This window comes from Chroicocephalus ridibundus, chromosome 5, assembly GCF_963924245.1.
Source record: "Chroicocephalus ridibundus chromosome 5, bChrRid1.1, whole genome shotgun sequence".
NCBI classification, from domain to species: domain Eukaryota; kingdom Metazoa; phylum Chordata; class Aves; order Charadriiformes; family Laridae; genus Chroicocephalus; species Chroicocephalus ridibundus.
In genome coordinates this window covers 25,665,205-25,769,427 of record NC_086288.1, presented here as the reverse complement: position 1 = coordinate 25,769,427, position 104,223 = coordinate 25,665,205, and the positions used below count along the sequence as shown (strand labels likewise).

At 41.9% G+C, this 104,223-nt stretch overlaps 5 protein-coding genes across 8 annotated transcripts; 2 read left to right on the top strand and 3 right to left on the bottom strand.

The window, feature by feature from the left end:
* The first annotated feature begins 495 nt into the window (after positions 1 to 495).
* On the top strand, positions 496 to 53,030 carry MCUB (mitochondrial calcium uniporter dominant negative subunit beta). Its single transcript, XM_063336055.1, has 8 exons — positions 496 to 812; positions 44,287 to 44,371; positions 44,624 to 44,794; positions 48,822 to 48,926; positions 49,163 to 49,323; positions 50,160 to 50,363; positions 51,739 to 51,855; positions 52,813 to 53,030. The coding sequence occupies exons 1-8, from the start codon at positions 702 to 704 to the stop codon at positions 52,888 to 52,890; spliced, it is 1,032 nt and encodes a 343-aa protein (XP_063192125.1). The 5' UTR covers positions 496 to 701; the 3' UTR covers positions 52,891 to 53,030.
* A 430-nt stretch (positions 53,031 to 53,460) lies between these two features.
* CASP6 (caspase 6) lies at positions 53,461 to 64,505 on the bottom strand. 3 transcript variants are annotated; one of them, XM_063336053.1, is made up of 8 exons: positions 64,350 to 64,440; positions 62,427 to 62,468; positions 61,664 to 61,706; positions 58,983 to 59,129; positions 58,479 to 58,555; positions 57,850 to 58,025; positions 55,508 to 55,664; positions 53,461 to 54,871 (listed from the first exon to the last, which is right to left on the bottom strand). In XM_063336053.1, the coding sequence occupies exons 4-8, from the start codon at positions 59,096 to 59,098 to the stop codon at positions 54,633 to 54,635; spliced, it is 765 nt and encodes a 254-aa protein (XP_063192123.1). In that variant the 5' UTR covers positions 59,099 to 59,129; positions 61,664 to 61,706; positions 62,427 to 62,468; positions 64,350 to 64,440; the 3' UTR covers positions 53,461 to 54,632. The 3 variants fall into 3 exon arrangements, with proteins under 3 accessions (XP_063192123.1, XP_063192124.1, XP_063192122.1); XM_063336054.1 differs by having other exon boundaries at positions 64,342 to 64,414; XM_063336052.1 differs by having other exon boundaries at positions 53,465 to 54,871; positions 64,354 to 64,505.
* Positions 64,506 to 67,471: 2,966 nt separating this feature from the next.
* PLA2G12A (phospholipase A2 group XIIA) lies at positions 67,472 to 72,824 on the bottom strand. The gene is made up of 4 exons (XM_063336597.1): positions 72,472 to 72,824; positions 71,361 to 71,437; positions 70,126 to 70,291; positions 67,472 to 69,085 (listed from the first exon to the last, which is right to left on the bottom strand). Exons 1-4 carry the CDS (start codon positions 72,683 to 72,685, stop codon positions 68,967 to 68,969), a joined length of 576 nt encoding a protein of 191 aa, XP_063192667.1. The 5' UTR covers positions 72,686 to 72,824; the 3' UTR covers positions 67,472 to 68,966.
* Positions 72,825 to 73,126: 302 nt separating this feature from the next.
* GAR1 (GAR1 ribonucleoprotein) lies at positions 73,127 to 98,819 on the top strand. 2 transcript variants are annotated; one of them, XM_063336596.1, is made up of 9 exons: positions 73,127 to 73,770; positions 74,294 to 74,494; positions 90,090 to 90,167; positions 93,873 to 94,066; positions 94,148 to 94,302; positions 95,807 to 95,866; positions 96,283 to 96,418; positions 98,254 to 98,328; positions 98,682 to 98,819. In XM_063336596.1, exons 4-9 carry the CDS (start codon positions 93,886 to 93,888, stop codon positions 98,693 to 98,695), a joined length of 621 nt encoding a protein of 206 aa, XP_063192666.1. In that variant the 5' UTR covers positions 73,127 to 73,770; positions 74,294 to 74,494; positions 90,090 to 90,167; positions 93,873 to 93,885; the 3' UTR covers positions 98,696 to 98,819. The 2 variants fall into 2 exon arrangements, with proteins under 2 accessions (XP_063192666.1, XP_063192665.1); XM_063336595.1 differs by having other exon boundaries at positions 98,224 to 98,328.
* CFI (complement factor I) lies at positions 76,277 to 91,160 on the bottom strand. The gene is made up of 12 exons (XM_063336594.1): positions 91,067 to 91,160; positions 89,157 to 89,475; positions 87,722 to 87,866; positions 86,211 to 86,389; positions 85,096 to 85,206; positions 83,454 to 83,570; positions 82,236 to 82,280; positions 81,642 to 81,745; positions 80,920 to 81,035; positions 79,897 to 80,171; positions 78,689 to 78,790; positions 76,277 to 76,733 (listed from the first exon to the last, which is right to left on the bottom strand). The coding sequence occupies exons 1-12, from the start codon at positions 91,124 to 91,126 to the stop codon at positions 76,516 to 76,518; spliced, it is 1,791 nt and encodes a 596-aa protein (XP_063192664.1). The 5' UTR covers positions 91,127 to 91,160; the 3' UTR covers positions 76,277 to 76,515.
* Positions 98,820 to 104,223: the final 5,404 nt, after the last annotated feature.

The window sequence follows — 104,223 nt, the reverse complement described above, 5'->3', positions numbered from 1 at the left end:
CTGGTTGCTCTACTGCTGTAATCAGAACTTTCTTGTAAAATAACGAACTCCAAGACTGTTTTCCTTCTGTGCTTTGCTGTTCATTTCTGTGGTACCACAATGTGTTTACTTCACAAACACGGCGGGTAGCAATAGTCCCGTTCCTCAAAAGCAGGCGATTTGGAAAGTAAATCATCCAATACACAGCTAGATAAAAGGCAGGTGTTCAGGTAAGACAGAAAGTTACGATTCCCTCAACCTCATTTCTACGTACAGTTATTGAAACCCGTTTGCAAGAAGGAGGAAGATGCGGAGGCCCCCGGGGCACAGCACCTGTATGCAAAGGGCGGCGGGTTGCGCCCAGCGGAGCCGCCTCCCGGCCCGCACCCCACCGCCACAGCGGCTCCCGGCCGGGCTGCGCCTGCCCCGCACCGGCCCCACAGACGGACGGACACCCGCGCAGCCGCTGCCGCGCCGAGCGGGCCGGGGGGAGCTGCCCAGCCCAGCCCAGCCCAGCCCAGCCCAGCCCAGCCCCTCCGCGGCGGCTGGCGGGAAGGGGAAGAGGAAAAACACACCAAACCGCCACCCCGGCCGCCGGAGGAGCCGCCCTCCGCTCGGGCGCGCCCACGCCCGGCGTGGCAACCCAGCGCCGCCCGCCCCGAGCCGAGCCGCGGCGGAGCGCGCCCGGTCGCCGCCGCCGGCGGAGGAGGAGGTCCGGGACGATGCTAGCGGGACTAGGGCGAGCGGTGCGGAGCGGCTGGCCGCCGGTGCTGCTGTGCGGCCGGGCGGCGCGGGGCAGGCGGGATGGCCGCCCGCCGCCCTCAGCGCCTCAGGTAAGACGGGGAGCGGGCGAGGTTCGCGGCAGGTCTCCCCTTCCCGGCTGCTGGCGCCTCGCCCGCCTTTCCCTCCCTCCCTCTCTCCCTCCCCGGGGGCCGCCCTGAGGCGCGGCGGGGCTCGGCCCGGCGGAGGGAGGAAACCCGGTGCGGGGAAGTTCAGCCCCGGCGCGGACCCTTACCCCGGCCAGGCTGGAGCTGGAGGGGCGCCGGGGACCCGCCTCTAGGCCGTCCCGCTGCTGCCTCGTCCCCCGGCGCCTGGGGAGGCGGCGGGAGGGGGTGTCCCGTCGTCCCCGTTCCCCCCGCCCCGGGGCGTCGGTGCCCGGGGAGAGGCGCGGTGACTCACGCGGGGCGGCCGTTGGGAGGGGCCGCGGTGGCGGTTTGTGGTCGGCCCTGACGGGCCGGGGGGGCCGGGGCCGCCCTCCGCCCCCCTCCTCGCTCCGCCGGGTGCTGTTTCGGGGGCGTTGCGTGTGGCTTTTCCCGGCTCTGAGGAACGCGGGGGCGCAAGGTGGGATGGGCCGCTTGGGGAGCGAGGGGGGAACCGCCGGCCTGCGGTCGTCGGGTGGGGGAGATAACACGGGGGCAAAAGTTTTACAAAAGTGCTGTCGTGCGGATAAACGTACGCGGCTTCTGCATATGAAAATAACGAAGTGCTTCTGAGTCTGAGCTTCTCTTGGCTTTAAGAAGTCTCACAGACCCTGTGAGTGGGAAGGATGAAGGAAAACAAGAAGGAACAGCAACTTTAAAAATAAAGGTTTGCCAGGAGCTAGGGTAACGCAGTTCTAGAGTCCCGTGCCGCTGCCTGCCGGGAGAGGAGACAGTTTAATCCTTGATTGTTGCTCTTATTAATAGAGATGCTCCGTGTGCTTGCAGTCGCTGCTGAGATGGCCCAGGGCAAAGCCCCGTCCCTGCATCCAGGGCCCATCCGTAGTGAGGAAGCCGCTGGGACGCGTGGTGACATCCACAGAAGGAAGCGCAGGGCGCTCTCGGGCTGGTTAGTGAGCAGCTTCCACAAGTGGGTCTCAAAGCCCGCGGTGGCAGCTGGAGTCGAGGAGCTGTGCAGAATGAACTCTGTACTTTTTGCTAAGAGTTTTTGCACAAACTATTCAAAAAACCCTTTTACAAAATTCTATGGTATTAATGTGCTCCATCTCTGTTAATGTGAGCGGCCCTTCTTTGCTTTGTCACGCATGTGCATGAGGACATTTAAGAAGGTAATTTAAGATGAATGTTGACTTACCCTCCATCATCTTCAAAGGTTCAAATGCGGTGTGCTAAAAACATCTTGCACCTCACTGAGAGCATTTACACTGTCGTTCAGCACACGCTGATGCCACGTAATCAGTTTGTCACCTCTAACTTCTCCAGAGTACTGCTTTGCAGACAAGCTTCGTGCTTTTCTAAGGCGCTAAAATGAGACTGAAAGCTGATGAAGCTTCAAGAAGAGACACCACAAAGGAGAGGAGGAGGAGGAGAAGCTCTTGCTTTGGCAGTGCTGCCATTATAAGAAAGAGCAGAAAAATGATCGGCCCCGTTACTTTGTGGGATGGAACATGACAGGGACACATCTCAGCAATTAAATTCTTGCAGTGAATGGGTTGAGGAGAGGGATGTTGTAATGTTGAGGAAAATTCTAGTTCAGAAAAATGTTTAATGCAAGATTTTGTTTATTTCTAAAGTGGAAATGCTTGGAATAAATGAATATAAAATGCTTTTTATGTGTGCAATCCATAGTTCTAGTTTTTCTACAGAGTTGCTAGCATGATAGGTAGTGAAGCACGTTTACTGATTTCCTCCTTCCTGTTTTCATCTTTGGGTACCTCTCAAGTTTTTGACTATGTGTCTGCAGAACAGTTCAGGCAGTTAAAAATTATTTATTCTCTTAAACATTAAATGAATGGCCTGTAGTTGTAATTTCAAGCTAGTCAAAATAAAAAAAAAGTTCTAATTTTTATTGCAGTTGTTTAGCTCTTTAGATTTTAAGTAATGTAGAATGTCAGATTACATACATCTTGTCCAGTGCAAACACTGCTGTGATTATTTGTTTATTTTTCAGCAGTATTTTTTGGTTTTGTTATCATTGCTGTTGTGTGTTGCTAGCTCTGCTGCTTGCCATTTCTATTTGGATGAAGAAATATTTTGCCTCTAGCTCTGGAAGGGAAGGTTGGAGTGCTTTTGTGCAGGGCTGAGGAAAAGCAGGGCTGGGTCGCTGGTTGCCTTTGCACTTGGTGTGGTGTGGTGCCGTCGTGGGCCGTGTTCTCTGGCTTGTTTCGTGCGGTGTTTGGCCGTGGGAATCAGTTTGCCCAACTACCTTTTGGGGCATTGACTGTGGTTTTTCATTTGTAAGCTGAAGGGGATGCTCCAGTGGCCGCGCAGTGTTGTAGTTCGTGTCCATCTCATCCTGCGAAATTATTCACTCCCAGTGTTGATGGGCAGGTGTGGAAGTACACAGTGTATTTGTGTGCTTTGTTTTCAACTGATACACTGCTGTGGGGACAAACGAACCATTATTGTAATGGCTAATTTGCTGTAATTTTTTTCTGTAAAAGCAGGAGCTGCTGTCCTAAGGAGCTGTATGCTTAAGTGTCAGCTTCTCAGCTCTGCTTTGAGACAAAATCCACCACTCTTCTGATGGCTGTGATTAGCTGCTTTGCCTTTGAAGTAATGCTTATACAAATTCCTCTTAATTTTGTAAAGTTGAGTTTTCTGTTATGTGAAGTTTTTTCTATTTTTTTTTAAGTGGCTACTGCTTAGGGAGGCAGTTTTTCAAAGTAAGTGAAGCATGTTATATTGTGTTCTTTGGACAGGCTTTCTCATTACACATAACTTTGTTCCCGAAAGGGTGCAGTTCATTTTGCTAGAGTCCTAGATTTGTAATGCTGGAGTTATTTTGCATGTGGTGAAGCCTAAAGGTTGCCAGCTCTTTCAATTCCTCTTCACTTGCACATTTTAACTCCTGCAGCTTGTACTGAGAGAAATGCCCTGTTTCCACTGCTCTCCAAGAGGAAAAGCTCCCCTCTCCGTATCGCAGTGGAGAGCAGATGTGTTAACACAGAATCAAAGCTTAAAATTGCTGTTTTGTTTTATTTTTTTTGTATATTTATAAGCCTTCTAAGCCAGGAAACATTGAAGGGGCTGGATTTAATAGTTTAATTTTTTTAGATGATCCTAGTTAGTTTCTCTGTAGTGCTAAATCCAACTGGTCCAAAATTGTGTTGCTTTTTATTGCTGTTCATACACATGAGGTTCCCAGTTTAGTCCACACTATGGAGACCTGTACCGGCATGCCTACATCACTGGGGATGGGCGGCAACTGGGGAAAATGGAGCCTGGGTTACACGGTTTCTCTACGCTTAAAACCAGGCTTTTTTTAAGTCGTACAGCCCCGTTCTAACTAAAGCTATTTCTGTCCTGTATGAAGATGCTGGAGTGGTGACATTGCCTCCTGCAAAAGGCAAGGCTTATTTCGAACAAGTATGAGTGAGGGAACTAAAATGCGAAAACTTTCACTTTTTCAAAATGTGAATTTAACATCACTAATTCAGAACGCATTCCATTTTTGTGTGCAAAGTTCTCTTGAAATTGCGCCTCTGGAATGCATTGGTGAGGGGAAAGATTGTGTATAAGCTGGCAAGATCAAATTGCAAAGGCTTCTGTGAAAAACATTACGGATTTGTTTTCTTCCTTGATCAGGATATCACATATGCTTGTTGCTGAGGGGAATTTTCTTCCTAGTTGCAAATTGTAGCCAGCAGGAAAGTCATTGGTTTTATCTGCAGAAAGCAGAGTAGAGAGGGTTATTTGGGGATTATTTTTTTTTGTCAGTTCCCAGTGTCATCCATATCTGTCAAAAATGTTTCTTTTAATGCTTTCAGCTGATAAGTTGTTGACTACCCAGTTCCTTAGACTGGCTTGAACTTTTTTCCTGTGCTTCCTGTTAGTTTTTATAGTTATTATTCTTACTCCCAAATTGCCGTAATGCTCCCAGTGTTATACCTATACAGTTTGTCCTCTGGTTTTATACAGTCTCATAAGCAAGGATCTAAAGGTGTCCAAATAGCCACAGGATAACTTGAAGTGTGTTTTTTTTCATTTGGGTTTTTAATTTTGCCCCTTTCACTTTTGCACACACTCGGCTGTCGGGATTTCTAAGATACTCTGTGATAGCAGCAACGCCAGGATGTCCCAGGCAGCTACAGAGAACTGAATTATCATTGAGTGTCTTTTGCAGCTGAATATTTCACATAAATGTGGTTTAAGTTCCTCCTTTGTATTTTCAGCCTACTCAAGTCCTCTGGAAATTGAGATCTAATTGGAGCTGGGAACTGGGAGTAATTGGTGGCAGCTGGGCCTGTTTTCCCCATCTTTCCTTCCCCTTGAAAGCCTTGCATGACAAAAGTTAGCTTGTTGATCCAAGTCTTGTTTTCTAAATAGAAACCTTGTGCTTATACTGGCATGTATCAACAAAAACATACAAACCACTAAACTGTTTGTTGTGGAAGTGCTACTCACTCTTACAAATACTAATTTATAATTGCCTTAAAAAGGCCATTTAGAAGATCTCCGGGGCTTGTTGTAGGAAATGTGTCTGTCTCAGCAAATTTGTTCATTTGCCTTTGGTGCTGTGTCTGTGCTGGAATAACAGGATGGCACTCGAAATGGCAGCTAGCCACATGCTGTTGTCTCTTCTCATCTGGCAGCTGGAAGGTGGCTACATTTGCTCTACGAACTAGCGCTTTTGGGGAGAGATGCGGTATATAGCACAGAAATTCACCGTCCTTTGTACTTTTACTGGTAGTGTCACGTACTGCTCTTCTGCTTCTTTTCTCTCCAGTACGGCTCCTGTAGTAACTCAGTGGGTTGTGAAATATTCTTGTATGTGCATATATAATTACTCGCAAAACACTCGCTTCTTTTGGAGGTTTAGGAAGTTTCAAATACCAGCTTCACGCAGTGTTTGAAACTGGCATCAACAGTGTGACTTCCCAAAATTGTCGGTGTTTTTTTTCCAACAGAGCAGATGACAGAAAAGAGGCAAACTGGGATGTGCAGATCAAATCAGCTCTCTTTGTGTAGAATATTAGAATGGGTTTTTGCCTATTCTGAATAAGTGTCAGTGTGTGTCTTTAGTGTATGTGTGAATATGGCAATTCCTAAGACAGGAAATGAAAACCAGCTTCTGCAAAGTTGGAAAAGGCGCAGTCGTGCTCTTCAGGATCACAGGCTTCAAGAAGTTGGAGCTTTTGTGTGCTAAGTAGAGTCTGCGTGGTACTGCAGAAAATGTAAAGAAACCCTAAAACTGAAATGTTGGTCTGACATTACTACCTACGTACTACTGTACTGTGTTCAATATTTTAACAAACTTATAAAGAGCTTTCTCATATGTGATGTACGAGTAATAGGCTGTGCTTCCCTAAGGTTGGGAAGTAAATTGCTCCAAATATATGCAACAGGCTTATCATAAAAGAAATTAAAAATCTACATAACTTCCTGTCCATAACCATAGCAGCATTGTTTATTTACTTTATGTATTTTTTAAATTTAGAATGGGGATAGGAGTAGTTGTATCATGAAGTGATAACTGGGTGCTTTATAGTTAATAAAGCAGATGACAGAAAGTGATGCTGTGATTTCATTGGAAGTTGATGCTGTGGTCATACAAACAAGTAAAATACAAAAAAGGTTTTTTGCTGCTCATGGGATGAGGAGCATCTAAGTCTGGCACTGTTCTGTCTAGCACTCTGGGCAAGGCCCTTACTTTTAGGTTTTGAGTACCTGTAAAGAAACTAATACTAAATCTCTAGAGGATGTCTGAGAAAGTTGCTTTGTAAATGCCTTGGGTGCTCTGAAGATTGACCGCAGATCACTGAAGTGCTGAGTACTTAATGCTGTTTACAAACCTGGTGCATGTTTTAAGAATGACGGTGTGGGATTTGGTTGGGGTTTTTTTTCTTTTTACATTTCTATGTTTTAAAATCATGTTTTAAAGCTTATAGGGCAAAAATGTAGACCCTGTTCCAGAGCTTATAATATCTTAATTTCTGAAGGGGTAGGAGAGGAAGGAAAAGGAAATACAGATTTGTTTGTTTGTTTTATTTTTGTTTGGTTGTGTTTGGGGTTTTGTTTTTTTGTGGTGTGGACTTCGCCTTCTTACACAGTAAGGTTTTTGGCATTGGAGAGGAAGCAAACAGTACGCTTATTCTCCAGATCTAGTGAAACATTAAAATCTTAATTTTCCCCCCTTCCCCTTGAGGGGAAATTGAGCTGAAGGAAAGCGAACGGAGTAGTTGGGCTTGAGCTAGGCTTGCTGTAGGACCATCTTCACCCTGACAGCATACTTGCAAGTCAGCAGCAATGGTGAATTTCTCACTGGGTTGCTCATTAGCAGGTGGGTTCCGACAGCCAAGTGAGAAGGCAGTAAGCTCTTCTGAGCCCAGAGGTGGTGCTTCACAGTCACTTCTGGGCCTTGTTAAAATATGACATTAATTAAGTGTCTGTTAAGGGCATGTAACACCAGCTCTTGCTCTGGGTTGGTTTCTCTTCCCTTTTGCTCTTTTCCAGAAAGATGAAAGGGAGACAGGTTCTCTGTGTTGCTGCTTTGTCCTCTGTCTTGCTGTCAAGATACTGAGTAATAACTTGGTGATTAGGTTTACATGGGGAAAAGGTGGCTTTTTATAAGGTCAGTTCTGCCACTCTTATGACTGCTCGCTGTGTCATTTCTGGTATCCCAAGCTAATCCGAGGAGCCCAATGAACAATTAAATGAATCTGTATGTTTTGTGAACTTGTGTAGGGCGGCTAGAAGGAGGGCAATTTTCAGACCTGGAAGTTATTTGCTGTGACTTTTTCCATCCTCAACTGACGCATGAGTCCTGGATCATCTTGAAATTGCATCCAATGCAGGTATTCTTACATGCTGTCCCCACTATACTTAGTGTTTGCCAGGCAGGCTGCTCTTTAATTCCTGCAATATATGGAGAGTGGCTTGGTCTATAAAAATACTTCTGTGCACCCATTTGTAACTGACACAGCATATGAGGAATCTGTGGCGTGATCATGGTGGGGATAGATGGCTTACAGGGAATGCTTGACCCAAAGTCCATGATCCCCAAGTGTGGGGAGAGTACGGATCTAGACTCTGAAGGTCAGGTCCATCACTAGTAAAATAAATCCCTCGTGTGAGAGTGACTCTATTTACTGTAACACAAGAGCTGAAGAAGGGAACAGAAGTTAAAAATGAACATTGGTTGGCTGCCTGCCTACTAAAGATGGTAACTTTTGTAGTCCATAAAGTAATTCTCCTTCACCCAAGGGGGACCAGCCAGGGTACGCAGCCCACTGCTCTGCCTATGCAGAAATGTCAGGTGTCAGTGGTCACTGCGAGGATAAACAAATAGTTTTGTGCCTGTGTGAGGGCAGCTGGTGAGCAGAACCTTCCCTTACAGGTGAGGAAACACCAGTACTCCCTCAGACTGAAATGGAAAAAAAGATGTTTACTGTAAAAATGGGAAATTTATACCTTTTAAAAGCTGCATTTATCATGATGAGCACAGGCAATGCATCTTCAAAAGGGTAGAAAAATTGAGTATGTTATGCACAAGCAAGATATAATTTACTTTTTTTTTTACTTCAGATGAACAATTTTCAAGCAATTATCTTCACATTTACCGTCTGGTCACTTTAGATCAAAATTACTTCAATCTTCACATTCTAGTCAGATGGAAAGAAATAAATGGTCTTCTTTGCAGATAAACAACACGTTTCTTAAAAGTAAGCAGCAATTTCATCTTCCCAGTTTTTCCCTGTTGGTACTTAAAAGTATAGTAATATACCACAAAGTTGATTTAGAGATCACAAAAGCATCTTTAAATGTCTTGTATGTTTGCCGGGGTGGAGGAAAAATTACATGCTCTCTTCCTGGCAAATCAGACTTAATGTATCATGAGGACATCATTTTGGTCAGAGTGCCATGATAGGAAGAAGATGTACATCCATGTACAGTGCAGTCACCTGTTTTACCTGAAGCACTTATGCCGTACTGTTCACAGAAAAACGTTCCTACGGTTTTGTTTGAGGTTTCTTTTTTCTAGGGCATGACCTGACCTTCTCTGTACCTACTCATGCAAACTATTCATTATTCGATAGTCTGTACTTGCTTTTTGAACCAGCTTCTCTTTGCCTGTGACAGCATAGCTGTGAATGTATTCTGTGGTGCTATCTGTGGAAGAAAGACCTTTTTTTTTTTTTTTTTATAAAACATATCCCTCACCTTTATGTGTTTGTTCTAAATAGAAGTATAAAGGTGCCAGGCCTCTGAGACGCAGCAGTGTCTACATCCTAGGGACCTTTGTGACCCCAGCTGCTCCTCCTCTGGCCCCTCTAGGCTGGAGTCCCTTGTGTGAAACACGGTCACGGTGGGGTTCCTGATCCAAAGAGCAAACCTAGCACAAATGTGGGTTTGGAGTTGGGGCACCTCAGGGTTGCAGTGACGGGGCGGAGGGAGGGTTGGTGGAGGGAGGGTTGGTGTAGTGGTGGGCTAATTGCCAGGCTGAGCTAGATAGAGGCTGGGCGCTGCAGTGGTAGTTCAGCTGGGAGTGGGGCAGAGATTTTGGCTAGCCTGGGGTATTCAGTTGATTAAGTGTGTTAGCAAATAATCAAGTTTTAAGTTAATTGCAATACATTAAGATGGATTAAATTGTCCAAAAGCATTTGAGAAGATGGCAAACTCACTGCGTAACCACAAGGTAGTCCAGCTTCCTTTTCTGCAGATGCTCTCTGTGTTTGCCTTGCTCTAGACAAGAAAAGAAACTGAAAACTGTTTCCAAACAGTGAAATTAAAACAATTACAAAAATAGAAGCTGTAATAAAATAAATACTATGCGAGAAATTGAAGTTACAATCTTGCTGTCCTGAATGCTGTGCCCAAAAGGCTAGCAATTCGGAATCAACTGAGTGTTGGAAGTCAAGGATCTTGATCAGGGAAATACATGATGCTGTTAGCATAGGTAAAATAATTGAAACTTACAGGCAGTCATCTCTCACAACTATATCATAAGAGCTGTGTATCTGATTTGTATATGTTATATGGTTTAAGTAGAATGGATGCCTGTGAAATGGCAAGGTAAGGAGTTATCTTAGCTTCTCAGTGGATCAGATTCAATTTATCAGCCCTTCCACCCCCCTGCACCCTCCCTCAGCTTTTTAGGATTTTAAAATTCCAGATGAAACTACCAGGAAGTTGTTAACACCTCACCAGTTTCTTAAAAGACGGCAACAGTTTTTAAAGTTTACACTGAGCTCACGAATTGACAGAACCAAGGGAGATGAATTCCCCATCTCTGTAAATAATACTGTTTTTTCGGAGCTAGTACTTTTAACTAAAGGCAGGATGTCTCTTAAATTTGGGGAGGGAGGGAATGGAGATGCAGTGATCTTGAGCAATCTGTTTTCTTCTGCTGCCAGAGGCGAGAGGGTGAGCCCATCTCTTCCGCCTTCCTCTGTTTTGATTTGGCTGCTGGATGGCCCGGGATTATGTTTAAACAGGAAAACAGAATCAAGTCCTTGGAGCTCTTTTGTGAGGAGCCTTTGTGCTCAGTAACCAAATGCCATGATTCAACCCTACACTGTGTCTTTGTTGGATGGGACTTTGCTTTTAGTTTACGTGTTCCCTTTTAATCTTACGTGCTGCTGGTGATACCCTGGATTCTAGTTAGCCTTGTTCCCAAAGGCTGCTTTTAAATGAGTCCAGGCGTCATGTTACTTGTGTTTGTGGCACACCTTTTGGCAGTTTGCTTCTTGGTTTGGAAAAATTTTTGAAGCCGTAGTGTGTTCCCTGTAATATCCCAAAGCATAAACCTCGCTATAGGTGCAACACAAGGAGCCTGTGAAGGTTCAGAATGGGGGTTTAGCCCTTGGAGATGACCTGCTGCAGGATGAGTTGCAACTCATTTGAACCAAGAAAAGTCTAATAAAAATCTTGAGATAAGATTCCTGCCAGAATGTATTCCCAGGCACTGGCACCACAGCGGTATCTTTTATCTTGCAGTCAAGGCTGGCTGGTACAGTTTCTCAGCTAGCTGTGATGGCTTTCAGTCAAAAGCAGTTTCTTTTGAGACAGGTAACGCTATTTTTTGCAGAGCTGGAGCTAGTCCCAATTTAATGTGCAGGCACTGACACTTCTGCCCTGAGTTTTCTACCACTTTTTGCTCATTTTAATTTGTTGGTTGTGAGAGCATTTTCCAGTATTCTTTATTGTAGTAATTTTAAATAACATTATTTATCTGAAGCCAGAAAGTTTGCCATGCTATACAATATGAAACTATAGTTCATATTTAGGTCTGTGTGCTTTAGTCAGAAGCCAAAGGTGTGTATTCAGTGTTTGTAGCCTTTCTGTTGTAATAAAATCAGGTGCGCCTAGAAGATCCCAGTTTGAAGGTTGAAGTTTCAGGCTTGGTCTTGCAGTGCCCCTTGACTGTAACACACTGGGAATGTGACTAAGCTGGAGTAATTTAAAGAGGCATCAAATAGCCCAGGCCCTAAAACTGAATTGTAGCTGTTAAACTGTGTGTGTTCCTTGGAGTACTGACCCCAAGCTGTTCTTCATGGCAGTGGAACTGTGAAGTGAGTCTATTTTGCAATAGATCAAACCCCGATACGACTTTAATCTGGGCAAACCATCATAGTGGTGCCGTTCTCCAGTCTTTCATAATGCTGCACATGCATTTGTTTCCTTTTGAGTTGGTTAGGTTTCCTTCTGCAATGGCCGTGTTACTTTTCTTGTGACCAGGGATGTAACTGTCTTCGGGGATCCCCCTGAACCAGCCGATGAAAGCTGCAATCTCATCAGCATTCAAATATAAATATGGTTTGGGGTTGTTGGGAAGGAAGGTCTTATAACCATGCACTCTACTGCCAACAACTATAGCACGTCTTGTCTTACTTGGCATTAACTATCAGCAGTTAATAGTTTTCTTGACATATTACAAAAGCTTTTGTGCAAGTTATGAATATTCATAACTAATGCAAGAAGTAACTGCGTAAAGTTACATAATAAGGTAGATGTTATCAAAAGTTATTAACAGGCTTAACCAAAAATGCTGATGTTAATTATTCATATGCTACTAATTATTTTGAATGTCATATAACATTTACAATTCAAGCCCTTAGGTACTACTGCTGGCCTTTGCGGTGTCCCTAATAGTTTCTAAATTTTGGAAGGGGCTCTGCAATGGTGGGTCAGCCTGTCAGGTAATCCCATGGCTCAAAGACTTGAGCTTTAAGAAGAACACACAGCACCTCGTGGCAACTGTCAGACCAGCGAGATCTGGTAGAAGATGCCAGGAACAATGTGCTGGTTCACATGTTAGTGCCTGCCCTTATCGCACTGGCTAATCTTATCTGCAAGCGCGCAAGAGAATAATGTATTTCTCTGACACAAATTTAAGGTACTCCATATGCACAAGCAATACAAAGTTCTGGGAATGGCCATCATAAAAAATAGTGAACCAGCAGATATTTCTAGGCCTGGAGCTGACAGGGGAACCATCTTCTCTGCTGCTTTGCTTGTTTCTTTTGTAGCCAAATTCAAAACTGCGATGGCAGGTCAGACACTAAATTAGGTGGTTGCTGTTGTCAGAGGGGTTCCCTTGCTGCTGTTAGAAATTCACTGGTGTGTGTCATTTAAAATGGAAAAAAAAACCCCAGTTTATCTCCCTTAGTGTTGCTGACGCCCCCGGTAGCCCAGCCTGATGCAGCTGGCCCTCAGTCAGTCTCTAGCCCCAGCTCCAGGCACCTCGCTGCCCTCTCACTCCACAGGTGTCCGTAGGGTGCAGCCCGGAGCCCTGCTGAACGGTGAGGGCCACGCTGCTGTGGTGCTGCTTTCCCAGCCTGTATGGGGTTGTGGTGCGGTTTTCGGTGTTCTCGGGGGATCCACTCCAGGGGGAAGCTGTACTTGGAGGAATTTGTTTTGGTTTGTTCCCTGCTTTCATACTCTGTGCCCCCCCCCACCCCTGCCATTGATGAAAGCAGAAAAATATGCCTGAGTTCAGGTAAATACGGTTGAACCCCAACAGCACATATTGAGAGGGGGGGGAAGTGTTGAACAACAACATTTATTCAAAGGCAATGGTGAAAGCACAGAATTGATGGTCTCTTGTGTTTAGCCCCAAACTATCACTATTTAGCAGGCAGTTTGTCTACATTGTGACTGGGTCATTGTAGCATGCTCTGCGCCGTTTAATATGCATTCTGTGGTATTTATATCTCCTCATCGGTGCAGAACTATTCAGGCTATCCCTTTTCATTTAAGTCATTGTTAGATAGTGTTAATTAATGCCTCTGTTTAAATGTGAGTAGTTTGCATGTTGCTTCAGAGACTTCAGCTGCAACAGGTAAATATGGCAGATGATAGGTTTTTAACTGAACTTTAATCACCTTATTCTGAAAGAAAATAAAGATATAGGGGAAACAACCTACAGAGACTGATCAGTCTCTTTATGCTCTGTGTAGTCACAAAACAAGCAAGGAAAGGGATTTTTCAGCATGCTTATTAATCCTTATCAAATCCTCGTTCTTGGAACTGGCACACTGAAAAACCATATTGCAGCAAAATATGGTGGTGTCAAAGAGATTGTGACTGTATTTTCCCTTGTATCTTCTTCCAGAATGAGACATTGCAAACATGGTTATGAGCCTCTATTGCTCACTTGTTGTTAATCTGGTATTTTTTCTAATTAGCTAGACTTTTAATAAGCCATCAATGAAAAAATTATGCCCTCCAGGAAAACTCTTTATTGAGGCCTAAAGGTGTTTGTTATAAGGTACTGCAGTTTTCTCAAGAAGATGCAAGTTTTATAACGTGAGAAAGATTTACAAGAATCATTTTACTGTATATTTTTGGGGAGCTCAGCTCAACTCCCGCTGTCTGTCTTCCTCACAGCAAAGCAACAGCCAGTCTGAGAGCTGATCCTATTTTCTCTGTTTCGGTAAGGAGGATGGTGAGTTGATAGTCCTGGGTATCTGCATTTCATGTTGCAGATGGTCTTGGATGCAGATTGGGCTCTGTGGGCATGATTATGCTTTTCTCTGTGGCTTATTCTGAGTGGGCTGCTATATCCAGAAAACACTGTCCATATGGAAAGACTAGCTGGGATCCTGGAAGCAGCGTGTAGCTGCTCAGTGTGTTGGTGCACCTGGACCAGAAAGCCCTTCTGTATCGTGCAGTGTGTATCTGGCGTGCACCTTCTCTCAGGGTCAGGAAGAGAGCAGTGGTTCCGCAGCTTGTTTCAGCCTCTTGCTTCAAGATGCAGCTTTTTGTCTGAGTGTCAATTTCACAAAATAACACAAAACAAAAAAATTCCTTAATTCTGTAGGTTATAGGGTACAGCAGACTTTTTCCCTCTGTATTTCTAGAAATGAATTTCCTCTGTGTCCACTTCTGTCACTTGACAGCCAGCAGTCCTTGAATATTTTGTGTGTGCGTATTTTTTTTTAATATCATAACTTCTGAGGAACCTTAGATGCTTATTTTTCTAAACAAAATATTATGGTTCTGTGTACTTGCCTTCCACTGGGATTTCAGCCTTTGAGATGGATTTGAATCGTGGTTTTTTCCAAGCTCTTGCATAGTCAAGAGGATAATACATTCTTTTATAAAAACCGAGATTCTTATCCTGTTGACAAGCAATTACAGAAGATCTGGGAAAAAAAAAGCACAAGGATTTGGATTGTGTGCATGTCTGTGAGTAGCTGATGGATATGTTTTGCTGCCTAGGATTGGACTTTATTTTAATTTGTTTTTTTAACTTGGTCATCAGTATTGGCCTAAGGTAAATATTGACTTGACTGAATGTGAAGGGTGTTGTTTCAGAAGGGAATGGGTTTCAGCATCAAATTGATTTTCCAAGCAAAGGAAGTCTGATGATTGCCTTGATAATGTTTTAGATATTTTCTGTCAAAGTCTTTTCTTGGTCTCATTCAGAAATTAAAAATACTTTCAATTTTAGTGTTCAGACGCTCCTACATAACGAGTCAGTTAATCTGTACTGGCATGATTTAACACAAAGTAGCTTGAGCAGACATTGTTTTGCTGGTAGAATTTACAAACTACTTGAATTAAGAAAGGTGTACCAGTCAAAGCACTACTTTTGCTGGTGTAGCTCCGTCTGCAGTAGGAATTCTGCCTTTTGAAACCTGTAACCAAGGGGGATTTTTCCAGCCAAAGTCCTAGAGTTGGTGAAAGCTGAGGAACTAGTGTTAATCCTAGTTTAACACCTTTGAAGGATAAAGAATCAGTGTAATTATTTACCCATTTTGCATGTATGAGATATTTCTATACTGAGAGGATTTGTTGGTATAACTATACTGCAAATCTTTTTTGTGGACACTTTGACAAACAGGAGACAACATTTATAACCACAGTTTTTGAGTTTTAACTTACAGTGGTTACTAGTCAGCTGTTTTCTGTTTACTTTGAAAGTTCTACGCTTAAAATACTTAAAATAGCATGCTATCGTAATATTAATATACTTACACATTTAATTTAGGGTAAGGTATTTAAAATAATAAGAAATATGAAAGAATATCAGGAGCGATGTTCTGATAAACATACAAGGAAGTCTCAATATCTGGCTGTGTAACTGCCACTAGATTTTGCTATTGATTGATCGTTTTCTTTGTTGCGGCTGATAGCTTTGATAATTAATGGGGAAGACAAGTTGAGTGGATGTTTTTATTTATTAGACACTTCAGAGCCAGTAGTAGTAGCTAAAGGACTCCCATAGATGTATATCCTGTGTCTTTGTTGAGACGTTTCCTGATGATAGTTATATCAATAAGCTCTTTCTAATGTTGACAATGCCTTAGCAGAGCTAATCTGAAAACATTTTAAAAATATATAACTCCATCTTTAAGATCTTAATTATAGTGAGGCAAGAGCTAAATCCAGTGTTGAGCCAGCTGGACACTAATCGCATCTATCCAGTGATGCTGTGAATCAAGGTGAGCAGCTTGTCAAGAATAACATGTCAAGTTGTCTTTTTCTTTGCTAAAGCAGAGGTTAAGCATACTGATAGGTACTTGGTGGAAGCCAAAGGTGCTGTCTCTCAAAGAAGCGAGATGCTGCCAGCCAGTTCATTGGTTATATCTCACCTCTGAGTGAGGCAGTGACTCAGTTTCTGTTCAGTGTAGAGCTCTGTGGGGGTCAGGAGCTGGGAGCTGATGACTCTCAACACCCTGGGACGCTGGTCCTGTGCCAGCCTGCCAGCATGGCCTCCAGCATTAGCCATAGCGCGTCTTTTTGCACCAGCACCATGGGATGCTGATCTCTCCCTTGTAGAAAGGACAGAGGCCAAACTGGAAGCTGTTTTCTCTCGCCCCCTGCCAAATGCAACATAATCGCCTGTTTTGTTGCTACTAATGCTGAAGTAAATTTAACTCATGCTAATAAAATGCCTGCAGAGTGAGTCCTGCGTTCTTAGTGGAATACAGAAGTGAAGCAGCTAGTGTAATAATGAGACTTGCTGCTTGCTATGGATCCAAAAGTACATTTGGGAGTGCAGTCTTGGCATTACTCTTCTCACTACAGTGCTAGTGACAGTTGAGCTGGAGTTACAGAAATAAATGATGTTCTAAATTCTTATTAAAAAAAAATTTCCTCTGCTGAAAATGGTCTAACTAGAGGTTTTGCTGCAAATTGCAGATACGAGTGAAAGCTGCTTTGTCCTATCTTTGCGGTGGCACCTAAAAGGCATAAAAAGAAATTGCAATGTTGCTTAGACCCACAGATGTGTCCAGAACTGCACTTCAGATTGGCTCTTCGGATTTGATGCCTTTTTAGCATGTTAATCAGTATGAATGTACTTGTTTTTCTTAGAAAATAGATTTACAGATTGGGACCCTGTAACTCCAGCTCTTGGGATTTTTAGGTAGTGCCTGTTCTTTTCTACAAGCTGCTGCAGTGATTCCCATTCAGTTTTGAGTGCTGACAGGAGCAGAGCTTTAGAGGATTCAGTTGACTCTTTTTCCTAGGAAGATCTGAACATGCTGGATACTGTAAGTTTAATTTTAACAGGCTCAAGACGTAAGGAAGAGGGAGAAGTGATGGTTGTAACCTCAGCCCCTCCCTCCTTCAGATTCCCCAGGGAAGGAGATGCTTAGGTGCTGTAGCCCTTGCTGTGTCGAGCTGTGGGCACTCGCTCTGTCTGGAAGAGACAGTGGCCAGGACTCGTCCTGCATTCTCAGAAGGGTACAATAAATTGGGGCTGCCCTACACTTGCTACTGATCTTTCCCTGTAGCTGCTGGGGCCTGGAATTGGCTGATGACTTTTTCCATGTCTGCCCTTCCCCATCCCGATCTATACCCAGCTGGAGAACAGTTGATCCGTAGCTGTGAAATGCCACCCCTCTGTTTCCTCCAAATAATTTTAGAGACTAAGAATCGTTCTCCCCCTCTACTAATAGCTGAGAAAAGAGCAAGTTTTTCTAATTTGTGAAGCTGAAGCTCATAAAGCAACAAGTGTAGAACAAACATTCAGATGATTCCTTATCTGAACAGATAAGAGGAGTGACTGAAGTTCATCTCAGATTAAATGCTGTCGTAATCTATTAGTAGGATCCATTCGCATCCCATAGGAGGAGTACACTTACGTTGCTGACTATGATAGGCTCTCAGTTTCAGACCATAGGGGAAGATGAAAGCATGATTCTGAAGTAAAGTTAAGGAGAATCAATCTGAGAAGTATGTTGGCATGATTCTACTAGTTAAATATTTACCAGAAGCAGACTACTCGTAGAGTCTAATTTTTCTTCAGCCATTGGTATAATATGGTAATAAACCATGCATAGATCGTAGCTCTCTGGGGAATTGGCTGCAAAGGGTCCTGTTTCTTGAGTGAGGACAATTAATGTCTGGTTCCTTTAAAAAAAAGAAACTAGAATATATTGATTTTTTGTTGAGAGTCATTGGAAAACAAAGTTTCTGCTTGAGCTGTAGAGTTGGTGTAGCAGAGATTAAGGGAATATTCTGCCTCTGAGCTCACTTCTGTGGGTATCGGGACGGGGGCTGGCTGTAAGAGGCTGGCTGTTAAAGTGGACACGAATACAGTGGTTAGATGAGGTCAGATTTTGCTGTTTATCAGCTGCAAGTTCAGTAGCCAGTCTTATCCCTCTTTAGCCCTCTTTAGTTAAGGAAGGAGTTTTCAAGCCTGCGGTCCTAATGGTAATTTGTGTTAGTGTTGTATCAGTGGGTGCAGTGATTATGTAAGGCCTCTCTCCTTATCATAAATGACTTTTGCAAGTGTAGTCCTGATTTTTCTGTCTTGATTTGGTGTTACCTTCCTTCACAGCCCCTTTCATGCTCACCCAGGTTTCTCCCTTTGGACTGGAATACTTAATGCTCCTGCAGAGGTCCTGAATCCGTGTCACATGGAAGAGGAAGAACAGCGGCAGTATGGCAATGCCTGCTGTGTCTTAACACAGCTGCTGCTACTGAATAGGAGACAGCATGCTTACCCGTACCTTATGTTTTGCACATGCAGAATACAAGATGAAGTTCTGAAGTGGCCGGTGTATTTTTTTCCAGACCTTGCTGTCTCATGGGTGCTGAAAAAATAGAGCCCTTTGGTAAGAGATAACTATAAATTCCTCTTGTGTCTCAGTGAAATCCAATGGCAGAAATGTTGAGAGAAATACTGAAAGGCATCTGAAGAGCAATGTAAAAGTGACAGGCTTTAGGGGGATTGACATAGTACTTATTTTGTAATTTTTGTTGTAATAAAGTAAACTTGAAGTCACTTAATACTGCGTTTTACTAGGCACTGAGTGCTAGACAAAAAATTGCTAGACAAAAGGAAAAGAGCAAATGTAATATCTTTGTCGTACACCTCCCCATCCCCCTGGGAGGAAACATGCTGAATTTTGGCACTCCGGAAAAAAGGTTTTAATGATGAGGAAAGCATGTGAATATGCTAGAGTGTTAGGAAAGACCAGTGTAATTTTGTGTTGCATGTGTGGGAGGAATCGTATCAGGGGACAAGAGAATAAGGGCGCTGGTATGACAGTACCTGAAATATTATATTAGGCTTCAGTGTTCCTATTACCATAAACATATTGATCATTGAAGGGAATTCAAAAGTAATGTAAATGGGTAGAAGCTGTAGAGAGTCATTTATAAGGAAAAAATTTAAGAATTAAATATGCATGACTTGCTTAAGCAGTGACTACAGGAGCTCTTTAACAAGCATGAGAGATGCATGCACAAGAAAAAAAAAAGATTTATGCGTATAGCTGGGGATAAGGCTCAAATGGAAACTCGGAGTATCCTACACATGATTTCCTGAGAGTGAAGTGGTCTGAGCTATTAAATACCCTGCTTTGGGAGAGGACGGGAATTCATTACTTGACGTACACAGAGCTATGATAGACAGAAATCTAATAAATATGTAGTAAGAAAAATCCTGTCCTTTTAGGGTGATTAAATGTATGTATTGAGTCTGGCTTCATCCTGTGACATTAGTCATGTTAGCTGTCAGCATTATTGGAATCTGGTGTGAAGGACATGCAATGCAACAGGAGTCAACCATGCTGTCTTGAGTCCTATAAACAAATGCGGATTTATAAATCTGACAAACTCCTCGCTCTTTTCTCATCCTTGAACGCCAGGTTGAGGGGGAGAGAATTTGCCCTCAAATTTACAGGACAACATACTCCGTAAATTAAACTTTATTTAATGAGCTTATTAAGAAAGAAAACAAATGAATGTGTCAAACGAGCTCAGTCCGCTTTGTATGGACTAGTCTAACATGTGAATTCACTAATTCATCACTTAATTCATGAGGGTTCTGACTCACAAGTTCTCTGATTTGTAACTTGAGCACCTGTGAGCAAAGCAGTGACCTCACCAAGGGTGAGTGTGTTCATCCTTCCTCCTCCTGCATGGTGCGGCCATCCCCTGTGTCACACTGGGAAGCACGAAAGCCTTAGCCGCCTGGCTGCTGCTGGAGCTGCTTCAAAAGCTGTTTGGCATAAGCTGAGGAACTTGGGTCTATACCATTTCCATAGGTTGGTGGATTCTGAAAAAAATGCCAGACAATTGAAATGCAAGGATGGTGGCAGGAGACAGCAAGCTGCAGGTGATAACAGCTGGATAACGACCTTTAGCCCTTCCTGCCCATAGTGTCCTGCCAATGCATTGCTCTTGTTTTGACCTTAAGGTGCTGCTCCCAGCATACATCAAGCCTTGGGATGGGCAGCGTGTTAGCCAAAATGCGAGCAGAAGCTGAGTGAACAGGCACAGAGAGACTTTCTCAGACCTGCCTCTCCATCAGGCTGAAGCTAAGTGGCAAGAACTCCTCTTCCTTTGCCAGGGACTCGTTGTTAGACCTTTGCTGCTTTTCCTTGGGATTCTCCTTTGAGAATGTACCGGTTGTGTTTTCTGCTACTTATGGTCACTGAAGTATGTGGGTATGACAGAAGTCTGCCTGAAACAGGCGAGAATCTGAAGTAGAGTTGGCTGCCGTACAGCTGCTGTGTGCTGCACTTGTTGCTTCTACTTGTTGCAGCTATTTTTCTATGTTTAGCAAAATAGCTGAAGGCTATGAAATTGAATGTCCTAAAACCAAGTGTCTCAGTGTCTTTAATGCATGTGATCTTTGCAGTGATAGATAGTTGTGAGACAAAGCAGAATCATAGCACGACAAGGACGTCAAGCTGCTGTACTTTCTGAAAGTTAAATGCACTTGTGTTTTGCTCTTTTAAAGAGGAGATATATGCTATGGAAGGGAATGAAAACATTCTTGCCCTGTTCTCATTCCTCCCTGGGCATCCCTAAGGGATCTGCCCAGCCGTAGTGGAGTAGGGGGGTTGTTGAGGTAGCTGGACTCTGATCTGGACCGTGATGGCCATTTGTAGGGTCTGAGACCAGTTCTTGGTTTCAGTGTGATTCTTTCTTCTTGACACCTGATCTGCTACGCCACCAAAATACAGGCAGCAGATGGGATGGCACCCCAAAAAAAACCAAGACCCTTTGGTCAAAAAAGAGTTAAATCAACAAAAAGATGCACTTATAAAAAAGTAGGTTTTAGACATTATAGATTTAAAATTAAAAAGTTGTAGATAGATAGTTTACAATGTAACGTGTATCTTGGTAGGTTTTTCTTCTGCTGAGTCCTAGAACAGGGAAGCACATGGTACTGTTTCATATGTGATGCAGAGATGATACTTTGATACACAGGTTTTGTTCTTTGCTCCACCATAAGCTTTGTGTGTTACCTTTGTAACTGTGTTGTTTTTTCAATATGGATAAAGAAGTAATTCTACTTCCCTGCCTGCAGCAGTTGTCTGAGGATCAGAGAGAGATGCTCAATTATAGTGTGAAGAAGAGACTTATGATCAAATCAGCTGTAAGTGCTTTAAAAGATAAGAACATGTTTCCTGCCTCCAACCTTTCCCTCTTTTCCAAAGTAATTTTTTCAAAAAAATCTTTTGGCAGGTGCCCTGCTTTGTTGTTGAGCAGTGAATACTGACAGCTGTTAGGTTCTGGGAGTAGGTGCTCTTTGCTGTCTGTGCCTGAACACCCAGCAGTTGAAAATAAAACACTGGAAAGAATTCAGATGCCAAGTGTTTCATTCTGTTTCATATTTAGGACGTCAGCTGTGGTTAGGATGCCAACCGCGTAGGGCCAGGCTGTTGAAGTGGAGCCATCTTTCAGAGAATGTGAAGTGGGGGGCTGCAAAGGGCTGTCTGGGACACCCCTTTCCCCTTTGTTGGCGGGTGTCAGTCAGCTCCTGACTGTCACAGTCTGGAAGTGCAGGACATATTGGAGCAGCTTCTTCTTGGGCATCAGCTGTAGCGAGACAGAAGGGGCTAAACAGTAACATGAACTAAAGCTGACAGCGTGGCATAAAGAGGCAGCACCCCACAGAGACCTAGGAACCCTACAGCCCTATAAAACTTTTTGCTTTTGTTGCCAGTTTAATTTTCAGAAAGCTCTTGTTCTTTCCAAATTTAATCTATTTTCTTATTGTTTAAGTGCAGCTGTCCCTTGAAGGGTTGAACTCTATGAATAATGAAGCATATTATTCATTTAGTCAGATAGTTAACAATCACTTTATAAAATCCCAGTGAATTACACAGTGCAAAGTAAATACAGGTTTTCAGCACTTTGTCTCATATACGGGTATGTTATTGGCTACTGGAGCCTGGCTAAATCTTCACGCTCCGAGCCGATGGATATTGTCAGTAGTTGTTCCAGTTCAATCATCAGTGAAATATTCACAGATTTACAGTCAGCTTAGAAGTGAAGCTGTCAAAATAACCCACCTGATAATGATAAAGAAATATCTATCAGAGAAGTGGCAGGCAGCTTCCGGGCTGAAGTGTTCCACTTCAGAAATTTCAGCACCATTTGCTTTCTGTATCATTTTTGAGAAATGCATAAATAAAAACTCTTACTTGTTTGTGGGGGTTTTTTTTAAGGATTTTGAAATGTCCAGACTTGTCATCTGGCTGTATTTTTAGTGCGTTTTTCTATTTTTCCTTGCAAAGGAAGAAAGAAAGAGGAAACAGATGAATGACTTACTACATGGGTTGTAAAAAAATTACACAGTGAATTTATACAGCTTAACTGTCTGACTGCATTGTCTGCAGGCAAGTGGTTGAAGCTTATTGCTTTAAAGTTTTCAAAAGAGACGGTCATATTAGTTAAGTACTCACAAGTAGAAACATAGCAGTTGAGGTCAAAACTATTTCCCATCTGATTTCTTAAACACAGGTCTACTTTTCAGATGGAGGAAATGAAAGGAAACTGCTATTGTATTGGGCTGCTTGGCATTGTGTGGAAGGTCTTCCTTTCACACTCTAAGGAAAATAGGAATGGGATGTGGAAATGGTCTCATCTGGGATCCAAGTGAGGGTATATTATGAAAGTGAGCGCAGACTGAAAAAGAGGGCAATTTAGAGAAATATGCCAAAGCTACAAACAGAACATCACCCTTCTGCGTAGGAGGGATGCAAATATTGTACCTTTGTCTGTCACTATGCAGTGTCCATCTCAAAAAATAGCTGCTGACTGCTTTTCTTGTCCCACTGCAGTAGTTTTCGTTTCCTTTGCCTGCTCTTTCCATGCTATTTTTTTCCTCTGTAGCTTCAAGTGAAAGCCATAAAGATGAGAGAAGCAAAGGGCAGAGACACTAGGGAGAAAGCCCAGCTCCTGAGGAAGCAGATGCATCAGGTGAGGAAGCAGCACACAGTCTATGTTCCCTGCAGCATCCAGATTGTGGTTGGCTCTGCTGCTCTGGGATATTGCTCAAGAGCATGTCCCATGTTGCAAATCCTTATTTGGGTGACGCTGATATTTGGCCTGACTGTTCGGGGAACTGGTATCTAGTCAGCTAGTGACCTGCCCGAGGTCCAGACAAGGTTATTGTCACTGGGGACATCTTTTACAGGCCACGTGCAATTCCAGTGACAGAGGAAGATTTCAGACAGAGGAGAATGAAGCAGAGCTTGGAGTACAAGCTCCGAACCTTGCCATCCCCTGGCCTTCTGGCACTGTCTGCATGAGCTGTGTGGGCATCTCAGTCCCTCCTTAGGTGAGCTCCTGTTCCACAGCTTTGCTCTTACATTGCTAGCAACCACTAAATTGCGCTATGCGTCAGTGCTTCGGATAAAAGTCAATGCTTTCCATATGATATATTTAAAATACAGTATAGTTACCACTGCAGTAAAATTCAGCTGTTCTTGTGACTTTCCTTTTAGGACACAGACTTTTTTTTTCCGTTCAGAGGGAAACTGATTTGGTTGTTTTGGTTTGGTTTGTTTTCTGATCCAGTTCAAGATATACAATGTCCTGTAGGCAACGTCTTCAAGATTAATTTAGGCTAAGGCACTCCTTCCCTGGTTACTTTTTTTTCTGCCCGTTCTTTTGTGCTCAGATCACAGATTGAATCTACTTGAAATCTCTCCTGCTCTATCCTCTTGTTGTTTTTCCTCTCTCTCTGGGATGGTTTTCAGCTGGCTCGCTTTCCTGTTCTGGTTGATCAGCTGGTTGTAGAGATGAAGCTGGAACAAGCCATTTTGCTGTGACCTGCACTCCGAGTCTCCTTAAGGTGATCGTATAATTGTCCTGATGTTCCTGAATGCTCAGCCAAGGAAATATGTTTGCAAGCACCTCCAGCCTAGCTGAGGGAGTTGCAGGAGTATTGGAGATAGAGAGCAATACTCCCAACAGAGATTCCTTGAAGCCTTTCTTTTCTTCCACCCAGGGGTCCATCCTTCCTGCCCTGCAGAGCTCCAGCAGAAAGGTTGTTTATCCTTATTATGGAGGGTCTGCCCACTCTGCGTTGCTCTCAATAGTCAAACATTAAGTTTAGAATCAAAGAAACTAAACACTAAATTTGCGGTTTATTTTTCTTGACATCTCATCCTCTCTAAGAGAAAACACAGCCTGTACCTACTACCTGTAAAATCGAGGTGGTAATAGCAAAATATAGGTGAGATCTTAGGGATTATTAAAAAGCAAATTGAGAGTCAGAGGGAGGTGTCACCGCAGGAATGGTGGCACTGGCGCAGGATGCAAGAGTAAGGTACGCAGGGAGTTGTGGAGAGAAAAGCAGCGAGTCTCTGGCGCTATAGCTTGTGTTGTGATGCCGATCACGTCTGCCCTGCTGAGCTCCCCCCTGACAGAATTAGGCAGTATAGAAAATACAAACATCATTGCTGAAAAGAGCTTGACAGCTAATGTACTTCAATTTTGTACCTTTAGGCCTGCAACATACTGTGAAAGCTTGAGCCATTTTATAGCTACAGCAGCCCCCTTCCCTCTTCTGTGTACTTGGTTTTGCAGAATGTTTTGTTAAACCTACAAGTGGTTTGGATTCGCTCTTTGGCATATGAGGAAGCAGGAGAGGTAGTTAGTTATCATGCTTTCTCTGAAATATCTGTTTTGTTTTGGGCTGAATTGCTCTGGAACACCAGGAAATGTGAGTGTTGCCTTGTGGGAACTCTCTGTTCTGTGTAAATTTGAGGTATGTGCAATACCGATCCAGAGTTATAGATCCCGTAACAGCCTTTCTTGATGTTCATATTCAGGTAGCCTGTAGTGATGTGATTATAGGTTGCATAAGACAAGCTGTCATAGTTAGATGGCTTATAAACCTAATGAGCCTAATTTTCTGCAGATGTGTGACAGAGATTGCCCCAGTCATCCTTGTCCACAGGCTTTGCATTGTCAGGCAGGGAGTGGGAAGTGTCGGCAGGTCCCTGGCTGGTAATGCCAGGGCTGTCTGCGTGCCTGCCTCTGGGAATGGGTGAGCCATTGCCTTTTCCTCCCTAGGGGTGTTAATTTGCATCTCTCTCTTCCATTCAGCCTCCAATTTTTCCATGCAACATGAAAGAACATAATAACTTTGAGACCTCTACCATCTCTCAAGATTGAGTTGAAATTCCCTAGCGGTTTCTTAGGGTAAGGAGATAAGGACAACAGGCGAGTCTCTTACAGAAGCATTGCTTCCTTATTAACCTGTGCTATGATCATAGTGCATAGGTACAGTGCAATGAGTGGAAAAAGTGAATAATTTGTCTTAAGAAATAATACTCGAGGGGATTTGACATTGCAGTCTCAGGTGGGGGATGGCTGGGGAGGGAGGAAGAGTGATGGATGTCTCAGCGCATGCATATACTTCAAATGCTCATTTCTGTATAGGTACAGGCAATTCTGTGCCCTTAAAACCATGGATTCAAACCTGTCTTCCAGTGTCTCTTCACATGGAGGTAAAATTGTGTTGCTAGTTTTAGATGAAAACTTTATTAGCCACAGGGTTTTTTTGTTTGTTTTTAATCTCATAGGCAACAAGGAGGACAATCTGTTTTGCTTAGTGCAGCAGCATGCTGGAGAAACAGAACAGGTGGCAAATGGAAATCTTTGTAATTCTATGTTTGGATTATTTTCTTCCTTTTGTCAACTTATTTGTTACTATTCTGACCACTTTGCTCAGGTGGATTTGAGCGAGTGCTGGGATATGTGGTGGATCTCTCCCCATATGCAGCTGTTCAGCATGCTGATAAAAGTGTAAGAGACTTCTTTTAAAGAAAAAAAAATAATCTCTTTAGACTACTAAAGCCCTTTGTGAGCTTCATGAAAGTGGTCTCAGTGCCTGTGTTTGTATTCCTGGTTAGTATGAATAAATACTCCGCTAGTTCTCGAGAACTGAGTGCCACGTGTTACAGAAAATTTAACAAAAATACAATGTAATGTACAATTTGTCAACACCGAAGAAAACAACACCACAGGATTTCCTCCTTGCTGTGGGCTTCAGGATGTGATTCTAGATAGTGAGGCTGGAATGCAGATTTTAAGGTTCTGCAAGTAATGAGTGCTGTTAGGCAGACAACCGGAAATAGAATCAAGGTAGATCAACCCAAAATAATATTGCTGTTCCTTACCAGAAGAGAATTTTTAAATGAACTGGGGAGTCCATTGACCACATCCACCTGGTTTTCAGGCTTTTCTAATTTGGACCAAGGACAGGAGTGATTTATCTACTAAAGAGCTGGTTGAAGTTCATGATGGTGCCTCTGATGTCCTTTTCCCGTAGCTCAGGGCTCGGGGTGCTTATCCCTGCTCTAAGCAGAATAGAGTATGAGTCTCTACAGAGTGGTCTGTCATCTACCTTTGCCAGTTAGCATGAAACTCTGGCTAATAAGTATTCCTGGATTTGTTGCTTTAATCTTCTAGAGGTAACACTTAGCATTTGGTATTGCCTCCCTTGGGAAAAAAAATTGGGTCCCTAAGTCCCTTAAAGAGAGTAAATGGTTTTCTCTAGAAACTTCTGACTCTGTTTTGCCTACATGTTAAGGTTATGATCTTACTCGTAGGACATTAATTATGGAACAAAATTGAGTAGTTTTTTTTAAATGATGATGCTAGAGACTTTTTACTGATTGCCTCAACATTGCCCGCGGCTGACAGCTTAGGATTTCAAACAGAAAGGAAAGGAGTTCAGCTACTCATCACTTGACAAAGGCTGAGTTCTGGCTGGTATGCAATTTTGTAAGGAAATAGGTAATCACTTGTAATGTAATGTAGATGGCAGGCTAATTTGACCGTAAGGCGAAAAAAATGGGCAATTTCTTCTGATTACAGGGAATCCTTAAGCACTGATTATGCTTGCACTGTATGAAACCTTTTTCTGTTGTCTCTATTGCATTTCATCTTTAATTTATATTCTTGAAGCCAACTCTTGTTGTAAAACGCACTTGAAAACTTGTCTTTCCCCTTTTTGTACATGGAGTCTCTCCGGCCGGCCCTGTGAAAGGTACAGAGAAAGGTACAGTAATCCCTTTTAAATCTCAGTTTGACAAACTAGAGGTAGGAACAAGTAAGACCTAACTGAGCTACCAACATACCGAATAGTAATACCTACTAAAATGTACTTGTCTTTAATTCATAAATAAGATATCAATAAAGTGAGAGCACAAAATTAACTGTGAATGCAGTGATGCCACATGTTTGGGGTGGCTGTGTAAGAGCTCTTACCTGCTGCTATTTGAGTATCCTAAGCATCTAGGGCAAAATACAATTACTGGTAAAATGTACAGGTTACCTGAACAATATTGTTTACCACTTGGTTGGCTGATTAATGGAGAGGTCAGTGGTGGGTAACTCTGGGTGCTTGCTGAGGTTGATTCCTTTTCATCCGTTATAACATGTAAAGGTTGGTAGAAGTTTATTTCTATGTTAAGATACTCCTATTTCAACATATGGGGAATTGAGGGTTTTCCATTAAGCTGGAATGCATTGGAAACTTTATCTTTTGTATCTCACTTTCACCCAGTGGTGGCATTTGAATATGTTTTTAAAAAAAAAAAAAAGAAAAGAAATTATAGGACATAAAAAAAAAAAGGTCCCCTATCTGGAAACAAAGAATGTAAATGGCAGACTATGTCCTGTAAGGCAGCCATTCCAAGAGGGTCATGGAGGTTGCGATAGCTGGATGTGAATCCCTTCGTGAGGTTGTAGTCAAAAGATTTTTGGACAGATGAGTATGAGGAGGGAACGGTGAGGTAGAAGAGTTATTCTCCCATATAATACTAGTGAGTCTGGAATTCTGAACGCTGGAAGGCTGGAAAGCTTGAGTTTCCTTTAACGAAGTTACAAGAATTGTTTCCAGAGTGGAAAAAATATTCTGCAACAAAAAAGTTTCAATCTAAGTTCTTGTGGTCTATGGGTACCTTCAAAGGAGTGACATTTCTGAGGCTCAACAGCTGTTAATATAAGCAGGTTAAACTCTAGAGAGATTAACTTGCTCAACCCATTAAATAGAAAATACAGTGCCTGGATTTTGGGTTTTTTTACTATGCTAATTTATAATTGTCATCTCTGATTTATGGAAAATCTACAACATCCATCTATTAAAATTTTGAAATCAAAACAAAGATGTTTTCTGAAAGAATATGTTCCAGCTTAGGCTGAGCTTTGTGGAGAAATTGCCGTGCTGTATTATGCGGCACATCAGATCGGATTGAGCTCACTAGTCCATTTCCTCCTTAATATCTCTGGGTGTGTTTTCTGGGCTGTACTGTTGCTGGTTTGATTGCCTAGCTATTTTCAATAACTGAACTGGATAGCAAAACAACCCCAAACAACAACAAACTAAACCAAACAAAAAGCCCCTAAGGCTTTTACTTGTTCTTCTTTCCATACGGTGCTAATATAAAGGTTTAATAAACAGTAATGTATGGAAATGCTCAGTGTCAAAATATATGCAGGGCTAAACAGAGCAAGAATTTAGGGAGTTTTCTTGTTTGACAGCTAAGAAGACTTCTTCCTGGAATCTAAGCTTGTGTTTAGATGGTGGAGGTGTATTTTCTGGTGAGAACAGCAGGTTGTTTACTTGTGTGGAAGACCTGGACCCTGCAACGTAACATCCCAGTGTGTGCTGCGGAGACCTGGGAAGCCAGCCCTAGTCCTGCTGGTTGGGCACCGCTCGGCTCCTTGCTGATGTGCAGCGTTACTCGGCGTTATCTCTGCTCTGCCTCCCCCAGACAAGTACCTTTGTGTGGAAATAAGAGTCCCTGCCTTTCTGTGCTCTGCTTGATGGCTTGTGACATCCCTGAGCTGAAATAGCATCGAGGCAGTTTAAATAAGGTTACACTCTTGGCTGCATGTGTATTGGAAATATATAAACAGTACTAATACGTTGCGACACTTCTTATGCAATTCTCTTTCTAATAAAAATGTGGGAAGAGAAAAGCAAACAACCATAATTATTTGCTGTCTTCATGTGTTGTTTAGCTGATCAAATCAGATATTTGATTATATTCAGTTTTTATTACTGCAAAGACATGGATTGATTTTTGTGCGGTTGTTTACATGAATTTTAATTTACTTTATATATAGGATATCGTATTTGGGCACTACCTGAACAAATTAATTTGTGTACCTGTTGGTTGTTGAGCTTTCAACTTTAACTAAAAATGTAAGTTTTTCTCATGGCATTTTAAATGTGGAGAGGAAGGAAAAAAAAAGAATTAATTCAGATATTGTTAGTTAACAATTTAGATATTGTTCGTGTTATTGTTCTGTCACACTCCACCACACTGAGGGGTGCCAGTGGATCTGTATACCATTTATTCTCTGCTGTCTGGTTTCTCCTCTAAATTCACTAACATTTTGTTTGTGATAGGCATTTATGACTAGATTTTTCATTGTTTTGCATCCCGCGGTTCCCCTCAGCTAGCCATTAGCGTATTGAGTACATTAACTGCTTTATCCTTTTGAAAAAGTAAATCTTGAACATCAGTATTTGTATTTTGAAGACTATTATTACCAAAAACGTGAAGATGGCTCCTTACTTCTCATAAAACCCCAGGAGTGTTGTCTTGCCTGTTTTTCATACACTTTCTCATGTATGCACAGAACAGTTATACTGTCCTGCAAAGTTGAATGTACGGAATATTGTCAGTGAGGATATCCATTAATGGGGACGTAAATCTGGACAACTGTAATGACCTGTAGCAGAAAATCAGATTGGTTTTGTTTTCTGGAGAAAGTTTTTAAAATATCTTAGAGGAACACTGAGGTTAGTATTTTTTCTGTATGTGTACATTTTGAGATTAAAGGAAAGGTTTTAAAAGAGAACATCACTACAACTTTAAAGAAGAAATTATACTGTTACATCTCACCGATATAAAGACATGATGCACAAGTGTATGCTTTCAACTGAATCTCTCTTCATCCCACTTGCAATAAACATTGTAAGTGATGAATGTAATTACAAATCCCTCTAAGTGGCCATATGGAAATCTCCAGTTCTGGTCACTACAGCTTGCTTTGTGCTAGATAGAAATCCATGAGACAGGTCTCCTTAAATCTCATCCTGACGTGTGTTAAGTATAGATTATGGCAAGTTATAGTTGGCTCTGTGGTCTCCTTAGAGCGTATTTCTGATCTAAAGCTGAGGTTTAGGGACTGAATAACCCGACATTTTATGAGATGCACATGGATTTGGGGTCCTCACTTGGAAGGCAGCTATGACTGAGGCTGAAGTCTGTGGAAGCTTTCAGGTGCTTGATGCCAGCCTTAAATACTTCAAGTGTGAAACACCTCGAGGTTAGCGCCCTACCTGAAAACTTGGATGTGAGTGACTTTGCCAAGTCTGCACCATGAGTCAGAACCAGAATTACCGCCTGGTCTGACTTCCAGGTCACCTGCTCCCATTGCAAGCAGGAAGAAAATTGCTGCACTGTAAAATGGCAAAGAATACATCGGTGTGGTTCTTTCACTTTTATGGATGTTAAAATTGGTACCTTTACTGAGATAAGAAAGATACACTCCTATAATAGACTCCTGGAACAGTCTGTGCTGTCCCTGGCTGGGGGCAGGCTGGATTAGGAAGAGCTTGTAATAGGACTGCAGGAAAAATGACTGAAAAGCACATCAAAGATGCAGAGGAGGTACTTGCTTATGCATTATGCAGTTTATAAAGACATCTTCCTACAGAACAGTGGGTTCTCACCGTAGATCATGCACCTTTTCCATGCTTCTGACAACACCTTTATTATAACTTGATTGTTCTAAGAAAGGCACTAAATAGTATGTCTGGCCTCACGTTGCGCCAGGGGAGGTTTAGACTGGATATTAGGAAAAATTTTTACACTGAAAGGGTTATTAAGCATTGGAACAGGCTGCCCAGGGAAGCGGTTGAGGCATCATCCCTGGAGGTATTTAAAAGATGGGTACACATAGTGCTTAGAGATAGAGTTTAGTGATGGTTTTGTCAGGTTGATGGTTGGACTTGATGATCTGAAAGGTCCCTTCCAACCTAGGCAATTCTATGATTCTGTTGCCCACAGTGCTCTCACCTTGCCAGCTTTCAGGCTTTGTGAGTGGCCACAGGCTCTGCACAGCAATATTTGCAGTGCTCCAGTGCTCGCGCTGGAGGTAAAGCTACTGGTGACCTTTATGGAAGGTGGCAGTCTTTCCACATTGCTAGAGATAAAGAGGCTGTGTGCACAGAATAACATGTTTTGTCTGTATGCACAGAATAACATGTTAAAACTATTCTAAATACAAATTAATTCTTGTTAGAAGGGTACTGGGTAAACATGTTGAGGGGGAACAGCTCATCCTTGCTCCTTAACAGCACTGCTCCTCTTGTTTTGGTGGTATGGAACGGCACACTTGCCGCCAGGAATGAGCAGATGTTAGATGTCAGTTTTGAGTAACCTCTCTGTAATCATATTTAATTTAAAATTAACATCTCTAATGTGCAAATGTTTTATGCATCCTAGTAGAGGGAATGTGGGCCGTTGGATCTTTGAGCACTTGTTAACTGTTTCTGACTGAGTGGCTGGTAGCTGTGTAATAAAATCATCCTGAACCTTAGCGGAAACTGACTTTGGTAGACAAATATACACCATGATTATGTGTCTTGTTCCTACAGGAAACCGCTCTACTGAAGCAAAAGAAAAATCCAGGTTATCCATAACTCTGCACAATAGTCCTAGCCTGAGGTGGGATGTTAATGATGAGGGGTTTCCCCTCTTCGTCTGTTGGCTTTGATTTGCCCTTGATGGGCTGAGAAGCTCCACCTGGAAAATACTAGGTCATTTGGAAATTCAAAAGTGATATTTAATGAGATATATAATATGGAGCTGTCTTGCTAATCAGTTTACAAAGACAGAAATGCAGTGAAGACATTTTAGATTCCTTCAGAGGAAGGAGTTTTTCCAGCTGCTGGTATAACCCGTACTCTACATCTTCCCTTAGATCAAAGTTGATAAAAGGGAGAAACAGCATCCATAATTTTTAAGGGCTAAGTGCAATTTTGAATTCAATTTTATATACCTTTTTCGCTTACAATTAATATTAATAGCTTTCCAGTAAATGGTTTAGTTGGTGTATCAAAAATGTAGATTGTCCCTCTGTGTTAGTGTTTTAAGGATTAATTTCTTTTCTGTTTTCAAGAGAAATTGAATGCAACCTTTTGGTTTCCCCCTCAGGCCTGTTCCCCCCCGCCCCACCCCCTGCACAAACTACAGATACATAATACTTTACAAAATAAGAGAAGCTTGATATTCTTTGACTGTTAATATCAAAACATAGCGGCAGAATATTTTCCTGGTAGGATATCTCTTTGCATATGCACATTTACATTACAGAGGAGTAACTTTAATTTTCCAGGGATCCTGTGTTAAAATTCCAAGATTAAGAGCTAAACAGTTTTCAGGTCCTTTGAATGTGGGAAGTTTATATGCTCCACTGCTTGCTCTGAGTAGTAAATCGTTAACAAGAAGTATGTCAAACCCATAATAATTATAATAAGTTATTTGAAATTTAACTTCATGTAGAATTCCTGTACAAATTTGGGTGTGTGTTACGGGTGGAGTGAATAGATTTTGTAGGTCAGTGTTGTGGCTTGTTCTGGACTACAGGCTATAAACACGGCAACCTGACATAGAGCACACTTAGGATATATTTACCTTATTTTAGAGTTTTCTTTTAGTAAAGATTTCCCCAAATGATATGCTTCCGTTCAGTATTAAGAAGGTGAGAGGATTTGTTGGACATAGCTTAGAGAAAACTTGCCATCATAAAACAGACTTTCATTGGTGTTGCAGGCTAGAGATTCTGCTGTCCGCAGGGGTATGATTCTTCGGAGGCAGCTTCATTTAAATGTGTCCCAAAGTACAGAGCTGGGTAAGACCTTCTGCCTTATAATCATTGCATGATAGCAATCTGCTTGTGTTGGAAGACCAGACGACTAAATCTGGTATATGTCGATGTTATTATGGGGCTTTTGAGTAATGGTTGCTTGTTCTGCGTGGCATTTAATTCTTGTTTGCTGTAGCACTAAAAGAGGTTCCTAAAAAGATGCCGTAAACCCTGCATTTAGAGAATGCAGGTTCTTGCTCTGCTTGTGGCATTAGTCTTGCAAATACATGTCCTAAGTGAATTAGTAGAGGAAGGGGAAATAGAACAGCTCTTAATTGGCTGGAGTTCAAAGGCTTTGGGGTGAAAAGTGAGCAGCTAACATGCAGATTTGCCAACCCCCCTGGGAGGCACGGCGGGCACAGCGGAACACAGGTGCTGGACCATCCGGGGCATACAGAGCTTTTCATCTTCTTGTACTTGTTTTAATTGTTTTTCTCATGCTAATAAGCTTTAGGAAAAGCCATTAGAAACCTCTACAGGAAATCTTTACTTTTTCTGTTTGCTTGGTCTGCTCTATAGACAGGTATAAGCGTACACGCTTGTTGTGCAGTGGGAAAGACTGAAGGGCATGGTGGTAGCTCAGCATATCACAGCCAGTGTCGGTTGTTGATTTCCAGATATCATCGCTTTGTACCTTTCTCCTATAGGAAGAAGGTGAAAATCAGACTATGTCGGATTTGGTAAGAAATGTTGCAAATGAGTTCACTGAGTCGCTATTTCAGCTAAGGGATGTTTTTAAAGCACTGATGTCAACAGATGAAATATGGAAGTGGGCAGCATCGGCAAAGCCACAGCCATTTGATGTTTTTAGTTTAAAACAGTTTCTTGAACAGCAATGGGAGAAGATAGGCTTCCCAAAGAAAAATAGAAAATAAAGGAAATTTTTTTTTTCTTGTCATCTGTCAACACCTTGGTGTGTCTCTTTGGGTGATAGCAATGTTTGAGACCTCTGCCTACAAATATTTGAGAGTGATAGGTCCTTAGACAAAAGTCTTAAAGTGCCAGGACATGCTTATCGGGACGTTCGCTGAACTCGGGTTAACGAGGCCTCTGCACACTCAACAGCGCAGCTGTGTTTTGTTTCATGCCAGAACAGTGGTTGGAATTTCTAGGCATCTCTGCTATGGCTACCCTTTTAGCAGGAATGTTGTTGAAGCCCCTTCTCCCAGCAAAGCTCTTTTCCAAGAAAACAAATAGATGGTTGTAAGCTTGCCTACTCAGATGAGTTTCCTGGTTTTAAAAATATTTATGTAGACCTCTGATAAGGGGCTTTGACCACAGTTGTCTTCTCAAGTGAAGTGTTGCTGTTGCTACCATCGTGTCGCTAAACCCATCTTGTTGCAGCTGCTCTGGAAGTGCTTATAATGACTGGGGGCTCTTAAACACATTGTTGCTGATATGTTCGTAGTGGCCTTTTTGCTCTTGTTGCTTAGAAATGTTTACTTTCTTTGTTTTGGTCTGGGTTTGTTTTTGTTTTGTTTTTAATTTATTTTTTATTTTCCTGCTCTTAGGATCTGTTAAATGGCAGCTCTACAGTTGTTGACAAAACCTCTTGAAGTTTTTATTAAAACTGTGATGTGAAGTTCGCTCTTGGTACTGGCTATGGATGTTCTTATGGTATCTGCCCTAGACATCTTTTTTAATGTTATTCATCAGAAGCTATGGAAAGGGAAAGGATTATCCTTCTCTGTTTACTTGGCTGTTTATGCCTTTGTTTTCTTAGATGACCTTGTAACAAGGCTAAAAAATATGTTTTGCACTCCCTGCAAGTAATTTGAGCCTCCACAGGAGTGTAACAGCACGCAAAGCTGGAATATAAATTAAGTTCCTTTTGGGAATTACTCTATAACTACCTGTTATAAGGGATATAAATCATTGTATCTACATACTAATGCCAACTGCTAGCAGAGAAAGACTTCTGATTTGGTCTAATCTGTCAGTTCTTCTGTTCCTACCTTTTTTTTCCCTCTTTCTTTTTTTTTTTTTTTTTTTTTAAGCAATCAAAAGAAATTTATGTTTTTCCTTTGGAAAAGTACCTGTTTACAGCTGCCTACGCAAAACACTGGTTCCTAAGTGTTTGGGCTGGTCTAACTGCAAGCCTTTAAAAAAACAAACAAACAAAAAAACCCAGGAGGAACAGAGATATGGAGATGTTTATAAAAACATCTTTTTATGGTCTGCTATGTTAAAATAATTATATAGACAAATTATTCCTGGAAATGTTGTGGCAGGAGAAAAAGGAGAAACCTCTCTAATAGGACAATATTCAGATAACTGTGCCTAGATTTGCGCTAAATTATACTGGGACTAAGACAGACATGGATGTAAGACTAAGTATCTCCTCTCTATCACTGTCCTCTGTTGCCTTAAATTTGTTCCCTAATGTTTTCCTGCCCCTCTGAATAATAATTATTTAATTAAAAAGTCTTCTTGCTCAGTGTGAGTGGGCAAATGGAATGAATCCTCCGTGTCTGGCTGAAGTCAAGTGCAGGATTTCTTGGGCTGCGTTTTCTTGCTGGGATGGCATCCTCTGCGCTAAGGTGACTAGGAGAGTGTTTGAGAGCGAATGAAAGGGGAAGGGCTCTGCCCAGAGCTCTGCCAGTCTCAAAGGCGGGCCCACAGAGCTGGCCGGTGGCTCTGAATCTGAGGCCAACAGTCTGCATTGCCAAGAAACCTTCTGCTTTTGGGATGATGGCGTTTGGGTAGCAGAAATTGCTAGCTGTGGGGGAAATGCTCTTCAAGTGATAGCAAAATTAGGGTATAGGGTGGTGAGGCACTGGAACAGGTTGCCCGGAGAAGTGGTGGATGCCCCATCCCTGGCAGTGTTCAAGGCCAGGCTGGATGGGGCTTTGAGCAGCCTGGTCTAGTGAAAGAAAATTTCACTACTACTATGTAAGAATAGTGCAGTTGAGTTTTTGGGGGGGGGGGGGGGGGAAAGGTGGGGTAATGGAACAGGGGAGATGGCTGCTTTGATTTTTGCAGGGTATTGAGGTTCCTCATGGCTTGTGGTCAGACCCTAGGGAAGTCTGAGAGGGGACCAGATGGGAAGCGCACTGAGTGGGGAAGAGCTGGAAACAATTTGCTGGAGATGTGGCTAAGTGGGGGGTGGAGAGGTTGCTGTGGAGAAGAGCCAGTTTTCCCTTGCCTGGCATGTTTCAGCAGCTGAGCAGCTGGTTCCCTTTCCAAGGTCTGTTTTACGGAATGGATCTGCAGCATGTTACCTGCTAAAATATTTGCTGAAAAGCCAGGTGAGGGCCATCACTGGGAATTTCTCCACTGCTGCTAATTCTGACTGACCTTTTTGCACGCATCTGTCAGATACTAATTCTAAGCCCTGAGTCAATCAAATTTCCTAAGCACTCTCTTCTTTTATTAGCCAAGCTGTAAATGCCTTAAGGCTTTTGAAATCTGCATGCTTGAGTAAAGAAGAGCCTGGGAAAACAATACTCATAAAAATTAACTCAATAAAAATTCTAGGTGTATAAAAAACCTGGTGTTTTTTTGTGTTGGGGGTTAGGGTTCTTTACATTGTAAATAGAAGTGTCCATTCTAAATTAAAATGTTGACAACCAGTTTTGGTTTATGAGTTGCATCCTCTTTTTCCTTTGTGCTACAACCTGCCCAGTGCTTTCAATCTGAAAAGCTCTGTAAGAGAAGAGAGAGTTGGCTGTGACTTTGGTAAACCTTTAATTGCATTCATCTGACTTTGCATCCTTATCTCTCTTCTTTTATCTCGTTTCATCTGAAATTTAAACAATTTAAACAAGCTGGCAATTTGAAGAATTAGTGTTATTGCCGGAGGTGTGTTTGAGTGGGGTTTTTTTGAGAGAGATACGAAAGCAGATGTGTGCATTAAGATACACTACTTCTAAGACCTTTGTAGGAAAAGATGCAGCAAGCCCATTTTCTTATCTAGTGAGGTATACTATAAGTGTATTTTTGAAAGCAAAATCATTCTTATTACCTTGAAAGTAAAATTTTGCAACATTTCTCAGGTCAGGATGCCTGTCCAAGAAGGCACAGCACAAGAGTAAAGATCCATTCTGTGGGACAAATTACAAATCCTGTCTTTGCTGACAAATTAATCTTTTGACCAAGACTGTTGTTGGGGAACAGATGGCACAGCTCTCGAATGTGGGCTTGCTTTTGCTTTTAATAAAGCACAAATACATTTTCATGCTATAATCCCTCCCTCTCAAAGTCTTACCCCTCATTGATTTGCAAACTTCCTTCTAGGTGTCACATCCCATCTTCCGTTCTGAAAATAAAGTAGGTTGGGAAGAACAGCAACTTTCAGACAACTAGACTTTCTTGAAACTAGATGAAGATGCGAGATTTCCGATACTATAAAACCTTAGACTCAGAGGAGATATTAGAGCTGCTTCTCTGTGTAGGAAAGGAAGGAGAAGGTTTGATAAAATAATAAGGCACAATTCTTGGTGTTCGTCCTAACAATACACTTGGCCTGCATAATTGTCCTGGTTTTTAGGCCTGTCCTTACGTGTGCTTGGAAGTCTGCTTGCTTTGAAAAGTGAGGATTACCTGTACCTTCAGAGTAGTGCCCAGAAGACACTGCAGGCAGAAGATGTCAGCTGGTGTTCGTCCTTCTCGTCTCCTCTCCTCATCACTTTCTGGTGTTGCTTCTTTGCAGCGAGGCTTAATTTCATCCTGCTTTAAATGTCAGTGTTTTCAGCATCTATTTTTATGCCTTGTAAAACTGGTAGGGATGCAAATCCAGGTGCTTCCCTAGATTTTGCTCAGTGGAGGCTGGGTGGAAGGTCTCCCTGGCGAAGCACCTCTGCAGTGGTGGATTTTACCAGCCGGGCCTTCACAAAAGGGCTTCTTGGTGGCTGGCCATCTCGATGTGCTTCTTATCACAGCTGTCACTTTGGTCATTGGTAGTGTTTGTCTGGCTGCTTGAATCTAGTCCCAGCTGTTCTTGGAACCTGAGCAGAGGCAGGAAATGAGAGATAATCAGGGATGATAAAGGCACAATGAACAACAGGCGCGTGAAATCAAACCTTTTCTTTTTTTTTCCCAGTGCTGTGAGACAAGTGAGTTTTGAAGGAAAGCCATGTGAGTGCTGTTACTGCTCTTGCTTCTTCAAGATCACCAGAACATGCATACTCATGTTGAAACTACTGCTTTGCTGCAAGACTCTTGGTTACTTTTTTAAAGTTTGATTTGTACTGAGCAAGGGGTTAAAAATACTGTGGATTTTGAATAAGCTGTAAGCTTGAAATATAAATGTTGCAGTGCAGCTCTTGTAGTGCCTTATGGAGCAGCTGGGAGAAGGTATTCACCACATGGTCCATCTTGAGACAGGAAAGCTCTGTCTCAGGGAGATAAGAAAATCTGTCATCCTTTTTTTTTTTTTCTTTTTCTTTTTTTTTTTTTTCCTCTAGGAAAGAGAACTATATCCTGAATGCTCCCAAGTGTCAGAATTATCTTCGCTGGCTGAAACTGTTTCTATGCGTAGGGGTATTATGGCAGAATGAGTGATGTGTCTGTTACGGGGAGTTTGCTTGTTTAATTTAAGCTGGGCTTCCAGAGGATGTTGCTAAATCTGAGTGATGTGCCTCGAAGCTGCAGTTTGTATTGAGGCTGTTGTTGCATGATCATCTATAATTGGTTCTAGGACTAGTGGAGAAACAATGAAAATCCTTTCGGTGTAAGGGAAGACAAGTTACTGAAAAGTTAATGAGAGAGAAGGTGTTTCTGTAGCTCAAATAGGCACTTGTAAGATGATTGTAGGCAGTTGTTAGGGCTCCTGATGTCTTATTTTCCTACTTATGTGGGACTGCTTATAAAAACAGCACAAAAATTTAACAGCAGGTATCTCCAAAATGGCCTTGGTGACTCATTTTAAAAAGGGAAATACCATATGTGTAGTTATTGTAAACTTGGTCTCAATACTGATTCTTTTTTGGTAATCTTCGTTGTGCTAGATCTGCAAACTTAGTAGACTGTGACAGCATTTGCTTTTTCCTCCTTCCTGTTGGTTTTAAACCTTTCTGAAATGTCCATAGCTAGTTTATTCTGAAATTACAGATCGTTACTCCATAGTTAATTAATTGTTCTCTTTGTTTCCCTTGGAGAATTCGATGGGAGCCAACATTATCCACATGCAGAGAACTTCTAGGTGTGTTTATTAGAGATAGCAGAACATGTGAGTCAATATGGAAAATACAAATAGCTATTTATAGTACGTACCTCACTGAACAGTGGCTAACACATACCTGCCCTCATTTTCCTCCTGCTCCAGACAAGCAAGCAACGTCTCATCTTGCCCTCTCCTTCACAGGCTGGGCAAGATCAGTGCATGGAGAGAACGATGTATACTGGGGATAGAATGGTTTGGGTTGGAAGGGACCTTTAAAGATCATCTACTCCAGCCCCCCTGCCATGGGCAGGGACACCTCCCACCAGACCAGGTTGCTCAAAGCCCCATCCAGCCTGGCCTTGAACACTTCCAGGGATGGGACATCCACAGCCTCCCTGGGCAACCTGTTCCACCACCTCACCACCCTCACAGTAAAGAATTTCTTCCTAATATCTAATCTAAATCTGCCCTCTTTCAGTTTAAAACTGTCACCTCTCGTCCTATCACTACGCTCCCTGATAGAGTCCCTCCCCATCTTTCTTGTAGGCCCCCTTTAGGTACTGGAAGGCTGCTATAAGGTCTCCCCGGAGGATGCTGGCTCATCTAGTGACACTTAGAAAGAGAGGCCCTAAAAATCAATTTTAGGCAATACTAATTTCCCCCGTGATTTTTCTCCCTTCTGTTCCCTTCCCTCCCTCCTTCTCCAATGTGGAGGGACCTTTAGCAGGTGATGGACAAGGACTCCAGGAGTTAAAGGACCTCTCCTCTTCTGACGAGGAAAAGACTGTAACACTATATTACTATTGAAAAGCACACTGCAAGATATGTTTTAATTAGAGTGTGTTTTGCTGCAGTGTAGTTAAGGGTAAAAAGCATACGCTTAGTGGAGTAGTGCCTTTTATTATTGTGCTTGTCTATTTCAGATTCTTATACTTGCCTTGGGGGGAAGGAAATGAGAATATGGGAGATCATATCATTCATAGTAACAGTCCGCGGTAATAATTTTTTGTGAAGGCTGCTTATGAGTTTGACTTGAGGCATTATCAACAGCATCTCCTGCTAGAGGAATATAATACTTCAGTTTAGTATTGCACAGAACTTCAAGAAGTGGGCAGATGGAGTTGAGCTGGCTCTATGTTTTTTGGTTGGGATGAACAGCTTTCTACTAATAAATGCAAATTAATAGGGACTCGATTGTTGAAGGAGCATTACATTATTTTTGCTGTTGAAATAACAAACCAAAACTACCAAAACTCCTGAGATGTATATAAGCGAAGAAAACACAGTTCCAAATACGTGGTTGTTGGCTAGCTGCGTTTTGATTCTCATTTTTTTTTACAACATTTTGATATATAAAGTCAAAATGAAATAAATCAAGTAGGTATCAAAAGACAATAATTCTGTGCGTCAGAAGGTCTCCTAATGACATCTTTTTGTAGAATTCCTTTTTCAAGGTGACTTTTTCCTGAGAAAAATATTTTTATTTCTTGCTCTCTCCCTTCCCACCCACATTGCAATTTTCCACAGAACAGAAGTTAGTGTTCCTGATGAAGTTTCGATTTGCATATGTAGTGCATATGCAGGCATCTTTCGTGCCACCTCATGTACTGACGATGATACCAATTTCTTACACATAACTGGTCACACATAAATTTGAGCTTAAGTTTGCAGCAACAGTCACTCTCAACATAAGAGACTGCTTATTTGGAACAGCTACCTCCAGAAAATGCCATGTAGGTAGGTTCAGTGGTTTGCCACTCTCGAAAGTGAAAAACGCAGTGTTGCTATTCCTGTCTCTCCCACCCCCTATGTCTGGCTGCCTAGTTTTCCAGACCAGTTATGCTGCTACACTAGTCCCTGAAGCTGGACCGTAAACCAGATCATTGAAATTTCCACTTTGACTTTAACAGTGGCAACTCATCTGCTATTAGAGACAGGAGGTACCCTTAATACCTCTTTAAACTGGATGTATGTTTTCTGTTTTACACCAACTGGTATTTTTTAATAGAATATATTGGGTTATTTTTACCACAATTATTACTCTGTGCCTTAAATTCTCATGAGTTTTCACTCCAGGAGTCCATGCCTTGAACTGGGTCAAGGGATGTGCTGCACTGTGGCTGACTGCTGCTCCCAGGTGTTTTGCATTAGCAAGCAAATACAGCTGAGGGAAAAAAGGGCGTTTCACAGCTAAATGCTGTTCACAAGCCTTTGGCCTGGTTCCCAAACACAGTAGTGATTGCGTTCGAGCTGTTGTAGCCAAATGTCCTGCCACGTGTGTGTTCGAGTTGCAGAAAGATGTAGAATAGCTTTCTTCAGCCTTTGTGTGGTTAGATGAATTAGCCAAGAGGTGTGTGTACTGGCACATAAATAGTTAGTAGTATGCTGTTCTCCTTACAGTGTCTCAAAGCTAAAGTTGTGATGCAGTTAATTCAGGATACGCTCCTTCTAATCCAGCTCTCACTGCTGTCACTGTGAGGGCAGCCTCGTTGGTTTGGTCCCGTGGTTCAAGCCTACCTTTTAGCTGCAGTGGTTGCTGACTTCATTTCTTTTCCAGTGGCAGAGTAGGGGTCATTCCAAGCACCTTGAAAGAGGCACAGTGATTTCGCTGTAGGGCGCAAGCTAATGGTTTAATAACTTCACTGAAACTGGAGATTTAAATCTGGAAACAGTGAGAAAAGTTAACTCAGCCCTTCATGCTTCCCAACTAATGAACCTAGAGCTTGTATAGAAAGAGTTCATTATTTGGAACTTGGTTCAACTCCATGGCTCAGTGGCTTTTGCTTTTCTTCATATATTCTTTGCAGGTGATTTTAACGAGTAAGCTGCATTAACAGACAATCTAAAGAAAGAAAAAAAAGCTTCAGTATATAGAGATTCTTTCAATGGATCGTGAATGGTAAATGTCAAAGTCTAAAGAATAACAGAATTAAATGCCATAAAGATCTTATTTCAATAAATGGAATTTAATGTAATAAGTATTTTTAACTTATTAATATATTTACATATTGAGAGATATTAATTGTTGAATGCGGTGTTTCCTCCATAAGTAAAGTAGATACCCAAATTCACACCAAAATAAATTAGGTAACCTTCAGTTACAGGCTGGATGCAGTTCAGTGCCTGGGGCGTGTTGGATGATAGGTATCTAGATATTGATTGCAAAGTTACGTACCAAGTGTCAGTAAAAAAATTAGGACTTAGTAAAAAAATGTATCCCTCTGAAGAAACAACACCGTTGTTACATTCAGGGCTATCATTTATTACCAGGGACTGTTTTCATCCGTGTGGAAAAACAGATCACGTGTTGAATGTTGTCTCCCCACTGTTAGGCTGTATGTTTCTAAGTGTTTTGTGGGTGTAGGTGCCCCCTGTAGATGAGGTGAGATCTGGTGAGCTGGGCTGTGTCCTGCTCTGCTCCAGAGAAAGTCTCTTGTTTTGCTGCAGAACAAACAAGTTACCACACGTGTCCTAGCTCTGGGCGGCCGTTTGGCACTCCTGCATTCCTACTGTCTACCTTTTTTTTAAACAACAGTCTTGTGTTCAAGGTGTTTTGCTATTCAGTCTAGGTTTCTAACTGCCTTTGATGCCTGAAGATTACAATACACAGATTTCTTAGTGTTGGAAATCCTAGAGGGATTTATTTTATTTTCTTAAAATCCTGAAAAAGGCTTGTTCCAAGTAGAAAGCTAGAGCAAGGTTAGAATCTTTGAAACACACAGATTCATTTTACAGATGAATTCTTTATTTAACCTAATAGCATATTGCTATCCAAACAGTCAAGCTTGTGATTCTTTAAAAACAAATGAATCACGTGAACGTGGTGAGCAGTGCTTGATGTACTGAATGGGCAGAGGCCTCTTGCGTTTGTAGCTTCCCTTTCCTGCCTTGTCAAAGGAGGTAAGCTTGCAGACTCTGAAATATTGTGGCCTTCAAAAAATTGAGCTATAAAGCTCACAAGAGGGGAAATCGGTCCTTTTTATCTCTCCCCATATCGTTTTCTGCTTCCCCCAGCTATCATATTTCAGACTCCATGCCTTGGTCCAGCCTACGCAGAATCTTTGTAACCAGCTTAGTGAGGGATGTGATTTCCCTTCCTGCGTCTGCCTGTTACACTTAGTTTATAGCAGTAATGCCTGCTTTGTGGAAGTTGCTGCAATAAAATTATTCCTCTCCTTGTGCGGGGAGACTAGCTGTAGAAGCAGGGGACTTTTGTGTGGGAGCTGTTGCATCTTCCACAGTGTGGCTGGGCTGTTTTAAGTGCACGGGTCTGATTGGAGCAATTTGTCTTTGTTTTGACATGACCGTGTTGAAGCATCTTGGTGGTTCTCACCAATGTCCCTGGAAGGGACGGGCTTGGGAGCACAACCATACATGGTAAAAAACCTGCCGTCATCACTGTCCCAGGGCGTAGGGGATACGTATTGCATCTGGGTGCGCCTCCTTCAAGGTGGTACCAGAGGCTGGTGGTGCTGTTAGTTGCAGCAGCATCTCAGCTGGAGTTGAAACAGCCATTCATATTTAAAAAATAAAACTAAAAAAATCTTCTATACTTTGGCAAGCTGCATTGTTGTTATTGTCTTTTAACATCATGAATATCAACAGTTAACTTTTGGTATATAATTATGAAGCAAAAGGGAGTGACCTCAGTCACTTATTTTATCTGAGATTAAGAGTGCCGTTCTGTTTATGATTCAGCGGTAAAAGACTTCACTGAAACCATGCCCGCTGTTTCAAGTTACACTGCGAACTCTGAACTGCTGCACAACACTTCTGCCTTCAGGCACCGTGATGTAGAGATCTTTTAAGCAGCCGCTTTTTGGGGGAGAGGAGAGGGCTTATTGTAAGAGTTGCATGAAGCACTTCAGAAACACTACAATTTTTTTTCATTTCTTTCCTTCCCCTTCTCCTTTTTCCTTAAGTTATTTAAACCACACAGTACAAAAAGTTTAACTACGTGCAATACCTTAATACCTTTGGTAAAGTTTGTGCTTTCTATAAAGATGATTCTTTGACATTGAAATTGGGGTTTTTCTTCAGAGGGACACCTCTGCTCTCAGATCACACAGAAGTGGATCACCCTGACAGGCCGAGTGCTGCCTTTGACCAGAGAAATCTTGTATCCAACCCTTTCTAAAGCAGTCTCCTGTGTCCGTGCTGCAGGTGCGCCCGTGGAGCCACGTCGGAGCCAGAGCTTGGCAGGGCCGGGAAGGAGCGGTACCTTACAGCACACTGGTGCCATCTGACGGTAAGCTGGCCCAGCAGGTTTGCCTCCTCCCACCAAAGTCAGCCAAATTTTCATTTAGTTTGTGTGTGTGGGGTGAGATAACATTAGTTGCATGTTTTAGATGTATCTCTATATATCCCATATAGATAGACATTCTATATGTTCTTTAATTAAAGAAATCTAGAATGTATTTTGTGGTTTTCTTTATTCATCCTGTGCTTTAAAATTAAACTACAACTTCAAATATTTTCACTTTTTTTGTTTTTCCCCTAGAAGTAACTATTAATTACAGACATGGTCTTCCTGTGATAACTCTAACGCTGCCCACGAGAAGTGAACGCTGTCGGTTCACTGTTAAGCCTATGGTTACCACCGTAGGGGCATTCCTGCAGGATGTGCAGAGAGAAGATAAAGGAATTGAGAGGGCAGAAGTCTTTGCAACAGGTATCTTACATTTCTGTCATTCCTCAAAATGAATATATTCCTTTTCAAATGGACTGTACTTCTCTCCTGAAGCACAGGAGTGCAGTCCTCCATCAGGTTTAGCATTATTGCTGTTGGGGTAGTTCTTGAATGGTTCTGGGGTTTAACGGTGTTTCAGATTTAATATCCGAGTACTCTTGGAAAGGCTGATTAACAGTGCAGAATTGGACGTATTATGATAACCACCCTTAAATCCCAGTAGTGTTCTCTATTATCTTTTTCAGGTAGCATCCCTTTGTAATGCTGTCTTTAAGTAAGTGTCTCTCTTCTAGTTTCCTTGATATCTTTTTCTTTCCTTGTCCTCTGTGATCACATTCAAGAGGCCAACTCGTTGCCTTTAAGAATGATGTCTGCCAGTTGTTCTGAGCTAGAAGAATCTGTTTGCCTTAACTACAAACTTAAACTCACATGTAAAACTTACTAAGCGTTAAGCAACAAGATAATGTGTGTAATAATAAAGGGCAGCTTTTGAGACTGTGGGGATGTTTAATTCATCAGGTAGAGTATAGTACTTTGGGGCCCTTGGGTTGAAAGGAAAAAGCTATACTGATACGTTAGCACCGATGTGGTCTTTCTTCCTTGTAGCATACTGTTTATCCCATTTCCCAAATCTTCAGGTAATTTTCTCAGATCTGCTCACTGTTTTCATGGTTTTTTTTCTCTTTGGTCTGCCTGTTGGTAAAAGGTAACATCCAGTTAGTTAAACTGGTTTTCCATTTTATTTCCAAGATAACTTGGTTTGTATTTTGGCACTTGGTTTGTAGTTTTTCCACAGCAATTCTGAAAAGTCTTGTGACCCCTGTCCTGATCCTACAGAAGGACTCAATCTCAAAAGTAGAAGTGAGATGTAGCTTTCTTGTCTGAATCTGGTTAGAATAGGTGCTTGAATTTGGCTAACTAAAAGTATCTATTTCTCCCCTCATCCCCCTAAAATGAAAGAAAAAGAAAAAAGGGATAGGTACGTCCCTATAGAAAGATTTATTTTCCATCATGTAAGACACAGACAGAAGATGAAGGGATGGGATCAAGGGAAGTTGGTCCAAACGCTCATAACTGGACGCATTCCTAATATTCCCTTTCTTCCTGGGTGATATTGCAGAGGGCTGCAGAGACTTTTGAAGGAACCGAAAATAGATTGATGCTCCTAGAAGATCAGAGAGCCAGAGTTCTAGGAGAAGCTGCCTTAGTTGCCTTTAAAAGCGCATTTAGTAAAGCAGGAAAATACCCCATAGAGCAATGTGTTTATATCCTCTACAGCAATGGAGACACTGTGTATGAGCTTCATGTACAAAGAACTTTGGTGGTGTTTTGTTTTGGTTTTTTTTAATGTTTTATCTGCCAGGCAGCAAAGGTAGAAGAAAATTCTTGTGAAAAAGATAATTTTGTAAGAAACTCCTGTATCTTCAGAAGCCGCCGTGACAAATCATCATTGTCAGAAGCTTTCCTTCCCCTTAATATGGAAGTTTTCACTAAAAAGGATTCTTTACCGGGATGAGGCAGGGCTAACCAAGAACATGTGCCAGCAAATGGTTAACCTCTGAGTACTGCTATCTGTGCAGAGACATCCCTGACAGAGGTATTTGTGATTCATTGCTGAATCCCCTTCTTCTGTGGTATGTCAGCAAAAGCTTTAAGCACATTACTTACTCTACTTCAGTGCAAATGTCGGTCACTTGTGAAGCCTAAGATAATTTCTGTAAGAAACCTACAAGTGGCATTTTTGGCATGGACGGGCAGCAGGTTCCAAAGCGGAAAGGCATTTGGGCTCTTTTCACCTCATTTGTCTCATCTATTTAATGCGCACACACCCCACTCCACCCCCTGACTTTGGAATAGAAACATTGTCTGCTTTGATTAAAACAATGACTGTGACAGTTCTCTACTCTGTATTTTTCAAGTGCCAGGCTATTATAATGGTAGAGAACAGCTTAGATGTTTAATTTATTAGGAAATTGATACTCTACAGAGAAACTCTTGGTCAAGTACCGAGAGTTGAATTTAAACATTTATTATTAAAGAAAAATTATGAAGTCCTGATTTAGTGCAGATGCTTCTGTGTCATTTAGCCATTAAATGAAACCCAACCTTAATTGAAAGCATTAGTGCTGTGTATGATGACTCACTTTCATTTTCTGTAGATTTGATTTTAGTCCTGCAAAACTTCTGTAGACAAAAAGTGGCCCTCGGTCCACATTTGAACACCTGTGCTTAGGTATAGGAAGGAAAGTAGCCTTTTGCTGAAAGCCTGTGGGGAATTTTCTAAAATAAAATGACCCCCTTCACCCCCTTCCCTTCCCCCCCTAGACTTTTCTGCTTTTCAGTTAATTAAAGGTTGGACAGGTTAATAAATCGGTGTTGTATCGCATCCAGAACAAAGAGGCTGTCTGGCACTTCTTTTGAAAAGCATTTTTTGCTTAAATGTCACTTATAAATGTCACCTTAATAATTTACATGCAAATGAGCTTCGATGTTCTAGTAGACTATTAAAAAAAAAAAAGGCAAGAACAAAGGAAAAAGAAACGAGTGGATGGGCACATTAAAATTTCAGATTTTTGGATTGAAAGTGATAGCCTTCCAGGTTTGCTTTGCTACCCACTCAGAGTTGGGGAGCCAGCTGGTGCATTAGCTCCTGGAGTTCAGTACTTACAGCAGATGGGGCCCGAGAACAGAGTTCTGGTGAACAAATAATTGCAGGTGTGGGGTTATCTGCGGTGCCTTTCTGTAGTGGGCATGTGGGGACAGATGGAGGAGCTGGGGCAGTAGCACTGCGACAAATATTTACATACAAAAATCTTCATATTTTGTAGCCTGATCATTATTCATCTCGGCAGTAAAGCTGCTGTTTTCTGTCACTGCCCGCCCCTTGGCAGGGGAAGGTGCCCTTTTTCTGTATGGGAAAGGAAGATCAGGTCAGACAGCCACTGTGGAGCAGCTGCTGTGTGGCATTTCTCATTTGGGTGCAGCTATTTTTCCTGTTGTTCAAGAAATCAGAAATGTTGCCAGAGTACTCCTCTTGCAAGATCTGCTGTGGTGAGAATGCCCTGAGAAAGGCTGCAGTGTGTCTGTGCTGTTGGATGAGAGTATTTTCATATAGTGAAGTTGTGGCAAATTTTTTCAAAGCCCTAGGCAGACACAGGTACTGCCTTTTGGGTGAAATGGCCTTTGACAAAGAGCAATGGTAAAGAGGGAACAAAAAGAAGGAACAAATATAAAAGCTGGATAAAATCTTCAACAACCAGCTTTCCTTATTGAATGTCACACAGTTGCCCCCTTGTCCCTGATTTTAAGTCATTGAAAATAGGTATGATTTTTTTCTTTTCTCAGACTGTTCCCTGTGTTGCTGATGGGATAGCATTCATGTAAATTTTTGTATAAAAAAGAAAATGCCTCCGTGACTTCTGGTCTGCCTTGTACTGGACACTCTTGCTGTCTATTTCTTAACTCCTAGTCACAACTGATAGTGAAACAGAGTGATTTCAAGTACCATTAATCAAAATCTGAACACCACCACTGACCAGAATTGCTCTTTTTGACCAGAAGAGCATGTTTAAGGAAAGACATAAATCTGTAACTGAAGATGAGGTTTTTGAAGGTCTTTTAATTTCCCAAAACCCTTTGTCCTAGTGAAGATGCAAACTTGTGTGAGGATGGAGAAACAAAAATGCAGATTTTTATGTTGCAGTTTGTTACTGTTTTACGCAAGACTTATTTTTCTTCTGCCCTCCCCTTCACAATGGGTCAAAATGCAAGGCTGCTCATGGTAGTGACAAGCCTGAATGACAGCGCTAGAGAAGGCATCAGGCACACACTCTGCACTGATGTGTTCCGCCTTGCTGTTTAGTATCAGTTACAAGATTTACTAAAAGTACGGTTCCCTTCCAAACATTGTTAATGAAGAACTCTAGCACTTTTCCAAAGGGATATCAGCTAATGTTTAAGATTCCTTATGATAAATGATTTAGAACTTAAATCTTTCTTGTACCTGCAGATGGTAGCAAGGTTTCTGATGCCACCTTGATGGAGGTCTTGTTGATGAATGACTTTAAACTTGTTATCAACAACACAGCATACAGTGTGTCACCTCCTGTAAGAGGTAAGAGCGATGCTTAATAACTCTGATTATTTCACTTAATCTAGTGAAGGCACAGGAAGTCTCAGAAAAGGGGAACCTGTCTGGAGAAAGGAATTTCTCTCTTTTTTTTTTTTTCTTTTTTTTTCTTTTTTCTTTTAAACCATTGGGTGGTCTTGTTTTTTGGGGTTTGAGGTGGGGAAAGAGTGAAGAAGGGTGAGTTCCTGAAATGTTTTATATGACAAACATTTTCTTTTCAGATAAGCTGAGTAGTGAGCATGCTACTGAAATGGAAGACATCAAATCCTTGGTTCACAGACTGTTCGTGGCTCTACATTTAGAAGACCACCAGGTCAGGAAAGAGAGAGAATTGCTGCAGAAACTGGACCATCTGAAAGAAGAGCTGCTGCCTCTTGAACAGGTTGGAAAGTGGAGTTACTTTTTGTTTTAAACTTGAAAGCATTTCCTTTCATCAAGAGTAAGTCCTGTGATAGAAAAAAATCAGCATGAATGGCTAGGCTGTGTCTGTTTTGTTTGTTATGTAAGCAAGGGTCAATTCAAATATAGTTCAAATTATTTTAAATTCAGTTCTTTTCCCTCCTGTTACGCACATGTCCTGGGTATAAACCACAGCAGCTGGAGAAAGCTGTCATGAACGAGCCTCAGCGTAGCTAGCATTGGGATCGAAAGTCAGCTTGGTCACTTGTTACCGTATGAGTTCTGAATGCCCATTACATAACAATCAATAGTGAGGTAGAAATAATCCGTGGCTTAGGCAAGGGTTTTCTGTATCGCCAAGGCAGCAAGACAAATTGTTTGGACTAATGGTTGTCATAATCCAAGACGGGAAGGTATGAATGTTGCTCTAGGGCAGGCCAGGCTAACCCAGCGTGAGGAGAGGCAGCCGGAAAGAGCCTGACAGAGTGGACAGGCTTTTCCTTGGCTTCAGACCTGCTTTGTGAGGACCAGCCTCAACATTAACCAGAGCTGCCTTGAACAGTAAATGGAAATCCAGTAGACGTAAATCCCTAGTAGTGGAGAGCAGGGATTAAAAGCAGGATTTCTTGGGGCACAACAACCAGGTCCGGCTGCCCTTGGATTTCAGTCCTTTCTTTCTCTATAGGGTAAGTCAGTAAGAGGAGTCAGTAAAAGATTCTGAAAAAGGGTCTAGCCCAGCAGGAGAAAACATAGTTGAGGAGCTTCTCACCAGTTGCACCCATGTTTGCTTGAACAGGTTTCTATGTTTCTTTTCCTTAGATGAAAGCCAGAATCATGGACAGTGCAGATGCAAAGACCTCCAGGCTCCTATGGGTTGGCTTAGCTCTGATGTCAACACAAGGGGGAGCGCTGGCCTGGCTCACTTGGTGGGTCTATTCCTGGGACATCATGGAGCCGGTCACATACTTTATCACTTACGGGAGTGCCATGGCGTTCTATGCCTACTTTGTTCTTACTAGACAGGTAAGTCCTCATTTCGTAAATGTCTGGAGTGTTGTAAAGGAGGAAAACTGACTCTGAAAATCACAATGTTTTGGGCTCTGATGAAAATATAGTTCAATAAGTAGCCTTGCCATCAGACAGGGACTTGTTTGATCCCTAATGGGTCTGGATACAAACATTACATTGTGCGAAGTCAATACATTGTGCGAAGTCAAGCCAGGTGCTGTGACATGTGAATGGCAGACCAGCTGCTGAGCATAACTACTATCTGTAAGGTTTCATAAGCTAGGGAATGAAAAGTGATGAAAGAAGTCTATCTTTTTACTGTAACTTTTTGTAGATCACAGCACTAGTGGTGCTGTGACAGTTTGTGAATGCTGCCTTACAGCAGGCCAGGAAGCAAATCACTGTGGTTTTTTTTGGCTGGAGTTTATACATAAATGGTGCAGGGTGCCAAACTGTTTGGAAATCTGGCAGTTGCATTGTTGAAATATACCTAATTTAGTGCCTGAAAATGTTATTGCTTTGTTCTTCATAATCTCATTGCTTTTCCTTGACTTTGAATGAATGGCAGTAAATCTAGGACAGCTGAAATGGGGCAGGTAACAGGGACTGTTTAGAAGAAGAAAGGTTTGTTGAGTAACAAAAAACCCAGACCTTAACTGAGCTGCACAATACAGACTTGTCCTGGAACGCCCGCAAGACCTCGAGGAATGTTTCTTTTTCCTGTTTTAGCTCTGTATTTTACTCACAAAGAAGACACGCTTTCTGTGACTTGAAACTCTTTGTTATGGAGGTATGTGGAAGAGTAGCCAAGGCTTCCTTCCATAATACCGATGGATCTATAGAGCTCCTGAAAAACCAGGTTCCTGTAGTGAAAATGGGAGATGTGTCGTGTTTTTATAAACAGCTGGCTCTGAATGCCAGTTTTACTCCTTCTCACTGGTTTTGAAGAAGGGCTAAGGCATTCCTACTTTTTGTATATGAATAGATAAAGAGGTTACGGCTTGGCTTTTTTGAACAGCTGCTGGCACCATTGCTTGAGACTTTCAAATAAGTCTTTGAGAACTAGTAGCTGAACTTTCTCTGACTCCTTGGAAGTAGTGTCCGTTGACTCAGATGGCTCCAGTCGTAAAGATGACACTATGTCTTTATTATGATTAAAAATTCCTTTAGGCACAATAGAAATTATTCCTGCCATGTGTCTAAAAGGCCCTTAATGACCTCTAAGAGCATAACTTCATACGTATCCTCTTAACATATGTCTGTGTTGAACTAGATAAATCTTCCTGAAATAGGCTGAATTTCTATTGAAAACTCATTTGCACAGATAATCTTCTGACCTCTACCCAGTTTTCTTGCTAACCCCAAATATGTGCTCTGCTTTCTCCACCAGGACTACGTTTACCCTGATGCTAAAGACAGGCAGTTCCTCCACTACTTCTACCGGAAATCCAAAAAACGGCATTTTAATGTGGAACGATACAACAAGCTCAAAGAAGACCTAGCAGAGGTATTTAAATACAGTCCTTAAATAATGAGGTAGCCTCTGGGTTAAGACTTTTTCGGTAAACTCTCAGCTAATAGAAAATTGACCTCAAGGTTTGTTACGTACATTCAAAACAAACAGTGCATTTATTGCTTATCAGCCAGTTTGAGCTGTTTAAATAACCATAGTGTTTGCCATAAACTACTTCAGCAAGTCATCAGAAAGGGAGACTTTCATGAATTTAATTTAAAACAAACAAGCCAGTTTATCAGCCCTACATGTCCATTTTTTGCATACTTGAATATGTTGCATTTTTGGCCATTTTAATAGAATAGCTGTATTGCTTTCGATGACAGTGTGTTTGCTGCGCTGCTGTGGTAACACAGTCCCCTCCTTTCCTTGGAAGGAGACTGTCTTGTAGAGTTCAGCATTTGACATCTTAATCCTATTCCTCAGGTAAAAGGCTTAGATTTGCATCCAGTCACCCATATTCTGTTAAAGGTGGTGGTGTGTGTGCCTGGGAGAAACTTTGTAATCTTCATGAAAAAAATGTAGCAGATCCCACTCCTCAATTCTTACTCCCCCAGCCCTGTGTTCGATGGCTTGTAACGGAAAATTGAAACTACCCGGCATTGTAGTTCAAGACCTGTGGTTCAGGGTATCATTTCATGAGCCACGTTTGGCACGAGGCTGGAGTTTGATGCCTTTTCAGTAGCCTTTGAGTATGAATTTTGTAATTGTAATTTCAGGAAAACAATACCTTGGGGAGTGGGTGGACGGGCAGGGCACATGCTTCTCTCTGGAGACTGGCTGAGTGACCTGAGCAGGTCTGTAAACGTTCAGCATCCTCCATTTGATTGGTTTGGTTTCTTGTGCACAACCAATGCCTTCTGAGAATGGAAACATCCTGGACGTGTGAAAGAGGAGGAGGAAAGAGAGGGCTGCAGCAGGATGAACTCTCACTCTTTCTTGCCCTGGCAGGCAGAAGAATCCCTGAGGCGCCTGCGCCAACCTCTGCACCTGAGGCTTCCCATCCAGGAAATCAGTGACAAGGACTGACTTTGGTTTTGTATATATTAGAATTGCCCTTTCAAACATTTAGTCACTCAACAGAAACTGGATATTTTTGACCACTATAGTTTTGAAAGTTGCAATAAATATCTATAAAAATGATTCGGTCACTTGATGGTTTGGGTTTGTTTGTTTTGGTTTTTTTTAAATACTACAAAGAAGCTGCTGAAGCAAACATCTTTAAGATATTTATCAAATCTCATTAGTAAACTTGAGGCATTCTGCCTGCTAGTAAAACAACAGGCATGTTTTATAGAACAAGGGCTGTCTTTTTACGCCTGTTTACTATAGCACAACAGTAGATCGCAGAATAATTTTCTGCATTGAGTATTAAGGATTTTTTTTCCCCTGAAATCGCTATTTTCCTTTCCCTAGCTCTGTGCTTTGACTCCAATCTAACACCACTGTGGAGGTTAGACTTGCATTACAAGTAAGCTTTTTTAGTAAATATTGCTGGGAAAGTAAGATATATCACACTCATTTACCATAAAATCGTTTATGTTTCACTGTTGCATTTTATTGAAAGAATTTATCAAAACATTCAAATGTATACATTCATGATTTATACAAAGGTTAAAAGTAGCCATAGTAAGATTTAACATCTGTGACTCAGAACATAGTATATGGAAAGATTTAACTAAAGCGGAACCAGTAAATCAATTTTTCTATACCCAGGAAAGTGGATTAAGATACTTTTCTCAGCTTGAGTTCTCCATTGTCCCCCAGAGTTAAGCGTATGTACCAATAATGTAAAAAATAATAAAAGAAATATCCGCTTCTAGTAAGTATCATTGAAATTACTGATGCTGCAGGAGTAACAATCCTGTGGTGACAAAGGCACTATGGATTTTATATACACCATGACGGTGTATGGCTGATCTCCTCTGGGGCCAAGGGGAGGAAGAGGCTGATCCAACACCAAGGCCTGAAGTATGAAGGTTTGCATATGTTGTATTTTGCAGAGCTGCCTAGAGATGTCCAGCAGTTGTAAGTGAACCTGGAACCTTGACATGATTTGCTTTAGCTTTACAGATGTGTACAAGGTGAGCTTAGCCAAAGCCATCCTAAGCAAGCTGTACGTGGTCTCATTTCACTACTGCTTGCTTTTCTCCTGAGGATGCAAAGCACCAGCAAGCTTTAATTGTGCCCCAAACGTAAATGATGTGCAAGCAAAAAGAAGCCATTTATCTATACTAACGCTGCAATTGTACTCAAGGAATTAAGTTCCTTTTTAGTGTTGAGAGAAAATAAAAAATGTCTAAAAAGCTATAAATTGACAAAAATTGGAAGGTGGATACTGTTGTCCACAGGCTTAAAAAGATGCTCTATGAAGATATTCCCCGTAAACTGTGCTCTTGGCACAAGAAAAGCTAATCTAATGCGACACTTGAAATGTTTTAGAAATAGTAAAATGTGCCACAGTTAGATGGCAATCAAGCAAAAAGCTTTTAAGAAAAAAAAAATCTATAGAGTAACAATTTCAATAAATTCCGAGCACCTTTTAATAGTTTTGCACCAGTCAGCTTTTCACAAATTCCCTGAGATGAATAGAGCTGTACTACTAGCTATAAAATTGCTTTAAGATTTCAGAAACTACTATATATACAAACCATAATGTTTGATCCCAGTGTTTTTTGCAAAGTCTTATAGAATATTAGTCTCCTGAACTAACATGGTGTATTTTTCACTTCTGCAGTATTAGTTAATGGTTGTCATTGTTAAGTAACAATCTACTTAGATTTTGGGTGAAAATACAATTTTTTAGTTAACATTGACGCAAAACAGGGAATCTGTTTTTTTCCTATAGCATTAATGTCTCTGCACATACCCACTTCGCGATAAGATACTTTCCTGTTAACAACAGTAAGAAGTTCTGTGAACTCCAAGGAAGAGCCGTGCTTCCTAAGTGCCTCACACAAATCTTGAATGTACCAGGAGCCATTTACAGTTTCACGATGAGAAAAGTAACCTATTATAGAACAGAAACATAAAGTTATATTCAAATTTAAGCAGCGATGCCACTTGAAAAATATTGATGAGAGGTACTGCTTGCTAGCTGCATACAGAAGGGATTACTAACAGGTGTAAATCTTTCTTAGCCAATTATGTGATTTCATTGGAAATTGTAGATGGGAAATGGCTTTGAGGTCACTTACAGTGCTCAGCCAAGAGGAGCTTGGTTCAGGGAGTGGGTAGCTTTACAGGATTGTATCTGCACATTACAAGAGAGCAGATGGGACTGAGGACAAGATACATGGAGGACTGGAGAAGACAGCCATGTAGTCCAAGCAAATTTATAAGCCACCAGAATCTTACAATCCTGGAAAAGATGGAAACGCTTGCTGTCAGCAGACGGCTCAGCAGCAAGATTATGATGAGACTGTTTCTGCATGGCAAATTAACTGCAACCTTAATAGTTTATTTTCACTTTTTCCTTAACATGTGAGGCTCTTTCCCAGATGAGATGTCACTTTGCAGACATGCAAAACAGATGACCTGGAACTGCACTCATTATTTTGGAAGAATGGAGAAGAATGGAAGAATGAAGAAGTGTTCAAGCTTGTTACAGTGAAGCAGACATCAGGTGTAAAATATTAGAACTCACCTTGAGTCACAGAGTAGCACATGATAAAGTCTGCACCAGCAGGCAGGGTATAGACACCAGCTGCATCCACTTCAGTCTCATTGACAATGGATGCATCACGACTGTCTATTGAATCCTCAACAAGAACTGGATCGTCATGTTTATCGCCTCGACATGCCTGTTGATGAGAAGTATTGTTATGCTTTCACCTCTGCCAAGTCCACCGATGTTAATATGATACTTCTGACACTAACCAGAGGGGACTTCTGGTTCAGTTAGGTGTGCTACATTGTCGTGAGTCTGGATTCCTGAAGACCCATTTACTTCTCTATCAATTAAAATATTGGTGACTAAGTCCAGCGAAAGCTCTGAGATGATCACAGAATCGCTGAGATTGGAAGGGACCTCTTGAGATCACCTAGTTCAACACCCCTGGCTCAAGCAGGGTTAGCTAGAGCAGGTTGTCCAGGACTTTGTTGTCAGCTTTTGAGTATCTTCATATACGGAGACTCCACAATCTCTCTGGATGACCTCTTCCAGTGTTTGACCACCCTCACAGTAAAAAAGTGTTTCCCTGTGTTGAGATGGAATTTCATGTGTTCAATTTGTGCCAGTTGCCTCCTGTCCTGTCACTGGGCAGCACTGAAAAGAGCCTGGCTTCTTCTTCTTTATTCCCTCCCACCAGGTATTTATAACATTGATAACATTCCCTTTAGCCATCTCATCCAAGCTGAACAGTCCCAGCTCTCTCAGCCTCTCCTCGTGAGAGACGCTGCAGTGCCTTAATCATCTTTGTGGCCCTTTGCAAGACTCAATCCACTAAGTCCGTATCTTTCTTGTACTGAGGAACCCAGAACTGGACACAGTACTGCAGATGCAGCCTCGCCAGTGCTGAGTAGAGGGGAGGAATCGCCTCCCTCAGCCCTGTTGGCAAGGCAGTGTTTAATAAATGCTCTGAAGCACAGCTGTCATTCTGTGCTGTCACACTTCTGCTCTTAGCTCAGTCTCAAATGTTGAGGGAGGGCTTTTTTGTGAGAAGCCAGTAAGTGAGCCCAGTATTGTCAGTGTTGCAGAAAGGCCATATACGGAGGATCAGAAGGTAAAAACACACTCAAAATATACAAAGTAGGTAAGGAGCATTACTTAAGAACTATCACGAAAGAGAGAAACATGAAAATCTTCTTTCATTTACACTGATGAAGTTCCGTCCTTGCTGTTTCCTCTGATTTCCACAGATAAATGCAATGCTGATTGTGCTGTAAAAGAACTCAGTTGATGAACTAAGTTGCTTTGGTTTTTGATGAGTATATATGTTTCCAAGTATTACTTATAACTTAAAATTGAAATATGGAAATATTTTTCCATCTTTGGCATCTGGTTAAAAAAAAATCAAAGCCGAATGAGTCCTAGTGAAAGATGAATTAACAATGTGCTGATTCTTGTAGCAGCCCTGTGCCTAAGGGAGCTTTCATTTGAAAAAAAAGGTAATTCTTAGAATTACTCTATAAACTACCACAATTATAATCTGCTGAAGGCCAGGTTCTCATTTGAGTTTGCTAATTGTAATCTGGATAAACATGGGATAAAGCGCTGCGTAACCTGGTTTGACCCCATAACTGACTCTGCTTTGAACAGGAGGCTGGACCAGAGACCTGAGGTCCCTTCCAACTTGGCGTTATCCTGAAACGGGAGGTTACATATGGGCTTTATTTGACCACTTAGTACAAGCAGTATTTCTGAGACAATAAAACGTTAAATGGATTCTTTAAATTCTACAGAGTTGCTAAGTATTGGTCATAGACAGAAAAGAAACGAGACAAAAAAATCAAGAAAATCAGAAAAAAACATCACCACCACCAAAACCAACCAAACAAAAAACTCATAAAAAAACAACTTCTGTAAGGATCAGGTAAAGGGACTTGCCTGGAAGGAAACAGTGAAGGTAAGGAGGTTTGATAGCCTTCTTCAGCCTAGCCTAGGGCTGTGAGGTCTGAGCAGTAGGAACTGAGCTGAGGCTGTACACAACTTTCTCAAAAAAACGGTGCTGGCTTCTCTGCCATTAAATATGTATACACTGACAGTCAATCCGACATGGGCTTAATTTGGGTTGCTCTTCATAAAATTACTTCTTATTAAATACAGCTAGAATCATAGTATTAACACTTGTGTACATAAAGGTTTTTTTTAAAAAAGAGAAGAATTGTTGTCTTAAATGCCTTTAAGGAACAGTTTTCCATACCTTCTTTCCTAAAGATGCAAAAACTTTCCCTTGTGGAAAGACTGTATCAGGAAAACTGACTTCTGTATTACAAGAAGACATAGGTGAGTGTTAACTTCACTGAATTCAGAAACAGACATCTTACCTGAATGATAAAAATCTTTGGTTTTCCTACCAGACTCTGACACTTGTCTCCTTTGAACATGTCAGTGATTGTCTCAATTTTGATTTTGGCGTCATACGCATAAACATGATCATTCTCACCATGACTCAGGAACACACAAACAAAGCAGTCAGCGTTGCTGTGGTCATCCTTAGAGGCTGAAATAGTCAAGTGGTGTTTAGATGACTAAACAGTGATCTTCAAGTTTAAAAAACATTGTACATTTTTATCATATAATTTAATCTCCAATCAGTCCTTCTTCAGATGAGCCCTGTTTTCAGATAGTGTAACAGTGTAGAGATTTGAAGGTGCAATGATTCAACATGGCTGAACGTAAGGGTCACTACAAGGAAAAAGAAGAATGTTACTAACTTCTCCCAGCTGCAGGTACTTTCTTTCAGCTCTTAGCGACTTCATTAATTCTCTCCACAGAAGCTTCACTTACATTGCAATAAAATTATCTGAAGTCTAATCCTTAAGTCCTCCTAATGTTAAACAGCTCCCTTATGCACAAAAATTATCTTAAGTTAGTTGAACAGAAAGAACAGAAGAAAAGATACCTGGAAATTCTGCTACAAATAGTTAGACATAACCGATATATAGTCTCCTACCTTCAGAAATTTTCTGCAGTACATCTTCTGCTTTCAGATCATCAAAATCTCTGACTTCAAATCCGAGGTCTGTCAAACTATTGTTAAAACACATCAGTATCAGTAAAAATCTTGCTCAAATTATATGTCAGTTGCTACCAACTCAGTTGCTTTCCCTGTGACAGAATGAATATTCATTTTTATGCATTATTTATGGAAAAAAACTACTAAACTTGATTTTGAGCTCAAACTGGTGTCTTACTTCAAAGTTACTTCAAAGAGTTTGTCCTGAGAGGTCTGGACACGCTGAAATCATAGGACTTGTGCCAGCAGTTCTGCGACACAAAGGACTGTGGCTTAAGCTTTTTTATTATCACTTTCTTTGCCAAAGTTGCATACGTGCTGATGTCTGCAAAATCTTTTGTTCTATGTTTAAATGTAAGACTTACTTAGGTTACTTCTTATTTGACCATAATTTCTGAAGTTTAGCTTTTTAAGCTTGAATAGAGAAACCAACTTTCTTACCTGCGTTTCAGATTGTTTCTGTCTGCAAGAGTCCCACGTCTGTCTGTCAGCCTCAAATGCCAAAAGAAGTGCTCATGATTGAAGATTAACGCAACTCCTCTTCTTTGATGGTTCATTTTGTATCGCACTGCAGGATCAAGTGTTTGTCTGTTGCCAGAGATGGGAAACATTCTTGATAAATGAGTTAATGGCCAATTGAATTCCCTTCATGAATTCTTGCTAGCTGAGATTTTTTAATTGACTAGAGACTTCCGTGATCCAATTTCAGAAGACAAGACCTCAAAACGTGCAATATTTTAGGACGAGCTTAAATGCTAGGTCTTTTTGAAAAGCTTGGGCATGTTAAGCAATTCAGTAGAAACAAGTGTTGGGTGTGTACTAGGCTCTCTCAGGTAGGTTGAACAGTTTCTCTACAATGTATTTGTATTTTCTCTTGTCAGGAGGCTGTCTCATTAGTAACACAGTAAGGCGTATAACAGTGCACTTTAGAGTTGGCTCCAATTCTCTGTTATGTGTTTAGCTAAATATTATTTTAACGTAATTAGATAGTGCGTATATACTTGTTTGGAACTGTAGCTGTCTGAGATTTGCTTCAAGTTCTTCTAACTAAACCGAGTGCTGCATCATAACCAATAGACTGTAAACCAGTGATGAGGTGGTATGCACAGTGTATCTTGCAAAAGGGGAAGAAGTTTGTGTTATTTACCCTAACAAAATGAAAGCTATGATGATACAACTGTTCATCCAAGTTTTTAGCAACCAGCCAAAAAAATCCTAAAGCTGAAGGACAGTGTTGTTCTGAAGGACAGGACGAATGACTGACCCAGCTTCTAAGAAGAGGACTTCATCATGGCAACAAACATATGGAGCACCTGTATGTTTGGAGTAGCATTCAGTAATTTTATTGTTTTATGAGCAAAACACGGAATCATGGAATCTTCAGAGTTGGAAGGGACCTCTAGAGATCATCTAGTCCAACTCCCCTGCTAGAGCAGGATTGCCTAAAGCACATCCCTCAGGGCTGCATCCAGGCGAGTCTAGAAAGTCTCCAGAGAAGGGGACTCCACAACCTTCCTGGGCAGCCTGTTCCAGTGCTCTGTCACCCTCACCGTAAAGAAGTTTTTCCGTGTATTTGAACGGAACTTCCTATGTTCTAGCTTGTGCCCATTGCCCCTTGTCCTGTCACTGGGAACCATTGAAAAGAGCCTGGCTCCGTCCTCCTTAAACCCACCCTTTAGATACTTGTAAACATTAATCAGGTCCCCCCTCAACCTTCTCTTCTCCAGGCTAAAGAGTCCCAGCTCTTTCAGCCTTTCCTCGTAAGGGAGGTGCTCCAGTCCCATAATCATCTTGGTTGCCCTTCGCTGGACTCGCTCCAGTAGTTCCCTGTCCCTCTTGAACTGGGGAGCCCAAAACTGGACACAGTATTCCAGTTGTGGCCTCACCAGTGCAGAGTAGAGGGGGAAACATAGAAGTCTGTGATAGCACGCTATGGACTTTACACTTGGACCCAAAAGGTTGTTTCCAAGTGTTGGCATGTATTTTGAGAGACAAAGCAGACAATCTTACTGCTTTTGTAGATAAGACATATCAGTGCAGGGAGTAGAAACTAAAATGCTTCTGGCAATAGACAAGGCCAGTGCTACAGATGCACAGAATGACAGTCCAGTAACATTTGGCATGTTACTGTTTGTTTTTTTCCTGCTATGGAATGTTCACTTTTGGTGCAAGTGGTGGAAAGAGTTGCTTAGAATATTTGCCTGCAGACATTACTTAAAGATTGCAGTTTCATCAGCAAAATGCTTTTGTTTCACTACAAAATAAGCAGCCCGTAAACTATTTCTGCTTCTCCACTTTATTATGAGAAGCCCCTTAATAAAGCACCTCTGTAATATCTGCATAAGAATTCAAACAGGGAACAGGAATTCTGGTTCAAAATCTGTGGGTTTCTACAACGTTGTCTGGATAACCAATAAGAAAATTTAAGTGGGGTACTTTATCACACTCTCCCCAATTCAAGTACTTAACATGATAAAATGCAAAGATGAGAAACTTTAGCCCTGGAATTATGAGTATTTCACCTGTACCAGTAACAGCTTACTCAGATTTTGGCAATTTATCTTCCTTAGGAGTCAGCTAGATATAGGGCTAGTAGGGGTTTTGGACAGTTAGGTCCCTGGATCCTGTGAATGACCATTGAAGGATGGTTCCCGAAATAGTTCTTCCTCTGCTCAGCTGTATTCACTGAGTGGGTGAGGCAAAGGAAGTTATCAGGGAGGTAGTTTACCCTTTCCAGGGCTAGATGGTGTTGTAAGGTGGGGTGGGAAAAATTCATGGAATCACTATCCTGTAGCCCCTTTGCCATTCTTCTAGAGGAACGTATTCTAGTGCAGCACTGTCACCTAGTCTGCTCAATTGTTCCTTAGGTTGTGATGGTATTTTTGCCACAGTCTCTGTACGTTGCCTAACATATAAGGAGTACACTCCTAAGAGTTCCTTCTGCATGCCTTCATGATAAGAAGGGTGGTTCTATGTCTGGTGTAGCTAAAACTAGAAATGTGTTCTGTAAGTGGGTGGAGTTGAGTTGGATAATCCAGTCACATTCTTAACAAAAATCAGAAAACCCTGCGCTGATCTCAATGCCATGAGCCATCTCTTTGTCATTGCCATCAGAACTTTACCTTATATCAAGTGCATCTACTTCTGTGATGTTCTGATTTCCATCTGTTAGAGAGATCAAAAAGTGATTTAGCCACTAAATCATTCATTAAAAAGAAACAATTTGAACTTGTGCACCCAGCCTTGAAGTTTCTGAGTGAAACTCATTCACACATCAGGTAAGTAGGCATGCAGTTAAACATTTGTTTGCACCCACAGCTTTTGGAGGCTGTTGTAAAAGTTCTGACTCCCAACAGTCTGCATTTTAGATAGTCAAAACATGCATATTTTATATCTGTCTGTGTATCTGTATCTATATAGACCTATTCAGAGGTCACTATTTTACATAATTAGCTGTCTGTATTTATTGAAACAGAGACTCTAACTCAATAGTTACAATTTTACATAATCTAAAAATACACTGGTGTTTCATTTATTTCAGTAATGCTGCTAATGCAAAGCTGAGCATTTGCTTTGAGGCTGGATTCAGCATATGAGTCATGGCAGGTAGTGTAACAGTATGTATAGCTAATGACAACTCAGAAGATGCAAGATACAGACGTAAGTCCCTCCAGTAACAGAATGCACATAAAGGTAACATTGTGGGAACAACAGGGAACATGCACATCTTGGGAGCACACAGAACTGAAGGCTTGCAGATGGTTAGGTCAAAATATTTATTCCTTTTGCTTAAACATCTCAATGGGCTATAAAATCACAGCTCCTACTACTACTGATGGAGACTAACTACCACATTATGAAAACTATTTACTATATATACTGTACCTGCGGTGGTTAATGTAGGTCTGCTATCCAACTGGACATGGCCTGCAATTAGAAGAGAAGATGGGTCATGTATACGTACATTTTACAAACTACTTTGTATATACAATACCACCGTACTACCTTTTCATGTCTGTTTTTCACATCTGATTAAAGCCTTTTGCAAAGCAAATGTAGCTATGTATTGATAAGAGAAGTTCAAAAAGGTGAGAAGAATAGTTCAGAAAGGGTGGTGAGACACTGGAACAGGTTACCCAAAGGGGTGGTGGAGGCCCCATCCCTGGAGACATTCAAGGCCAGCCTTGATGAGGCTCTGAGCAACCTGATCTAGTTAAAGATATCCCTGGTTAATGCAGGGCAGTTGGACTAGATGACCTTTAAAGGTCCCTTCCAACCCAACACATTCTGTGATTCTATGAAAGACATTAGAATAAAAGTAGAGAAATTTAGACCATAGACCACACCATGGCACAGGAGGGGGTGGCTCAAAGGAAGTCACTTCTTAGTAACGCTTAGTGCTTCTAAGTGTTACTATTTACATGTAAATTTCCTACTGGCAAATATCAATCATTCTTTCAAGTGCTGAGTCTTACAGTTATCACCTGAGCGCACAAAAAGAGCTATTTCAGTTTGCTTGAAATAGAACGTGTAAATCAGATTAATGACAGAAGTGCTGAAAAATGAGCGTAGATAACAACAATACCTGTGCCTGTGGCTCTGTTGATAATATGAAGCCAGACTGCATCTGTATGTTTAAATTTACACTGTATTTTTGCTTGTGTACCTGAGATCTGGCTGATGCTTTTGTCTCAATTTAAGGGGGGGAGGGGTTAATCCACCCCCAAAAAACCACAACAGACCATAAAAATGTTATAGTCATTAAACTTTTAGACAGAAAATGGTGTCATGTAGACACAGGAAGAGCAGAATTCTTGGGCCAAAGGAAACTAGGGAAAGACGGTCTTCCTGTTCAGTCAGTTCCCAGTCTTTAGCTTTCCATTGCCGCTGTCATATTGCGGCTCCGTTCAAGTGAACACTACTTAAATTACGATGATTTATGAAAAGCTTTCTGTTTCTTCTAAAAGCCGATTGCTCTCAGTGGGACTCCTTACTTGTTTTAAGTCCCGTGAAGATGGATTGTTTCACAGGAATCAAAGATTAGGTATGCACGGGATTGATTACACGGGGACCTGATAGCATGTTTCCCTGGATACGTTTTAATCTCAATAGGTCTATCACTGGGGCCAAAGGGCATAGCATTTTGAAAATACCAGTAACCAAATGGTACCCCACCCAAAAAAAAATTATATGTAAGCCTAACGGCATCTTCGGGAACCAAACCCGCACAGGTTTGCTGCTGCTCTCCCCTCTTGACCGCCTGCTACACCTTCCTGGGCACCCGAACCCCGCCTGGCCGCGGTGTTTTCCCCCCTTTTTATCATGGTTTTCGTCTGTGTTGACAGAGCCGCCCCGTTTCCCCGCTCTCCCCCGGAGACCGGGCCGGGTTCCCGCCGTTCCGCTCCCGCGGCCATGGCGGGGGGACTTTCCCCTCAGCGAGGGGAATCCACTTCCGCGTTGGCGGCCGCCTCCGCGCCGTCCTTCTCCCCGCCGGCCGCCTTTCCCCGCTCCCCTTCCTTCTCGGAAGGGAAGCGACGGCCGCGCTCCCCGGCAAGGTGGCAGCGCTCTTCCAGCCGAGGGGGGAGGCTCCTCTCCCCGCACCACCCTCCCAAAGACTCCCCGCTCCCGCTCTTCCCCGGCGGCGGGCGATCGGTGCCCGCCGCGGGCCGGGTTGGAAGCCCTGTCGCCAGAGCGCGGGGGCGGCCTGGGGACCGCCGCGATCGTTAACGGTCGGAAGCCGCCGAACAACCGACATCCCCCAACCGTGGGGGCGGCCGCCATTACCCGCCCACCTACCTACCTGCCTACCTACCTGCCGGCCGCTGCTGCTCCGAGCCCGCCATTCCCGCCGACGGAGGCAGCTCCGCTCCCTTCAGCGCCGCGCCTTCCCGGGGCCGGCCCGCCTCCTCAGCCCGGCCCAGGCACCCCCTCGGGGGCAGAGCCTTTACCGCCCTGTCCTCCGTAAGAAACGGGGCGGGAGGCGGGGGGGGGAGGGCCGCGCGGTGCCGGTGGCCGGGGCGGGAGGCAGCGGCAGCCGGCGGCGGAGGGGCGGCCGGGGCCCTGCAGGGCTTTCCCGGGGCTGCCGGCGGGCGGGAGCACTGGGAAAGGTAAATCTGCCCGGGAGGTGGCGAGGGCCGGCTGCCGTCGAACATCGTCAGCCGGGAACATCGAAGGGTGATGCGTTAAAGCGTCTCCTATGGTTTTTTAAGGTGCTCAGGCGTTATCTGTATCCCTGTGATGGGTGCTTTAGTGACCGTGTGTCGCTAAGGGCGCTGTCACACGCAAAATCATCCTCCTGAAATAAGGTGAGAAGCTGCTACGTTTACAAAATTGAGATTTTTTCAAAACTGTATTAAAAGTCCATTTAAAGGCACATACTCTTTCCTTTGCTGTAAGACTACTGTTACTCAAAATGTATTTTCATCTGAGCACCCACATGTGAACCCTCGAGAGGTTTGGATGTAGATAATTTTGCAGCTTTGCTCTGTTCTTGCACCAGTTCTCTTTGATGACCTTAGAACTGCGAGGAGAGCATCAAGGTATTGAAGAGAGTGCCAACGTATCTTAACAAATGCAGATATTTGTTAATATTATGTAACTATTATAACTATTTGTTGTCATATTTATGAAGACAGGCTGAGAGAGTTGGGGTTGTTCAGCCTGGAGAAGAAAAGGCTCCAGGGAGACCTGACCGCAGCCTTCCTGTACCCAAAGGGGGCCTACAGGAAAGATAGAGGGGGACTTTTTACAAGGGCATGTAGTGATAGGACGAGCGGTGATGGCTTCAAACTGGAAGAGGGTAGATTTATATTAGATATCAGGAGGAAATTTTTCACTATGAGGGTGGTGAAGCACTGGAACAGGTTGCCCAGGGAAGTTGTGGATGCCCCATCCCTGGAAGTGTTCAAGGCCAGGCTGGATGGGGCTTTGAGCAGCCTGGGCTAGTGGGAGGTGTCCCTGCCCAGGGCAGGGGGTTGGAACTAGATGATCTTTAAGGTCCCTTCCAACCCAAACCATTCTATGATATTCCCAGTCTTTTCACTATATGGCACTTACTGTTACTGATTGATTGCGTAAGAAACAACCGTTTCTAAAACAAAGCCAATGACAAAAAAACATCCTTCTGTATAAAAGCTTTGCAGATTTGTAGCATGGATGGATCTGAATTCCCTATCTGGCCTATTTCTAGGTGGGCACTAGGATAAACTCAAGTGTGAATACACTCTTAGAGATGGCTGCTACAAGCACAAAAGGAGGCAGATTTACTGTGGGATTTTAGGTATTTTTACCCAGTCTGTTTGGCCTGGTTTTGCACAGGCTTCTTGCATGACTAAATCATTTAGACAAGATGTCTCCCTTTTGGTTAAGGGAGCTATGGGTATTTCTAATTGCCTTTGCATATTTTCCCCTTGTTTGGACACTTTATCCTCAGGCTGCCAGTAGGCAGCTAGATCAAGATAAAACTGTTGTTTAAATTGTCTTTATTTATACTTCAGTTAGACCATGATACAATTGTAAGAGTTTATCGTCTTCCACTACGAAACATTTAGACCCTTATCCAGCAGATTCATTTTTTGCAAACTGCAAATCCCAGATCTGTTCACTCACACTAGAGCTGCCCCTGCACCCGATGGCTGCGAGACTCTTGTGTGAAGTAGCAGCTGCAGAACGTAGATTTAAGACTCTGTTACGGCTTTCTGTTCAGCAGAGTTTGAACTTGTATCGGCTATGTTCCTCAGTCCAACAGTTGGCTGAGATCCTAGTAAGACAATCAAACATCTTTTCCACTTTGTTTTGCTGCAGGCTAAGAGCATGCTCAGTCAGCCACCGCATTCAGGTGAGTCACCAGTAACTTATCACATCTATGAAGCCTAAGGTCACATTTGACTGCTGTGCATTTCCAGCTTATTTTAATATATGAAAGTTTTTGTTATACATGCATGTACATGTTTTGAAACAGTTTCAGATTGTTGCAGTAGCTCCACCATAAGTGAGTGTTTTTGGAAAAAGCATTATGGATGCATCAATCAGAACTGCAGTTCAAAGAAGGGAGTCTGATTGTGGACACACTGTTGTTGTTCAGATCATCCAGAAGAGCAAAATAGCCTGAGGGAGTATTAAGACTTCACTTGTAAAAAAATAAATATTAAAATTCACTGCAATATTGAAAGAGTATTACTGACTGCATAAAAGCATACAGTAAATGAGTCAAATGCCAAGAGCTGCTACTTATAGTATTACTTTTTTAACATGTATATAAAAATATCTAAGTTGTTAAATGGTATGATTAATCCTGGGGGTGATAGCTAGCCTTCATTGTGGGGCTGTGGCTTATAAAATGTATTTTGTATAGTTTACAGGTAACTGTAATCAAGGATTTCTGCTACAGGAAAAGCTTACACAAAGTAAAGACTCCCTGGAAGAGGTCAAATGCTTCCTCTGGTTTGCAAGCAGAACTGTCAATGTGTCAGTTGTGCTATCTAGCAGCGTTAAAGCTCTGTATTTTTATAAATGTTTTGAAGGAAACTCTGGAAGGCATTCATAGTATAATTACAGGTCAATACAGCAGGGAACAAACCACAGCTCTTTTCAACAGTGAAAATTGTCTGCGTTCATTTAAGTACCTAGTTTAAGCTTGTTTCAACCGCCATCTAGTTGACTTACAGTGTTTTGGACTCATTGTGGTACTTTTTTTATTTTAAACAAACAACGCCGTTAGCATTCCCTGCTTTGGTGCTAAAAGACTTCTAGCATTCCAGCCATGGGATTTCAGGGTAATTCAGAGCGGTTTCAATTCTGTGACAGAAAATAAATTTCACCAAATTTAGATGAACCACAAGTTCTTCAAACACAGTTTTGTAAAACTCAACAGTAATACCTCTCTAGCAATGCTACTTCAATAAATCTGAAAAGAAACTATAAAGCATGGACAAAGAACTTCAGCAGAAACTTTATTCTATGAGGCACTTACATTCAGTGTCAAGTACAGTAAGCTTTAGTGAAAAAAAAAAAAACAAAAACAAAAATACCACAAACAACTGTTAAAGAAAAAAAAAATATAAAAGTACTTCCAGAAGAGAAATCACATTATAGTCCATGAGTCTGGTGAATTTCAGGCTTTTAGTTTCCACTCCCTGTTCACAGATGCAATATTTTAATTTTCAGTCCTCTCCTCTCGTGGATTTCTACGGCAGAATCATGGCACCAGGAGAACAAATCAAAATCTTTGACAGAGGACTTAATGCAAAAGTTAACCAAGGTCTGACAACTGTAGATAAGCAATGGAAGATCAGTATGGAGAACAAATCCCAAATAATTCACTTATCAGGTGATTTCAGCTAGAGAAGTCAGAGAGGGAACCGATGACTGAAATACAGGCTCAGATGTTTCTCAGCCTCACAGAGGTCATGGGAACAGATGACAGAAATACAGGCTCAAGTATCCGTCAGCCTCACAGAGGGCATTTTAAATAGAAAGGTTTGTTGGGCATACTGACCCTACCTGTGGAACTTTCTTTTATGTTTCATCAGAATGGACTAAATGAAAGCAAAGATGAATACAGTAACCAAGTTGTGCTACAGACAAATATAAATCAACTTCTTTGAACAATATATCCTTTCTATGCATATAATACACAACACAAAAGGTTTTATTTGAAAAATAAACATTTGTTTCATTTTTAAAATAACACAGCAACTACATTCCACCATTTTGTCAGATCAAAAGTATATCCTCAGGTTGCAAACTGTTCATTTTAGTGGTCAAGCCTTAAAAGGATCAACATATTTGATTTGAAAAGGGCTGCAGAAGTAAGGTTGATATAGAATCAGGCAGAAATATGTAGTGCAGATATATACCCTTACTAAGGGTTAGGGTTTTTTTGTTTGTTTTTGTTCTTTTTGAAAACAAACACACGGGACAGCATACATCAGAGAGAATTGAAGGCAACTGTACCAAAAGCATGAAGTACAGGCTCTTTAATATGCCATATTAATGCACAAAAAACACTCTTTCCTGATGGATCTATCAGATGCATCCACTGTGAGTAAACCAAAAATTTGACCTATATTCAAAATCATCTGAGAATTCAATACAACTCTTCCTGCGCCTCTGATTTCCCCATTATGTAGTTTTCTTAAAAATCTTATAATGTCACTAGTGTTTTACGATAGCATACCCTGAGCGGACACACACCAAAGGAAGCTAATTTCAGTTTCCAAGCTTCTGGCATAAAGGGGAAGAGAAGGAAGACTTGTTTCTTTTTTACATTAGGAAGAATATCATAGCGACTTCCAAACCAGTATATTCATGTCAGTGTGTAATATATTACTGTCTGAAAAGCGCAAAGTTTTGTAACCAAACACTTGCTTCATTCCAGCTGAGTCTTTGACTTCATTCTACACTATGAGATCTCGGTATCTTCTTTCAGAGATCTGTCTTATCCTCATAACGACACATACATGCAACTCTCTGGCTATCCAGGTATGGTTTACATCCTAAATGTATAACGGCATCAAACAACAGCTGAACAGTTGATTCACAAGCTGCAAGCAAAGAGGAGTTCAGTTAAAAGTACTCTTTGAACAGAATATGAAACTAACAGAAATTACTCTAGTGAACTGAGAATTATTTTAAGAAAGAAGCAATCTTCTCTGGGCATAGCAAATAGATTGTCAAATGAAAGACCAAACCAATACAGAATCATTTAAGTTGTGAGTAAAGACTTTTCATACACCAGTCAAAAGGAACAAGAAAATTCACTGCGTGTGGAATGTTACCCGTGTTAGAAACATCACTTAGTCTTGGAAAGATGAAAGAGCTGCTTTACTTTTTCCATCCCAATCTATGCAGAGGTTGCTATCTTTAACAGCCGCTAAACAGAACTGAGCAAATATTCACCAGTTCTAACACTAAATACTGACATGATGACTTCTTTGCAGTGAAATGAATCAGAGAAGTTCAAACATAGGCTTGTTCTAAAAACTCTCTGCTCTCAGTGGGACTACGCACTGTAAAAGTGACATTGTCTAAGTTAAAAAGTGTGGTTATGTCATGTAGTGATCAGATGCAGGCCAACAACCAGAAGGAGTATCATATATCCTGTTACTGAAAAACCTAAAATTTATTCATAAATTTATAGCATTAACTACTTCCACTATAACAATGTATTATTCTAATATCTTACTTCATAAAAAGGAAACAATTCAGTGTTTTCCTACAGTTTACTAGCAATCACACATAGTAGACATTTAGAACTCACTCAGAACAGTGACTATTCAGCTATACTACAGTAAATGCAAGAATTATACATCCATTTTGATCAAGTCATATTCCCATATTCATATTCCTAAATGGTAAGTGTTAATTTTTCGGCCTAAGGTTAGTTTTAACTCAGATAATTTTCCTACGCTGTGTTATTTCTCTGCTGTACAAGTGTCTGGGCTGCATGACAGAAGGACAGAACTAGGCATCTTTCAGCAATAGCATCAGCTTATGAAAACGTGGCATTACTGCACTGCACAAATATTCTTTACCAAATAAGCTTGGTTAAACTTGAAGAAAAGAAAGGCTTTTTCACCCTTACCCTGGACGCTCTCTGAGATTCCAAGCGTTTTCTGCACATCTCTGCAAATTTTGGAAAGGCAGGACTGAAACTGCTCATCACAATCATTTTTTTTATTGCCACAAGTATCGTAGCATCTGTCATGGTGATTGCAGCACTTTGTCATCGAAGGGATACCGATGTCAAACTGCGAAGAAAATCCCCCCCCCGGCTCCATTGGTATTCCAGTAAGAAAGGTATAGCCTATGAATAGACTATAACAGTTAGAAATCAAAAACTAACACAATCAATCCAGCTGTCATTCACTTATCTCTGTATTTTGCTGTTCACCTCTAGTAAGCTGTGGTGGTTTGACCCCGGCCAGCAGCCAAGCACCCATAGAGTGGCTCGCTCAACCCCCCACCCCCCTCCACAGAATGGAGGAGAGGACAGGAAGAAAAACAGCAAGAAAACTGGTGGGTGGAGATAAAGACAGTTTAATGCTCAGCCAGTCCCTGAACAACAGCCACCTCGGAAGCCAAACACACACACCACACCATCACGCCTCCCTTCTTCCACTGCTCCAGTTTTTATTGCTGAGCATGACTGTGTAATATGGAATATCCCTCTGGCCAATTCAGGTCGGCTGCCCCAGCTGTGTCCCCTCCCAACCCCTTACCCAGCCACAGCCTGCGCTCTGGGGTGGCAGATGGGCAGAGTGAGGAGAAAAATGAAAGCCCCAAGGCTGCGCAATCGCTGTTCAGCAATAGCCAAAACCATCAACAGTTTTAGCCAAAAATCCCAAACACAGCACCATGCAGCGTGCAGGAAGAAAGTTAACTCCATCCCAGCCAGAGCCAGTACATAAGATAACCCATATTTTCTTTATAGCATTAAGGAAAATGGGTTAGCATCAATAAGGACAGCAAGAGTCAGAGCCAAACTCTCCACTCACAGGGCTACAGCTGGTGTTACTCATCATTTTCAAGATCATGAGAACAAAACACGGTTAAAAAATCAGAAGTTAATCATCATCTTTCTCTTTTATCCTGATAATTTATGTCAATTATGAAAATGTTTATGCTATGTTTGCTTATAATACTAACATTTTCCATGTGTTTTTACCAAAGCACGTGCTGAAGCTGATAACAGCAAGGACATTGTACACGGATGCTGTCTCATCCTTAGAATGGGGGAGGGAAAAAAAAAACGGCCACACTGAGGAAAGTCGATGTATGAAAGACACATAAAGAAGCCCCCAAAACGGAAACACTTACCTGAACTCCAAATAAAGGGGATCCACAACCATTTGGTGGTGAAGGTTTATATCCGTAGCGAGGAAAGGGCTTTGATCCTGAAAAAAAGTAATTTATCATTCCTCAAATAGACTTTTTGCACAGAATTTTAGTACTGTCAAAACTCACCACAGGCATTTGTTGGGCTATTTGTTGGATAAGTATCACTTATATTTTTAACTTAAACATATATTCAGGCACCTGAATATCAACAATTATTACCAAATTACAACTTCGGGGTACTAAGCATTTTTTTTAAAAAAAGGGGACAAGACACGTGAACACATGTTAAAGAAAAAAAGAGCTTGAGTTACCAAAATTAATGTGTCAGTTAAGTGTGCGATATGTAGGATTACATGAAAGAATGGAGTACTTTAGGGTGAATTCATTAACACTTCTGTGCTTTATATGCAGGCAACAGTAGTGCTCTAATTTTTTTAGGTTAAAAATTAATTGGAATGGAACATCTTTTTTTTTGTTTCTACAACTGTAGCATTAATAAAATTAAATTTGTAGAGACTGCCGAAGTCACGTCTTCCTGAACACTGACTAGTGCAGCAAGACAGGGAATTCTGCATCCCAAGTTAAGGAAGGGTGTGGAGTTAATTTGAAAAATGACCTTTCACCTCGTTTCGCTATCGGAAACAAACCGAGGCCACAATTAAAAGTAATGGCGACGAAAAAACGCGTTTGAAAAGCGCATATTCTACTGCAGAGAGCAAACGCCACGCTGCCCTGGCCTCTCCTGCAGCCGGTCGGGCTGCCACCGCCAAACTCATCTCCTGACTCAACAAAAGTCCAGCCCGGCGAGCCGCGGGCCAGTCGATCCAGCCGGGGGCGACCAAAAGGATCTACGCGACCCTCCCCTCTGGGCCGCTCCTGACCAGCCGGGCGAGAAACCCCCTCGCCGGCGCGCCGCCCGCCCGGCACCCTGCGGGAGGCAAGGAAGCGTCCTCAGCGGCCGGCGCGGCTCCGGGACGGGCCGCCCGCCCTCGCAGCCCCGGCCGGTCAGAGCGGGCCGGGCCGGGCCGTCCCGTGCTGCCCGGCGTGGCGTGAGGGAGGGAGGACAAGGGTCGCCCGCCGCCCGCCTCACCGTCGCTGCACTTGTACTGGCAGAGCCCGTCCTCGCCGCCCAGCAGGTCGAGGGCCGCGTTGAGGTACACGTCGATCTTGTGCACCCCGTTGCGGATGGTCTTCAGCGTCATCCGCCAGTCGGGGGTGTGCGGCGCCTCCGGGCTCCGCGCCGGCCGTGGCCACAGCCAGGCGCAGGCCGCCAGCAGCGGCAGCATCCGTAGGGCGCGGGCCATGCCGAGCGGCGCCCCGCCGGGCGCCCGCTAAGCCCCCGCCGCCTGCCCGCGCCCGCAGCGTCCCGCCGGCCCAGCCCGGCCCGCCGCCGCCATCATCGGCACCGCCCCCGCTCAGCCGGGAGGGGCCGGGCTTCTGCCGCCGCGCCTCCGCCCGCCCAACCCGGGCCTGAGGGAAGGGGGGCCCTGCCCGGCCGCGGGGCTCCACCGGAGGGGAAGGTCTGGTGCGGAGGCCTGGTGCGGGGCTGCGGGTCGCCCTGTCAGTCACGGCCACAGCGCCTTGTCCTGGGCGGCGGCCGGCCGAGAGAGGGAGCGGGGCGGGTTAGAGAGAGCCAGAGCGGCCACGGCGCTGAGGGGGGAAGGCCGGGCAGAGCCCTTCTCCCCCGCCCGCCGGCCGCGAGAGGAGGCGTTGCCGAACGCGGCCCGGCACCCGCCCCCTGACAACACGGGCAGTGCCGCCGGGGGAAACGCCGCCGTCCCCAGCGGGTCACGGTGCCCCGTGTCCCGCGGGGAGACCTGCCCAAGTCTGTTCAGATAGGGACCGGGAAGCGGCTGGCTGCCAGCTCCGGGGGCTCAGCGGGGCCTTGGGAGGAACCGGCGCTATCGGATAATACGAAACCCCAGGACTCTTTTATTTGGGAAACCTGTATTTGATGACTGTGAACTTGATGAGTGGTGAACTTGGCGTTGCTAAATGTGACAGAGAGAGCAACAGCGTTTTGGAGGGAAGACAGAAAGGCTGATTTTCCAGCCAGCCATGGAGATGTTGCGGCCGCGGGCGTGAATGGAAGGACATGGGGCTGGGTCAGCGCCGCGGCTCAGAGCAAGCGCCAGCCTTGATCTCAGCAATGCTTATCAATATCTAAAGGGCAGGTGTCAAGAGGATGGGGCCAGACTCTTCTTAGTGGTGCCCAGTGAGAAGACAAGGGGCAACAGACGCAAGCTAGAACACAGGAAATTCCAACTTAACATGAGGAAAAACTTTGAGGGCGGGAGAGCACTGGAACAGGCTGTCCAGAGAGGTGGCGGAGTCTCCTCTGCAGATACTCAAAACCTGTCTGGACGCGTCCCTGTGCAACCTGCTGCAGGTGAGCCTGCTTTGGCAGGGGGGTTGGACTAGGTGATCTCCAAAGGTCCCTTCCAACCTCTACCATTCTGTGATTCTGTGCCCAAAACCACATACTGCTCTCCTTCGGTGCACTCTGGGGGAAAACTTGTATTCATACAGCTAGAAAAGCACGACCTTTTGGAAAGCACACTCATTTAGAATTCAAAAGACTGCATTGGGGAATATGTACTTGAAGCATTAAAATTCTAACCTAATTTTATGGTGATGTTCAATGTGAAGGGAACTGATCCAATGACCTTTATGCATGTGAGTGATTCAGTTTCAGGCGACATCATCAATGTGCAAGACAGGGTTGTAAAAGAGGGCAAAATGAAAGTATATCTATTAAACATTAAAAGCCCAGCCTTGATTTGCTGAAAAGACCAACATGAACTCACTTGTTAAACATCCTGCTTGGTTTTGTGTCTTTTAATTATTTTTTTAATTAAAATTATGTGGGTTTTAATTATAAAATTTTTATTAATTTTATATTTAAATTCTAGATGCTTCACAGATGAGCTGAAGTGGAACCATATGGAAATTGTTTTAATTTTTTGTAATGAAAGCTCTGTTTTAAGATGTGTGGAACCCCTCTGAACACAATAATATTTGGCTTCAGGACAAAGTTAACTGTAAAGAAGAACAGAAAATGGAAAGAAAACTGAGAGACTTCCAGATCAACAGGCAGAGCAGAAAGATACATGGTAAATATTCTACTCATTTTTTTTTCTTTTTAGTCTTAGCATTTAATATTATTTGTAGTTAACTGAAGAAATAGGTGGAAAAAGTTCTTTACAGAAGTTAATTGTCAAACAAAAGAGGGAGCTCTTCCTACACCTCTCCAGCTTTCCCCTATGATTACTTTACAACGACCCTAATTCAGCAAAATAATTCCTGCGTAGGAATATACTTAAATGCTTTCCTAAATAGCAAGCCCTGTTGGGGGGCGGGGGGTAAGAGAAGCAATTCATACCTTTAGTTATTGGTGATTGACAGTGTCTTTACACGACAAATTCATGCCGATGTGGGTTTTTTACAAGACTAGATGATGAAGAAAAGTCAATGAAAATGTAAAAGCGTTGTGTGAAGCAGACTGTGGTGAATTATAGAAAAAAACACCACCACCACAACTGTGTTGTGTGAACATATGCCATTTATTCAACAGGATAATTATTTGAGATGAATAAAGTAAAATAAATATTAAAACCACTTGTAAATTAGAATACAGTGAATTATGTCCTAAAACTACTCAGCAGTGTGATGGATCTGACAGAGATGGTCCTTAAGCTATTTGACAGTTTTGTGTCGAGGGAACAAATCCACAATCCAAATTCTAGTACTTTTACAAAATTTTGTGCACGCTTTCTGTGCGTAACTCTTGCTGAATGTGAGACTGTTACATATAGACTGACGTTTTTCTTATAGCAGGCACCATTACTGCTGTCTAAAAATGTGGAGCTTACACAGTGGTCCTTTGGGCTGTGCTTCCTGATTATCAAGCGGGCAGAACTTCCTCACAATGATTGGTGAAAGCAGAAGGATTTTCTGCTTTTATCATTCCAGTTTTGTTGATGGCCCCTCGTCTTCATCCAGTTCTGGGTCAGTGAAGGCAGTAGCAAACCTCCCCCTGACTGCACGTGGCAGGATCAGGCCCTGGATGATCTTTCTTGGCATTACTGGTTCATGCTTCTGTATATTGGTATAGGAAGCTTGGGCTAATTTGAGAATCTGCTTGGGAGATTTTATGACTGAGACTATTAATCTTTAACTTTAGATCTGTAACTTGGTTTTGTAGAATTAAGTCTATATGTATAATATATAGAATTTTTATACATTTATATTGTTATATAAATTGTGCATATATGTGTGTGTGTATAAATATAAACACACAGTAAAACCCTACTTGATGTTAAGAGTTTGTTGGAGACCAGAAATATATATATACATACAGAGAGAATTTAAGATAGTAAAGATATTTTTTGTTGAAGATTCAAGTTTTAAAATTCCTTTGGTGTTTGTGACCAGCTGTAGTTAAATTAATAAAACTTAGAGCTACAAAAATTGCCCCAAGCTAGATGATCAAATGAGGTACATTAACTAGATAAAAATTGTCTGTGTTTGTAGCTGAAAAAACTACCACCAAACAGCATTATTATTTGGGTAATTTTTGCATTACAACTAATCTCACGGTCATAGTCAATCTGTCAATTAATAGATGATCTGAAGCCTACTTTTGCAGTAAGCCTAAAGAATCAACTGCCAAGCAAGGCAGCATCCTGAGGGTTTCTAGTGACCTAGGCCTTGAGATAATGGAAGTTTTTTAAAGAACTCTGGTTGCTGTCCTTTCTGTGAAGTTCACATATTGCCAGTGCAGTCATCTTCCGACCACTGCTTTCAGTATGGTTGTCCGTTTGAAATAAACAAACAACTGCAATTGAAATGCAATGTCAAATGTAGAAAAAAACAAAGTAACAACAAGAAAAAGATATTTTAATTTCCTTGCTTTTATTAGAGACTTTTGCTGCGGACTCACGTGACTGTAAAATTCTCTTTGTACAGGCTTCTGCAAAATTGTGGTATTCATAGAGCGTTAAGAATTTTCCAAATATACTCTTTAAAGATTTGTACTAATTTGTTGCTAAGTTACATGGCTGCTGATTGTAAAAAAGGACTGCTGTTCATTGTTGCATGGGTGATAAGAAGGAAGTATTTCATTTTCCGAGCTTTAGGTATTATACCGTGAAATGAGACTCCTTGACACATGGTGGCTAATCCAATCATAATAGCTGGCCACCTTTGTATACACGCCAGGGTGACCAGCCTCCCCGCAGTTCTCACCCCAACTCACAATACCCCAGACATACGCCACGTTTTCTGCATCAAAACAGACCAAAGGTCCTCCTGAATCACCTTTGCAACTGTCTATGGAGCCATCGTAAGTACCTAAAGGAAAAGAGGAAATAAAAAGCAAAAATAAGTTCATATACAAGCTAGCACACAAAACAGAGCTCATGGCGGTTTTCCATGCCGCTTCCTGACAGATGTTTGCGTAATGGTCACCAGTAGAGGAGGTTCCTAACCTCTTCTATCTATTGCTTCTCATTTCTTTTTAAGTGTGGGGCCTCTCTTTACATTTGTGCCTGGCCCAAATTCTCCTTTTTTTGCTTTGATGTCAGTGATGTGAGTCTTGTTTTACCCTGTGCAATAGAGAATAATTCAGCTGTATTGCCTATTATATCATTGGAGGTAGCTCATAAAAAGTGACCAAAAGCAAGAGGAAAAAGGTAAAAAGATTTGTAGGCTGATTCCTATGGCAACGAAGCTGTCGCAATATGCGTATGCCTACGTGTCTGCCTCTGGGTCCTCTCTACCCAGTAATTCATTGGCCAGTTTCTGTACAGAGCTGTACAGAGAGGCAGAGGCCTCAAAATTATTTTCTCTACCAGCTTTATGAAAATAGGTGGGCAGGTACAAGAAGTGAATGCTGGGATGGGAGGGAGAGCAACTGTCTGTAAGTGCCCTCACTGCAAGGTCTCGGCCACAGTGTGGACCTTTTGCAACACCAGATAGCAGCCCTGAGGTACTTTCCAAGTTTTAGTGCCCCCAGAACTGCTTGTTTGCAATTCAGCAAATACAGTGCTTGTGAAAAAATGAATGAAGAGTGATGGGTGTGATATAAACAGAAACACTGCTACAGAGTTAGAATATGATTTATATGCTTTGTCCTATATACTCAGCAAAAGTTTATTAATTTCTAACACCCTTACTACACTTTTCTGCTTGGTTGGTTGACCTAGTAGGAAGGAACCCATACTAAGCAGGAGTCTCCAAATTTTTAAAAATATAACCTCTTTCTTGAATCTGTTTACTGAGAAAGAGTTTTGTGAACTTTTCAGAGTTGGAATTACTCATCCTATAAAACAAGATTTTATTGCCTTTATTCAGTTTAATTAACATTTGCGTGTATAACTAGCTCCCATGGATACCAGCCCTTAATTCCAAAGTTTGTATTTGCATCAGGGAGTGGAAGCTAAACCCCAGATCCCCCTTTGCTGATATTGTCCCATGTGATACTGTCTTGGTTCCCTCCTGGTAAAGTATGATCACTTGAAATACACTGAAGATCATGGAGATAAGTTACAGAACTTGCACAGTAGACAAACCCAGTATCTTATACATGTCATGCTGAATTTATCCCGAATGATTGGGCTTTTATATCTGTTTTTTATTTTTCTTAAGTAGTTTCTTTAAATATTGCCTTTACTTCTTGGTTTCAAGAACAGTTGAAACTATTATCTGCCCTGTAAGTCGAATATGCGTTGATCTTTTAGTCATGTATTTGGTAGTACCTTTCGTTACTTGAGAAGCAAAAAATGTATATTCAAAATCCTTATTTTAGTACTAGGAGTGACAGCCAGTTTCCTGGCCAGACTAATCTTAGTTTGAAAAGTTAATTGTGTTTTTCCTGGGGTGCAGTGTGGTAGTAGCAAATGTCTTAGCAGATGAATAGTCACATTCTAGTCAATGGGACTCTAATGCGCTCTAAGACAGGCATTTGCTTAAATGTGTTGCTGAATCAGAATCAAATATAGTAAAGGTAGGAAGTTCAGTGGGCTGTTAAGTGCTTGTGTATTTAGAAAACATAACACAAATTGCATGCTGAAATTTGCCCACATAATTATAGAAACTTGGCATAATGTCATCTTAACTCTGTTTATAAATAGATATATAATGGTGGATGTGTCTAGGCTCCAATGGCTAGCATTTTGCTAATGGTGATACTGTGGCAATGGGTTTGTTGTCTTTCCCGAGTCTAGAAGATTCCCAGCTAGTTTCTCTGACCTTATAAACAGGGGGTTTGGTGGTAGAGAAATTATAGTAAGAAAATTGATGCTTGCCTGCACATGCCATTTGTTTAAAAAATCGTCCTGGATACAATTCAGAACAATTCTGAAATAAATTAACATTGCCCCACTTGAGGATAAATTGTTTGGTATAACCTAGAAAAGAAAAGAATAAACTTTTCTGAATTAAAAATGGCAAGTACACATCAGACACTTTTAATATCATAAATTGAAAGTTATGGATTTGCTTATCTTCAATATTATAAATCAGGTGCCTTCAGCTGCCAGTAACACTTACCCCATATGAATTGCAGTACATCGGCCATATATTTCAAAATAAAAGCAGAGTGGTTTGATTGCAGTGTTAAATACGGTACTTTCATTTTGTGACATTTTCACCTTTTCCCTTTGCTTATCTTCCTGATATTTTTTTTTCTCTGTTTTCCATATCAATGTTTTCAGACACTGGGAAACCAGTATATTTTTTTCTATAAAATGGAGATATGGTTCTGCTTTTTTCCAGTTCTACTCTGTCTTTTTGCGATGAGTGGACCTGATATTGAAGGTACAGTGAACTATGTATTCACAAGGTTAAGGAGATTCTCTGTTTTGTCCTCTGTGCGTTTGCTAGTAATTCCCAGCTTTGCATTTGCTTTATGGACTGCTACTGAGTACGGACAGCAGAAGCCTCGCAACCAGTATGTGCTAGCTTCAACGCCAGATTGTAATCGCTGTGATACAAACCAAATGCTTCCCAAATCCTTGAAAGCGGGTTTACATTTGGCTTATCTGTCTCGGTGCAACCTTCTCTGGGCTAAACTCAAACAGGGCTGAGACAAGATGTGCCAAGTTTCATAACTGTTGGCTGCAGCTCAGATCCTCTTGGGCAGGGGACGGGCTGTGACTGTGGGCCACTACGAGCTACTAACCGCCACTTGTTAAATACAGTTACTAGGTTTCCACAGCTAATATAAATCTTAGATTGGCAAGAGGAACATTTCTTATTGTTAGGGTAGTTTTCAACCAGGGGTGTCCTCCAGATCAATTTACTAAGTGGCTGAAACAGCAGAGGAAGCAGTACAGAAGAGAGATCCAACAGCGATAGCCGAGTGCCGAACCGCAACCCGTGTTTTCTGTACTCAGCCTCTTCCAAGTGCTTTGTGCACAACTACTCTTCAGCCTTTTCAAAATGAAAGCTCACCACAATTAGAAAACGAGTGATGCAAGTAATACATTCTTGTAGTAAGCACTAAAGCAAATACCTTTCTCTAGTCCCCATCCAGAAACCTTGCATCTGTCACCGGTTTTGAACATGTGCTCCGACCAGGGAATACAGGCAGGTGTGCTGTGTTGCAGGGAGCATTCTCCTTTCACAGAACTTCTCAGCTCCAGCAGAGCAATGTCGTTTTCATAAGTCGACGCATTATACTTTTCATGGATTATCAGTTGGTTTAGTCTGAAAGTATCTGTCTCTTTGTTGTACAGTATTGTATCCAACAGTCCAATCCAGACACGGTACAGATGAACTCGATTTGCCCTGGAAAAAGCCAGTGAAATAAAATATGTTTTCATACTTAACACAAGCACTGTACATTTCAACTAGCTGTAAATTTCTGCATTTTATCAAAGTTTCTCTAGAATAAAAATTCATATTTTATACATATAGTTTCTTTCTGGACTTGATGTCCAGGTTTTTCTGAAGTGTAGCAAATGCAAGGCAGATGACAGTTACTGCTGAGTACTGCAACTAATACAGAATAAAATATTAAAGGCCAGTCCCTGTGTTTAGTGCTGTGACAAAGAGAAAGCAGGCGCTCGTGCCTCTCTGATTTCAGGTGAAAGAAAAGTGAGCAGATGTGGATGGGATGCTGGGACTGGCAGATCTTCCCTGTCTGCTCTTGCTTGTTCTGGGGAATATGTGACCCCAGGGACATTCTCGGGGAGCAGATCCTGGACTTCCCCAAGGTAGGCAAGGGGAAGAGGCGGTCATTTGTATCTCCCTTTCAGGCAAAGTGGTTATGGTGAACCCCCCTTTCCTGCCTGCCTACCATCTGACTGAAAAATGCTGTGTATCTTCAAAGTCATCATTACTTTTTCATCTTTCTATTCACTGTCAAAATATTCTACATTCTCTGAATCTTCCCCATCATTAATGTGGGGTTTAAATTGTTTTATTCAATAGACAAACAGGAATTAGCAAACAGGTAGCTAAGAAGGGCAATAAAATCCAAATCAGTCTTTCTGCCTCAGAAGAAGAAAACAATTTCCCAGTTTGTTTTTTTTACCTGACACAGTGTGCAGCAGTCAGAACCCAACAGCCACCAATATAAACCCCTCCACAGTACACTGTTGCACCTTCGTTGCCAATTTCTCTAATTGCCACTTGCCAAGGGAATTCACCCTATTCAAACAACAAACACCCAAATAATATGAAATCATAATAAATGTACTATTTTTAGTGCAGAAAGGGAAACACACTTCTTGGAATCGCCTCATCTTCTTGACTATATCTGATTGTAAATAAAAAATCTGCTATCCAGAAATTGTAAATTGGGCTCCATCTGATATAAATGATATCTATTCTCAAATGCAGTAATTTTGTTCAATCTTCTGACTTTGTGCGATGCCTTCTTCCCTCCAGCTTTCTTATAGCCAGAGAAACAGATGTAGAATCTGATCTGGTACGATCAAGTATAGCATATTTGACTGTATGCTGTTTCAAAGGTGCAAATTTAAATGACATTTTGTCAGAATTGTTACTTTTACCTACAGTATTATTTTGCTGAATCATTTTCAATGTATACTTGTACGGTAATGCTCAATTTTGCAACTCCATATCTTTATGAATTGTGCTTCTCTTTACTTTTGTTCAGTGCAATGCTACTACCGCTGCAAAACATAGTGTTGAGGCTGATTTTGTTATTTCCGTACATTTTAACAGAAGGACAATAATGCCCATTGAAATTGATGGTGAATGAACTCATATCTGGTAAGGTTTTTTTTTTACCTTTCTTGCAGTCTGTCCACCTACGATTCTTTTCCGTCGAGTTAATGTGTGATTTGTAAGACCGCAGTGTACTTGGGGAAGAAGCGTTTTCATCATTTTTCTTTCTTTAACAAAAAGGAAAAATGTGTCTCAGAATTCAGGTATCCATTCTCTCTGGAGACAGGTTTATCTTTATCTTGAAAGTTTGAGTGCTCTGAATATGCCAGTAGCTGCAGTAGCAGGAAAGCAGAGACCAAAAATTTTAGTATCTGGTTTTGCTTTGAAAATTGTTTGTGTCTCAGCATCACATTACTTCTCTTAATTTCCCACTGCTGCTTGCATTCGGGCAAATAATTTTAAAGCAGTTCTCCTAGATTTGCTGAGTTTACCTCCACCAGTTGCCAAAACATGCAGATGTGGGTCCTCAGCCAGGAGGATTATTATTATGGCATTCTTTAAATTAGTGGAAAGCAAGACAAATAGTAAGCCCCAGAGTGCGTATTGCTAAATCACAAAGTCCAAATATCTGAGTGTTCTGGATCTGGCCAGCTGGCTGGTAGCTACAAAGCCACTAATAAGAGGATATGCTGGTTTTGGAGGGTTAGTTACTCTTACCTTCATCCATACCGTGATTTTCAGCACCTTTGTCTTTGCCTTTGCCTGTAGTAGAATAACAGTAGAATAAGAAAAATATTGGCAAACATTTAAATTTGTTCTATTATTTGGATATATGTTTGCATGCCAAAATTGTGGTACACATTTTAAATGCATAAGGGCACGCCATTTCACATGGACAGCAATATTCTTTCAGCCTGGTGCCTGCTGTTTCCTTTCCTACTAGACACTCTTTGGCTGCCTTAGCCTACAAATGACCTACATCCAGCAGATACTCATTCGTAACTACATGACATCTACTCTGCTTTCCATGCCCTGGGGAGCCCTTCTGGAAAGAAACCCTGAGAAATGGCCATTTTTTTGGTTTTTAATCTCTAAAGTGATATCCTATTCTCCTCCACCAGGAAACAACAGAAATTCCTCCTCCTGCCCCGTCAACCTTTTGGAGCTTTCTGAAGCCCAAAGGAGTATTAGGTAACAGGATTTTTTTTTTTTCCAATTTAGATGATGCTGTTGTGTACTGTGTACCTCTTTTAATGGGGTAAGGGAGGGTATTCAACGTGAGAGGTAAATTAAATGCTTCCTGAATCTGGTTTGTCAGCTTTTATTCAAACAAAATTCCCATTGAATTTAGTTTCTCAATGGAGGTTAAGGAGTAGGTCTGTTCTCATGTTACTGACAGTAATGTTTACATTTAGAGTTCAGTTTACCCTTACCAATTACCATTTACCAACGGTGTTTACTTTTTGGCTTTAGACTTTGTCTCTTATCAGAGCAAGGAAAAACATTCTTATTTCAAAACAAACCAAAATCTTTTCATCAGTGAGGGGAACAGCACAGAAGAATTATTATATTGACAAACTAGTTGAATTCCTCATCTGCGAGGAAAATATTCCTGCCTGCCCTGTTATGTTTTCTTTACAAATAGGGGATACCAGTTTGATAGATAGCCACATAAGCAAAAGACATAATCTGCCTTAAGCTGCCTAAAATATCATTTGTTTCTTCCTTCCTTTAGTTTTCTTGCTACTCTTTTCTAGAAGGAAAGGGAGGAAAATTATGTAACCTTTTCTTCCTACTATGCATAACATAATATTGGGAAGATGAATTCTTGCATGCATTTTGGTTTTGCTAATCTGTTGATATGCATCGTGTAGTCTCTAGTCATAATTGAGCAGAATGAAAGGAAAGAAATAGAAACATCTTTCAGAAGGAAACCTGCACAGAGAACTCGAGCTTCATCCTCTCCTGTGAGGCAGTCAATTTCTTTGTTACAGACATTCTTATTTGGAATACAGATATTTGACCGACAGTGGAAACTGTTGTCTCTGCACTCTGTAACAGAGGAGAATTACAAATGTAAATCACAGGATCCTATGATTCATCAACCTCACATAGTTAGAGAGCTTTTTAAAATATAAACACAATACAATATCCATGTTATGGGGGACTTGGCTGTTCATAAACAGATGACAAAAGCAGGCTCTGTAAGTATAAAACAAAGTGAATACTTGGCTCTCTTCATTTTACAATCTTCAAGTTTTAAGACTTAAAAAATGTGGGTCTCTGTTACCAGTTCATTACTGTACTTCTGGACGTGGTATCACTCCTTACCAGTTTCATCCACAGCACATGCCCACACAACCCCAGCCAAAGGACCTCCAGTTTTGCAAGCGTTACTGATTATCTCCAATGAGGAATTTATGATGCTTGGGTCAAATTTCCCCCCCAGAATCAAAGTCCAAGCTGGCTTTTGTTTGAGTGAGGCAAATGCCTAAATGTAGGGTTAGGAATCAAGAGTCCTATTTTGAAGATACTGGACCGAATAACTTATTTCTTCTAAAACTCTTGACAATACGAAACATTATTATAAACCTGAGAACCCCTTTCCTTTTAATTCCTGTGATCAGTTTGTATGTTACCAAAAGCAAAGCAGTGCTTGAATTTATGGCAGAGGTTTTTGAGCTACTTTATAATCTTATGTCAATCTACTATTTAAGGATATATGTCTTTAATAGAAACTAAGATAGTTCTCTAAAAGTATCCAGATATACCAATATGATCCAAAGACTACTGAACTCAGTTGAAATACTTCTTTTGATTTCAGGAAGCATTGTTTTCAGCCCATATGGCTGAAACAGCACTATTTGGGTCAAGTGGAATCTGAATAAATGTACTCCAAATATATGAAGCCACAGGTATTTCTCATTTTCTTCTAAAATGCCTGTGACTGTGTTTCCACAATTATCAGATTAAATTTACTGACAATAGTAAAACTACAAAATTAAGTTTATTTACGGATAGTCATGGGATTTGTAACCCACATTCCCGTTTGGCACCTGAAACCCAACTTCTGAAACTATTCTGCACTCAGGTCACGCTAGATCCATTCCTTGTTTCTATTCACAATTCTTGCAGCTGGAATTGCAAATGCTGGAAGAATGACTGCTCATGAACAAGCGATGTGACAGGAACTGTTCACAGATACTCTGTGGATAATCTTGCGCTAGTAATAAATTTAAGAGAGATCTTACTTTGGTTTAAAGATAGTTCTTTGGGAAAACAGTGTCTTTGTTTAATTACTATTGATTTCTCTCAACTAAAAATACATTTTCATTCTAACATGGCTCATTTTTTTGTATCAATGTTTAACAGCCTCCTAAATAATCACATTGTATTTCCTCATCCTCCGAGGAAATCCAGGTTCTCAGAGATCACTTGCCTGCTTCAAAAAATCATATTATGCCTAATTTTTTTTCACTTGGAAAGGAGACTTTAGCTGTTACATCACTGTAAAAATTATTTGAGGGTGTTTTTCTGCTGAAATGATTTTGAAACAGCTGAGAAAGGAAATTATTACCTCTACAGCACAGTTCATCACTTAGGTCTCCACAGTCATTGATTCCATCACAGGTTTTATTCAGAGGAATACACTTCTTATTGACGCACTGAAACTCACCATCTGAACAAGCTGTGCAGCATGATGAAAATGAAGTTAGTGTGGAAATGTTTATAGGTTCACAGCCGCCCACAGAAATATTCTGCTTGCCCATTTTATTCTATCAGCAGTTTGGCCTGTCAACAGTAGGGCCCAGTAAAATAAATAGGAATCTTTTTTATTGTTTTAGTCACCTTCTCATCAAGCTTTCCATGTGACCACTTATTTTCCTCCTCCAACTTGCAGTAGCCTGGCAAAAGGAAACTTCATTTCTTCTAGACAAGGACTAAACCAGAAATGATCGGTTCAAACCCGCTGTAAATGATTCAAGTGATTAAGATGATGGACGTTCCCCCTCGAGAAGGAAGTCACCACGAGCCTGTGAACTCCTACTTTTGTGGCTAAGAAAAACCTGAGAGAATTCATAGCTCTCCTAACCAGCAGCTTCTCAGGCTGATGCTTATCAGTACCAAAGAAAGCCCCCTACAGAGAACAGAAAGCTGTTAGAAGTCTAAACAAGGACTCGATTTCACTTATATCAGCGAGAAACTGAGGAGTCCTGAAAGTCCTCAGAAGACACAAGCAATTCCACTATAGTCATGCGTGTCTGGCCACAGCGTTGCTGCTGTCCTAATTGATCCCCCTCATAGACAAAGCAGTGAGTAGGAGGTTGTCACCTGTCTCCTCACCATTGAACCTGGAAGAGACAAGACTTGTGGGATACAGTATACCTTGGTACCCTTGGAAGGGATGGGGGAACAAACAGAACCATGGGGGAAATATATTTGCTTTTGGGAAATATCTGTAAAAATACTTTATGAGCAACAGTGGTTTTCCAAACTCATGAACTCAAGACTGTCTTGACTCACGACTGCCTCAATTGTCTTAAAGTCTGCAAAAGGTTTATTTAAAAAAATCAAAAGGTTTCATTGCAGATTTGCTGTGGCTGAGAGTTCAGCAAACCTGGTCCTAATTATTTAAAATAAACTTAAAATGTAAGAACCCCAAATAGATATAAAACTAAAAAACCTACTAACCTCTGAGATTTTCATGGCACTGGAGGCTAACAAATCCCTCATTACTATCTCTTGATTTCGTCTCTATGTGACATTCGGCAAGACTTGTCTCTAGGCCCCTGCAAGTTATTTGCAGACAGTGCAACGCGTTTAAAGCAGATTCTGTGATCCTGGAATTGGCTCGGTAATATTCAGCACCTCTGTGAGAATACAAATAATAATAACAAATTATATTATTTCACGATGGATTGTCTGCTGCTTTGACTGTTTAGAGTTTATATGATTTTCCTCACTAGTAAGGATTTTTGGTCATGGCTAAGAAAAAGAGCAGAATTCCCATGGAATCATCTAGGGGTAAGTAGGAGATGTTTACTTTGGAAGAAAAAGTAAACCAAAGTGATAATTTTTTGTAGGTTGCTGCATAGAACTGTCCCTAAATGCATAGCTCTATGACAGTCACCATGTATCGTGATGGACAGAAAAGTCTCCTTATGTAGCAAAACTTGTGAGCTCAGATCCCTGTCTCTGTGTGGACACAGGTGAGCCATAATTTGCGAGCCATCCTGCATGGGGTTGAGTATCCTTGATGTCATCGAAACCAGTGCATATTGAGGGAGCTCAGGCCACTGCAAGGCTGGGATTAATAAATTTTATCTCCCTTGGGTTTACCTGCGCGGTATCCTCCTAAGAGTGTGTGTCTCCCCTACCTTAAAGAAATATGGATTGAGTAAACAAGTAACTAGAGAGGCTTAACAATGGGACTCCAGGGCTGAACGCTCTGTCCCAGGACAAACCCTGCTACTGATCAGGACTAGGAAATACTTGCTTCTCACCTAGAGGGGACAATTTAGGGCACCGCAGTAGCATTTTTAGTCTTCGGGTAGGGTTGGGGAGGCAGCCCTACCTGACTAAGTTAAATTAGTTGTATATGCGTAAAATAGTTATGTATAGGATATAGACTTGACTTGACTCTTTATGAGGAGCTGAACGTGCGACTCAGGTCATTGATGTGGTCGCAGGAAAAATAACAAGCTCTGTGTGGCTTCAGCCGTTCCTGGGGAGCAAAGCAAGCAATGGCAGTGGGGGCAAGGAGTGAAGAAAACAAATGTGTTCTGGTTCTTGTTAATCTGCCTGGTGCAAGTGGCAAAACAGAGCTGTACCCTGTTGTCAGCTAGCACAAGAAACTTTTCTCTGCACGCAGGTTATTGCTCAGAGCTATTTGGGGATGGTCCACCCGTGCACTTTCCCTTACTCAGACTGAGAAAAAACCTCTGCACTGGTGTTCAGCTTTATCTTAAAATTAAAACGGTGATGATTTGTAAAATTGTAATCTGTAATAGAACACAGAAATCTATGTTTTGGCTTTCACTCTCAGATATCAATTTAAGAAGCTTTATCAGAATATTTTAGCCAATACATTGTTCATGAGTTTTCTGTTTTAGCTGTTGACTGACTGTGACTGAGACTTACGTAAGCATCACTACTTTTTCAGATCCCTTGCAGTTATCCAGAGATAAATTCCCCAAACTTACGATTCAAAGCCAAGGTGCCTGCAAGCCACGTTTGCTTCATTCATAGTCCACTCACTATCACATACAAAAAAGTCAGTCTTTTCACTCACGGGTTTTACTTGAAGCAAATTCGAATCTCCATGACCCACAGAAATTGAAAATGTTCCTAAAAAAAAAAGAGACATAAAAAAAAATTCCAAATAAAATCGTATTATATAGATGTATCTAGTGGAAAGACAGCACAGAAACAAATCAGGACTAATTTTGTATTGACAGCCAAAGTTTATATGGAAAGAACAGGAGACTGGGAATCAGAAGCTTCAGGTATTATTCCTGATTTTTTCTGAGGATTGACTTTGTGGCTTTGAGCCTGCCACTTTTTCAAAATACACCAGTTTCAGGAAAAATGAGGATAACGGTTCCTACCACGCAAGTGTACCTGGAGGTCAACTGAGGAAAGGTTGCACCTCAGTATAATGACTTTCATAGAGGACTTTCAATAACCAACCAGTAGTGCTTCAAGTGAGAGGGCCAGATCCTGCTTCTGTTACCTGCGTAGCAAAACTTGTGCGTTTACGGTGGAGGTGAAGTCCTCAGCTTAACGTGGGGAAGCCGGATAGAGCGTCCCAGGCTCTGCTGTCCTTTTCAGGGGCATAGGCAGAATTGAATTTTGCCACCCTGAGGGCGATGGGCTGAGCTGCTGCTTCTGTGGGGAAAGGGAGGGATAGCACTGGGACAGGGACTGGACAGGAGAGCCCTGGGCCTGGCTTGGGTCAGTGGAGGTGGGGCTGGAGGACGGGTAGGGACAGCAACTGTTACTGCTAAGAGAGGCCACCTGCCTAGTTAGCAGGAGCCATTCCTCCCTGCTCTCGGGTGGAGGTTGAGCTGACAAAACACCTTGGTGCAGCCTAAAAAAGCAGGTGAGAACAAACAGCTGCTCGGCAGTGCACAAACCATCGCTGGTTTGCAGGGCAATATCTTTCTGTTTTGATGAAATCCACAGCGTGAAGATGATTGAGGTCAACATGGCTTACCTTCTCCCCGTGCACTCCCACACGCACCTCAGCAGCTTGACTCCATTCCTTGGACTCTTGCTCCTCTGCGCTCTGTCCCTCTCCAAAAGATACCTTCTCTGCTAACATTCTCCTCTCCTGCTGTGCCTCCCACTGTAGTCAACACCCTCCTTGGAAACCTTCGAACTCTTTCCTGGGTCTATTTCTCCCCTTTCTACCTGATGATTTGAACAAGCTACCAGCAGCAGGGTGACATGTCAATTATTTTATTTTTATGAAAATCAATAGATAACTGCCCATTTTCAATGCCTTCTCATTTACTGTTTCATGTTCTTACTAGTGCAAGGAAATGAACAGACTTTCTGAGCTGTAAATAGTAAAGCATTTCCTTGGCCATAAATGACTGACTGATTAATACTTTTTGGAAAAGGAGGTGTTAATACCTTCAGACGTGCATTTTCCCTTGTGCAGAAACTTTGCTTCGGGACGTTGACACTCATAGCTTTTTAGGTGACAGTAAGTAAGCAAGTGCTTTCCATTGGTAGAACAAACTGAAGAGCTGTTCTTTGGGCACTGGTAGGGAAGCTTACAAAGGCATTTTCCCTCCACACATCGTTCCCATGGATTACAAAAAACTTTCTCACAGGACTTGTGTGTGTATTCGTTGCTTAAGCATTCTTCTATGAGGTACATGTCTTGCTCAGCTGGCTGGGCAGGCTTAACCTGCTGAAACTGGTTTTCTTCAGCATTAGGTGCTGCATGCTGCAAAGCACAAAATACAAAAATTAAGACTAGAAACTGCACCAAGAGTTCTGTAGATCCCTTTACTGACCTCAACAAAGGTTCGTTCATAAGCCTTCTCCTATATTACGAGCACAAAGCTAAATATCATTTGCAGTGTTTATTCCTTTGTCTTTGGCCACCTCATCTTTCTCTGCTTTTCTGAACTTTTTGTTTTCTTTTTGGATCATTCACCTGGTGTGATCTTCACTCTTACTGCTCTCCTGCCAACTTTATACTCTTTACTCTTCAAACATCAGCTGAAGTGCACAGCAGATTATAAACATATTTTAAGCTAATGGTTTATAACACACTACAGCAAGGGGATTGAAAGGGAATCAAATCGTAAGGGGACTTAAACACCAGACAAATAAAAAAACCAGCAACTCGGTTTTTATCTGAGACTTTTTCATTGGCTTGGTTGGCTTTGGGTTTAAATAGCACCTGTAAATATTTATGAACTACTTAGAAGCAAATAAAGAAATCTAAAATTAATTATTTGTTTCACTGTGCGACTGCTGAAGTAACAAGTATCTTAAAAAAATTTGAAAATTAAGTGCCCTTCCTTATCAGCTCTTTTCCTGTTTCTTGCACAGCAGTGGGTTTGCAATGTGGCTGCTGGTCGTCACTGGACTGCAAGTACAGATTCTGACCCTCCGTCCCACTGCCTCTCGGTGAGTGACTCTGCAGCTGTGTTTCTGCAGCTCTCTGGTGACTTCGTTGCTGCCTGAGTGCTTTTGCTTACTATGATCTACGGGTAGGAAGAATGTTGAAATGTGAAAAATATATATGGATGGACTTTGCATAAAAATGGGAGAGAAAGGTTAGTCCACATATGTGATTTATCAGCTTTGGCTGTGCCAACTGAATCAACAGAGCTGAAGTTTAAAGTTCTCGTGGAGACATCCCAGCCATAATAAAGTCAGTGGGGATGTTGTTGGGCCAGAATTTAATCCAACAAACCACCTTTTAACGGTTGTATAATCTTACTAAATTCTTACTGCTGTTCTCAGGTCAGTAGAATCCAAACTGTGAGTCAGATCCGGCTTGGCATAACTCCCATATTATACTACGTCTTTCTCCTGAATAGGACAAAAGGTGCTGATTTTTATCTAAGGGTTTCTCTAAAAGACTGGGGCAAGCTGAACGCTCAACCCAGGTGGGCTTTCTGGGACGCTTCTGCCGGAAGAGATTCCTCAGCAATTCTTCAGGCGGTACCATATACCATGTTGCCACATTAGAAGACGGTAATCTCATTTCTCAAAAGAAGGGGGGCAGGGAAAATTGCAGCACCTTTCTGTAGTCAACCGAGCTTGCAAATTCGGTTTAGGATAGGATCATGACTAAAATATTTTCCAGAAGCCTGTTAGCATAAACCCCACATAGAATCAATACATGGAAGAGAAACAGCAAGCTTCAAACATTCAAGCTGGGCTAAAACAAACGTATGAAACACAAATACTATGAAAGAAAACTTAAAAAATCAACTGGTTTTGCTTTTATAACAATAAACTGCTTTTTAGATGTTTTTTAAAAAATAAATTACTGCTACCACAATGAAATAAATTCTTACCTCTGATCCACAAAAACAAAAGAGAGACAAGAAAATCAAGAAAACTGGGGCCACTCGCATGATGAAATTTGATCTCTCTTTGTAGACAAATTGCTCTGGCCAGGATTCTTTTGAATATCAGATGTTAGATTTGTGTTTAATTTTTAACCATTAGTAAAATATTTTAAAAAGTGTTTAGAAATAAAGTACAAGAGCCTCAATTATTAACTGATAAAACTGATCTCTCCAAAAGGATCCCGCCGCAATTTAACTGATTTTACTGTAAGTGGAAGACGAGATAACAAAAGTAAAGTCCTTAAAGCAAATGATTAAAAGGAAGCACTTATTAAGGATATGCATTTCCTTTCTTTTGCCAGAGGAGACTGATTGAATCATCCTGTTGGTTCTCCCGATTGCAGGCATTCATCTTTGCCAGATTATTGTAAAAGATAAATGTGTTTTTATATAAGATATAGAGAACAAGTCTTATGAGGAGTGTCTGAGGGAACTGGGCTTATTTAGTCTGGAGAACAGGAAGCTGAGGGGAGACCTTATTGCTCTCTACAACTACCTGAAAGGAGGTTGTCACGAGGTGCGGGAAGGTCTCTTCTCCCAAGTAACAGGCAATAGGACAAAAGGAAACAGCCTCAAGTTGTGCCAGGGGAGGTTTAGATTAGATATTAGGAAAAAATTCTACACTGAAAGGGTTATCAAACACCGGAACAGGCCACCCAGGGAAGTGGCTGGGTCACCATCCCTGGTGGTATAGACATGGTGCTGAGGGACCTCGTTTCGTGGTGGTTTTGTCAGAGTTAAGTTGATGGTTGATCGCAATGATCTGAAAGGTCCCTTCCAACCTAGGCAATTCTATGATTCCATGTCTTCATATGTACGGAGAGAAACACTCGCATCTGTGTAGTGTCCACTACGCGAGTCCATATACTCAGCTGGATTACAAGCTTGTATCACACCATTCGTATAGCAGATTTGCAAGTATTTGTCAAGTGCTCGAAGTACTCTTCTAAAAGTGGATTTCCAGGAAAACTTTATAATTAAAGCCAACAGAAACAACACACCCTCCACCCCAAGCGCAGCCCGCAGCACGGCAAGAGAGCTGCTCCCCCGCACTGCTGTGGGGAGGTGCGAGCAGGGGCGCCCGCTCTTTCTCATTAGCGCAGCTCGTAAGCGCAGGCAGGCTCACACCCCCACCCCCGGTGTCCGGCTGTCGCCCCCGTGGGATCAGGCCGACACCAGGCCCTAACGGCGGGTCCCTCGGGAGGAGTCTGGGGGGCAGTGAGACCAGCACGCCGGCGGCCGGCAGGGCCCGCAGCGCTGTCACCCGCGGCTACCGGGAGCTGTGGGCCGAGGCGGTGCCCGGGGCCGGCTGGACACAGGCTACCGGCGCAGAGGCGCGCCCGGGGAGCGCCGCCTGCTCAGGCCAGCCCCGGCCTTCCCCGCCGCGGCGTGGGCCTGAGGCGGGGGCCCGAGGCCTGAGCGCCACGGCTCCCCTCTGTTTTACACGGGGAAGGCGTCCTTGCGAGCGGCACGGGTCGCCAGCCGCCTGCTCCGGCGACAGCTGCTGCCCGCTTGGGACAGCAAGGGCGGTGTCATCCTGGAAGACGACTCGCTTTAGGACCCTTTCGCGACGGTGGCGGCAGGCGGTGCTGCTTCATTTACGGCAGGCGGCCTCGTTTCCGGCGGTGGGGGTGGTTTTCTGGCGGCGGCAGGGACGGCGCGCACGTGGAGGTCGGGCTCGAGACGCGTCTAGGGGTGCGCGGGAAGGGGGGTGCAGCCGTTAGCGGCCGTTGGTGGTTCCTCAGCGCCCGCCTCTCCCGCCCCGCAGCTCCAGGGGCCGGCGGCAGCCATGAGGGAGGGCTGGGGTACCGGGGGCTGCAGGCGGTGCCCGTGCGCCTTGTACGGTGCCTGGGGAAGGTGGCGCGGTTGTCTGCCGAGTACGGTCTCGCTTAGTGCCGCTCGTTGGCGGGGCTGGAGGGTGTCACGTTCAACCCTCATACACGCGAGTGAAAAATATGCCGTCCCTGCTAGTCACTTCTTAGGGGTTGACGTTGCAGTGGGTGGCATTTTAGGTGTAAACTTGATTTTTCGTGTGCCAGCATGCTTTTCATAGGATCATAGAAGGGTCAGAGTTGGAAGGGACCTTAAAGATCATCTAGTTCCAATCCCCCTGCCATGGGCAGGGACACCTCCCACCAGACCAGGTTGCTCAAAGCCCCATCCAGCCTGGCCTTGAACATTTCCAGGGATGGGGCCTCTACAACTTCTCTAGGCAACTTATTCCAGTGTTTCATCGTTCTCACAGTAAAGAATTTCTTCCTAATGTCTAATAATCTAAATCTGCTCTCTTTCAGTTTAAAACCCTTACCCCTCATCCTGTCACTACACTCCTTGATAGAGAGTCCCTCCCCATCTCTCCTGTAGGCCCCCTTTAGGTACTGGAAGGCTGCTATAAGGTCTCCCTGGCGCCTTCTCTTCTCCAGGCTGAACAACCCCAACTCTCTCAGCCTGTCTTCATAGGAGAGGTGCTCCAGCCCTCTGATCATCTTCGTGGCCTTCCTCTGGACTTGCTCCAACAGGTCCATGTCCTTATGTTGGGGGCTCCAGATCTGGATGCAGTACTCCAGGTGGAGTCTCAAGAGAGCAGAGTAGAGGGGCAGAATCATCTCCCTCAAGGTAATTTTTAGTGAGGACTGAAACAGCTAACTGTTAAATTAACAAACAAGACTGTCAGGAGACTTAAATTTGTACACCAAATCAAATGTGAAATATCTTTTACTTCTTAAACACGTGATTTTTGTCCACAATTTAGGAGGCAGTAGAAAATGTCTTTTCGTGGACGAGGAGGTGGAGGAGGAAGAGGAGGTGGCTTCAATCGTGGAGGAGGTGGCGGCGGCGACAGAGGTGGCTTTAATCGTGGTGGACGAGGTGGCTTTGGACGGGGAGGTGGACGAGGAGGCTTCAACAGAGGCGGATATGACCAGGGGCCTCCAGAAAGGGTAGTTTGTAAGTTACATGAAGAGATTATATTTTTTATAATTTAGAATGACTGCTCCAGATATTTAGCTTGTTTGTTCTTTATTTCAGTATTGGGAGAGTTCATGCATCCGTGTGAAGATGACATTGTTTGTAAATGTAAAACAGAAGAAAACAAGGTGCCTTATTTCAATGCCCCAGTGTACTTGGATAATAAGGAACAGATTGGCAAAGTCGATGAAATCTTTGGACAGCTAAGAGATTTTGTATCCTTCAAAAAAATGTGTGATGTACAATATTTGTTTTTTTTAAAGGCTGGTTTGATTATTGAGTGGAATTTCTGTAGGATTTTAAAACTGTTCAAGTCTTGGCTACCAGTTAGATGTGAACAGTCACAAGTCTAGCTGCAGCTAGACTTCGTGTCATGCCTCATTCACATTAAGTGTCTATTTTAAAGCTTCTTCAGTATGACAAAGTACCTTAAGTCAGACAGAGGTTTTCAGTTGGTACCAGTAGTGACAGATGTCTTAGGCATCCATGGTGGTTCAAGATGTTACATTTTCTAGCTACCTGATCAAATTTTCTGCTATACTCACCTATAACAGAGTCGGATCAAGGGAGCGGGGTGTTTTGTTTTTTTTTTTGTATATCAGGGGACCTTGCTTATGGTGGAGCTTACTACTTAATTATAAATATGAGTTTCTGCTAGGAGGTCCTATTGCTCATTATCCAGCTTATTACTTAAACTGCCAATAAAAGTGGGCGTGTGCTAGGATGTCCTGTTGCAAAGCAAGCTTGTTGGGACAGAGGCACTGGGTCCGTTCTGTTGTCACTGCCAGATTGACAGAATCCATGACAAAAGCAGAACAACTGAGTGTTACCGTGTTGTAGCATGTCAGTAAGACTTAGCCTGTGTTGGTTGGTTGAGCAGCAGTAACTAGCTGCATGCATTTTCCTCTTCCACGTTAAATGTGAAGTAAAATGTGCAGGTTTAAATCACTGTCATGCTCTGAATGTATTAACTTGCAGATTTACTTTTGGTATCAGAATTATTTGAATTTCAGAAACTTGTTTTCTTCCTACAATAACGTATTAAGAAAATACGTTATGGGATTTTGCAGCTCCTTGCTTCCCCATTTAATCTTGAGTTTTAATTAAGCAGAGTTGTGCAGCAGCTCTTTTGTATCTTAAGAACCATATACCAAAGTTCTTGCATATTGGAAAGCCAAAGGATTCATAAAAGACTGCATGGGGGGTTACGGAAAGTGTCTGCCACTTCACTGTAGGATGAGGCCGGGCATGTGGTTGGTCCAGCGGTCTCTACTGGCTGTTATCTTTCCACAGCCAGGCAGTTGTACCACCCAGCAGCAGCAGCATTAGCAGAGCACCTGCAGCATCTAAATTGTTCCAGATATGCCTTGAGGTCACCCTGGAGCTAAAGGGGTCGTCACTTACTGTAAAAATTTTTTTCTTTACAGTTATGGTTCTGTGTACTCCTTCTACTGGTATGTTCTTCCTTATGCCTTAGTGCATAGAAGGAAAAAATGATTTTACCACAAAATACTGTATTTTTAACTATGGAAAAAACACCGAAAAAAAATGAAAATAGTTTCTTCTGATCTTTTAATTGTAATTTTTCATTTGTAGTGATGTTTAGCATCATTTATAAAATACTAATTTAGAAAATGTCTGATTGTGCCTTTCATATAATAATCAAAATCACTATTTCTAATGTTTTATTCTTGCTGTGTTCCTTAAAGAAACTAACAGTATTTTTCAGTGAAACTGTCTGAGAACATGAAAGCCTCTTCATTTAAAAAAATGCAAAAGGTTAGCCAATTTCAATAACAGAATTCTACTGAATGTCATCAGTTAGATAGATCTACTATATGTTATCAGATAATAAAAGCTTTATTAAGTTTTTATTAACTTCAAAAGCTATTTGTCCTTTGTAAACATAAGCATTCATTTCCTCTTCCTTTTCACTTCTGTATCTGCCATGTTCTTCCTTCTCCCCGCCTCGCAAAAAAAGATGTCACAAATGAAACTCCTGCAGGTATCATTGATATTTTAATAACTTTATAACATTGTGATTTATTTCTTGTGTTCTTTCTTTATTTGGCTATTTGCAGAGGACAATTTAATATAAAGGGTTAAGACCAGATTGTGGATATTTGTAAAGGGAGATATTATTGTGCCCTTCAGCCTTGGTATTTTCAAAGCCTAATGGAACTCTCTTCCTACAGTTTTACATTGATCCAGCAAAGCTGCTACCCCTTCAGAGATTTTTGCCAAGGCCTCCTGGAGAAAAAGGTGCTCCCAGAGGAGGTGGTAGAGGAGGACGTGGTGGTGGACGTGGAGGAGGAAGAGGCGGTGGTAGAGGTAAGATCCCAAGAAAGCAAGCTACAGAAAGAATGTTGGGGTATTTTGGTGTGGAGTGGGTTGTTTGGGTGTTTTTTTTTGGTTTTTTTTTGTTATTTTTTGTTTTTTTTTGAGGGGGTGCTGGTTTTTGGTTTTGTTTTTTTTTTGTAATGCTGCAGTTGAGTACTTGAATATCAACAGTTGTATTGGAAAGAGAATTGTCATACATATTTCTGTTTGATGGCTGTCGTGGTTTAACCCCAGCCAGCAGCACAGCTGCTCGCTCGCCACCCCCCAGTAGGGTAGGGAGAAAAGGAGAGGGGAAAAAGACCCATCGGTTGAGATAAAGACAGTTTAATAGAACAGTAATGGAAGAGGAAGATAATAACAATGATGATGGTAAAAGAATACACAAAGTGATACAACACTCTCACCACCCCATGATCGATTGCCCAGCCCGCCCCGAGCAGCGATCATGGATCCTGTCCCCTGGCCAACCCACGTTTATATACTGAGCACGACATCTATGGTATGGAATATTCCTTTGGCCAGCTTGTCCTGTCTATGCTCCCTCTCAGCTTCTATGGGAAGCTGAAAAAGTCCTTGACTAAACATTACTTAGTAACAACTAAAACAATACGTGTTATCAACATTATTCTCATACTAAATCCAAAATACAGCAGCTACTAGGAAGAAAATTAACTCTGTCCCAGCTGAAACCAGGACAGTGACTCAATGGATGAGACAGTGATATCTTTGCAATAGCAACACCTCGGCTTCTGTAGCTAGCTAAATAACAACTCCAAAGCACAGAGAGGAGAGTATAACAAAGACAGAAAGCATGACTACTAAGCAAAATTGCAGTAAAAGGTTGTAGATAATACACATTCAAAACTATCAGTGAAAGCTGTATTTTCAGTATGTTGTAAAAATCTAGTTTGGACAGAATATTTGCAGTGTTTGAGAGAGGGGCAAATGACCTGGTAGATCTCATCCTCCTTTGCTTTTTAAACATCAACCTGGAGAAAAGGAGTCTGAGGGGAGACCTTATCGCTCTCTACAACTACCTGAAAGGAGGTTGTAGCAAAGTGGGGGTCGGTCTCTTCTCCCCAAGTAACAAGTGATAGGACAAGAGGAAATGGCCTCAAGTTGCACCAGGGGAGGTTTAGGATGCAGATTAGGAAAAATTTCTACACTGAAAGGGCTATCTGACATTGAAAGAGGCTGCCCAGGGAAGTGGTTGCGTCACCATCCCTGGAGGTATTTAAAAGATGTGTAGATGTGGCACTTAGGGACATGGTTTAGCGGTGGACTTGGCAGTGCTAGGTTAATGGTTGGACTTGATGATCTCAAAGGTCTTTTCCAACCAAAACGATTCTATGATGTACTCCTCAATTAAAGCTAAGGTTAATTTTTTCTTACATTGCAGTTTCTTCCCTACCCTGCTCCTTTGTGTACAGTGAGGCACAAGTATTTCAAAGTCTTTTGGTTTGTTTGTTTTAATGTTCTCTTGTGTTGTAATTAATTAATTAATAGTTGTAATTAATTTTTTGCTCCCATGAAATAAAGTTATTGTGGAGTTTTATTAGTGTCTGTAGTATTTTGGAGATTGTATATCAGATATTAAACAATACCTAAAATGCACAAATAGTCCCTAGAAGAGACAAGGTACTAGTAATTGACCTCGTAACTGTCCAGCAATTGGCAGTTCCTGTTTTTTTTTTTTATTGTTTTTTTTCCGTTCAGAGGCTGACAATGAAATAAGTTGTTATGCATAACAAAGAATTTGCATGCTCCTCAAAGTGTAATTTCTTTCCTATGCTTAGGAGGATTCAGAGGAGGAAGAGGTGGAGGAGGAGGATTCAGAGGAGGAAGAGGTGGAGGAGGAGGAGGATTCAGAGGAGGAAGAGGTGGCGGAGGAGGCTTTCGAGGTGAGTGTGTGGTTTTTGCATTTTGGTAATAAGAATGTGTCCTTATTTCTAAAGCTTTTCAATGTTAAACAGAAAGTTGTATTTTTTAATCTCTTACAGATGTTTATAGTTTTATGCAAAAAGTTTCTGTGCATCACAGTAGCTAGCTCAAACTGAAGCACAGTATTCTGCATTTTTTGATGCTTGTACAAGACCATGCAAGTTTTTTTTTCATTCAGAAAGGAGTGTGAGAACAGATAAGGATGATAAATGTTTTTATTAAGTCATTTAGTGTTACGTATGTAATTTGTTTGCTTCAGATGTATCTAAGATGTGATTTTTTTTTGGTGTATTTTTCTTCCCTCTTAAAATAGGAAAAGGGTATTAAAAATGGAGCCATGAGTATCTCCCTGCTGTCTTACTGTGTCATCTGCAGAAGTGAAGAGCAAGGAAAAATTTTTGTAAAGGATCCTGAAAAAGTTCTTTTTATAAAGAGCTTGAAGCTGTAAAATGACAATTATTGTTACACTTAATGACTGTTGATCAACACAAGGAGAGCATAGCTCCAGGCGAAGAGTTGAAGACTGCTCGGAATATACTTGAACTTCTTTAACTAAGCCAAGATTCAACTTTATTGTTAAACTGTTTGTTTCTGAGAAGTGACATAGTCACTTTGTGACTTCATGTTGGAGTCTGGAGTAAACAATGGATTGAAATGTCTTTTTTAAAGAACTCTCCGGGTTCACTACATGCACATTCGTCAGTATGAACCTGTTACCTATGTGTGACTGATCCCTAGTTCTTATCCTCTTTTTGTATTGGATCTCCTGGGTTGCTCTAAAGTGGACATACTGTTTAAACAACCTTTGTGAACCTTTTTTTACACTCTAAACTTCAGAATTTTGTGTTGATAGAAGTTTTTTATACCTAATAACATATAAAAGGAAAGGAAGATAGCAAAGGATGTTTTGTGGATTTTTCTGTGTAAATCTCAATGAAAGCCAAAGGCATTAAGACATGTTCTTCTTAGAAGCTGCTGTCTAATGAATAAGACAAAGTTAATACGATTTTTAAATCACCTAAGTGTATCTAATTACACTGATACTAAAATTGCTAAGGGTTTTTAACTGCCCCCACCTCCCTCTTAGCCTGTTTCTCTTGAGGTTTTGATGTCCTGCCACCGCACCCGTGTGGCGCTCTGCGCTTGTGTAGGGCTAAGATTAGCTAGCCCATCATATGGGCTCCTCTGCGCACAGTGCTTTCAGTTAAGCATTGCTTAAAAAAGGCATGTAAAAAGCTGCACGAATCTTTGGTCTCTTTAATTGGATGCATTATGAGGACTGTTGAAAAGCTCGTAACTGTCTCTTCTTAAGGATGGAGAAGAACAGGGTGCCTCTCTGCTCTTCAACTTTGGAAATAAGAATAGAAAAGTAGAATCTTCCTGGATTTCATCCAGAGCCAGGAGTCCGTTCACAGACTCTCATATCAAGCACTTTTGAAAGGGATCTGTAAATAATCTACACGAAAGTATTTTGAACATCTTGTTCAGTGTGGAAAGAAGTACATTTCAGAATTGATCATACTGTTATACTTTTTAATGAATGAATGCGGTAACAGGCAAATGAGTTATATTGGGCTTCTGCTTAAAAAAAAGAAACAGGTAATTTGCCTACACCAGGATTGGACAATTGCTGGTCATTTTAACAAACGTGACTGCTAGAATAGTTTCTGGAACAAAACTTGAAACAAGGGAGCAAAACAAATGTTCAAGAATTTGATTAAGTCTGAACAGATGCTGTATAAGATAACAGATAAAGATGTTCTTCAGCTTAAAAATACAAACCACATAATGCTGGATTTTCTGTTAGATATGCTTTTGTGAGAAGAAACCGAGTCCCTTGTTCAACCACAGCACAATCAGGACTTGAGGGATACAGGGTATTTTCCTGATACTGCTACACTTAACTTCAACTTACTGCTACTTAACTTCAACCAGTTAAATTAAATCCAGATCTCTGAAGGTGTTTAGATTTCTGTTGGTGTTTGTTGCTAGGCCTAAGTGACTCAGGGCTCTGACTTGAGGCATTGTAGAATTGCCTTTTATCTAGACAAAATCCTATGCAAGTCGTTGGATCTGTGGCATACCACATGGCAGTTGAACAATACCAGCCTGCAGTGATGCTGGAATTGTCATTACTTCTGTTGTAATTGTGATTGCATCCTCTGCTGTGTTGTATTTCTTCTCTGCTGCTTCAGTAGCTAGATCTGGGTAGCTGCCTTACATCTTTCCTTGTTCTTCTGGCTTTGGAAGACTAATATAACACAGTCCTCACTCATACACCCAGATTCATGCTTTGCTATTGATGCATGCTTTAGGGAAGTACTTTTTCCCAGGATATCAGAAGACTCTACTGACATCACCTTTAAATTTCGTGATGTGACAGCTGTTGTTTCAGTTGCATGAAGTACTGTCTTGCAGCCTAGACAAGAAGCGTATGCTTTGAATCTCACAGCAGATGGAGCAGTGAGTCAGCCTGAAGCTGTTGCAAGGCCAAAGCAAAGACTTAACATTTGTGTGCACAGGAGTTAAAGAACAATATCCATTGCAGCTCTAGAGGGAAGATTAGCCTCTTGATTGCAATCCCAGCTGAGAAGTGCATGAGGAGCATTATGGCGTGCCCTACAAATACAAACAATGTTGGATGGGATAACACAAATATCCAGATTAAATTTATAATCTTAGATCTTTGTGGAGGTTGTAGGATGTTCAGATGCTAGTGGAAGAACATCCTTAGTGATTAGAATCATAGAACATCTCAAGTTGGAAGGGTCCCATAAGAATCATTGAGTCCAACTCTCTGCTCCTTGCAGGACTACCTAAAACTGAACCATATGCCTAAGAGTGTTGTCCAGACACTTCTTGAACTCTGACATGCTTGGGGAGCCTGTTCCTGTGTTTAAGTATGAAATGAGCTGCCATATGAGGAAGCAGTGTCTGGACATGTCTTTTTTTTTTTTTTCTTTTTTTTTTTTTGCACCCTCACCCCCCTTTCCCATTCTGGGGATGAATGGCATTTGGTTGTGACAGGACCCATCCAGTCCCTGTTCTGCCTTCTCGATGCCGTGGCATGACCCTGCCCTCCTAAGGAAAGTAGTTGCTAACTGTAATAGATGAAAATTCAGTGTCTTAAAAAAATTAAGACAATGTGTCTTTTGAATCCTATCTGTGAGTCTGTCACTGTGCTCCTGATCCTAGTAAGTGAAGTGTTTGAGTTTTATATATGTGTTTACAGGTATCCTAGGCTTTTTCTGCAGATAATAGGAAAGGTGGGCTCACTAGCACCCTGACAGAAATAGGTATGTTGGCAGAAATGGGAAGTTTCAAGTTGCTATAGTGTCTGTGGCAAAAAAAGTCACAGTGCAGTGTGAAGCGAGGGAGGGGCCCGGGGAGTGGGGAAGGTGTTAGTGGCAGTGTGGGGTCTCTATGACACTTTGGTGTTCCCTGGATTTCCTCCCACTGGCAACCTTTGGGGCAAATGTCTGGGCCACCTGAAGAACTTCTTGCCTGCCACCCGCTCCAGCAGCACAAAGAGGGTTGCTGTCCTGCTGTGTTCCTCTGAAGCTCAGGAAGAAGGTAGGCTTCAGTGCACCCCACAGTGCTTGTCTTCCCTCCCAGGACACTGCAGTAGTGGTGTCACCTACCTGCTTTCTTATCTGCTCATCAGTGTCTGTGTGGGCTCACTGTTGGCAGAGGCAGAGCGTTCAACGACCCAAGTCCTGTTTTCAAAATACGGTCGCAAGTGAATCTGTTATCCACTGCAATATTTGACCCAGACATAGGGTCTGACTTGCAGCTGATTTAGAAAATGGCAGCTGGTAAATCACTAGGATCAGATTGCTTAAAGGTATGCGGAAGACCTTGAGCCTTTTGTCCTTACCACACTAAAATTCTGGTTTTATATTTTTTTCTATGTGGGATCTAGGTGTATTCTAAAGCTTAAATTGTTACCCATTGAGAATGGCTTTAGTGCCCCTGCATTCCTTGTTGGAGGGTTATTTTTTCTCCTTGTGTTTTCTGTAGTTGTTGGGATAGGATGGTTCAATATAGTTCATAGATTTCCTATGTTACTTTGACAGAGAAATTGGATGAAATGCAGAAAATAATTGGGCTATTTTAATGTATGTCTGCAGTGCTGGCTGTTGTAAAACAGAAAGGATTCTCTGTAGCACTGACACGAAGTTATGGATGTTTGCCTGAAGCAATGCTGGGTAGTCACATATGTACTGGTGCAAAGTTATTTGCAGTTGTGCAAAGCATTGTCTTGGTAAGAAACCGTGTTGTCGTCTTTAAAAAAAATACAAAACCATAGCTACAGCATGAAGTATGGCAAGTGAAAAGCTTTGTTTGAGTCATATTTTTCAGGGCGTTTCATTCAGTCAGATGAAAATTTCTTTAGTTCAGAGTCAAACTTTTCTAATCAATAGTTTCAATCTAGTAAAAGTCTATGTGAGGAGGGGAAAAAGTAATTTATTAATTTGCTTTCCATTGGATATGAACCATTTGCATGTTTGTGAAAATAAGATTAAAGGGAAGTTCTGCCTTGTAGAGCCCTCTAGTGGTGATGTGCTGGGAAGGTTTTGTTGTCATTACCACTGAAAACAGGAAAGAGATTTTGTTTTGGTTTTGTTTTTTAATTTCTTAATTTTTAATGCAAACGGTAAGTTTCTCTACTCTCATCACTTGTGGACTGAAGTATGCCTTACACATAACTGAAAGCAAGTTGCTAAACCCTGCAACGAGTTCTGCATTACCCCATATCTATACAGATACTTACAAATTGATGAATGGACTTAAATAGAAATTGTATTTTGTTGCTACTGATCTGGGACAAGTGGGAAGGAAAAGCATCACTTGAGGTTATAAAGAAGTGCCCCATTGACACTAGTAATACTATCTGTTATTTGGGGATAAAAACAGCCTGAGGTTTTGGATTTATTTTTCTTTTTCTTATGCCAGTATTAAAAAGCAATGTGGTAAGCCATGTTTTATCTGACTTACGAACTGTGGTTCCAACTTTCTGGATTATTTGTGTACTTTAATATTTAATTCCTTGCTTTATTTTTTTGGCTTTGTTTTATGAACTGCAGTGTTCTAGAAAAAATTAGTTTTAGGTTAATGATAAGTAACGTCTGCCTTTAATTTTTATATTTTTCTCTCAATTCCTGTTGCTTTAAAATTAGCCAAATTTAAGAGAAGAGGAGATGGAGACAATGTGATGGTACATAGGATAGACCGCACATATTAGAAACTTGCGTTTTGACCAACAAGTACGTATAAAATCTGTATGGTCTCATTAACTGCTACTTTAAGTCTGGAATCCTGTCTGAATAAAAATAGTAATGCTTTGCTTTTCTGAGGCATTCAGCATTGCGAGCTCTGACTTCTGTGGAAGCTGCAAGATCTGAGATGCTTTTGAAAATCTTGCCAAAGTTTCAGGGGAGGAAAGCAAAGATATCAAATTATCACTGTGCTTTTATCTTTCGAGGCAGTACTATGGGGCACTAGGGAAGTGGCTTCATTGCCAAACAGATCATCTTTCCTTTCAGAACCCTCCCACCCTGTTCCTGCCTAATCCTCTTCTGACAGCAAAAATACTGTAATAACACAAGTACCCTGAGATCTGTAAGAGTGAGCGTAAATCTGTGGCATTAAAGAAAGATGTTTTGCTGGTGGAACTGTGACACATGATTGTCTGTAGTCTTAAGATCATCTAAAAGTCATGACTGCACAAGTGTTATATCAAAATTTTCTTACCTTCAGATTCAAATGGGTGAAAGATGCAGGATTTCTGAGGAGTAGGAGGGAATGCTCTATAACTGTTTCATGGACTGGAGAAGGGAGAGCTCTTCAGGAGT

What these genes read in the sequence shown, in the direction of transcription:
- MCUB (XM_063336055.1), top strand. Translation starts at nt 702, where the DNA reads ATGCTAGCGGGACTAGGGCGAGCGGTGCGGAGCGGCTGGCCGCCGGTG. An exon ending in ACTTTGTTCTTACTAGACAG is followed by an intron (nt 50,364 to 51,738) that starts GTAAGTCCTCAT and finishes TTTCTCCACCAG; the next exon opens with GACTACGTTTACCCTGATGC. An exon ending in TCAAAGAAGACCTAGCAGAG is followed by an intron (nt 51,856 to 52,812) that starts GTATTTAAATAC and finishes TTGCCCTGGCAG; the next exon opens with GCAGAAGAATCCCTGAGGCG.
- CASP6 (XM_063336052.1), bottom strand. Translation starts at nt 64,384, where the DNA reads ATGGCGGGCTCGGAGCAGCAGCGGCCGGCAG. An exon ending in AGAAACAATCTGAAACGCAG is followed by an intron (nt 58,556 to 58,982) that starts GTAAGAAAGTTG and finishes TTTTAACAATAG; the next exon opens with TTTGACAGACCTCGGATTTG. An exon ending in CAAAGATTTTTATCATTCAG is followed by an intron (nt 55,665 to 57,849) that starts GTAAGATGTCTG and finishes TCTCATCAACAG; the next exon opens with GCATGTCGAGGCGATAAACA.
- PLA2G12A (XM_063336597.1), bottom strand. Translation starts at nt 72,685, where the DNA reads ATGGCCCGCGCCCTACGGATGCTGCCGCTGCTGGCGGCCTGCGCCTGG. An exon ending in CCCCTTTATTTGGAGTTCAG is followed by an intron (nt 70,292 to 71,360) that starts GTAAGTGTTTCC and finishes TTTTCTTCGCAG; the next exon opens with TTTGACATCGGTATCCCTTC. An exon ending in AATCTCAGAGAGCGTCCAGG is followed by an intron (nt 69,086 to 70,125) that starts GTAAGGGTGAAA and finishes CTTTGCTTGCAG; the next exon opens with CTTGTGAATCAACTGTTCAG.
- CFI (XM_063336594.1), bottom strand. Translation starts at nt 91,126, where the DNA reads ATGCGAGTGGCCCCAGTTTTCTTGATTTTCTTGTCTCTCTTTTGTTTT. An exon ending in TTTGTTTTTGTGGATCAGAG is followed by an intron (nt 89,476 to 91,066) that starts GTAAGAATTTAT and finishes TGTGCTTTGCAG; the next exon opens with CATGCAGCACCTAATGCTGA. An exon ending in GGGAAAATGCACGTCTGAAG is followed by an intron (nt 87,867 to 89,156) that starts GTATTAACACCT and finishes TTTTTTTTTTAG; the next exon opens with GAACATTTTCAATTTCTGTG.
- GAR1 (XM_063336595.1), top strand. Translation starts at nt 93,886, where the DNA reads ATGTCTTTTCGTGGACGAGGAGGTGGAGGAGGAAGAGGAGGTGGCTTC. An exon ending in CATTTAAAAAAATGCAAAAG is followed by an intron (nt 95,867 to 96,282) that starts GTTAGCCAATTT and finishes CTCTTCCTACAG; the next exon opens with TTTTACATTGATCCAGCAAA. An exon ending in AGGAAGAGGCGGTGGTAGAG is followed by an intron (nt 96,419 to 98,223) that starts GTAAGATCCCAA and finishes TCCTATGCTTAG; the next exon opens with GAGGATTCAGAGGAGGAAGA.